The sequence below is a fragment of the Micromys minutus genome (genome assembly GCF_963924665.1).
Source record: "Micromys minutus genome assembly, chromosome: 2".
Lineage (NCBI taxonomy): Eukaryota > Metazoa > Chordata > Mammalia > Rodentia > Muridae > Micromys > Micromys minutus.
Window position 1 is genome coordinate 103,376,939 of NC_137971.1, and position 101,055 is coordinate 103,477,993.

At 42.6% G+C, this 101,055-nt stretch overlaps 2 protein-coding genes and 1 pseudogene across 9 annotated transcripts; all 3 read right to left on the minus strand.

Annotated features, from left to right (window-relative positions):
- Nucleotides 1-12,645: 12,645 nt before the first annotated feature.
- CCDC89 (coiled-coil domain containing 89) lies at nucleotides 12,646-13,758 on the minus strand (the record flags this gene model as incomplete). Its single annotated transcript, XM_080913109.1, has 1 exon — nucleotides 12,646-13,758. The coding sequence occupies one exon, from the start codon at nucleotides 13,756-13,758 to the stop codon at nucleotides 12,646-12,648; it is 1,113 nt and encodes a 370-aa protein (XP_080769235.1).
- A 5,301-nt stretch (nucleotides 13,759-19,059) lies between these two features.
- LOC308417791 (mortality factor 4-like protein 1) lies at nucleotides 19,060-26,299 on the minus strand (annotated as a pseudogene). The gene is made up of 3 exons: nucleotides 25,382-26,299; nucleotides 21,313-21,322; nucleotides 19,060-19,188 (listed from the first exon to the last, which is right to left on the minus strand). The product of its transcript is annotated as a mortality factor 4-like protein 1 (transcript).
- Nucleotides 26,300-29,266: 2,967 nt separating this feature from the next.
- SYTL2 (synaptotagmin like 2) lies at nucleotides 29,267-91,267 on the minus strand (the record flags this gene model as incomplete). Of its 7 annotated transcripts, none has more annotated exons than XM_080912665.1 (19): nucleotides 29,267-30,172; nucleotides 30,736-30,941; nucleotides 32,983-33,082; nucleotides 35,274-35,352; nucleotides 36,714-36,884; nucleotides 38,701-38,803; nucleotides 40,677-40,846; nucleotides 42,019-42,138; nucleotides 45,039-45,133; nucleotides 52,652-52,699; nucleotides 53,800-53,853; nucleotides 56,696-56,797; nucleotides 62,101-62,172; nucleotides 65,595-66,395; nucleotides 68,789-68,903; nucleotides 70,150-70,231; nucleotides 80,292-80,343; nucleotides 82,146-82,297; nucleotides 91,167-91,267. In XM_080912665.1, 19 exons carry the CDS (start codon nucleotides 91,265-91,267, stop codon nucleotides 30,027-30,029), a joined length of 2,769 nt encoding a protein of 922 aa, XP_080768791.1. In that variant the 3' UTR covers nucleotides 29,267-30,026. The 7 variants fall into 7 exon arrangements, with proteins under 7 accessions (XP_080768791.1, XP_080768788.1, XP_080768787.1 ...); XM_080912662.1 differs by having other exon boundaries at nucleotides 80,292-80,424; XM_080912661.1 differs by having other exon boundaries at nucleotides 58,474-62,172; nucleotides 80,292-80,424.
- Nucleotides 91,268-101,055: the final 9,788 nt, after the last annotated feature.

A 101,055-nucleotide genomic window follows, 5' to 3' on the forward strand; every position in this document is an offset into this window, starting at 1 on the left:
TTCAGAGGTTCAGTCCATTATCACCATGGCGGGATGAATATCGGAGTCCAGGCACCGCCCAGTTCCCCTAGCAAAGGAACTCAGAGTTCTACATCTTGATCCCAAGGCAGGCAGGAGGAATAGTGTCAAAGCCCGCCCCAACACCTCCTCCAACAAGGTTACACTTACTCCAACAAGGTCACACCTCTTAATAGTGTCAATCCCTGGGCCAAGCATATTCAAACTACCACAATAGATTTTATAGATTGATAGAGAAAAACAAGCACAAAGTAAGGGTCTAGAGGACAATTCATTGTGTCTCTGCCACACACTGGAAACGATGCCAGGCTATTAACCACATTCGCTTCCAGCTTTCTGGGTGGAAAACAAGTTATGTCTCTTTGAAGAGACAACCATGTGTGTTTAACATTTCTGGTTCCCCTAATACTTGTCTGTGAGCACAAGGACTTCTATGCTTCCTACACATTTAATTACTTTTACTCTAACTCTTCTAGAATAAGCACACACTAATTTTGTGAGGACAATTTTTCTGTTTTTTTTTTTTTTTAAGGAAAGGATATAGCTATGTCTTGCTGGGGAATGGATCTAGGACTTCTTGTGTGCTAGGAAAGAGCTCTATTAATTGAGCAACATCAAAAGCTCTTAGAATTTTAACTGACATCTTGTCTTTTTGCTTTTTTTCTGATCAGGTCAACAATTTTGGAATCAAAATGACTCCATTTTTATTGTAGGTTGTTGCAGGATATTTGATCGCACTGCAACACTCCGAGATTGTGTTATTTACTGGAAAAGAAAAACGGAAAACCTGCTCTGACAAGGAATCACATCCAAAGACCTTCCAAGTCTGTATGATCCAGCTGGAATAGAGCATCTTTAATCTGTCTGGAACACAGACAGGACCTTAGTACATACCTTTAATCCCTAACAATGAAGATAAAGCTAGTTGTAGAAGGAATCAGCCATGTTTGAATGTCTAATTGAGGGGCAGACAAAGTGATAAATCAGAGAAAGATCTGACAGACTGAGTCAGAGATAAAATACTCCCAACTCTCATGAGAATAGCTCAGGAAGAGAGTCAATTTAAAAGAGCAGCCAAAGGGTGGGGGGGGGGGAGGCAGTTTTACTGAGACTGTTTTAGAGAGACAGGTTGCAGGTGAGCCAGAATGAGCCAGAGGATGAGAAGCCAGAAGATTAGAACAGATTGCCAGAGTTAGTTTGAAGCCAAGCAGAGCAATTCTGTCAGAAGCTGAGAGAAGCCGGTTTTAATCAGTCAGCTTTGGAGAGGAGTTTGGGCCAGAACAGCAAAGTTGAAACAGCAAGCCAGACTTTAGAAAGACCTAGAAAGGGTGAGTTTATTCAGCTGTAAGCCTCCTAGATAAGAATTACATCTGGCAAATAAAAGATTAGGATGGTCAGGGAAGTATTTCCTAAGGAGATATTTAAGCCTAAACCCAAAGAAGGCACTCTAAAAGGAAGAGAAATAGTGTGCAACAAACATCTCGGCATCCATGATATTGGCAAATGAACTAAGAGCATGATTACAAATGCATAAGAATGTCACGGGCATCCTGACTATCATTACAATCCTTGTAAGTTTGTAGAAAGCAAGCAATACAAGATAAAAATCAATGGATGGCAGGCAGGAGATCAATATTTTCTTTGTTAGCATTCTTGGTTTTTCCACAACACAATCATTTTTTCCCTATTGTGAGATCTTTAGCTCTTCAACAATAGAGTTATCAGTTAGAAGAAGACTGTGAACTCCTCTCTGAGACATGTATATGTAAGATTTTCATTTGGGAAACTAAAAGACAAAGATGGTATTAGATCTTGATAGGTTCTAAGAAGACTTCAGCTGATTATAAGGAAGGTAATAGTTGTTAAGGACATGGCCCCATTCTCCTAATCCTTCAACCCAACATGAAAAAAATGGGAGTTTTGAAAAACTAATGCACTTGAAATAGTGTTGTGGTGGACTAGTATAACTGGTATCCCTATAACATTAGAAAGGCGCAGGGGTAAGGCTGGTAACATCACTCAGCAGGGCAAGGTTCTCGCTGTCCAAACCCAGTGACTGTCCAATCACCAGAAAGCACATGAAGGTAAAAGGAGAGAACCAACTGTACAAAGCTGTTCCTTGACCTCCACCTGCACACGGCAACACAGGCAACTAACTCCCCATGCATATCACACACACACACACACACACACACACACACACACACGCTAAAACAAAAGTCTTTCATTTGTAATACAAATTTTAAATAAGAAAATGAAAACATTCTTGAGATCTTAGCTCAGTTGGTGAAGTCCCTGTCTAGCACCTACATCCCTTTTGTTCGATCTTCAGAACCGTACAAATGGGGCAGGGTAGGGCACACCTGAAATCCTGCATGGGAGAGGTTAAGGCAGAAGGACCAAAACTTCAAGACCAGACTTGGCTATATAGCAAATTTGAAGCCAACCAGGCTACATGAAACTGTCAGAGAAGGTGGGGACATGGGGGAGGAAGAGGAAGAAAAAGAAAAGGCAGAGTAGGAGAAAGGAGAAAACAGGTGAACAGTGAGAAAGGCATATGGGGAGAAGCTGAATAGATAACTGGAGGATTGTGTTTGTAAGCCAAAAGAGCTAAAAGCTGCCAGCAAACAGGGCTGAAGGAGAAAGAAGGAGAAAGTTTACCCTGCAGCCGTGAGAATTAGCGCATCCCGGCCAACAGTTTGGTTTCTGATTTTAGCTTCTAGGATAAAGGCAATTAATTTCTGTTGCTTTAAGCTGAGTTTTTGTCATTGACTATAGCAGCCATGTGCTAAAACTGTGACATATGAGAAGCCAAAATGGGCATCTGTCATTAGAAACAGAATTAAATCCGGCTGTTCTAGAATAAAATGCAATGCCAAAACCGTATGTTTAAAAAGTCAGTGGATAAACTGAAGGCATGGCCATCAGCTAGTGGTCAGACGTGCCTCGGGTCAGCGGTAGACTGCCCACCTGGCAAGCAGGAGGCTGGGTTTGAGCTCATTCACTGCAGGGCAGAGGGAGTGAATGGGGCCAAACAAGCACATTAGAGAGGGAGTTGGTCAACAGAAAGCTGGAATGTTGGATTTAATGCTACAGCCAAGATAGGCAAAGGAGTGCATGCCTTTAATCGCAGCATTTGGGAAGCAAAGGCAGGTGGATCTCTCTAAGTTGGAGGCCAGCCTGGTCTACAAAGTGAGTTCCAGAACACTCAGGGTCACACAGAGAAACCCTGTCCCAAAAACAAGAAAGAAATAGAGGGGGGGGGGGGAGAGGGAAAAGGGAGAAAGAAAAAGAAAGACGAGAGATGGGGGGAAGGCAGATGAGAGAGGAGGGAGGGAGAATAGGAAAATAATTCTGCCCAAATTATGCCTTCAAAATTGCACCCCCCCAAAAGAGGACGTATTTACTTTGTAGATTATAAGACTTAAAAAATATTTGCTATTTCTCTCTCTCTCTCTCTCTCTCTCTCTCTCTCTCTCTCTCTCTCTATATATATATATATATATATATATATATATATATATATATATATAATGTGTGTGTGTGTGTGTGTGTAAGGGGATTAGCAATGTGACTCTAGTATTCTCATGGGGTTTAGTCAGACTTGGGGAATGATCCAAAGATTTGACTGGGGCTCGGCGGTACACCTGCAAAGCAGTTCATTCTCATGGTCAGCAGGCTGGACCTCAGGAGACACTTGCTCTTCTGCATTGTGGGACTCTCTAAATAATTGCAAGAGTACCTATGGCATGGGCTTTCACCGCCCAGAGAAAATGGCCCAAAACCACAAAGGATGCAGCAAGCGATGTAGACTCAGAAGATGCTCCAACACCGTTCTTTTGGGCCCCTACTTCACTGAGCCTTCCAAACCCCTGTAGCTAGAGGGGAATCTGGCAAATGCACGTTGCTTTTGTGGTTTTGTTGGTTTTCTTGCTTTCACCTTTACATTTACAATGCAGAACCCCACATTAGAAGGGAGATGAGGCCAGTGATAAGTACCAGTACAGCAGATCTTTCATGAAGACCATGATGCCTGGACTGATAAATTTCCTAAGGCGGATAATCAGATCCCAGACAGCAGAGAGTGCAGCTGAGTCAAGCTTAGGAGGTTTCAATGCAGAAAGAAAAGTACGTATATTACAAAAACCAAAGAGCTCATTTCATTTTTCTTTTTTCATTTACCCATGACCCATAACTTATGAGGGGCAGTAAGAACAGAAGGGGCCATGACTGGTTCTCAGTCGAAGAACCATGTTGGTAACCGTATCTAGATAGCAGAGTCTCGGAAACCTTTCCATTGATAACCCTTTTGTGGTATGTCTTCTAAACAGTGGAGACCCGCTGTTGCTGCTGATGGCGGAGGGGGGGGGGCAGTGGAGAAGTTAAGCACAGATGGCTGGATTGTCATCACAGCAAGGTCCTTCCTTCTAGAGTAGACGACATCTCACGGCCCCCTCACCAGTACCTCAGATCATGTTTCGGTCCACTCTACTCTTGCTTTCTCCAGAAACTCCATGGTGGCGGTGGTGGTGCACATCCCAATCCCAACACCTGAGCGGCAGAGGAAGACAGAACTCCGTGACTTCCAGGGCAGCCCAAGCTACAGAGTAAGACTCTGTCTGAAACAAATGATGTGGGGCAAGGGGGAAAGTACAAAAGAAAACAAACCCCAGAACTTTCCAATTTTCTTTATATGCTGAAAATTTTAAATTAGACACAAGGTGAAAAGAATAACACACGGATTTCCTGTGGGCTCATCACCCATGTTTAACAATGTAGGGTCCCAGTTGCTTCACCCTCTTGCATGCTGAGATATTTTAGAATAAATCGTAGGTGTCAATGCCAATCCAATGTACCGCTGGACATTTTTTATTGTAAGGCTATTTTAGTTCCATAACCATGATGTCATGACTGTAACGAATAAAATCATGAAGGGCCTTATTCTGGTGCTAGAAGAGAAATGGGCCTTAGTGTATGCTAAGCCAGTGGTCTATCACTGAGCTATACCCAGGCCTCTTTGATCTCTTGGTATTTTAAACTCTTGGTATTTTAATTAAATGGTGTTGCAGCTAACTTGCCTGAGTCAAGGCCTACAGTTCCATACATTGGTCCATTTGACTATGTCTTAAGTTTCTCTTAACCCAGAACAGCATTTCTCCCACTTCCGCCAATGCCATTCGCTTGGAAGCAGGGGCACTGTCCTGTCTGATAGTACACATTTTAGATGTGCCTGCTGAGTGGTCACCTTACCTCTCCTACTATCCATTAGGACTACGGTCTAGGGAGTGTTGCTCCGCTCTGTGGCTGCACGGGCTGTGTGTATGGGCAGCACGTAATGCTTACTGTTTTCTGGTCAGTGTGTTCTAATGAGAGTCAGTGGCTGGGTTACACATTTCTCCACTAACCTCTCTCTCTTTTCTCTCCATTTCCTCCTCTCTCTTTTCATCTCTCCTTACAGGATCTTGCTATGTAGCCCAAGCTAGCCTATAATTCACCAGGCAGCCCTGAATGAACTTAATCTTATGATTGTCTTGCCTTTACGGCCCAAATCTGAGTCTTGGGACAGAGTGTAAGAACATGGTACCATGTTCAGTTTATTAATCCTTATTCAGTGTTAGATTACTTCTCCACAAGTTGTAAGATTTTTTAAAATAATCTGTCTGTTCTATTGAACACTATTTTGTCTCATCATAGATAAGCTGTTTTATTCCTTGAAGCACAGAGACCAGGGCAAGTAGACTAAATGTCCACTCAATTCCCTTTCACAGCCAATTGTCAGAGCAATGAATTAATAAATCAATGAGCGTCTTATTTATTTTGCCTTTGTTATTGTTTTACTCTAGTTTTCTTCCTTCCTCTTTCTGTCTATTGTGGTGAATTCATACTTGTAAAACACTTCTATATTCCACTCACTATTATTATTTTGATAACCAAATTACTCTCTGGCCATTGAGATCCCCTCCAACTTAGGTTTTTGCTTTGTGACAGAACAGCATTAGTGTCTGTTTCCACAATAACTAGACGGCTTGGGGATAACCAGTCTGGCCACAGTATCAGCCTCTCTTCTAAGAAGAGGTGTTATGTAGAAATGGTTTTGAGCAATCGCCAGCATGGCCTTAGGGATGCTCACAGCACGGGGTTGCCTTTGCTTTCAGTCATTCAGCTGACAAAGCTGAGGAATGTACACTGGTAACAGAGAGAGATCGTGAATTTAGAATTCTACCTCTGTGAGTTTAAGACTAAAAGGTCTTTAAACTTCTTTTATATCTGCCTTCAAACACTAAAAATGTTGTTCCTTAATAACATGAGCATATTTTTGCTTTAACTGAAACAGGCATGATTGTGTTAGCACTACAACTAACCACTAATGAGTACAGTTGCCAATGGTGTCCTGGCAGTCCCCTTCCCATTAGAATATGTTCCACTGAGGACAGTCATTTAAAATGCTATTTCTAGAGTGGTTAGAAGTGTTCATCTCACTACATATTCACACATATGTAGAACCCATGCCTGCTTCTGTTCATGTTTGTTACTCAAGATTTTAGTTTTCTCTCTACCCGGATATACTTTCTTTAAGATCACTCAGGGTGGGGGGATGGGCAGGGTTCACTGAACAGAGATGGTTTCCCTACCCAGGAACAGAAGGCCCTTGGCCTTTCAACACCTTTAACACTTACATGTCTTATTCTTCTCTTAGACCAGTGGCTCTCAACCTGTGTGTCACAACCCCTTTGGGAGCTGAGATATCCTTTCACAGGGGTCAGATATCAAATATCCTGTAGACCAGATATTTGTGGCATGATTAATAACTGTAGCAAATTTTTCAGTTATGAAGTAGCAATAATAATGATTTTATGGTTGGGGTCACTACAACATGAGGAACTGTATTAAAGGCCCACAGTATTAGGAAGGTTAGCACCGTCTTAGACAATCATTGTACATTCTATTTCTAGGATGTTAGTTCGCAATCCATTTCTAGGAAAAGCCTTTTCTAATTCTTCTTAGATTTGGTTTGGAGTCTGTGTTTTCCTGTTCATCCCTTACTTGAATAATTTGTCATCTCTTGACAGGAAATTCAATGATAATATGGTCTTATTTGCATTAGATCCCAGGACTTAACATAGTGCCTGGCCTAAAATAGATTACAAGAAGCAATCTATTAGATGAATGCAGTGTATTAGATTTAGTAAGATTGATAGACTATAATGGCTTGACTTGTCCTGCTAGAGCAAAAGCAGAAACCACTACCCAAAGTCTAAAAGACTGAGCATACGAAAAAATGCATACCTGAAACCCAAGGTTATAACAGGAAAGAAGACATACAATATAAACCCATGCAGCTATAGTCACCCGAATTTTGACAAAGATGCCAAAAATATGTTTCAAAACTGATAACTTTTTCTGAAAAAAAAATGGTGCTGAGAAAACAGGATATCTACATGCAAAAGAATTAAAATAATCTTTGTTCCTCACTGTGTGCAAAAATCAACTGGAAATGGATCAAAAGTAAAACCTGAAACTGAACCATTAGAGGGAAAAGCAAGAGAAACATTTCAAGATACAGGGAAGGCCTTTCTGAATAGGACCTCAGTTGTGCAGGAAATGACGTTAATAACTGAAAAATGGTATCACACGAAATTAAAATTATTCTTCCCAACAAAAGGAACGATCTGGTGAAGAGATACCCTACATAATTGGAGGGAAATTTTTGTTATATATCTGGAGTGGAATTACCATCTAGAACATATGAAGAACTCATAAAACTAGATAAGAAATCAAATAACTCAATCAACAAACAGGCTAATAGATGGAGTAAAAACGTCCAGTAAACAGAGCAGAATATGTCCAGTCTCACTGACCCCCAGACAAATGCAAATCAAACTATACTGAAATTGTATACTCACTCTGAGACAAACAGGCATTAAAATGACGTAAGGATGGGGACAATAGAAACCACACATGGCCCATCACCATGGAAATCTGTACGGAGTTCCTCCTAAACTTAAAGTAGGTGTACCTTATAACCTAGCTATGTCTGTTCATCCACCAAAGGACTCCAAGTCAGCACATCATGGAAACCTTTGTATAACTATGCTTTTGTAGCACAACCCACAGTAGCTAGGTATCAGAGCTAATCAGCGTAGCTGTCACCATAGGAAACGACAAAAGGTCACATGTATAGACAGAATGATACGTTTTTTAGCCATAAAGAACAACAAAGTTATGTTATACAGGACAATAGAAATGGCTGCAGATAATCAGAGTATGCAAAGTGAGCTGGTTTTAGAAAGGCACTATGTGCTTTCTGTCATTTGTCACTTCTAGATTATATACAGATACGTAAATTATATAGATATATGCATACCTTACTTACAAATGCACATATGACATGAAAGTAGAAGTGAAAGTGTCTAGGAGGACAAAGGGGACAGACAGGAGTAGGGTGGGGAGATGGGAAATATACTCAAGGAACTCTGTACCTGCATGAAAGCAGTCCCTGTAATACGTCACCATGTACAATGGACACACACCAATGACAATAAATACAGAAAACCTAAGATTTAATAAAGTCTGAAAGTCCACGAGAAAAGGCAGTAACATTCAAATCTCTAAACTTGAGAAATGCAAGCTATTAGGAGGCACTCTTGGGTGTGCAAAAAGATACTGTGCTTTTCCATATGCTATTTAACATTTGTGAGAGTTGCAGCTTCCAGCTCAATGACCTGACCCAGATCTGTCAGGCCATAGGTGGCTTGCTCCAAAATAGATCTTGCCTGCCTAGTTGGGAAAGATATTTCTTCAGGCCTTAAATAATTCACATAGAAATAGAGCCTACTGGAAATAAAGCAGATGTGTAGAAGTTTCTCTTTTATTTTTAAGTTAAATTTAAACTCATTTATTTTAAATGTTACTATCGTTTGATTATGTAAGGCGGTGTATGATTCAAAAACCAAATGACATAAAAAGTTGTCCATTCCAAGAAGTTTCATTCCAAATCTTATTTCTGGCAACTTCATTGCCTATGGCCCGCTGCACCACTAATAAATACGTTCATTGATGTGTTCTCAATATTTATTTGTATGTCCAGAAATAAATTGTATTCATAATCTCCTGTGTTTTTCCCAAGACATGAGAGATAGTGTGTGTTATATTGTTTCACCTGCGCAAATGTATTCTGAAGATATTTATATAACAAAGAGCTTTTAAATTCTTCTCCACAGTTGTGTTGAATTTAAAAAGGTAAAGTTAACTGCTCGCTCTTTAATGCTGGTATTTCTGATTGTTCGCCACTATAATGCTGTAACGCATATATAATCTCATATTAGCTTTCCATCACCACAACAAATACCGAGACAGTGGGCTGATGTGGGGGGAGAGGTTTATTTTCACTTACAGTTTTACAATTTTAGTCCGTGATTCCTTAGCCCCTTTGCTGTGGGCGCAGCAGTGTATCAGCATGTCTAGAGCCCACAGCACAGTAAGGCCACCCACGTCACGGTCAGAGAGCACAGAAAGAGGAAAGGGTCAGTTCCCTCCCGTAGCAAGTGACCTAAAGACCCCAAGTCCTAAAGTCTGACCACTTTCCAGTGGTGCTCCCTCTGAGGACCAAGCACATGGGCATGTGGACATTTAAGAAACTGTATTATGCCTTCAAAAGGAAAGAAAAATTAATTTAGATGAGACTACAGAGTGTGGATCAGAATGCGGATGAGAACAATCTGGCAGCTAGTGGAGGTCAGAGTTCCCCTGTGGGCCTGCGGAGTTGGGACTTCGGGGACATCCATAATCACTTAGATGTGTAGCAAATGACCAGGCAGACTTTTCAAGGGGATGTTTTTCCTGATTTGTTTTACGCGTGGAAAATGCTTGGTTCTTGAATTTTTCCAAGAGAGATAGATGTTCATCAAGTACTGGGGTTCAACTGCCCAGCCCAGGCCATTAGGCTTAAGATGTTTTTAGCATTTAGGAGATGGTATCAGTGTGCTCTTAGGAGGACAGAAAATAATTGCAAACACCTATTCTTAGCCAGCGTCCCACATTCTGATCACTGTTTACAAGACTTATGACTAAATGTCTTCAAAAAGTACTTCCTGGCTGGCATTGACTTGGTAATGTCCGTGGATACAGTACAGCAGAGACTGTCCGTGGTCCATTAAACATTCACCCCCTTGGCTCTAGCTCTTCCCCATGACACAGCCTACACTAACCGCATCCCCATCACAGTGGTTCAACCTGACCCATCTGAATTCATCATGACAACATGCCCTCTGAAGACTTCCAGACGGCCTGCTTTGGGACAGTGGATGCTGGGAGACACACCAACTGGTTGGGTAGGCTACGTATTAGTGAGAGAAGGGAGAGTCACAGCCCCTTCCTTGTTCCATAATGCTTACATCTTAAAGGTCTGCTCAGTCTCATAGTGTAGGAGGTAGATCCATCTGGGCTTTTTTTTTTTTCTTTCTTTTTTACTTCAATAGAATGGAGCTGTGGAGACTTGGGCTTTCCATCTATCCTTTCCTAAGAACCTGAACTTATTTCACTCCCCTGAAAACATGGTAGTCCATCAACACCTTTAGAACTTAGACTCATCCTTCAGGGTACACCAAGGACTTGGTTTTGTACTTTTCCAAGAGATCATGCTTAGATCACGGCACACAAGGTGTCTTAGGTTCAGCGTCTCTATTCTGCTGCCTTTCATATTAGGGTCACTGCGTGTAAGCATTGAAAAGAGAATTAGGTCTGCTTTATGAAAGGGTTTTGTTGTTTTGCTTTAAAATTTTTCTCTTTAAAGATAGAATAATCCCAACCGACAGGCTGTCAGTTTGGCCCAACGATAAATACTACTTTACAGAGGAGAAGCACTCTAGTGGCTACGCTCCATGCTTCCTCTTGAATGGTCAGAGATTAGGGACAAAGGCCTGTAGCACACAGGGAATAAACCGACCCCCGTGTGTGTGTGCTTCAAAGGTAATTTATATACTGGGAGGAGTTTTGCATTTTAGAGCCAGAAAGCAGACTTCCTTATTTAATTGGCAGTGTCACGCACAAGAGTAAAAGTACGATGCCCTCCGTTAACACACTAGTTTCATGGGTTGTCTGCACGGCAGGGGTTGGAGAGGGGACTTGGTGGCTCAGCTAAGAGCACTTGTGGCTCTTGCTCAGTTCCCAGCGCCCACACGGTGGCTCACAACCAGCTAGTTCCAGAGAATCTGATGCCATCTTCTAAGCTCCTTGGACACACACATGATGCATACATATGTGCAGACAAAGCACTCACAAAAAAATCTAAAAACAAACCATTAAAGAAAAATAACTTATCCAATAAAAAATTTTTAATTTTTTTTTTAAAATGAGAAGAAAACTTGATATAGGACAATTCTTCTTTCTTCATTTATATCATGACATATCTATGTAGTAAGTTCAAGGGCAACCTTGGGCTGCATAAGTTTCTTTTTCTTTCTCCCCAAACAAACAAACAACATCAAGCAAAGAAAATCCCCAAGTAATGGGGGTTTTTGTTTAGTTTAGTTTTAAGTAAATCAAACTTGCTATATAATTTTTTGGTGTTCCTGGTACTAAGTAAGTGAGAAATTTACTGTTATAATCTATCTTATAGATATTCAGAACTGCATAGAAAACAATGACTAACTATAGGAGAAATAAGAAATTATATTCTGGTAATTAACTTGAAAACTTTACTTCCTTATGAACTTTATATTAATCTACATTTAACTATGTTAAATAACTATTTTTACAAAACTGAATTATTCCTACAAAGAATGTCAGAAAATATACATATACACATTCAGCTTGGACTTTTAAAACACAAAAGTTAATTATACAAAAATGTATTGACAGAAACAGAAAACAATATATGTGCTACTACCAAAATCAAACCTGCTGCGACCGGCTTCCCTAAATTGAGGTATTTTTGCCTATTGGCATATTGCAAAATAGAAAATCCAACCCCTGAGAGTGTCAATAGAGTGTCTAAGTTCTCTCAGCTATCAAGAAGAACACCAAGGCGGTGGACGTAAGATGAGCTTGCGGGAGACACTAGAATCGGTGGACTTGGCGAGCCTGGGTCTTAATGCTCAACCGAATGACTGTAACAGAGCTAGCGGCTTTTACACTTTGGCACACAAGTGAATGATCAAATGTTTGTTTTGCCAAGCTAATACAAAATCAGATCAAGACTCTCTTTGCTAGGAAGTGCTTGCTCTACCGTGCCATCTGCCTGTTTCTATACCCAGCTGCCGTGGGGGCAAGAACACGGCTCTGCAATGGCCAATGGGGCCGTGTCTTCCCTTTTTATTCACGATAGCACGTTTATTTTAGGATCCTTTAAATCACACATCTTTTCAAGCTATAGGAAGATGTCTGAGGCTGAGAATGATTAAGTTTGGAGGTAGAAAATACGGATAATTTAATCTTCGAAGGCACAGCGGGGACTCTGGTTAATCTTAAATGTATTGTAGAGAGTAGAACTAAAAATTAACTTTGCAACAGTAACAACAACAACATCATAGTAAAGTGGTTTTTGTACTTAAAAGTATAGTAAATGAATTAACTTTGCTTTTGCCATAAATCTAAGGCACATATAGACGGCAGGAAGCACAATTTTTCTTATGGAAAGAGATGGCGGAGTTTGGCATTAAGTTCTCTCTCTTTGCTTAAAAGATCCAGGCTGTGCTTTTTGAAGGCTTCAGACTGGAGACGCAGCTCATCGTAAGCTTTTTGGATTCCATCTACCTTCCGCTGAAGCTCGCGAACTCTCAGGTTGCTATCAACGGCCACGGCCTCTTGCTCGAAGCGTTCTAGCGCATGCTTCCTGGCCATGGCTGCTGTCTCCAACTTCTCCTCAAGCTGGCGGATCTCAGCCTGTTTGTTCTGAAGCACCTTGCCCCTCTCCATGGACAGCTGCAGCAGTTCGTCTTTCTCACGCAGGGCAGTCTGCAGCCTGGCCTTCAGCTCCTGGTTCAGGTTGAGGTTAGCCTCGTGGTCCTTCTCCATCCGCTCCGTGGCCTGCCGGTGTTGCTGCCTGACGCTCTGCAGCTGGCTGCGCAGCTGCTCGGTCTCCTTGGCATGGGCACAGGCCTGCTGGCTCTGCAAACCCAGCAGCTCCTCCTCTCGGGCTTGAGCCTGGCTGGCCTCGTGAGCACGTCTCTGTTTCAAGACCTCCAGTTCCTCCGCCAGGGCCTTGTTATGCGCAGTGAGCTGCAGTACCTTGTCCTCCTGGTCTTTCAGAGCCTGGCTGAAGAGGCTGTTATTCTCCTGCCTCAGCTTCTCATTCTCCTCCTTCAGCTTGATGTTTTCACTCTTGTGCTCGTCCTTGAAGCGGATCATCCGCTCGTGGTTGGCTGCCAGGGTCATAAAGCGACTCTCCAGCTTTTGGATGTGTTCACTCTGGGCCTTCATCTTCTCCATCTCCTGCATCCTCTTCTCCTCCAGCTCCGAGTTGAGCAGTTCTAGGATCTGGCAGCGTTCCAGGGCCTCATCGGATCTGCGTTTCAGGATGCAGATGAGCTGGGATTGTTCTTGGATGCGGGAGCGGAGCATAGCCTTCTCGCCCTTCTCCTCCTCGGACAGTCCCCTAAGGTTGGCCAAAGCTTCTCTCAGACCGTCCATTTCCTTAAACCCCAATTCGTCATCCTGGTTTTGCAGGTTTTCGTTTTGTTTTCCTAGGATCTCGTCGGGGGCTGGGGTATCCATCCGAAGCGTCTTCTCCTCCTGCGGCATAGACGCTCTGCGGGAGAACTGACTTCAGTCTTTCCCCCTTCCGATTTCAAAAGGTCGTTGCTATGGACGCTCAGCACTCTTTCCAGCAGTTGGTTTTTCCAGTAAGGAGTCCTGTAATTGGTGGACAAACCTGCAGAATGCAGTGAGGTAATAGGGGGAGTCTAGTGCCAATCTGGTCAAGCCACGCCTGTATTCTGAACCAATCACAGCTCTCAGTTCGCTGCCACTCTCCCGCCTGGGCAGCGTAGGTATAAGCCAACCACTAAGTCAGCCTTCTGTTCACCACAGGGGACAGATCCTGATTTCTCATAAGAGTAAACAAAGCAAGCGTACAGAGACTTATTCTCCTCTTTGTTCTAAGAAGCTGCTGTCTATAGAAACATGGTTGCCATGGGTACAGACAAAGGAGAGTCTGGACCCAAGTCTTAGCTCAGCTGCTCTAAATGAAATTTCTTTTGTTTCCTTTAACACCGACCTTACCTCTGGGAATGGATACCTTTAGTTAGACACGCAACCTTCCTGTTTACCTATTGGGAAAATACATTAACAGACAGAAACACAATGAACCACACAGATGCGATCAAATCAGAAGCAAGCAAACAACGAAAAGAAAAAAAAAAAAAAAAAGAAAACATGATGATTACACTTGTGCCTTGCGCGATGGAGAGATGGAGATATAAGTCTGTTCCACAAGACGCCAATGGTGATAATCGAATATGTATAAAAGTGTCAGATAATATTGACATATTAATACAAAGCTTAGAGGCATTAATAGAGCATCATGTTAAAATAGGAATAAATAAACATATTTAGAAAACAAGGAGCCAGAAACAGCTGAGCAATGGACCTCAAGAATGATCCAGCAAATGCAAGTAAAAATTAGATGATATTTTATCCACCAAACCCAGTAAACATAAATAAAACTCTCATGATTTATGATTTCCAGGACTTGTGAGGGGATGGTGAGAGACATCCTTTAGGTTATGGACGGAAATCAGCTAACAGTGTCTTGTTAGCTAAAGGTGCTTTAACTGTATTGTGAGCTAGAAATTGCCCTTTCGGGGAGCCCTTTGTTTAAAAAAATCAGAAAAAAAATACCTCGTGCAAAGCTTTTGCCTTGCCATCTGCCTCATAATTATTAAGAAACTCGAAACCTAGATGTCCGAAAGAAATGGCTAATTGAGCATTGTCATGTCTTAAAAAACATTTTCATGGCACAGAACATACTTAATGTTAGAGAAATAAGTGAGGGAAAGGGTTAGACTTCAGATATACCTGTGTGGTGACAGAGAAGTCTGTGTCTTTAAAACTGCTGTAGGGATGTTCAAATGCTTCCGTTTTCACTGACAACAAAACATTAAACAAACGGGTTGAGATGCTGTCTTTGGTCTCAAATATTTGCGATTGTTTTCCAGATCACAGAGTTTGGTCTATACAGGGATGACAAGGCTGAGGGCTAGAAATTTTTCTAAACTGGGTGTTTTTATGCTCTTAAAACATTTTAACTGATCAAGGCATAAATATTATACATAGCAACAGGGTACTGTACAATGTCATATACAAATACACACATATTTTCAATCGGATTAAATATATCTGTCTGTTCAAACTTAATCACTTCTTTCCTTCCTCCTCCCTCTCTCCTTCCCTCCCTCCTTCCTCCCTTCTTTTTTTTTCTCTCTTTCTTTGAGAAAGGGTCTCATTTAGCCTAGGTTGGCCTCATAAGAACTATGTAACCAGGCATGACTCTGAACTTTTGACCCTCCTATCTCTGCCTCTGGAATGTTGGAGTATAGGCATTGAGCTACTGAACTCTGTTTATGTATTAGCTTTCCTAATGGTTGTTAGGAAAAGATGGAGAGTGTGACCAGGACCATGAAAGAAAAGAGATGTCCCAGGTTTTGGCACCAATGATAGGAAAAAGATGAAGAGAGTAGGGAATATGCTCCATGGAGGTGAGGGGAGGCACGGGGGCAGGGGGATGCCTCTGGGGGATCCATGTTGGGAATCCCTTCCCCCTGAGGGACCAGCCACACAGAGGTATAGTACAGAATAATTTATTCAGGGCATGGGGAGGGGAGTTAAGTGAGTAGTAGGAGAAGGGAAGAGAAGCAGAGGCTGGCCATGAGCACATGGGGGGGGGGGGGGAGAATGGGGAGAGGAGGGGCAAGTGGGCAGAGCATACCTGGCTGTTGCCAGGTAACTGTGGGGTGGGGTATACATACTTGGCTGTTGCCAGGTAACTGTGGGGTGAAGTTTACAGAATCCCAACAATGGTAAAACCATTTACACATCCTCGCTTCTGCTTTTGAAATGCACTACAGTGTGTTCCCTATGTTCACTCTATTATTTGATGGCTGAGCAGAATGTCTTATTCCCATCTACATGTAACAGTCTTAATTGGGGTTTCCACTGCTGTAAAGAGACATCATGACCAAGACAGTTCCTATAAGGGACATTTCACTGAGGTTGACTTACAGGTTATGAAGTTTATTCCATTATCATTATGGCCAGAAACATGGCAACATCCAGGCAGGCATGGCACAGAAATTGAGAGGTCAACATCTTCATCCAAAGGAAGCCAGGAGCAGACTGTCTCCTGACAGCTAGGAAGGGGGTATCTCAAAGCTCACCCCCAAAGTGACGCACTTCCTCCAGCAAGGTCACAACTCCTAATAGTGCCACTCCAAAGAGCCAAGCAGTTTCAAACCTCTATAAACCATAACTCAGTCCCAGTCCTAGTTCATTTGTTTTTTCCTTTTCTTCTTGTTGAGGGAAGAAGATTTTTTCAGGTTACAGTCCATCACTGAGGAAAACCAGGACAACAACCAGAGCAGAAGCAATGGAGGGGGCTGCTTACTGGCTTGTTTAGCCTGCCTTGTCACAGCATGAAAACATGGTGGACAGAGCAGCCGCACTGCTGTTATACAGCAGACCTTGGCTACAGTTTCTTCAGCTGTAGGTCTTTCTGTAACAGCTGCTGCTGAGTTACCACTCTTAAAGTCTGGATTGAGTTGGTTTCCTAAACTGAAAATTTAACATATTCTAAAGTAAAAATAAAAGTATATATTAACCAGGATACTGTGGATAGTTTCAAATGTGGTCAGGAAGACTACCCTCTCTAAAAATCAGCAGGTCACAAAACAAAAGTAAGCAAAACATAAGGAGAGGAATCTGGGGGAGAGACTTGTGAGGAAGTGGGGGGGCATAGGCCATGGGAAGGAAATAAGAGAAGGCGGGGGGGGGGGATGAGAGCTATTAAAATGGACTATATAGTTGTCTGAACTTGTCAGAGAAATTTTACCCAAAAATGTGAAAAAAATACAAAGCTGTAAATAAGCGTTGCTTTCTCAGTTTTACGCGGCTTGCTTGAATCTCAAGCCGTACCGTATGAACTAGAACGTGAACAGTGGAGACAAACGAGAGGAAACTGGAATGTCTCTTCTTGTTCTGCACAGTGAGCACCGGGCTTGTCCATTACCTCATATGGTCATGTGACACGACAGCCTGAAATTACAAAGTATATTTTCTACAGCAGCTGTTTCTCCAGGATGGGGTAACAGTCTCCCTCACTACCTAGCTAAGCCCCACACGCATAATGAAAATTCAGTGATCTCTGTCTGCTGAATGGGTTTTCCACATTTAAAAATGGACTTTGTGAAGTACAAATTAACTTCTCTAACATCAAATCCATAATTTTTTTTTGAAATTTAAAGAAAAAAATTATTGAAGATCTGAAAAACAACTCCCACAAGATTGACTTTTCCATAAAACTGCAGCTACACAATGCTTTGTGTCTATCGTGTTAAAACGTGCATTAGACACACATACAAAAACCATGGGAACAAGCCACCGTTCTTCAACAATTGAGCAAAGATGAAATGCCTAAGAAACAACATGGATGACTTGCAAAGGGACGAGTGTTGAGTTATAGACACTGAAGTGACCTTGGCCCCAGGAATCAGAGCATTTTGTCACAGAGCATTAACACATAGTATAAAGGTGCGTAGTGTCAAAGGAACAGAACCAGCAGTGTTCAAAAGCAGCTTCGTCAACCAGACTAACACTACAGCATGTCTCTCTGTTGTCCATCACTGATACACTGGTAGAAACTTTGAAATTAAAAAAAAAAGAAAGAAAAAAGAAGCAGTTATTCCATTCATTTCCTCTGTTTAAATTCAAACAGAAAACAAAGATCAATTCTGTTATACACTAACGGTCTTCAAAGTACATCCTCTGTACAAGAGAAGGACTGAGACCCAAACTGTTCACAGAGACCCAAGCACATATGAGAGAGAACACACCTGAGAGAGCACAGGTGAGAGAGAGCACAGGTGAGAGAGCACACATGAAAGAGAGCACAGGTGAGAGAGAGCACAGGTGAGAGAGAGCACATGAGAGAGAGCACATGAGAGAGAGCACAGGTGAGAGAGAACACACCTGAGAGAGCACAAGTGAGAGAGAGCACAGGTGAGAGCACAGGTGAGAGACAGCACAGGTGAGAGAGAGCACAGGTGAGAGAGAGCACACCTGAGAGAGAACACACCTGAGAGAGCACAGGTGAGAGAGAGCACACCTGAGAGAGCACAGGTGAGAGAGAGCACACCTGAGAGAGAACACACCTGAGAGAGCACAGGTGAGAGAGAGCACACCTGAGAGAGCACAGGTGAGAGAGAGCACATGAGAGAGCACAGGTGAGAGAGAACACACCACACCTGAGAGAGCACAGGTGAGAGAGAGCACACCTGAGAGAGCACAGGTGAGAGAGAGCACACCTGAGAGAGCACAGGTGAGAGAGAACACACCTGAGAGAGCACAGGTGAGAGAGAGCACAGGTGAGAGAGAGCACACCTGAGAGAGCACAGGTGAGAAAGAACACACCTGAGAGAGCACAGGTGAGAAAGAACACACCTGAGAGAGCACAGGTGAGAAAGAACACACCTGAGAGAGCACAGGTGAGAGAGAGCACAGGTGAGAGAGAGCACACCTGAGAGAGCACAGGTGAGAGAGAACACACCTGAGAGAGCACAGGTGAGAGAGAGCACACCTGAGAGAGCACAGGTGAGAGAGAACACACCTGAGAGAGCACAGGTGAGAGAGAGCACACCTGAGAGAGCACAGGTGAGAGAGAACACACCTGAGAGAGCACAGGTGAGAGAGAACACACCTGAGAGAGCACAGGTGAGAGAGAGCACAGGTGAGAGAGAGCACACCTGAGAGAGCACAGGTGAGAAAGAACACACCTGAGAGAGCACAGGTGAGAGAGAACACACCTGAGAGAGCACAGGTGAGAGACAGCCCTCACTTGGCTTTCCAATGGTACTCGGGAGGAGCCTCCTTATAATGACTGGCTCTGAATAAAGTTGCAGATTTCTTAAGCAGGTACTTGAGGAAATCATGTAGATAAGTAATAAAGCAAGGGTTCACTTCCTACACAAGGCCAGACCTTGCCCAGTTTTTTCAGGACTGGTAGCCACCCGCAGGTTGCTGGGTGCCTGGAAGAGCTACAGGAGGGCTCTAACTCCCAAGCACAGGGGCGAGTCCTCACTGCCTCTCCACTGTGTATCCTGGAAGATGCCTCCCAGAACTCTCAGGGCACAGGTGGTAGTGCTGTTTGGGAACAGACACTTCTGGCCCAAAGAGAGAGCCAGCCAAATGGTATCAGGACTGGGCACTGCCATCGGAACTCACAACCTACCCAGAGAGCCAAACACCCAGGAGCAACCTCCCTCTGGAGACCACAGACCCACAGACCCACAGGAGAGACAAGCTCCAGTCAGAGACAACAAGATCACCTAGCATCACAAAAAAACAGGATGGCAAGAGGCAAACGCAAGAAACTAGGAAGCAGAAACCAAGAGAACTTGGCAAAATCAGAACCAAGTTCTCCCATCACAGCAAGTAGTGGATATCTAAACTCACCAGAAAAACAAGATTTATACTTAAAAATCATACTTCATGATGATGATGGAGGTACTCAAGAAGCACAGAAATAAAATACTAAAGAAGTAGAGGAAAGCCAGGAGAACACACACAAACAAGTTGTAGCCCTTAAAGAGGAAACACAAAAATCACCTAAAGAGCTACAGGAAAACACAACCAAACAGGTGAAGGAACTGAAAACAGAAATAGAAACAATGAAGAAATCACAAAATGAGAGAACCCTGAAGTTGGAAACCTAGGAAAAACAACGGTACTCATAGACACAAGTATCAACAACAGAACACAAGAGATGGAAGAGAGAATCTCAGAGGCAGAAGATACCATAGAAACCATTGACAAAACAGTGAGAAAATGCAAAAATCAAAAATTTTCTAACCCAAAATATCCAGAAAATCCAGGACACAATGAGAAAACCAAACCTAAAAATAATAGGTGTAGAAGAGAGCCAAGATTCCTAACTAAAAGGCCCAGTAAATATCTTCAACAAAATTGTAGAAGAAAACTTCCCTTAACTAAAGAAAGAGATGAACACGAACATACAAGAAGCCTACAGAACCCCAAATAGACTGGACAAGAAAAGAAAATCTTTCTGACACATAATAGTCAAAACAAAAAAATGTGCAAAACAAGGAAAGAATATTAAAAGCAGAAGGAAAGAATGACAGGTAACATATAAAGGCAGACCGATCAGAATTACACCAGCTTTTTAACAAGGACTATGAAAGCTAGAAGATCCTGGACTGACATCATACAGACCCTAAGAGAACACAAATGACAGCTCAGGTTACTATATCCAGCAAAACTCTATATTACCATAGACAAAGAAGCCAAAATATTCCAGGACAAAAGCAAATTTACACAGTATCTGTCCACAAATCCAGCCCTACAAAGGATAATAGATGGAAAACTCCACCACAAAGAGGGAAACCTCACCCTAGGAAAAGCAAAAAATTAATCTTGCAACAAACCTAAAATAAGAAAAGCACACAAACATAATTCTACCACTAACAACAAAAATAGCAGGAAACAACAATCACTATTCCTTAATGTCTCTTAACATCAATGAACTCAATTCTCCAATAAAAAGACATAGACTATCAGACTGGATACATAAACAGGACACAGTATTTTGCTGCATACAGGAAACTCAACTCAGCAACAAAGACAGGCACTACTTTAGAGTAAAAGGTTGGGAAAAAACTTTTTAAGCATGTTGTCCCAAGAAACAAGCTGGAGTAGCCATCCTAATATCGAATAAAATAAACTTTCAACCAATAGTCAACAAAAAAGATAAGAAAAAACACTTTCTACTTATCAAAGGAAAAATCTATCAAGATGAACTCTCAATCCTGAACATCTCTGCTTCAAATACAAGAGCACCCACATTCATAAAAGAAACTCTACTGAAGCTCAAAGCAAATACTGCATCACACACAATAATAGTTGGAGACTTCAACACTCCACTCTCATCAGTGGACAGATCATGGATGCAGAAACTGAACAGAGACATAGTGAAACTAACAGAAGTTATGAACCAAATGAATTTAATAGTCATCTATATGATATTTCATCCTAAAACAAATAAATATATACCCTCTTCTCAGCACCTACCTCACGGCAGCTTCTCCAAAATTGACCAAATAGTCATTCACAAAACAGACTTCAACAGATACAAGAAGATTGAAATACTCCCATGCATCCTTTCAGATCACCATGGACTATGTCTGGTCTTAAATAACAAGAACAACAACAAAAAGCCCACATACACATGGAAGCTGAACAATGCTCTACTCAATAATAGCTTGGTGAAGAAAGAAATAAAAAAAATCAAAGAATTTTTAGACTTTAATGAAAATGAAGGCACAATATACCTAAACTTATGGGATACAATCAAAGAGGTGCTAAGAAAACAACTTATAGCTCTGAGCACCTCCAAAGAGAAACTGGAGAAAGCATACACAAACAGCTTGACAGCACACCTGAAAGCTCTAGAACAAAAAGAAGCAGATACACCCAAGAGGAGTAGACAGCAGGAAATAATCAAACTCAGTGCTGAAATCAATCAAGTAGAAACAAAAAGAATTATACAAAGAATCAACAAAACCAAGAGCTGGTTCTTCGAGAAAATCAACAAGATAAAATTAATGAACCCTTAACCAGACTAACTAGAGGGCACAGAGAGAGTATCCAAATTAACAAAATCAAAAATGAAAGGGGAGACATTTCAACAGAAACTGAGGAAATTCAAGAAATCATCAGATCCTACTACAAAAGCCTACACTCAACAAAACTAGAAAATTTAGAGGAAATGGGCAATTTTCTAAACAGATACTAGGTACCAAAATTAAATCAGAATTAGATAAACCATCTGAACAGCCCCGTAACACCTAAGAAATAGAAGCAGTCATCAAAAGCCTCTCAAACAAAAAAACCCAGGACCTGATGGGTTTAGCATAGAATTCTCTCAGACCTTCATAGAAGACCTAATACCAATACTCTCCAAACTATTCCACAAAATAGAAACAGATAGAATACTACCCAACTCATTCTTCGAAGCCACAATTACGCTCATACCTAAATCACAAAAAGACCCTCCAAAGAAAGAAAACTTTAGACTAATTTCCCTCATGAATATTGATGCAAAAATACTCAATAAAATTCTGGCAAACTGAATCCATGAACACATCAAAATGTTCATTCACCACGATCAAGTAGGCTTAGGGATGATTCAATATACAAAAATCCATGAATGTAATACAGTATATAAACAAACTCAAAGAAAAAACTACACAAACATCTCTTTAGATGCTAAGAAAACATTTGACAAAATTCAACACCCCTTGATGTTAGAAGTCTTGGAAAGATCAGGAATTCAAGACTCATACCTAAATAATATAAATGCAATATACAGCAAACCAGTAGCCAACATCAAACTAAATGGTGAGAAACTTGTAGCAATTCCACTAAAAACAGGGACTAGACAAGGCTTCCCACTGTCCCCCTACCAATTCAATATAGTACGGAAAGTCCTGGCCAGAGCAATCAGACAGCAAAAAGAGGTCTAAGGGATACTAACTGGAAAGGAAGAAATCAAAATGTCTGTATTTACAGATGATATGATGGTATACTTAAATGATCCAAAAACTTTTACAGCTGATAAATAACATCAGTAAAGTGGCTGGATAGGAAATTAACTCAAACAAATCAGTAGCCTTCCTATATTCAAAGGGTAACAGATTGAGAAAGAAATTAGAGAACCAACACACTTCACAATAGCCACAAAGAATATAAAATACCTAGGTGTGACCCTAGCCAAGCAAGTGAAGGATCTGTATGACAAGTACTTCCAGCCTCTGAAGAAGGAAATTGAAGAATATCTCAGAATCTGGAAAGATCTCCCATGCTCATGGATTGGAAGGATCAACATAGTAAAAATGTCCATCTTGCCTAATGCAGTCTACAGATTCAATGAAATCCCCATCAAAATTCCAACTCAATTCTTCATAGAGTTAGAAAGAGAAATTTTCAAATCATTTGTAATAATAACAAACCCAGAATACCAAAAACTATTCTCAACAATAAAACACTTCTGGGGGAATCACCATCCCTGATCTCAAGCTGTATTACAGATCAATTGTGATAAAAACCGAATGGTACTGGTACAGAGATAGGCAGGTAAATCAATGGAATAGAATCGAAGACCCAGAAATGAACCCACACACCTGGTCACTTGATCTTTGACAAAGGAGCTAAAAGCATTCAATGGAAAAAAAGACAGCCTCTTTAAAAAACTGATGTTGGTTCAACTGGCAGTCAAATTGCAGAAGAATACAAATTGATCCTTTCCTCCTTGTACAAAGCTCAAGTCCAAGTGAATCAAAGACCTCTACATAAAACCAGGTACACTGAAACTAACAGAACAGAAAGTGAGAAAGAGCTTAGAACACATAGGCACAGGGGAAATTTTCCTGAACAGAACACCAATGGATTATCCTCTAAGATCAAGAATCAACAAATGGGACCTCATGAAATTGCAAAGCTTCTTTCTGTAAGGTATAGGACACTGTCAAAAGGACAAAATGGTAACCAACAGATTTGGAAAAGATCTTTATCAATCCTACATCTGATACAGGACTAGTATCCAATATATACAAAAAACTTAAGAAGTTAGACTCTAGAGAATCAAATAATCCTATTAAAAATGGGGTACAGAGCTAAACAAAGAATTCTCAACTCAAGAATATCGCATGACTGAGAGGTACCTAAAGAAATGCTCAACATCCCTAGTCATCAGGGAAATGCAAATAAAAACAACCCTGAGGTTCCACCTCACACCAGTCAGAATGGCTAAGATCAAAACCTAAGGTGACAGCAGATACGGGCAAGGATGTGGAGAAAGAAAAAACACTCATCTATTGTTGGTGGGCTTGTAAGCAGTACAACCACTCTGGAAATCAGAAAATTGTACATAGTACTACCTGAGGACCCAGATATACCACTTCTGGGCATAGACCCAAAAGTAGCTCCAACATCTAACAAGGACACATGTTCTACCACGTTCATAGCAGCCTTATTCAGAATAGCCAAAAGCTTAAAAAAACCCAGATGTCCTTCAACAGAGGAATGGATACAGAAATTGTGGTACATATGTACAATGCCGTACTACTCAGCTATTAAAAATAATAACTTCATGAAATCTTTAGGCAAATGGATGGAGCTTGAAGCTATCATCCTGAGTGAGGTAACCCAGTCACAAAAGAACACTCATGGTATGTACTCACTGATAAGCTGATACTAGCCCCAAAAGCTTGAAATACCCAAGAAACAATTCACAGATTTTTATGAAGCTCAAAAAGAAGGAAGGCTAGAAGATGGATGCCTCGGCTTTTCTTAGAAGGGAGAACAAAATGCTCCTGGGAGGAAATAAAGGGCCAAATGGAGGAGCAGAGATTGGTGAAAAGATCATCCAGAGACTGTCTCACCTGGGGATCCATCTCATGCAGCCACCAAACCCAAGCACTATGGTTGATGCCAAGTAGTGCTTCCTGGCAGGAACCTGATATGGATGCCTCCTCAGAGGCTCTGCCAGCCATTCTGATCCAGTGGAGGATGCTTGCAGCTAACCATCAGACTGAACATGAGGATTCCAGTTAAGGAGCTAGAGAAAGGACTGAAGGAGGAGAAAGGGTCTGTAACCCCATCAGAAGAATAAAATGATCAACTAACCAAACCCTCCACAGCACCCAGAGATTAAAACACCAATCAATGAGTTCACATGAAGAGACCCATGGCTCCAGGTGCATATGCAGCAGAGGATGGCATTCTCTGGCATCAATGGGAGGAGAGGCCTTTGGTCCAGTGAAGGCTCGTTTTCCCAGTGTAGGGGAAGCCAAGGTGCTGAGGTGGAGAGGGAGGTTGAGAGAGGGAGCACCTTCATGGAGGCAATGGGAGGGGGAGGGGAGATGGGATTAGGGGAAGGGGATAATGTGAAATGTAAATACAGAGAATATCCACTAAAATAATAAAAAAATAAATAAAAATTAATTTAAAAAATTAAAAAAGGCTAAAACTCAAAAAAAAAATCCACTAAACTTAGCGAGATAAACACACACTGAAAATAAATAAATAAATAAACAAATAAACAAAGAAATAAAATAAAAATAAAAAAATAAAGCAAGGCTTTTTTTCATCTCGAGGTGTATCGGCCAGCATTGCTCCAACTCACACAAATAATCTCAGTAAACGTGGCGCTCCGTACCCCTGTGTGCGTCCGGGTGATCGGCCAGAGTTTCAGCTTACTGCGGTCTGTCACATTTGTGGAGTATCTGAGTGTCCATTGCACTGAAGTGCTCATTGTCAGCATACTCCTCATGGTCCGTATTTCCTCCAGACTTCTTATAATTTGCATAACCTTCCATAATGGAATCCGCATTCTTCTTGGCAGGAATTTTGTCTGGTGATGGAGTCCCAGTCACCCACAAACCATGGTTTCAGCTCTTCAGGAATCTTTAACTTCACCTCTGTTTCTTCATGTTCAGCGGTAGGATGTACCCCGGCTCTCTTCCCAGGAGGCTGCGGTGCCTCCCTGGTTCGGCCGCCATCTCTGGTTGCAGGTGTTTTCTACTTGTTTTCACGCCAAGGTGTTTCTGTTGCAGACCAGATGTCTCTATTCCCTGGAGCAGGCCTCTCTCACCTGCCCTCTGTATATTGTTCCTGGTTGGCCTTTTGAAGTTCTCGCTGTTTCTGCAGATTGGTGTCCTCGTTTTTTTTTTTTTTTTTTTTTTTTTTGAGCACTCTGCTTTTCTGGCTCCCACTCGTCCCAAGTAGAGGTCAGGAGGGGGTGGTGCACCGAGGAAGCTCCTGCAGGAACAGGACACGGGGCTGCAACATCCCCATGTGTCTTCAACGGTTTTTCAGAGCGCCTGGGCCTCACAGCACTTTTTTTTTTATTCCAACCACTGTAATAGATAAAAGTACTTCACCTGTTTGTCCTTTATGCAGCGTTTACACACTTTGCTTCATGAAGAAGAGACCCATGAAAGCACAGCAGTCTCTGGCCCTCCTGGAATTTAGGCTTCGGATCCTGCTTGGGCACCATTTATAAGTGATCCACTGCCGCCTCCTCTTCCTCCCACCACCCCCGACTACCCCATAAATTTTTTAAAAATATCAAAGTGAAGAACTTCAAAAGATGTATTGAGGGGGCAGGAGAAGGAATACTAACATATAGGATGTTTGAAAAAGTCCAAGAAAACCTATTTTATATGCTTTCTAAATATAAATATTAGAATATATCCATATATGTGTATATATTTAATTGGAGATACCTTACACAGGAGACAGCGTTCTCACAAACAAAAAGCCAAGTGTCAGAAACAAAACATTTGCCTTCAAGTTGTCGATCACAAGAATCCCAGAGACTCCTAGACCAACACACGATATCATTATTCTTCTTGGTCGACCCCCAGGATTTGATAATAAGACCCTATTACTGAAGACACTTTTTTGTAACAGAGTACGGAAAATCAAGCCGATACTGGCCTGGAAGTCTCTTCTTACTGACGAGCTTTCGTGGTGCTGGAAGGTGCTCCGGCTTGCTGGGGAGAAAGACATCAATGGTTTTATCCAGCCGTGACCCCTGCATGCTACAGTAAGGACCAGCTCAGTGAGATGTGCTCCTTCGTGCCAAGACGACATGAATGCTACTCGTTTAAGGCCTTATTCCGCAAGGTGGAATTCACATGGCGCTGTTAATGGGGACAAGGAAGAATCCATGGGCTTGGTGGGTTAGAGGCCTTAGAAAAGAAGTTACTACTATCGTGTTAAGTGGATACAGTTACAGTATCCTTCTAAACATGTCTCTTCTTACCTACAGATTAGTGCAACTTGCAACCCTGAGCAGAGGCTTCTATTTGGAGGTTTGAAAGCTTCAAACCAGTGTGTCCTGGACACCAAGGGGCGTGAGCTCATGCAGTCGTGAGTGTATTCACGGGACCCCCCACAGGATCAAGTCAGTCAACATTTCCACAGGGATTTGTTGTGTAACAGTTTCCTCAGACATGTCATTCTTCAGGGAAGCTCTTTAAGCAGGAAGGTAAACAACTCAAAATGGTTTTAGGAAGTTCCGAGCCTGATCAGATCTCCCAGACCTCTCCCTGCCATCTAAACCCCAAATGCTGACAGTCACTCCCAGACTAATTGAGCTAAACTACAAAGAAGACTGAGGCCAGACCAACTGTCTGGAAGGAGCAGAAACTGGGCAAGCTGCTCGGAAGAGGTTTAGACCGGGGTGGGTAGACTTTGATGAGACAGCCATCTCTGAGCCGTGTTGGCTCCTGGAAGTAACCCCTTGCCCACACTAGGGTAAGTAACCTCAACTCATTGGTCTGATGATGGTATAGTACTTTCGCTTGTCGTGGGTAAGGAGAGGCGTGTGCTGTATCTCCTCAGGGAAAGTTTTGTCACACAACAGAATGGGACCGGAGTTCCACCCGTACGTAGCTGAGACACTATAGTGGTTGATGGCCACTGGGGAGGAAACACAGTTTTCTTCAGAGATGCTCCCCTGGGTAGGTTACCCTTTCTCCAGCAGATGGCCCTACACCTATTCACAAACAGGTAGTACCAACTGGACTGTGAGAGTGTATAGAAAGAAGGTGAACCGGAAAAGCGGTGGGCCGGGGGTATCTGGAAGGAGTTGGAGGGATAGAAGGGGGTGGATTTGATCAAAATACATTGTATACAGATATGACATCAAAAAATAAAACATACTTAAAAATGAGTCTAACACAAACAAAGAGTCGGCAGACAAACAGATGGAGTTTCAGAACACTAGCCAACCTTTTATCCTGATTTCAACCCCAGGGGAATCCTTACTATCTAGACTGTGATTCAGCGGGAAATGCCAGCGGTGAACCTTACCACTCCTACTCTGCACCCGACTAGGGTAGGCTTTGTAAGCAGTATGTCAGATGGACTAGCTGGACACTTGACTAAGTAAGGAGTGAGGACACACTTTAAAATCCCACACTTGAGAAAACTGCAAGCCTTTGAAACAGGACTCTAGATTAGAAACACTCTGAGGCTTCAGAAGCATCTACGCCTAAATGCCACCCAGGCACAAATAAAATGAAGCAAAACTCATCATCCTCGGTTCTCTTTGGGACGGTAGGAGGTTTCCTGTCCCATTGGTATCTTGGAGGTAAGGGGTGTGGGGGTGAGAGGAGGCAGGTAGTCCTGGCTGGGGTCGGAGGAGGGCAGCTGATTTCCTCAGTGCTCCTGAGATGCATGAACGCTGGGGGGCGGGGGGTGTGTGGCTGCACTGTGACTTTGGTACAAGCCACAGCGGGCTTGCAGTGACTGTACATCACAGCACAACCTCAGGGCATCTTTGTCAACTCGGCACCTAGTGGGTTTAAGGCTGCGGTATTTGTTTTCATAAAAAGGCAAGTGCTCCAGCAGGCTTCTATTTTATTTATTTAATGTTGTTAGTGTTGTTTGGTTTGTTCTTGTTTTTAGACCACTCTGACCGTGTTATAGGTTACAGCCCCTTGATGACATCTATGAGACATCTTTACAAGATTTCACATTCGCTCTTCTTTCAGACTTCCTTAAATCTACATTACATTGGAGCTTGCTTTTAGAAATTAAAACTAGCTGAGCTCTTACGGTAGAGTAATGTTTCCTGAATCAAAACGATCCAAAGAAATCTCTGTAGAAAAAGTTAAGGAGAAACTTAAACATCTTCAACAACAAATTCTGACTTACGTTCAATCTTCTCAACAAGTCTTTTAAAAGTAAAGACTCTGCCTTTTATAATAACCGGAGAGCTCAGTTAGATGAGAGGTGCATTGAAGGCTCTGGAGAAATTAGCCATACCAGAGAATTTATAGTTTAGGATTCCTAATACAATATATTTTTTAAATTTAAGAACTTAGGATAAACTACCGACACAATTTTAAGTCATGATTATTTATTCTAAGTGTTTTTGTCTTTTTACAAAACACCTTATGAAAATTATACATAGGAAGTCCAATACAATTGAGCAATTTATATTCTGATTAAAACTTTGTAGCAAAGAATACCTGTGACTTCTTTTATGCTATTTTTGTGTAGTAAAATTATGAGAAAAAAACCATCAATTATAAGCAATATTTTAGCATAGTCTTAGAAAATACAGGCTTGCCACCCATTTTAGCAAAAATTAAGCCAAAATAAGCCAAGAGCTGAATTCCATGTGCAGCCAGTAGGTGGCGCCAAAGTCCATTTGAGACTGAAAGGTGAGATTACGGGCGTTGGAATGCGTGGGGGGTTCTCAAGTCAGGTTTATGAGCAGTGGAGTCAGTCTTACACTGCCCTAAGATGCAATTCAATGTTTCATTAGAGATTACTGAGTAAATGGTTGTCAAATTATGTACGTCGTTGTCATCACCGCTGTCCTTCCTCTCTCCGCCCCATCCAGGAGTGCCCTTGTTTCTCTGCCCATAACCTTCCTGTGTAAATGCACGCATTTTAATAACCAAATGGCAGGCCTGGACTGCAACAGAGATTGTGGTACAAACCCCGGAAAGCGTTTTCTTTGGTGTGGAGGCAACAGTTCAGTTTTTGTAGCTCGTTCAACTGTCTCCTTGAATGTGAGCATCACACCGCCGTACATCTTGTCATCATTTAACTCCCTTGAGTCATGCAACCAAAGACGTTCGTGCAGATCAGGTTGAGCATGCTTCATAGTGCTCCTTAGTCACAACGGGGGAGGGGCATTTGTCCACGAAGTCGACTCTCAAGCTCAGATCCCACCGGGAGTAAGTTTTGGCAGCAGACTGGGCTCACTTGGAAATCTTGGCAATCAGAAGCATCCTGAGGGGCAGCGTCGCCTCCACCCAAGTGTTGGGAGAGTTTACCATCTTCTCCCAGAGAGCGGCTTCCTCGGAAGTAGAATCCATCCAATCCACTTCAGTCCCATAGCTTTTTCCTGAAAGAAAGTTTTCATTTTCATTTACATTTCCTGCTGGGGGAGGGGCTGGGAAGACAAGGAAGAGTTTGCACACACCTGGAGAGCACATCTGGGGCACGAGGAAGAACTTACTACCCAAGTACCTTCCTCATTTTCCTCCTCATGGCTCCCAGATGACTGATCTTCACCTGAATGCGAATGTTAACAGTGGGTGATGACTTTTCAGGGCATAGAGGACTGGGGAGGATTATGTTCTGAGGGAGAGAAGACACTGGCTGATGCCTTAGGGACTGTTTATTATTGCTAGTCATTATTGCTATTATTATTTTATTTTGGAGTATCTGGGGGTTTTCTGGTACTATTCCTTTGTCCACAAAGTCGGAATTTCCAAGCTCGGATTTTGGAGCCTGCCAACGGTAACTTAGGTTCTGAAAGGACAGACTCTGGACCCTGCAGACCCTCTCAACCAAGAACTCTTGGACCCCTGATGACCTTTTACCCAGCAGTTTCACTACATTTAGGATTTTAGCATCTCCTGGAGAGTTTGGCTCATAGAGAATTAAATTTGTAACAAATGTTACCTGTTCCAAAGCCAATCCGGAGGCCTCCCAGAAGCTGGTTGGTTAGTTTGTAATGGTCCCAGACAGTGAGTTCTACACAGGCTTCAGTCAGATCTTCGGGTCGGAACCCGTCATACACCATGGTGTGGTTGAAGACGGGGTTGCTGGTTTTTCCTACAGCTCTTGTCTTCTGGCGACTTTTTCTACTGGTATCTGGAAGGATGGTACTATCAAAAGACAAAGTAATGTGCGGGCGTCATGGTTAAGAGAGTGACATTTGTGTTGTCAGGACCCCTCAGCACAGCCATCTCACAGGGTGACATTTATGCCGTCAGAACCCCTCAGCACAGCCATCTCACGGCAATAGAAGAAGAAAGCTCAGAAGCCAAGTGTGCAGCTTGCATCTAGAATCCCTGCATCCATCAGGCTGAGGTGGGAAGACTGAAGTGAGTCTTAAACCAAAACTGGGGATACAGCTGTTAGTGAGTGCTTTGGCAAACACGGAGGACCCGAGCTCTCTCAGCCGAGTCCATACTAAGGCTGAACAGGGTAGTATGCATGCTGAGTCCCAGTACTGGGAATTTAATAAAAATGGAAGAATTCCTGAGTCTCTGTGTCCATGCAAGACAGCCTAATTGATAAGAGCCAGAGAGAGACCCCGTGCCAAAGAGAGAGACCCAGTGTCAGAGACAGAGAGACAGAGAGAGAGAGAGAGACAGAGAGAGAGAGAGAGACAGAGAGAGAGAGAGAGAGAGAGAGAGAGAGAAAGAGAGAGAGACAGACAGAGAGAGAGATAGAGAGGGAGAGAGAGAGAGGGAGAGAGAGCACATGTTGGAAAGGTCCTACTGTAGTTTTGTAGAAGTCAGGGGACGGTGCATTGTGTTGAAAAGAGCAGGCACAGAATCAGCCAAACCGGGCTGGAAGCCTGACTCTGAGACTCACTATGAATTCCAGGAACATCATTCAACTCCCCAGTCACTTGCTTCCTTAGTACAAAGTTAGAAAGGTGATGGTGACTTTGAGAGGTTGACGTTAGAAGTGACATGAGTGTACACAGCTCAGTTAATTGAAAACACTTAAAGTGGTAGGAGCTGGTAGAGGCATCTCTTAGAATTCAGCTTAAATGAACTGAAGATAGTCATGTTAACTGAACTGTCAGACTTAGAAAGACACAAAAAAAGCACATATAGTGTATGTGTGTGTGTGTTCGAGAGAGGGAGAGAGAGGGAGAGAGAGAGGTAGAGAGAAGAAAGGCAGGATTGTCTAGGAAGGAAACAATAGGAATAAAAAGAAGGAGTGGGGAGGGCAGAAATACTCAAAGCACACTGTGTACTTTGAAATGTTTTCACATGATCTATGTCCTTATATAATCTAGCACTATGTACATGACTACATGCCAATGGGGATTAATTAATAAACTGATTTATATTTGAAATCTGACGTAAATAGGCAAGGAAGGAAGGAAGGAAGGAAGGAAGGAAGGAAGGAAGGAAGGAAGAACCAAAACAAAATGTTGGCAAACAAAACATAGGAAACCAGAGAAATGTTCCCTTGTTCATTAGGAAGCCAAACAGAGTGACATCTAGCATTATAGTTCTATTAAGATATTTTCCTTGTTAGTCTTATGTCAACGTGACACAAGTTAGAGTCATTTGAAAGGAGGAAACCTCAGTTGAGAAAATGCCTTCATAAGATCCAGTTATAAGGCATTTTTTTAATTAGTGATTGATGGGAGAGGGCCCTGCCCACTGTGGGTGGGGAAAGCAGACTGAGCAAGCCATGGTGAGCAAGCCAGTAAGTAGCACATCTCTGTGGTCTCTGCATCAGTTCCTGCCTCTAGATTCCTGCCCTGCTTGAGTACCTGTCCTGACTTCCTGTGATGATAAACAGTGATATGAAAGTTTAAGCCAAACAAACCTTTCCCTCCCCAACTTTTGGTCATGGTGTTTTGTTACAGCAACAGAAACCCAAACTAAGACAGCTATTTTGTAGTAATAATTGCCCTCAACCATGCAGGTACCTCAGATGATGTTACATTTGAGTTTCAAATATGTAGCTTAATTTGTACACACAATCTCTTAGGTTTGATTTTAAAACCAAACAAAGCTTTGGGAGATGGTGCTATAAACTCTTATAGGTCAAGAGTTCGATGTCTCTAATAACCTGTAAGTGATGGGTGTTGACATCACAGATACAGAGAACTGACACCAGCCAGCAAAGACAAGGCTATAGGAGAGCTAAGTAAAGTGGAGTCACGAAGATCCTTACCATTTAACAAAAGAATTTAGGTGGCTCCCCCTCAGCAGTGGGAGATCAAGGCATTCCTTCACCCAGATGTGGACTTCTCCAGTTGTAGGAAGCTTTTTGCCTGGAGTTGAACAAAGAAAACAAAATGTGCTGCCATTTCTTTTTGGAAAAAAAAAATGTCACCTTGCATATAGGATAGCACAAGGAAACAAGCCAATTCTTGATGGTATTGAGCTGATTAAGCTTATGGACATTCGACTGTGTGCTTCTTAGCCTGAACATCCTGAGGTCAACTCGCTCTATAAAAACAAGAGCTACTGCCAACAGATAGGTGCCCTGAGAGGGAGAGTCACTGTTCTTTAAGGATGCACCTCTGCTTTGTTGTACTTGAGGTTGGGGACTAGGGAGGAGACAAAGTTAAATATAGGAGTATAATTGTTAGTATTATAGGTAGTTACTAAGAAGCTTGCTTAGTATGAAGTTGCTGCTAGATTGCTTGCATATAAACAGAGGAACATTATTAGACTTTTTTTTTCTGGTTTAGTCTAGTCAACTAAATCATACTCACTGATCTATAGCCACATCTATAAAGTGCTCATATGTGTGTGTGTGTGTGTGTGTGTGTGTGTGTGTGTGTGTGTGTGTGTTTGTGTGTGTGTATATATATATATATATATATATATATATATATACATAATTAATATGATAAGTAATTTAGGCCCCTTGGAATGTGGCTATACAGGAGAAATCAATGTCAATAAATTTAATGGAAATAGAAGCACAAAAATGAAACATGGTGAGAAATGTCAAGCTGTTACCCAGTGCTTTAGAAAACGATGTATTTAATGAGTGATAACTGAGTCAGGAAAAGATTTGCGGAGCTGAGACTCCACCTGAGACTTAGAGAGGCTGAGGAAGGGAAGGAAAACGTGGAGAGAAGCACCTACAGAGTGAAAGTGCAGACAGGGGAAAGAACATTGCACTACGTAAGTGCCTCAGCCTCAGCACCGAGTCAGTGAGGAGGATTAGAAATGGTGCTGCTGTGCAGATTAACCTCAGGAGACAGGTACAGAGTCATATACAAACAGAGCCAGAAGTTATACAATAAGTTGGACCACAATTTAGCTTAAACATATACCTTGTCCTCCTCCTTCCTCTTCCTCTTCCCCTTCTCCTCTTCCCCGTCCTCCTCTTCTCCCTCCTCCTCTTCTCCCTCCTCCTCTTCCTCCCCCTCCTCTTCCCCCTCCTCCCTTCCTCCCCCTCCTCTTTCCCCTCCTCCTCTTCCTCCCCCTCCTCTTCTCCCTCCTCCTCTTCCTCCCCCTCCTCTTCCTCTCCCTCCTCTTCCCCCTCCTCCTCTTCCCCCTCCTCCTCTTCCTCCCCCTCCTCTTCTCCCTCCTCCTCTTCCTCCCCCTCCTCTTCCTCTCCCTCCTCTTCCCCCTCCTCCTCTTCCCCCTCTTCCTCTTCTCCCTCCTCCTCTTCCTCCCCCTCCTCTTCCTCCTCCTCTTCCTTGAAGTGCAGAATGCCCTTTTCTAATCCAACCTGTGCCTTCACCAGCCATTGTTTCATTCTCCTGACTTCAACTTTCAACACAATCTGCCTGGGAAATTAGTTGTTGGTGGGATGTGACCTTTATTTCCGCCAGGTTTTTGAACTTGTTGAACTGGCTGGAGACCTAAGGCCCCAGTGCCCAGCCTACAAACAGTAATCAAGACTGAAAGCTTTATCTCCTAATGAGACTAAGAAGGGGGGATGCAGGGGATCTGATTTCCTGGGCGCCTTCTATGAATCCTTTTAGTTCCCATCTGGGAAAGAAATGAAGAGTTTCTTCCCTATCACGGCTCTGTCCGTAGGCCTAGGTTCTCACTACAGCAAAGCCCGTTCACATGGTGCAAACACGAACATTTCAGAAACCAAGACAATCCACAGGGCTGGAAAAGACAGAACAAAGAATTTCCTCATAGAAATGGGAAGTAAGCTACACTCTGGGGAAGGGTAAAGAGGAGGTGCTGTTTACAGGGTGTAGTGCTGTTTAATGGGGCAGGGAAAAGTTCTGGGAATCTGCTCCACAGCCAGGTCAGTATAGCTCGTATCACTGAGCTAAAGGCAAAACAATTAAGATTATGTATTTCTTACTGTAAGAGAAATACTAAGATTTTTCTAGTTTACTACTGTGAGTTGACCCCTTAATCTATACAATTAGTAACTTAATATGTGTGCTCAGGAATCCATCTTTGAAATCGTAACAGAGGCCAGGTTATCTGGAGAAGGAGGTAGGTGGAAGATCTGGATCTGAAGACAAAGTCACTGCATACCAGGGCTTGGCTCTGGAACATATTGGAGAGCCAGCTTCATTTCACCTCTGTTTTCTGTCTCAAGGGCAACTGGTGCTGTCTGAGAAAAACAAGGGAGTGTTAGCAGTGTGAGGAACAGGTACTTTTCTACCCAGCCAGTGAATGCTGTGCTACAGTACCACGTCTGTGCCGTCTGAGGTTAAGGATCACCTGTTTGCTCCAAATTTAGTTTTTCCTCTGCATCCAAGCTCCACAATTATAACTTTATAACTAAGGAAAAATTGTTACTGTTGAGTGGTGAACCCATGCCAGGAAGCTTGGTGAGGTGGAACAGGTTGACAGCTGGAGACTTGGTGGGCACACACCCGTGACTTGGGACACCCTGACAGATTTCTGGCCTGGAACACGTGCCACACTCTCACATAAGGAACGGTGACCTGACGTCAGACAGGTCCAGAGTTCTCTATGCTAACGAGCTACCGAGAGGCCTGAAGGGTATCTAATCTCAGGCCCACCCTGAGAAGTGGGTACAGTACAGTTATGCATCCATCTTCCGCCATGAACAGCTAATGATGTGGTTAAACATGAACTGTTTGTTTCTTCAAGACCCGTGTTGAGGAACCTGGGGAAGGCCTTTGCCTACAGACCCGTAGTGCAACTCTCCCATGGAAGGCCCATTTGTGCTTTTCTAACTCTGCCAAGCTAAGAACAATCACCCACAGGACAAATCGGAGCTCCCCAGCCAGAGCTCACTCTAGCCATGGGCTACATACTGTCGCCAGCCTGCAGGGCCCTGACTCTGATCTCAAACTTTTCTCCCAGCAGTGCCTGGATATCCAAGAATCAGAGACACACCCCCACTCCCCACCCCGCCCTTTGCTCTCCCCCCCCCCTCATCATAAGCTGGGGGATCCCCAGGCAGCTCTGGCTTTCCTACATCTCAGACTGTGCTTTCCCACCCCAGGAGCTGTGTCTTGGAGCTTCCCTGAAGCCCAGCAACAGCAGTCAAACTCCAAAGCGGCCGTGCCCTGAGGAGTAGGCCCATAATGATCTCAATTAGGGGCTAACCTGGGAAGGGGCTACCTTAGGCTAATGGGCTAGCTAGTTTCAATCAAGCATGGGCTATGGAATAAGACCCTGTAACTAAACAAAACAAGGCACATTCTTTTCAAGGGACAATCTGACCATTACTAGGCTCAACAACTATCTCAGATTTCAAAGGATTGGCGGCACTTAAATGACCTTCTTGAAGACAGAATTCAAACATTTGCATCGAATGTTGTAAGTTCTCCACATAATTTTTAAAGGCCTTTCTTTACCAAATACACAATGTAAATTCAATTCTAGTTTCAGATGGCCCCAAGTTCCACACCGGCACTGTGAGGTAAATGCTACTGGGCTCTTCTCTGTACACCAGATCACACACCAACCCAGCACAGGAAAAAGGGACTCTGAACCCACCTTCCTCTTCAGCGGGTACCACTTGAGCTGTGTGTTCTGCTTGCTGTCCCAGTCCCACGTTTCCAGGTCAAGTTCCACCTCCCCCAGGAAGCTGTTGCGTTTAAAGGTATCCCGATGCCAAACGGACAGGTTCAGCCTCTGTGTCTTTAAAAACTGTCTTTCAACTTTATACTGTAGTGAAGAGAAGACAATAAAAACGAAGACCAGCATCACTTTATGCCAACGTTGTGACAGAGACAAGGAAGGTCATCTGTGTGGATCCAAATGTCTGTTTGGTTTCCAGTTTCAAAAGGCTTGCGAACGCATCTTACTCGACGGATCTGATTTCTAAGAGCTAAAGCCCCGTCTTTCCTTGAAGGCGGATGCGTTCCCTGATGCTGGCAAACCGTGGTTCAAATATCATACCTGGAAATAGCTTTCTAAAATCAAAAGTTCATTATTCGACCTTTGCTGGGTGCCTTGACAGGAGACACATCATAAATGAGGCTCCACCTAACAATACAATTCAAATCCAGTCGACTTCTGTTTTTCTACCTAAGGACAAGGTGTTTTACACTTATTTTCCTGTTTCTTTCTTTTTTTTTTTCTTTGTAGTTGCCGAGAGGCCCCTTTAAGGCCTGCTGTACAAACTTGCTACACAGCTGAGGATAGCATCAATTACCTCCGCTCCACGTTCAGATCATCGGAGTGCACTTCCATGCCCAGCTGAACTTTATTATTTAAAACAGTTTTGGGTTCCCAGAAACACTTAAGCACAAGGCACATCCCCATATACCATCTGCCCCTACAAAAAGATCTCCCGAATTATCAGATTAAAAAGAAACATTTTTTTTTCCTTAAAATAAGTAAAATTGATTTTTCCAGCCTCACATGGTTAGGTAGAAAAGTCTTGGTGTCCTAACCATTTTTCATGTCAAAGGAAGTCAATCCTTGATTACATGTAATCACAGAAGAAATAATAGTACTTCCAATCTAAAAATAATCCCCATTTGGCTTTGTGACATACTACTTGAAGGTCCATTTTGGTTATCTCAGACCTCCCATTCTCTGAATTTACGGTGTAAATCCGCTGGCTTTTCCTGACTATAGGGTTGAAGCAGCTGACCCAGAAATAGCTAGGGTCCTGGGATATGTCACAGTCAGACAGTAATTACAAACTTGCTGCATAAATCCGCAGATGGCTAATTCAGTCACGGATGACTGACAGCATCATTGAACTGTTTCTTCCCCTCTTCCTGGAGGATTATCAAATACTTGTAGTTTTCTGAAACAGAATGGAGGACAGCTCTCGCTTGAGTGATTTGTCAGTCATAACAGATATCACATGACATCCCATGTAGGGAGAAAAAGAATGTATGTAGCTAGGCAACTTTCCACTTAAGACCCACCTAACCATCTTTCCAATAAACGTTTCTGTGGTGTCCCCACCACAAACACTGCTGTGAGTCAGTATGAGCTCCATGTGTAATGTTAAATGACATTAACTCATTTAATGTCTAGTCTGTGATTCCCGAAAGCGGTAGGTGAGTATCTTTATTTCCCCCTTTGCAGATACGGAAATTACCATTAGCCTCATTTCTGAGTTCTCGGGTGCAGGAGCATTATACACAGTCTCCACACACCACAGGTTAGTCCTTGCCCTTGTGGAACTTAACCCTTAGTGTCAAGGTTAAAGTACTGAAAGCTGTCAAGTCCTTGATAAGCAAGGTTAGGGAGTCAGAGGTCATCGGAGGAATTACGGTTGCTAAAGTAGATGGATTGAGTAGCTTAACGATTGTTTAAGAAAGGGTTAATTAAGAAATTATCCCCGTGGTGGTGATAAAAGATGCTGAGGCAGCCTATTCCAGTCGGAAGCAACAGAAAATGCAAAGATAAGGGCAGTTTCGGCTGGGGTGCTGACATTCTTGTATGAACACCATTTAGGCAGACATGATAATGCAGAGCCAGGTCATCACAAAAGCTGTCTGGGGACAGAGTTTAGAAATACCCGCAGTATCTCGTTGTATACAGGATTCAAGGTCTTCTTCACTACAAGTGTCTTCTTCTTGCCCATTTTGCCTTTGTCTGGTAGCAGATAGGTCTTTATATATCTGAAAAGGAAAGACGTGAAAGGAGAGATGTGGAAGCCAGAGAAGATACAAATGATACGTGTGCACATCTACCTTTAAAGCAGTGAAAACCGGGAGCAGAAATGATCCCGTGGTGCTGATAAAACCGGTAAGAAAGGGATGTTCCTGTCCACGCCTTGATATTTTAAAATATTTAAATAGATTAAAAGATTTTAGTAGGATGGATCATTTAATGTTGTTTTAAGATTTTTAAATAGAAATTTCTTTTTTTAAAAAAAAGTATGTTTCTTAATGCAGCTCAAGCAGAGCTCAAGCTCACGATTCTCCTGTCTCCACGTTTAGTGCTTGTATAACAGGTGTGAGCCGCCATGACTAGTCTCAAATCCATCATTTCCACTGGCTTTCCGAATGTGGCACTTAAGGAAAACTAGGCAACAGGCTTCTAGTGTAATGTGTAATTCGTTTGGCTTGTTTCCTGCTGAGAAAAGGCGCTGGTGATTGTGGGACTTGCTGCTTTGTTAGCATCTAATGGACTAATTAACCGTAGCACACATCTGCTTGGGCCATCCACATTTGGCATCAAACCAATGAAGGGTGCCAAGGAATTATTCTGTAACCAAAAAAAGGAGGTCGGGGAAATGTCCAGTGGGGTGGGGAGGGGGACACTTGTCACACAAGCCTGATGGCAGGAATTTGGCTCCACGGAACCTACATAGTAAACGCTGAATAGGGCAGTGCTCATCTGTAATCCCAGCCCGTTTCCAGTGAAGGTGGGAAGGAGCAAATAAGATCAAAATGCATTACATACATGAAATTGTCAAAGAGTAAATACAAATGATTTTTAAGAAGAAGACATGGGGTTAGGGAAATGGCTCCGTGGTTCAGAGCACTTTCCCTGTCTCAGAGGACCCAGGCTGGTTCCCAGCACCAACGTGCAGCTCACAACCAAGTCTAGCTTGAGTTCTCCTGGCTCTGATCCTCTCTTCTGGCCTCTGTAGGCACCAGGCTCTCATTTGGACCCTACACATACATGCAAACAAAGCACTCATAAATTAAAAGTAAAATTCCATGCCTAAAAATACAAAAAGATCATGTCCCACCATTTGATATATATACATACATATATATATGTATATATATGTACCTCCTAACTTTTAGTGAGTTATATTTAGAATGAATGTGATTGTCCAATTTACTCTGTAATAAAATAGTGCAATATTTTTTGAAATAAAATGAATATAAAGACCAACTGGGAATGACCCAGAACAATGGTCAGAAATCAGACTTCTTCAAACTGAAATGCACTCACTCCTATGATTTAAAAGATGAATTAGCAATTCTTTCTAAAGTCCCAATGTAAGACAACTGCATTTACTACTCATTTGTTTTGAGACAGGGGTCTTCCTAGACAGCAGAAGCTTGTTCCCAACTTACCATCCTCCAGCCTCTACCTCCCGAGGGCTGGGGTTACAGATGTGTACCACCACACTTGGCTTTGTAAGACAATTTAAATATGAAAACCACTTTATTAAGTCAAGTATTTTCACAACAATGAACATTATGAAGTCTGTCCCCTGTGTCTCTGATTTTAAAAAAGTTTTGAAAGTCTGCCAGGAGGAGTAGGGTTCTGATTTTATTCTGGATTTTGCTGCCTCTGAATCCGTCTTTATGGAGTACTTGTGTCTAATCTTTTTCTCTAAGCAAGCTCCCAAACTGAAGTATTATTGCTTCTCCATATCCTTTTTTATAATCGAATGTTTGGCGTATGAGTTCATAAATAACCAGCTTTTCAAATAGAAGCACACAGTCTTTGATGGCGTTCATTCCTTGATCCCTACCAGACTGACTGAGAACTAAGAAAAAACTGGGCGAGCCCCCCCAGGTCCGTACTTACGGGTCTGAGCGCTGTTTCTTAACATCTGCTGCTGCCAAGTCCTTACACTGGGCCACGAACACGTGCAGCTCCTTCAGGGACTCCACGTAGTTGATTGCAAACTGCACGCTTCCTTTCACTTCCAGGTTGCCAAAGTCTCCACTGTAAACGCTCATCACACTGCTGCTCGCCTGGGTGTGTCAGAAACAGGCAGGGCTTGTGTCGAGGTCCCTGCTTGGCCTCATGCTTCCAGATTACATGGAACACCAGATAATTTGATATGGCATAAGGTAATACCAGCACACGTGACCTGACATGACACACGTGACTAGGTTTGCTTTAAATTGTTCCTAAATTTAAAGATAACAGTGCGACACAAAGTTATTTAGATGCCAGTTCATCTCAAAACAGGGTGGTTTTACGCTAGGTGGCATTCTGTTAGCTGTGCTAAAGAAAAAGGATGGGAGAAACTCCGGGCACACAAGTCACAGTGACACATGGCACTACAGAAGAATTTTACTATGTTTCTCATCCTCGGAATCTAGAAAAGTTCTTGCTGAGCCTCGCGCTGTCAGAGTTTGGGAAGGGTAGACTACATCTGCTTGATGAAGGGAACTTAGAGCCTTCCCCAGGCATACATAGATTATCAAGGGAAAAATCAATTTAAATAGATTTCTTCAAAGGGCTTCAGAAATACAAGGCTAGTGATTTAAGCGTGGTACCATTTGTCTAGCACACCTGGTGAGCTGTACGAATGTGTGTGGACAGTAGGGAGTTGTTCAAATAAATATATGTCAATGCCATTTCACGTGTGTTTCTATACAGACACCACGTGGGGTGCCTTAACTGATGGGAGACGTTCTATATCATCACATTCACTCTCATCTAATCTGAGCAACTCTGCATCGGGAGTTTTCCATATAAAAGCTGTTCTGGATCCTTCCAGAAGGCAACGAAGTACTATTCTATTCCTCACAAGACTCAGTCTAAATTTCAAGAGGCCGATTTGAAAGACAGGTACAACTGTGTGCCAGCAAGTTGTATCTAAAGTCATGTCTGAGATGAGCAGGTTCTGTAAGAGCCACTCTGTTCCACAAACAAGAAAAAAAAAACTTTTGAATGGTTCATATTATTTTCAGTTTAGAACTTTGAAGCATGTCCAAAGGTGGTTGTTAATTTTAATTACAATGTGCATTAAACCCCTCATTCTACGAGAGTTGGGATAGCTAGGAATCTGGAAGGTAATTACAAATTAAAGAAAATGATGTTGAGGTTTAGAGATAAGACTTTATGGTGAGCAGGGGCATACAAGAGCAAAGTTTAGAGCAGCAGAGAGAGTAAGATGGAGCCTTTGTTTACATACAGAGGACAAGGACGTCATGCCAGAGGAGCTGCTAAGATTGGTTAATGAGCTGGGGCTCTTCTTGTATCTCCTGAGCTGGTAGCTGCTCTCTGATGCTGTGTCTGTTTCTCTGTCATCGCTCTACAAGACATCACATCACATACGCAGTGTTTATATTTGGAATGAGTCAATGTTAGAATCTATATCCAGGCGAGGACGGTATCTTATTACACACTGATCTGGGACATTTCCCAAAGGCAGTGGTGCTAGGGCTAATGGCTGGGGCTTCTGGGTGAAGCGGTGCTCTGCAGTAGACCTCACGTAAAAGAGCAGTGTGCTAAGAGGGTGATGGCATGATGCTTTGCCACAGTGTGACCCCAGGACCTATGGAAGACAGCATCACTGTGAGATCTCTTGTCACTCTTTTAATATATCTATGTTCCCTAGAAAATAATATGTGTATATACACATATAATGCATATAGACATATATGTGTGTGTTTTATAATATATATCGTAAAACATCTATGAAATCCTATCAAAGTATAAAATACCATGCTTAAACTTTTCCACTCTAAATATTTTAGCTTTAGCTTTCTTAAAAATCAAACTCTTTTGCTAAAGATACTATTAAACTAAAAATACTAAGATTTAGTCTGATGAGTTTCAGTTACATTTTATATATTTAAACGTAAGGCATCCCTCATGTAACCTGTAGTGCTATTTATCCTGTTGTTGCTTACATCTGTTAAATTATCCACTCACTAGCTCTCAACACATTGCTTTAAAAACTAAAAAGCAATGTGATGCTTATTTTCAATACATTCCAAGGAATATCTACTTAAAACCAGGAAGAAAAACAACAATGACAATGTGAATTGCATTCATACTTAAGGATTGCCGAATGTTTTCTTATAACATTATTTATAACAATTTTACTCAGGGATTGTGGGATCTATAGAGCAGCACAGTAGCTCCGGGGGTGTGAAGAGTCGTTAGTTCAGGCCAGCATATTCCAGGGTCATGCAATTACACATCAGTATCATAGATATCAATTATAATGCAGATTAATGAAGGAGTTAAAAAAACATTAATGTCTCACATGGAAAAGAAAATAATCTTATCTCGATGATTTTTTTAAAATCCATACCTTTTAAATCTCTCTGATGTTACATTCTCTTCCCACACACTACACAATCAATTCTCTTCTCTCAGAACACATATATTCCACTAGTATACCAGATCATTAGTAAGTTATGGGAGGATGAGACCTTGTCTTGTTGTCCTGGTACTGAATTTGTCACTTAGCTGGCACTCACTAAAGGTGACTAAGTTCCAAAGGGACAGCTGACAAAAGAGCTGAGTCCCTGCCTCCCCAGCTCAAGCCTTCATGCTTAGAAAGGTAAAGAGATACAGTTTCATCACGTCTCTGACACACAAAGCCAGATGCCCCATTAAGGGATGAGACAGCAGGTTAAAACTGAAGGAGAAACTTAACAGATATACTGGTACAATTTGCCTCTCAAATTACATGTTTCATTCCCATGACCACCCAAGACCAGAGCCGATCTTGAAAGGTCTAAATGACAGAAATTGTATGGGGTTTATGTTTGGCTAGCAATCAGCTAATGAGTTAGTTCTCCTCACTAAAAGAGTGATTTCTTTCCCAAACTAGTGTAGGCTCTTAAACATCTGTAAGGACCAAATGTTTACAGGTGCTGTCCACCCAAAGTTTCTAATGAACAGAAAAGCACCCAGAATGGGAGTATGATGCTATTTACATCTTGCTCAAAATTTTGCTCACATCCTGTCTATTAAGCTTGGCGTGAGTATAAAGCCTTCCATTTCCCTTTCAGAAACCCCGGCAAAATCTAGACTCACAGATTCTAATCTTTACTGAGTGTTCACTATCTTCCGGGCACCGTGTTATATGTTTCTCCACTTTAGTCATTTGGTCCCAACAACCTCATACAGTAGAGAGTCAAAAATCAGACTCACTAAAAGTGAAGAATTTATTTGTTCCTAGTAATACAACAATCTAGCTTATAGCCAGAACTGGGAATCTCTTACTACAGACCACAGGTTTCTTCTAATCATGTGACAGTAAGAATCTGAGCTCTTTTTTCTTTTTAAAGGTGTGCCACTATGGCTGGCAAGTTTATTTCTGTTTTTTAAGGATTAATTTATCTTATATATGTGAATACAATGTAGCTGTCTTCAGATACTGACAGAGGGTTGCGTTACAGATGGTTGTGAGCCACCATGTGGTTGCTGGGATTGAACTCAGGACCTCCGGTAGTGCAGTCAGTTCTCTTAACCCCTGAGCCATCTCTCCAGCCCCAAAACTGAGCTCTTACTAAGTCAAAAGACCTCAGGCAAAGTGTTAGATCTACTTTATAGTGGTTTCTGGGTGTTTGGAAACTAACTGGAGTATTGAGTTTATGGTACATATCCTGTACTTGGTAGGTTGTGGAACATAGCTTCGCTTTTATTTTCCATGGTTACAACACAGTGGTTACCAGCAGGAAAATCAGGTCTGTATGCGGGTCTGCTATCTGCCTGTTTGAAGATGTTTTAACTCCATAGCCTTTATTTTTTTTCCACCTGTAATATTTGGAGATAATGGTGGTGCAGAGCTTCATGGTCATTGGAGAATTAGTGAAATCATGAACACAGTGTTTGTGGAAGCCAGTGGATTATTTTAACAGGTGACTTGGAAATAGTTGTACCTCCTATGGTTTTACAAGGCAGCTCTTAGCTATTGCTACAGCTAATTTCTTCACATATTTCTTAATTTGTACCTACTTTGAAGCAAAAGTTTCACATTCCTAGATCTCTCCAACCCACCTTCAGTGGCCAGAGTAACTGCTGTCTGGGTGAAATGAGGCATGCTTCTCTTGCCCTGTTCCTGGATCAACAACACAGCCTGCACTGGTTTGGGAGGCAAGAGCCACCCCATTGACATCCTAGGTTTAGGCCAGATGGCCCAGTGGTGTCAGAGAAAACCTCCTATTTCCCCAAAGGTCCAAAACATAAACTTGCCTCATCTTGAAGAAATGCTGGCACGGACTTGCTCATCCTTTTGAGTTTGTCAGAGTGGGAAAACTGATTGTCAGGCAGTGAAGGCACTGTGGAAACTAGAGAGCAGCATTTAGATTTCAAAATGATCCAGAACCATCAGACATTAGGCACACTTTGAGAACACACTTGGCTTTCATTTGTGAGTGCTGTTCCGTATAAAGGTTAAAGGTGTAGTCGTTAGCATGCATAGGATCATGAGGTAAGTGACAAACAGTTCATATAAGTCACATCCAGAGAGAGAGCTTAAAGGGAGTTGAACCAAATGAAAATGAATTGACAACAAGCAAACAAACAGGACCACTTGCTCTGATTTAATTGATGTGGGTGGGTCTTACATTACATTATGTACGAGACATGACAGCTCAGGTCAATAATCCCAGCAACACTCGGAGGCTGAGGCAAGAGTATTGCTGGGGGCTTGAAGCCATCCTGAGCTACACAGCAAGTTCCAGGACAGGCACGGAAAGAGACAGGCCACGGTCTCAAAAAGACCTCTGGTGTCAATGTAAATTGATTTTACTTATTTCTTCCCACATCAGAGCTCTGAACCCCAAGTGCTGTAATGTATTGGTTCATCTCCCCGACCCTCCGACAAGATCCATCACATTTCAACATGCTGTAGGCTGAAAAACTATTTCATTTGGACACTCAAGATTTTTGTTCACAATTAAACAGTAAGGACCCTTGGCTATGGAATGACTAAGACCAGGTTTGTTTATTTAGTAATTATAAATATTAAATAAGTAAATTAGAAAAATTCCTGTTTGAGGGTCTCTCTCTCTTTCACACACAAACACACACACACACACACTCACACACACACTCACACACTCTCACACACACACTCACACACACACACTCACACACACACTCTCACATACACACACACACACACACACACACTCACACACTGTCACACACACACTCACACACACACTCATACACACACACTCTCACACACATACTCTCTCACACACTCACACACACACACACTCACACACATACTCACACACACACACTCTCACACACACACTCACACACACACTCACACACACACACTCTCACACACACACTCACACACACACATACTCACACACACATACTCACACACACACACTCACACACACACTCACACACACATACTCACACACACACACACTCTCACACACACATACTCACACACACACACTCTCACACACTCTCACACACTCACACACACACACACACTCACACACACACTCACACACACACACTCTCACACACATACTCTCTCACACACTCACACACACACACTCACACACACATACTCACACACACACACTCTCACACACACACTCACACACACACTCACACACACACACTCTCACACACATACTCTCTCACACACTCACACGCACACACTCACACACACATACTCACACACACACTCACACACACACACTCACACACACACACTCTCACACACACACACTCACACACACTCTCTCTCTCACACACACACAGAAAGAGAGAGAGGAAGAGGGTAATGCTATGGTTCTGATGGTGGTTGTCACTCAGAATTATGAAAGTCTATAATTTTTAAAGTAATATTTTAGCTAGTGAGGTGGTGCAGGCCTTTAATCCTAGCCCTTGATATTTAGAGGCAGGAGGATTTTTTATGAGTTGAGAACAGCTTAGGTTACATGGCAAGTTCCTTTGCCTTGTATAACAAATTTGACTTTCCATGACAAGGCCAGCCAGGGCTACACGGAAAGGCCCTGTATTAAGAAAAATGATGTAAAGAATATATTTAGATACCATTTGGCTCCAAGAAGTTTCAGTATATCAAGGTCAGGTTTAAACACTTTAAGTTAATATACTCTACTAATTAAGAAAAGATAGCACATGACTTCTTTCTAATACAATAATGTATGTAATGTCAGAGCGTGAGCTTGAGTCATGATTTGCATATATTTAGTTCAAACATTATTTTCTTCTTTTGTACATGAATCACAGTGGGTAAGCTTTCTCATTAAGGTGAGTGGTAGCTCTTACAATGAAAGTTTCTATTTCGATGCATGTCACACTGTCTGGTGTATACTAGTGCTGTATACATATTTTTTAAGATTCAAAGATTTATGATATATCATCTCTAAGTTATGACTTAAACACAATACAAATATATTTATTTGGCTTTATCCTTAAAATTACCATTAGAAAATACAGGCAAATCAAATTGCCTTTCTCTTCATAACTTAAAGACATACATTTAATCTTAAACATTAGCTGTTTTCATTTTTAATTAAAAGAAATCTAAGGAGGGAAAAACCAAAACTGAGCCACCTATGTTAAATTTTTGTTTATTCTATATCAGTCCTCACCTAGCCTGAGGCTCACAAAGGTAAACACATACAGCAAATCCATTCACAATGTCTCGTTAGAATACCCATTTATCATTTTCCCTGTAGTCAAAGTGTGTGTGTACAGGTGCATATGTGTGCACTTGTGGGAGTGCATGTGCATTTCTAAATCACTGTGAATGTTTGTGTATATGTGAGTGAATTGTACTATTGTGTGTGCAAGCATTTTGGGTGAGTTACAATGGAAACAATTCAACATTAGGTTGGAAGGTCGCTAGGTGCTCAGAAGAGCTGCAGGAGAGCTTTCCATCCTAAGCTGAGAGGTGAGACAACTTCTTCTGCCCACTGTTTGCCCTGGGAGGCTGCCCAGAACCCTCACGACGACCCAACGCCAGACCCGGCCCAGCTGCATCAGGACTGGGCACTGCCATCGTAACTTACAGCCTACCCAGGAACAATCTCCTTCTAAAGACCATGGTCCTACAGACCCACAAGAGAGACAACAAGATCACCTGGCACCACCTATAATAAGATGGCAAGAGGCAAGTGCAAGACTCTAAGAAACGAAAACCAAGACAACCTGACAATATCAAAACCCAGTTCTCCCACCACAGCAAATAGTGGATATCCCAACTCACCAGAAAAACAAGATTTAGACTTAAAAATCATACTTCATGATGATGATGGAGATCTTTCAGATGCTCATAAATAAAACACTTTAAAAAGTACAGGAAAGCCAGGAGAACACACACAAACAAGTTGAAGACCTTAAAGAGGAAACACAAAAATTAATTAAAGAGCTAAAAGAAAGCACAAACAACCAGGTGAAAGAATTAAAAACAGAAATAGAAACAATGAAGAAATCACAAAATGAAACAGCCCTGAAGTTAGAAAACCTAAGGAAGACATCAGGAGTCATAGATGCAAGCATCACCAACAGAATACAAGAGATGCAGGAGAGAATCTCAGGAGCAGAAGATACCATAGAAATCCTTGACACAACAGTCAGAGAAAATGCAAAAATCAAAAAGGCTCTAACCCAAAACATCCAGGATCTCCAGGACACAATAAGAAGACCAAATCTAAGGATAATAGGTGTAGAAGAGAACGAAGATTCCTAACTGAAAGGCTCAGTAATAATATATAATTTTTATTATTATAATAATGTAATAATAATTATATAATAAATACAATTTCAACAAAGTTATAAAAGAAAACTTCCATAAGCTAAAGAAAGAGATGACCACAAACATACAAGAAGCCTACAAAACCCCAAATAGACTAGACCAAAAAAGGAAATTCTCCTGACACATAATAGTCAAAACAACAAATGTGCAAAACAAAGAACACTAAAAGCAGTAAGATCAAAAGGACAGGTAATATGTAAAGGCAGACAAATCAGAATTACACCAGACTCCTCAACAGAGACTATGAAAGCTAGAAGATCCTGGACTGACATCATACAGACCCTGAGGAAACACAAGGTCCTGTCCAAGTTACTATATCCAGCAAAACTCTCAATCACCATAGATGGGGAAACCAAAATATTCCAGGACAAAAATAAATTTACACAATATCTGTCCACAAATCCAGCCCTACAAAGGACAATAGATGGAAAACTTCACCACAAAGAGGGAAACTTCATCCTAGGAAAAGCAAGGAACTAATCCTCTTGCAACAAACACCAAAGAAGAAAGGCACACAAACATAACTCTGCTTTTAACAACAAAAATATCACATAACAACTATCACTATTCCTTAATATCCCTTAACATTAATGAACTTAATAATCCAATATAAAGACATAGATTACCAGACTGGATAGGTAAACAGGATCCAGCATTTTGCAGCATACAGGAAACTCATCTCAGCAACAAAGACAGGTACTTCCTCACTGTAAAGGGTTGGGAAAAAAAAAACTTTCCAAGCAAATGGTCCCAAGAAACAAGCTGGAGTAGCCATCCTAATATCGAATTAAATATTTTTTCAATGAAAAATCATAAAAAAGACAAGGAAGGACACTTTGTACTCATCAAAGAAAAAAAAATCTATCAAGATAAACTCTCAATCCTGAAGATCTATGCTCCAGAAACAAGAGCACCCACATTCATAAAAGAAACTCTACTAAAACTGAGAGCATATATTACACCACACACAAATAATAGTGGGAGACTTCAACACCCCACTCTCATCAATGAATAGACCATGGATGCAGAAACTGAACAGAGACACAGTGAAACTAACAAAAGTTATGAACCAAGTGGATTTAACAGACATCTATAGAATATTTCATCCTAAAACAAAAGAATATACTTTCTTCTCAGCACCTACCTCATGGCACCTTCTCCAAAATTGATAGTGGGTCACAAAACAGACCTCAACAGATATAAGAAGATCAAAATAATTACATGCATTCTATCAGATCACCATGGACTAAGGCTGGTCTTCAATAATAAGAAAAACAACAAACAGCCCAAATACACATGGAAGCTGAACAATGGTCTACTCAATGATAACTTGGTCAAAGAAGAAATAAAGGATGAAATCAAAGACTTTTTAGAATTTAACAAAAATGAAGGCAAAACATACCGAGACTTATGGGACGCAATGAAAGCAGTGCTGAGAGGAAAACTCATAGCTCTGAGCACCTCCAAAAAGAAACTGGAGAGAGAATATGTTAACAACTTGACAGCACAAGTGAAAACTCTAAAACAAAAAGAAGCAGATACACCCAAAAGGAATAGATGGCAGGAAATAATCAAATTCAGAGCAGAAATAAACGAAATAGAAACAAAAAGACCTATAGAAAGAATCAACAAAACCAAGAGCTGGTTCTTTGGGAAAATCAACAAAATTGATAAATCATTAGCCAGACTAACCAGAGGGTACAGAGAGAGTTCCACCATGTTCATAGGAGCCTTATTTATAATAGGCAGAAGCTGGAAAGAACCCAGATGTCCATCAACAGAGGAATGGATACAGAAATTGTGGAACATATTACACAATAGAGTACTACTCAGCTACTAAAAACAACAAGTTCATGAAATTTCTAGGCAAGTGGATGAAACTTGAGTGAGGTAACCCAATCACAAAAGAGCACTCATGGTATGTATTCACTTATGAGCACATACTAGCCCCTAAAGCTTGGAACACCCAAGAAACCATCCACAGAATTTATGAAGCTCAAAAATAAGGACGACCAGAATGTGGATGCCTTAGTCCTTCTTAGTTGGGAGAACAAAACACTCTGTGGAAGAAATACAAGGTCAAATCGAGGAGCAGGGATTGAAGAAAAGATCATTCAGAGACTGCCTCACCTGGAGAACCACCCCATATGCTGCCACCAAACCCAAGCACTATTGCTGATGCCAAGAAGTGCTTACTGGCAGGAACCAGACATGAATGCCTCCTCAGAGGCTCTGCCAGAGCCATATTAATACAGAGGAGAATGCTTGCATCTAAACATTGGACTGAACACGGGGAACCCAAAGAAAGAGCTAGGGAAAAGACTAAAGGAGCTGAAAGGTTTGCAACCTCATGGGAAGAACAACATCATCAACCAGCCAAGGCACTGAGGTGGAGAGGGTGATTGGGAGAGGGAGCACCTTCATGGAAGCAAGTTGAGGGGGAGGAGGGAGGGGAGTTGGTGGGAAAGGGTATAACATTTGAAATGTAAATACAGAGAATATCCAATAAAATTGAATAAAAAATAAGATTAGGTCATATCCTATGTGTAATTCAAGAAGAATTTAAAAGCCTTTTTGCTGCGTCATTGCAACAATGCATCTCGTTAGATGATGATGTAATCAGTTTTGTATTTATGACCTTCAGTTATTTATTTCTTATTACATATATTTGTCCTGATAAAAATGTTATTTACTAATGAAAAGAGCAAGAATCAGTTTTTTAAATTGCTAAAGAAATAATTTACCTATATTAAAGCACATAATTAATCTCTTAGGCCATGAATGAATACAGAGATATAGATATATGTCTATCTGTATTTTGTTTTCGTGTCTCAAACAAAATGTTAAACAAACAGCAAAATAAAATTGGAAGCCTAAACTTTTGCACGTCCCAGTTGAAAGGCAACAGGAAAAGTCTCTGTCCATAAACATCTCCAGGGTAGAAGCTGGTTTTGTCTGCAGTAGCCAGACAGTATCCTCACAGAGCCGGGCCTGAATTGCCTTCTCCCCTAGGCAGCTCTTAACAATTTGTCAAGTCATGTGCCAAAGCTTGGGGCCTTCAGGAAGACCCCATGGGCAGTCTCGGATTTCAAGCTAGGCATTAGAGACCTCCAGTATCAGCAGATTATTTCTCTCTACTGGCTCCTCTACTGAGAAGCTTTTCTCAGAAGGTCCATTAGCTTATTCAAAGGCTTTTGGGAGTTATCACACACAATACTGTGGACTTGAAAGCAGGATGGGTAGCAATCGCTTCACACCACCGGTGTCAACATTTATGTAGAAAGGGAGTTAACAGTCATGCAGGCATAGATGCATGCTCTGTCAGCCCCCAGAGAGCCACTTCAAATATATAATTTGCCCTTAAGACAGTGGTTCTACCTATGTGGAATAGTCTTAATATTGAAAACTGGAAACAAACATTATCTAATATTGTCTTCTGGTGGATATAAATTACTTGCTGGGCATTAGAAGCAAAAGTATGCATTTATTTTGTTTAGATTCAAATGTTAAAATTAAAAAAAAATATTGGATATTCACCATTTGAAGCTAGTTTACTACCTCAGAATTTAAACCCTGACTATAACAAAAATTTACTGCTATAGATATGTAGGGAGGTCTAGCCAGCTCTACTGTTTGTGAACTGTGTAAGCATTAGTTCTTTTGGGGATCCAAATTAGTAATAAGTTGCTTTCAGAAAATAAATAAATAAACTTTCATTTATTAACTGTTAAATAAAAGTTAAAGTAAACTACATAAAATGTGCCCATTTGGCAAATACTCAAAGAACAGAGTAAGATATATTAATAGCATCAATAATAAGATACGTAAACTTAACACAATAGGGCTCCTTTAGTGAAAGTACATCTTTTCAGTATAGTAAACTGTTTTTAATATGCCCTCTTCAGAATGAAATAGTTTTTTTTTTTTGCAAGCTTTAGAAATACAGTATTAATGAGTACTTCAGTATTAATGGATTAGTTCATTAGCATATTTAATGTTACGTGGAATGAAATGTTTAGTCATTCATGAGAAATGTCCTGCTACTCACTGCCTGGTATGCATTCATTTGTATCTGGTTCCTGGTCTGCTTTTTGATCTACCCAGAAGAGGAACATTGAGAATAAATACCATTTCAGTTAAGGATTAAACAGACATCAAAGTCAAACTCAAATGCTAGTTTTAAGACTGGAATCCTTCACAAGCCTCTTTAAAGCCTCCTTCCTGCTTAATTACAAATCTAAGGCTCAGGGCAGAAGACCTGAGTTTGCCTTCCTGAAAGCCACTCAGGCTCAGCAGGACATGGGAAGAACTGGATCAGGAGCATCCAAGTTGTCCCACCCTGCTCTGTAAAGGACACCTCATTTTCCCAAGCGTTTGTTTCCTGTTTTTTTTTTTTTTTAATTTTCAAAATAAAAACTAAAGTCATATTCTCATTTGTTTCAACAAGGCAGTTGTGAATATAGAAGAAGAAAACCTAACATAATGTAGAAAATAAATCACCTCTGAAATCTGCACTGCATTTTTACGATTATTGCAAGAACAGCTTACACAACGAGAGCTGTCGGCAAATATAGATCGCTCACTTCTTGGTGCTGAACTGTAGGAATAAGACTCATTCCTGCCCTTCCCCCACCAAGGCTTGATTATACAGTTAGTTTTATACCAAAATATAATCCATTGACGTGCCTCAAGAGCTTCGGGCTCCTTAATATTTGAAATCAGTTAATCCCAACACCATTCCAGACTCATTTATATAACCACAGGCAGGTTTATCTTCCCTAGTCCTGGCCTGTCCTTTCAGTTGTGCCTAGAAAGACCTAAATGCTGAGATTTGAGAATCAAATACAAGAACAATTTAACCCAAGATCCCACTCTGTTCCTTCTGCCTTCAGAGGATTCTGCAAGTCAGAGTTAACACAAATTAGCTCATACCCTCAGAAATATAATTCCCTATTTATAGAAACCCTTGCTTCCCAAGTCTCTCTGCTGAGACCCCCACACTACCACCAGCAGAAGCTTTAGAATACAACAGTATAAAATGCACCACGTCAGAATGCTTTTATAATTTAGGCACTATCGGCTACATACTGGCAAATGACGTTCTTCTATTTACCCAACAGCTGCATGCCAGTGACTGCCCAAATCACCCCCGAACTTAATACAGACAGAGACATGCAAATGCAGAAAGATATTTACCATCTTCAGCACTACGCACTAATTCTTCAGGCAGATTATCTACTTTTGCTTGATCTGTTCAGGAAAAATTAACAAATGGTTAATGGGGCCGACCCCTGATAAGAGAACAATGAAGCTGTCCCTGGAAGCTCCCCTGAGGAGTTGGAAGCAATTAGTCAGGATGCGGTGAAGGATGCAACCAAGACGCCTTCCCCCCAAAACTTTCTCTTCAGATTAGCTACTTGAGCCGGTGTTTTAGCAGCCACTTCCATTTCAGCCCGATGCGGCTCACATCAGCAAGCTGCTTGCTGTGCGCTGACTCCCAAGGGTTAGAGGGTTAGCTCAGAGCAAGCAATCTGCTGACAACGGGAAAGCTGGGGCTGAAGCAGCCTTCTATTCTTCTGCAGAGGGTAAGACTCTGGCCATGACTAACACCTTCCCAAACCTATGGTCATTAACAAATATTTGTGTCTGTACATCATTGTTTTCAGATGCCTCTGGGAGGCTTGCTTCGGAAGCCAACTTAAGAGATGCAACTGGGGACCAGCTGCTAAGTGGAATCTTGGCAGGCTAGTGTGAGAGTGGGTATTGGTATTTGGAAGAGAGAGTGCTAGAATACCCGTCAGCTGACTGTGACTTTTCTTTTAACCCTATACATTCCTGAGCACTTTAAAGCTGCACCATAGCAATAACTCCAGACTTCTCAGACAAGAGGGCTTGGCTTGGTTTTACTAAATAGGATAATTGTCTTCTTCGGTTTCCCTCAGTGCCCATCACCAACAAAAAGGAAGGACAATCAGAGCTGTCCAACAAAGGACTGGACATGCCTTTTCTGGAAGCATTCAGGCAGATATGGGGCTTGGCCACCTGTTGAGGTGGCTTTAGAGGGAATTTTGGCACTGAGAGAAGTTAAAATGAGTGACCTTCAGGGTCCTTTCCAACCCCAAAATTCCCTGATCCTGGGGAGGGTGAGAGCTGCATTCTGAATTGGGAATGTTGTCTTCCATGCCCTGGGAATCTCTGAACTTTATGAGTTGTTTGGAGAAGTAGCTTTTCTTTCCTTCTGCTTAAACGCTGACTTTTGTTTAAAATCTCAAACCGCAAATACCTAAAACTTACTCTAATCCGGACAATGTCAGCAATTAGTTGAGTTTGGTCCTGGTTAACTTTATATTTAACAAATTTTCTCATGGCCATCTGAGACCCCAGGACAGATCATAACTTTGAAACAGTTGGAACAAAATTCCAGAGCCCATGACTTCTAAATCTGTTGGTCTGACAGATAAGTCCCATTGGACATTCTTCCATATCTAAGCCCCTCCCTGCCTTCAGCAGTTAAAGCAGCGGCCGGAGCAAGGCATTCCTGACGGAACGAGGCATGTTAGTCTTTGGTCAGGGACAAAGGAAGCGGGTGAGAGGGGAAGAAATGACAAACGAGAAAGAAAAGCTCTTGAAGTCAGGGACTAATTAAATCCGTATCACAGGGGATTTCATCATATGTGATATGGTCACCTTATAAATACTGTTGACATGTTTATCGTGAGCTTTGGGTCTACTTTGGGTCTACTGTATCATACTAAACAAGGTATTTTAACTCTGAAATTCCATTTTCCTCCATTATAAAAAAGGAGCTAACAACTCATCTCTCATGGGCAGGTACTTGTGGAAAAATTCTTAGACAATTTGTTGAACATAACAATATTTAGTAGATGCTGTTAGTACAAATTTCACCAGCACCACTGGTGCTGGGATTCTTTAAAACTCACTTTACTTATATCTTTTATTGAGAATTTTTATGTGTATGAATATTCATATATGTATATGTGTGTGTGTGTGTGTGTGTGTGTGTGCGTGCACACACATGAGATGCACACGTTTGTGGGAGCCAGAGATTGATATGCGCTGTCTTCCTTGATCCCTCTCTATTTATTGAGTCATGGTCTTTCTCTGAACCTGGAGTCCACTGACTTGCGAGTCCAGACAGTGAGCTGCCCTGGGGCTCCCTTGTCTCTGCCAATCCATGGCAGGGATTACAGACATGTTGCCATTCGTACCCTGTGGAGAGCATTTTTGGCACCTCTGGTCAGTTGGTGGTGGAGAAATATTAATTTTTCAGGACACCTTGAAGCTGATCTTAGGCAGGAAACTGGCTTCTGCCCTGCGCCCTGTAAGGGCTAAAACTAAGCACATTTGCATCTGAAGTTCAGAGCAAAACACTTGGGGCTGAAGCAGTGGAAGGTACATTTGCATTTGAAATGTCTGGCAGGGCAGACTCAGCAGCTGTGGCAGAGGTAGCCCATTTGATCAACATTGTCCCTGATCTTCACTTCACACCTGGTTTCTAAAAGGACAGTTACAGGATCTTTGGTTAACTTGCTTGTTCTCTATCTTAGAAGTGATGTAATCTTTCTGCATGTAATTAAAGTGGTATATAAGAAGACTAATAAACAAAGGCCTTGAGTCAGCCTCAAGGTTTCAATCTAATGGCCAAAGTCATGTTGTAATAACCTTTAACTAACTTGTCTCTTTTCTTTCAATCCTCGCTCTGGTTCTGGGGGACCCAAGTAGGGTGTCCGAGCTGGCCTTGGACAGTACCCAGGTTTTATGATAGTCCTGGGAATGCTTGTACTTCAAGAACTTCATCCACTAAGCCACCTCCCCAACCTTGTGTGTTTCAAACACTCAAACTGGGATTTCACAGTTCAAGGAAATATAGTTTTCTCACAATTAAACTTCATGTAGTATTTTTAAAGCAAAGTTGCAGACACTGAAGAGCGAAGCCGCCTGAGCCCACCAGAAGGCTGTGTCCTCTGTAGCAGTGCACGAAGGTTCTGGTGCATGCCAGCATGCGGTGAGGCCACAGAGGAGCTTTGAAGCTTAGGGGAGGCAGGGACTGTGGGACAAACTTTATTCTCACTTGATGAATCTGATGGAATGTCTTCTAGACTTTTGGAAGGCACTTTCCTAGCAGATCTCCTTTCCAAAGTTTTCAAAACAGGGCTCTGATCTTCTTCTGAACCTGTTACAAGACAAAACGGATGAATACTGCACACTACAAAAGCAGAAGCCTCCCCGTCAGCAGAAGGCAACGAAACCATCGGCTGCAAAGGGAAAGTGTGGCCCAGATTCCCTCCAACTACTTCTCAAAGGAAGTGGAACCATCTCTAATAAAAATATGCCTTCAAAAATAATTTTCCTGGATATTTGTGAACATCAACCAGTAGTACCGAGGGGACCACATCAATACAGAAGTGCTAAGGTATTCGCATGCTCTGAGCTATTCACACTTCTATTTTAGGCCCATAATTTATCAAGCCACACTTTTAATCTTCACACTTAACAGTCTAGCTTTTGAAGACAGGCATGAAATAATTTGGGGGCCATTAAAATAGGTTAGCAGAAAAACCACAACCAGCGGGATTCAGATGTGTAACATCTGTGTACGATTGAGCACTCAGCTGGTGAGTTCTCCAGATGTACAGATGTAAGTTTCAAGGTTCGGGGAAAATTGCCGACAATGGAAATGTGTGTAGCCATTCTAGTAGTACACCAGAATCTTACTAAGTGCAGGTGCGTACAGGCCAGTTTTCTGTCCTAACTCAGAGGGCAGTTTTGTAAAAGAATACCTCCACAGGGTTAATGGGATGGTTTCCTTCAGCAACATTTGCTAAAGGAACTTAAACTTGATTGACTGGGATCCCATCTAGATCCTTTGGTCAGTGGTCAAGAAGAGATGCTATAGTTGCTTGCCACAAACACGCCTGACACCTCACTGGTCAGCCACTTAGCATCTGGTTCCACTGATGCTATCAAACCACTAGAAAGAGGACCAACAGCACTTAAAGTGCCCCGCCAGAGAGCATCCTTCATGGCCTCCTTGCTCTGATCAGGTAACTTCTCATTCCAATTTGCTCTGCGGTTTTCCTGCCAAAATGCCCAAGAGTTGATCAATATCAACCGGAACCAAGCCTTGTTTTTATGGCTGAGCTGGAAGCAGGAACCCAGAGCACTCAGACAAATGTCAAGTAATAGCTTTCAAGATTTAGCCAAGGCAGCAGGGCCAGGCCATGACCTTAGGTGGGATCCAGTGACCTCATCTGGCTGAAAACATATTTGAGAAGGGGAAAGTGTTCTTGCAGGAAAATGGAAAGAGAAAAGAAAGAAATATGGGTGGGCGTGGGGTAGCACAAAGTATCTGAGGGACGGGAAGTTGCAGCCTTGTATTTGGCCCGGATATTAGATGCCCCAAATGCTAAAGCACGACCCTAAATGCTGAGTTTGTGTTCATTTGTGGGGCGTTGTCACTGTGACTTTTACGAGAGATGTCTGTGAGGTGTGCCAGATGAGAATTTTTAATTGTTTCCAAGAAAACAACTGGTTTGTCTGTCTAAAAGGATCTTGCTAATCTTTAAAAAAAAGTATTTAAAAATACTGCTGGAATCTAACAGTTTTATAGGTTCAATGAGATGATTCTGAAACACAGCCTTGTGAGAAAAGCTGTTCATATTCAAATTATTTGAATAAACAAAATAGATAAAATGGCCTTTTCTAACTAAGAAAGGTTTGGGAGAACTTAAGAAAGAAGAAATTGTTATGGAAGAGCATTAAAATGGCCCCAGTCTTTAAATCGTCACCATTGACACATGCATCTCATTAAGCAGACTCTTCATGCAGTAGGAATTCTCAAACACTCACTGGAGTTGTTTCTCCAGCTCCCCCTGTTAGAGCTGGTGCTCCCCTCTGAAGACTCGGGTTCAGAGCACGCCTCTGGTCCTTGCTCTTTCTCTTGTCTCTTATACGGTGTTGCCAGTACCAGTTTAACTTCACTTGCTTCTGTAGCCTTTCCTTTTGTTTCCAGGGGAACAATGGGGTGCTTATTTCTGGACACCCTCATTTCTTTAAGAGCTTCTTCAAAGCCTGGTTTTTGGGGAGTCTCTGTTTCTCCTGCAACAAGCCTTTCTCCGCCTTTGTCCTCTACAAACCACATGGGCTCAATGTTCTCTATTTTATGGTCTTCATAAAGTCGTGAGCATTCAGGGACCCCAAACCCACTTGTGCCACCCTGGACATCTATCAACGGACCAGTCATAGCTTCATCTTCTAATTGTTTATCGCACTGGCTGACTTGAGATACCAAAGCACCACACGCAACCTTCATTTTAGAGGCTCCTGAGCCATCCAGAAAAAGATGGGGTATTTCTCCCATGAGGTCTGCTTGCTGTGCCTGTGAAGACTGCTTCTCCAAAATGTCCTTTTCCCCTGACAGCTGGAGATGGCAAGGCCTTTCAGACATCTCTTTAAGAAGTTTCTCAAGACCAACATCAAAAACACTCCCAGTTACTGATGGGGCCTCGGTCTTCGCTATGGTTTCCTTTATTTCTGAAGGGTGGAATTCAGAAGCAAGTTGATGGGACATCCCACAAACAACTGTTGAGGCTGACGGAGAAACAGTCACTGTACCGTTTTCCTCTTTTGACAGGGGAGTTTGTAGTGATTCCTTCAGTAGTTTTTCCAAGCCAGCCCTGAATTTAGGGCACTCTGACTTTGGCTGAGTGATGGTTTCCCTCACTGTCTCTGCCACTTCCTGAAGTAGCTCCTGGCCATCCTGAGTTGCAGTAGAAGCGGGAGAAACAGGGGCATATGCTGATGGTGACATTCTGGCAGATAAGTGAGCTCTACCTTCATGAGTTGTATCAGGGAACGTGTAAAAAGAGTGAAAGTACTTATTTGGAACAACAGGGTCTGGAGCAGCCCACAGGGGACTCCCTCTCTGAGGGCTTGCGGGTCCACCTGCTGTTTGCTCTCTTTCGGGGAGCGTGGTGTCCACCTCTCTAGCTTCTCTAAGTAGCTTCTGTAACACAGCATTTACATCAGTCATTGCTGCTTTGGAAGGGAGAACAACTTTCTCTATAGCCTCCGAAATTTCCCTCTGAGAAGACAAGGGGCTATCCTGGGATTGAAGAGGAGCATCCCGAGATAAAGACATATCTGCCAGAGAACTGGAAACTGCCTCAAAAGAATGGGAAGGCTGAACCGATGGAGGAGATCCTTCCTCAGCCAACTGAAGCATACCTTCTGTGTTACAATGTTTGGCCTTCGGGGTGAGACCTGTACCTGCCAAAGTTTCATCACCCTGTGGGAAAGGAGCTGTTCTCTCTCTCTGATCTGCTGAAGGACTGAGATTCTCTTTTAACCACTTTTCAAACAGTAGGTCATCTTCAGGCAGGGACATAGGTCTAGTAGTAACAGGTTCCTGTGGAGACATCAAGGGAGTCGATGCAGTTCTAGTTTCTTCCTTTAGGAGTTCGTCCACACTACTGTCCTGTTGAATCCTTCTTTGAAGCTCTTTGGGGCTCTTGAGCCCCGTGACTTCTTCCTCATCCTTGGCAAAACTTTTCTTTTGAGGCCATGCGTTATTTTCAGAAACACCTACTTTGAGTGCTTGCTGTTCATGAACTTTCTTGCCCGGGGTCTGGCTTGCTGGAGATGTGGATTCTGCCACCAACGTCTGTAACCTGTCACTGAACGTGTCTTTAGAGACTTTAGGCAAAAGGCTTGTTTTTGCCATGGATTCTTGAATCTCTTGATCTGAGCAAGCCTTTTTAGTCATTGGAGCCACAAAGCATTTCGTATTTTTTCCTGTATTTTCCTTTGAAGGCTCATTTTCTACCAACTGATAAGTGAACTTTGGGGGTGTTTTTTGGTGACATGTGGTTTCATCTGGTGGTGCTTGAAGCATGTGCTTTAATTTCTCCATTTCTTCTACAGCGATACCATTTCTCTGCCTTAAATGTGTTCCTTCTTCTACTCCATGGGTCTTTTCTCTTGAGGATTGCATGGTTCCAAACTCCTTGGATTTCTGTCTGTTCAGTGACACAGAAGTTTGTTTGCTTGTTGCAGTACTCTTCCCATCTGGATCTTTCCCGTTTCCATTAGCTCCCAGGCCCCAGAACTTTCTCAGATTCTCAAACTGAGAGTGGCTATAGATTTGTTCTCCATTGGCTTCATCCATCCTTTCTCTTAGAGACAGAACTTTGAAGTTACCATTTGATTTCTCAGTCACAAATCTCTCTTTCTCCACAGAAGGGTGAATTTCATTCCCCATAGTTGGAAGTAGAGTTACTTTATCAGACTGGTTACCTGAAGGATGGCTTTTGGATAGACCTGATACTGGGGGCCTGCTTGTTCTGGGTTTATTTGAAGAATAAAAATGGGAAATATGAGGTCTTTGGTCATCCTCATCAAAGACCACCTGTTTAGCTGGGACTTGACTGTGGTCACTCTGGCCTAAAGATAAATTGCCCGGGGACATGACTTGTGACTTCACGGGATGGTGTGCTTTAGTAGAAGATGGCTCCTGGCTGCAAGAAGATGTGAGTTGTGGTGCCTTTAACTTAGCATCAGCCTTGCCTCCTTCCCAAAAAGATATTCTGTCACTCACTCGCTTGTATTTCTCTCTCAGCACTTGGTTCTTGGGCTCCTCACTGGCTTCTTCTTGGTCCTCAGGCTTCTTCCAAGAAGATCCACTGTTGCTAGCCCCAAGGGGCAACCCACTATTCTCTGGGGAAGATTTTAAGACAGAAGTATTTCTAGTTTTGCTTTTCTTTTCTGCATCATCTTTCATAATAGAACCTAGAACAATTACTGAAGAGTCAGCGTTTATATCTGTGTTCCCCTTACTTTTTTGAGTTGCATAAAATTTGTTTTTTTCTTTATCTAAGCTGCTGGGATGTTTAGTGTTCCATGGGGCTTGGGCTTCTGAGTCAGATCTTTTCAGAGCCCTGAGCAGGTAGTCACTGTCTGCAGGAAGGGTCCCAACTCCTTCTCCCGTACTCTCTGAACCTTGGCTACCACCCATGTTTTCATTCCTGTGACTTGGAATTCTGTAGCTTTCAAATCCTTGCAGTGTACCTGGACCTTCCTTGGGAGTGCCTTGTTGGGACAAATTCTCAGAGTTAGACTTGAGAAGTGCATCACTGTCTTGGCAAGTTTTAGAAACTGGCATATATCCCTCTTCTTGGGGTGCCAAGCTGGAGCTCACAGGCTTCAACTTGGATGTTGGGACCTTTGAGTCGTCTTCTTTCGGACAAGTGTTGTCTGTCATCAAAGCATTGCTAATCTGTGCTTTTGAGTCTGTCTGCTGTCTGAGATCTATTTCTTGGAGATGTTGGAGAGTTGACACACTGTCCTCTGTATGAGAAGTTCGATTAAACCAGTCGAGGACTTTAGATATGGAATCATCAGCTGTCTTCCTTACGTCTGTAGCACATGGACCCACGTGTGAGGATGTCTGATTAGTGAGAACCATGAGAAGGGGCTTACCTTGCCGATGGTCTCTAAAACTGTGGTCCCGTGTCTGTGATGGCTCAGGCTCGGCATGCTGAATCAGTTCATCTGCAACACAGATAGGCTTTTCTGAATGAGATCATGTTTGCAGGGCTGTTTTTCAATCATTCATACTGTGTTCTAAATAGGGCACATTCTACAGAGTTAGCTGCCCATACCAGCATCTTTCAGGGAGTTTAGTATAAGATATTCTAATGAACTATTCTGCAAAAGATACCTTGTAACAGGAGAGGAAGACAAATGCATACTTCTTCAAGTAGTGAGGTGAGGTACTTGAAAACTGTTCATTGGAGTCCATGGTATAGATTGGAGTCCATGGTATAGATTGGAGTCCATGGTATAGATGTTCTAAAAGTAACGTGAGCTTTGCATTCCACTCCACATTATATTTAAATATAAATCTTCTCCAACTCTCAAATACTAAAATAAAACTGAAAATCCAGCAATGAATGGCATACTGGTTTTATGGCTTTGCTCATCTAAAAGGAGATTGTCATAAGCCATAGGGGAAGCTTTGAGAGACACGAATTGAAGTAATTTCAGGAGTTAGAAAAACAACTTTCAAGTAAGACTAAACAGTGAATTCTTTCCAGAACACTTGGATAAAAAAATGAGAATCTTTGGATTCCTGGGCCTGACTCCTCATGTATTAAATCAAAAATCTCCGAAGCCAGAGCCCAGGCATCTTGACTAGCAGCTGTGCTGGTGACTGGTCTGCTTGCTGGAGTTTGAGATAGACCTCCAATCAGAGCAGCCTCCTCCCCTGTTCCTCATTTTCTTCCGCTATTTGTGAGTCTGAAGTTAGTTCTGTAAGCCGTGTCAACTGAACTGGTTGCTTATTGTCAGCTGAGCAAAGCTAGGGGGTCTAAGGAGGGGTGTTTAGATTCTTTTTGATCTATAACTACAAGGTACACAGGCATTTTATGAGAACTCACTAGGCATTTACTTAAGGCTCATATGCTTTCGGACTTTTCTTTAAAATGCTAAGCCACACAGGGCATGCAGAGGGGTATTCCTAACATAAGATGAGCTGATTTGTTTTTACGATCTGCCACATTTTCAGATCAATAAAAACATGCCAGTTTATAAAACTTAGTATTTAATTTTAATCAACTGACTAATTGCAAAAAGGTCAGAGACTGCAGAATACTGACACATACTAGATATCAGCTTTTTTATTTAAGTACACATTGTATCACTAAATATTTGTCAATAATTATGAAAGTCTTAAAGAATTATATGTCTATTTACAGACTAATAATGAGAAAAACATTTGTGATAAACTCTTGGCTAAAATAACAGAGTCTTGTAGATAGGGATTAGAGATGGCTCAGTGGCTAAGGACGCTGGCTGTTCTTCCAGAGAACCTGGGTTTAATTCCCAGCACCCACATGGTGGTTCAAAGCCTTCTGTAACTCCAGTTCAGAGATTTGACACCTTCTTTTGGCCTGCAGGCCATGGTGGATGGGTAGAGAATCAGGCGAAATACTCTTACACACAATTAAATGTAAATCTTTAAAAGTCAGGGTATTATAAATACAATTTATGAATTATATATACATACCTATTTTTTTGGCAGGGTGTATAACTCCCAGTTAGCAAAAGTTACTGTTGACAAGCAATATCACAGATGAAAATTTTAAAAATTGTATGTGTGTGATTCTTCTTAGATATTTTACATATAATGTTATAATAAAATAAGAATATTTCTTTAAAAATTTTATAGTGAGTAGTTTTTCCTTCTCTTTGAAGAACTCTTTTGTATCGTTTTCTATTGCAAACATAGGCTGAGTCTTGATTGCATTGAAGCTTGTAACTAAAGCCAAGCCCTTAAGTCATGTTCACAGGAAGTTCTCTGAATGTCCTAGTACCTTATACAGATTATTTTAATAATTAAAGAATGAAAAGGGCTCTTAGTGAGTGGGCATACCCTGTATATAGGCACTGAGACTAGGAAGGCTAACAGCCTATCAAAAAGAGCTCTGTTGACAGTATTTTCTTCCAAAAATGTAAATGGTCAATCATGATTGCAAAATCTGACAGAAAAAATAACTAAATACAAAATCACCAGGACGGCCTGTGAGGAAGCAGATGTAGTTTCAGAATAAGAAAGTTCTTTCTCCTTATAAATATATAAATATAACAAAGAGAAGTACTATCCCTGGACTCCACGGCACACCCTACATGTCAGGTGTTTACAGTACAGTTCACAACAGTAGTAAAGTCACAGTTATGGAGCAGTGACAAATCGTTTCAAGGTGTGTGTGTGGGAGGGGGGTCACCACAACATGAGGAACTGTATTAAAAGGTCACAGCATTAGGAAAGGTGAAAACCCCTGATCTAAGTTAATGCCATGTGATTATTTGCTAATGTTTGGCCAATCAGTAGTAATTTCTTCTCACATGAATTATCTGATTCCTTGAAGAAGCACTTGTTTTGTTTGTTTGTTTGTTTCTATTTTTAAGGAGTTCTATTCTATTCAATTAATTTAAGTGTGCAAAGAGCAAAGGAGCCTTGTGTCTTAATGGGTGGGCTCAGGCAAGGATGGAGCTACAGGGCTAAGCTAGTGTTCTTCAGCACTGACCTAATACTCACAAGAGCAGTGCTAACTTGTTACGGCTGTTTTAAAATCTTGACTTTAAAAAAAATCACAGGATTCAATGAAGATATAATTAAGGTGTGAAAAAATATAAAATATTACATTTTCAATTTATGTTTTTCAAGGCTCAACAATGATGTAAAAGCCCAGAGGGGACACAAAAAGGTAATTTGAGGGTCACTCTCTCAGAAGTTCTTAAAGTCTAGTTTCATAGCCTTAAACTAGTAAATATGAATGTGTTTGCTCTACCCAAACATTCCGGAAGTTATTTAATGCCTACTCTCTACACTGAATTTTATTTACCTCAAAACATTGTTATCTGTACATGTGATTTCTTTCTTCTTTCCTTCCTTCCTTCCTTTCTTTCTTTCTTTCTTTCTTCCTTCCTTCCTTGCTTGCTTCCTTGCTTCCTTCCTTCCTTCCTTCCTTCCTTCCTTTCTTTTTTTCTTTCTTTCTTTTTATTTTGTGCTGTTGTTGTTGAAACAGAGACTTTCTATTATGCAGCTCTGAATTTCCTGGAACTTTCTGTGTAGACCAGGTTGGCTTTGAACTCACAGAGATCCTATTGCCTTAGCCTCCCAAGTGGTGGGACTCAAAACCTGTGCCAACAAACCTGGCTTATTTCATTTATTTTTTATTTTGTCTTTTTAGTATTAGCTATAAGGAAACTCATATTAAACATAAGCTTGTCACTGTGCTATCCTGGTTCTTTTGGTGATGGTGATTTAGGAAAGTCACCAAACAGCAGCTATTTGAAATGTAGCTGGGCTGCTTAAGCAAAACCTTGATCTTCTACAGGGATCTGACCTGATCATTTCCCTAGCTTATCTGGTGAAGTCAGCTTTTGTAACTTGCAATGACAACTCTTACCTGCAGGGCTTTTAGACAATTCTGATTGAAGCTTTGTAAAATGTGATGGCTGATCTTTTTCATTGATGATGGATAAAGTCTCAGCACACGGAGGTCTTGTGGGTAGAATGTCTGAATGACAAGGGATCTCATCACTTGGAACAGACCCAGAAGACAGCGGCTGCTCTGTTTCCTTTTTTGAAATGCTTGGGCTTGGCACTGACTGATAAAGAGACAAAGGTTTTTTGTAGGAGAGCTCTGGGTGATCCCGAAACTCATCTATGTCCCCTGCATCTTCAGTTCCATTTTGCAACCTGTCAGATTCTAAGACAGTAAATTCTCCTACTTCCTGACCAAGAATAGGTCTAGGACTCTGTGGAAGTTCACCCTTCACTGCAGAGAATCTCACATGCTTTAATGGCTCCAGCGAGTTTGTTGGAGAGTCGTCTTCTAAAGAATGCTCCTTTTCAGAAAGTCTCTCATGGATGGTTAGGCTGGGTGATAGGATTTTGCTTTTCGAATCAAAGTTGTAGTTTAAACGGAGAGTCTCTGAGTCTGTGCTACTGGAGCTGGAGTTTCGCTTTAGGATCCCCCTTGGAGCCCCCCTTACATTCAGTGAGTCCCTCCTTTGTCCAAGAGAAGACTGCTTATCATCTTCTTTTAAGTCACTTGATTTGTAGATCAGTTTTCTGGCTTTGGGGATTGGAGCTTTGATATGAGACACATTTTCAATCTCCATGGATACAGGTTGCTTTGGTTTCTCTGACTTTTGACATGACATATCTGGGATACATGGCTTTTCTCTTGATTCTGACAACTCACCTGAAAATTAAAACATATTAGCTGATACATTAAGTGGAGAATAACCCTACAATTTAAAGGAGACCAAAGTTTAGTCTGCATCTACTAAGCACTATGGAAATATAGAAGATAGAAGGGAAGCTGTATAAATGTAGCCCTAATGGGAAAGCGCTTATAGACCCATGTATTGGCATACAGAAGACTTTTATAGTAAAGGCATTATTCTATGACACTACAGTGGTAAGACATGGCATTAAACATATGTCCAAAGCCATGGAATGTAGAATACCAACCATGAATCTTTGATGTGAACTATTGACTCTGGATGACAAAGATGTTTTAGAGTAGCTTTTCTGTGTGAGGTGATGGTGAGAATGAGAGAGGCCTGCACCGGCTCATATCTTTGAATGCTTTCTGTCTATTTGGTGAGACTGTTTGGGAAGGATTAGGAGGTGTGGCTTTGCTGGAGGAAATATGTGACTGGGAATAGGCTTTGAAATTTCAGAAGCCATTCATTCCCAGCTAGCTTACCCCCTCCCTCTGTCTCGCTGTTCTCTACTTTCTAATAAGACATAGCTCTCAGCTACTATGCCAACACCGTGGCTGCTGCCACGCTCCCACCATGATGTCATGAACTCACCCTCCGTAACTGTAAGCTTCTCCAAATTACATGGTTTCTTTTATAAGTTGCCCTGGTCATGGCATCTCTTCACAGCAATAAAAATGTAATCATGCTTTCATAGTTATTAAAAAAAATACTACTGTGGTAGCAGATACTAACCATGAAGAAGAATCTGCATATGTGGGAATAAGGCATATTTAGGTATTGTATATACATTCTGTTAAGTACGATTATAAACAGAGTTCGCTCTTAAAGTTGATGTACAAAATCTGATAAGATGGTTCAAAGGATAAAGGCATTTTCCATTCAAGTTTGGCGAACTGAGTTTAATCTCATGAAATCCACAAAAAGTAAGCAGAGAGAATCAAGTCCACAAGTTGCTATCTGACCTCTATGTGTGCACACACGGGATGTGAAAGTATAAGAGGCTCTATGAACATACAAAGAGAGGTTTAGAGATAAAGGAGAGAGAGAAGCAAAACAATAATATAGAGAAAAGCAAAAAAATCATATATTTTTCTTATGTGACATCAAGGTGTGTGTGTGTACTCGTACATGTGTGTATGTACATGTGCGTGTGCATGTGTGTGTGACATGAAAACTGAAGATGGTTTATTTCCAACAAGTGGGAAAACTAAGGAGTAATGGGAAGGATGGGGAAGGATGTGGGGATTAATGCAAGCAAGATACAATGAAATATATGTGTAAAATGTCATAACAAGTTTATTTTGTTTTGCATTGTTTTATATGTAAAAGTTATGGAAAATATTACTGTGCTGTATTTGCTCTGTGATACCTTGTACTAATAATAAAAACTTTTAAAATAGAGTTTGTAGGGCTACAAAACATGTCTCCGTGGTGAAAAGCACTTGTTTTTACAGAGGACCTTGGTTTAATTCCCAAGATCCACATGGCAGCTCACAAGCATCTGTAACTCTGGTTGCCAGGGAATTTGATGCCCTCTTCTGAACTCTACGGGCACCAAACATGAATAAAATAATGCTTAATTTTTAAAAAAATTTCTCAGAGAAGGCTGAAAGAAAAATACAAACATTATCTTTTAAAATAACATATTAAAATCATAAAAAGTAAGTCAACATTTTAAATAAAAATTCCAATACCTAAAACTAATGTTTTATCAAAAACGTTTAAAAGCAGCTAACATGCTCCAATGGCTTTTCCCTACACAACATTTGTGCATTACAAAGTGTACCCAATGGGAAATATCAAGACAGGCTAACTGAAGGCTGTAGCTCACTGGCCAACTGTTTCTCATCTTCGACAGATTTTTAGTGAGTGACATCTTCTTACAGTTGCTTTAGAAGAGACAGAATTTTCTCTTCCTGGCATGTAAACTTCTGTAAGTGAACATTTAACTCAGTCAGACCACACACTTGATCAAACGCTCCTGAGAAGAAAGCCTTATCATTTCTTCCTGGGACCACTTTAAATTTTTTGTCAACTTCTTTTAAACAGACAGCCATGTTGGCACATGGTAGGAATGCAAGAAGTACTGTTATATGCAAGACTGCATGTCTTGGGTCCAAAACCTTCCCATGTCACCGCTGAGGGAACTCAAATCATGGAGGTCACAGAACAAGTATCAAGCCCAGGACTGGAATGTGCAGACATTCAGCTTTTCAAATCTAGACAATGGACAGAACAGCAGAAGAAAACCATCAAGACCTCTCACTTTCTCCAGGGAGTTATTTTAGTGAAAGGAACTCTGAGCATTTCCCCCATCCACAGATAGCAAAGATAAAAATAGCCAGGCCAGGAAAATAATATTTACCCTCTTTTGAAATCTGAAATAAACCAGCTTTTCCAGTTTTTGCCTGCTCGGCTTTGGTTTGCTGAGGTGAGTGATCTTCTGGCAGCTTGGGGCTGTTGAATGGATTCTTCCTTTGCTGAGAGAAAATAGTGCTTATTAAACTTGGTTTAAATGTCATAACAGCAACCCAGCATTAACAAATGCTTATGAACTCACATACTTGGTAGCTTTAACCAGTCCAATCTAGGCATGTTTGGGCCTAAGGTAACTGTTTAATTTGGTTAGCATTAAACTACTATACATCATACAAAACACAGGTATAATTAAATAAAGTATGCGCATTGCCAAAGTCCTTTCAGTTATGCCAGAAGCACATTTTATTGATAAGAATGACTATGGTTGACAGCAAAGACTTGGTCACGGGAATCCTAGGTTTCTAGTCAGGTCCCTTCCCATCAGGGCCCTTCCTCCCACACAGCTCACTATACTAGATAACAGCTCTGTGACAATTACTTGCATGATGACTTCGGTCACCTTGAAGTGCTTCACAGTCATTGTTACAGACAACTCTGACATATAGACTGGGGTTGTTGCTGTTTGAGACAGGGCTTTCCTACACAGGCTATACAATGCCTTAGGTTTCACACAGTCCTGCCTCTGATTTTTCACTAATACAACTGTCTATAAACGATTATTGTTTGGATTTTTACAAATAGTCAGTTCCCCTGGAAACAAACATCTAATAGATATTCAAGAAGCTATGACTAAAAATAAGGACTGTGGTAGGACTGACAAGCCATAGTCCATAGCCTAAGAAAGGCAAAACTGTATAGGATGTTGATGTTTAACTTTATACTGGAGTCTCACTCTACTTTTCTGGACCTCACAAAGGTCCTACTGTGTCTTCCTTCAACTCATCCCAAGGCCTGGGACTAAACGATGGGTCACCACCTGGCTCTTTTTAAAACAATTTTAAGATTTAATCATGTATATGTGCGGGGATTGGGGGGGTACATGAACACACAGGTACCCATGGAGGCCAGAAGAGCTGTCTAGAGCCGGAGTTACAGACTGTAAGAAACTCACGTTCTCTGCATGAACAATGAGCCCTCTTCAGCACTGAGGCCGTCCCTCTCTTCTGCCCCTAAACTGTTTAATTCTCGAGGACAGAAAGAAACCTTGGCCTTTAGCAACACAAACATAATAATTATCAACCTTATCCACCTCAGGAGTGACCTCTTAAACAAAACACCCTAATAATGTGCACCTTATTATACACACAATGAATTACAGGGGTCTCTGCATTTTGCTTTGCTTTGGCATGATGGGAAAATCGGCACTCCTGCCGATAATGAGGTTTTAACTGTCTGGGCTCAATCTACCTTGGGTAGAGACACAGCTGGAGTCCTCGTCTTTTCCTGGGACATTTCAGTCACACTGGAAGCTGGATCCACCACGCCAGAACTACAAAAGAAACCATCACTCAGAAAATAAAATCTCACCCTGTAGGAGGTATCAGTCATGAACCCACAGCCAAGAGCTTTTAAGACAGGAGAAAGGGAGACGTTTCTAAGATCAAACTGCAAGAAAGAAGAAACTGGGCTCCAGATATGATTAGGCACCAAAGCAAAGGCAACCATGGGATAAAGATGTAAGGGTAGCATAGGAGAGGACAAAAGCAGCTATTTGGGTCCTTGAAGATGTCCAGGGTACAGTCACACAAGGGGCTTACAGATTAAAGTTGCAGAAATAAACTCATTTCCAACTTAACTATAAGATATAGGGAGAAGGTGAGCAATAGGTTTTACGGATGAAATGCAGTCACGGAATCTTGATTCCGCAGCAGTGTTTCCACAGGACATATGAAACATAACTGGAGCAGAGACTCAGTAAGTAAGTCAGAGCTATACACAGTGCTGGTGGCTCAGGGCAACTTCTCAAGACCTTCGTCTCAACAAGTTAATAGGGGAATTCTTACTCTGGAACAAAGAGAAAAGTTCCAGAAGGTCATTGAGAAAGTGGTGGGTGGGTAGATGACTGCATCTGGTTGAAAAAAGTCTACAGGATTCTCTAAACCATGATGTCCCTTGAGAGGCAGCACAGCCCCGGGTGCGAGTAAACAAAGAGCTCACAGAGCAGGGTGAGTTCAGCAGGTCACTCTGACTGTGAGTAAGGAGAAAAGTGGGTCACAGAATCCCAGGACAAGGGGGAAATCAGCTGAGAAGGCTCACACCAGGAGCTTCGCCATAGAAACAAAGATGAAGTCACCACTGGCTGGGTCGCTGCTTCCTGTTAATCTCCAGCACTTCTAGTGACACCAGACACAAAAGCTTAGAAAAATCCTCTGAAGGTGATGGCTTTTCCCCTCGTTGCAGAGTAACCTAAAGCCCAGGCAGGGAAACAAGTCACCTCCAGGCCATGGAATCTTGCCCAAGACTGCCACCACCAAACCCCAAGGCTGGCTATTTTGTGGTTTCATTTCTGTACTTGAACTGCTATTTTTTTTTCACATTATGCTCCTAAGAAAGCTGTCCTTCCTTCCATCGCCTTCCTTATTGATCCAAAAGTAAAGTATAACAGAGGAAGCGTTATTCATAGTCACACAGAGGCCAAGAAGAGGAAGGCAGGGTTATGAAATGGAAAACACAAGAAAGAACTTGTACTAAAACCAGAATTTGGGCAGAAAGGGACCCTTATAGGAAATCTGTTCTTGCACTAGATGGGCACAAAGCCAAATTAAGTTGTGTAACAGCAACGTGCCAAAAAGAACCATGGCTGATAGACCTTGGGGTCCACACAATGAACTGCCAGCACCTCAGAACTGAGGCTATTTCTCTCCAGTGCCAGAAGCCAGCCTGGGAACCTACTCACCTACCCAGGGCTAGTGATGTCATGGGTCTTGGAGAAGAACCTGTAACTACCACACTATTGAACTAGCACAATTTCTAACGACAGTCTAACTATCTGTCCTTATACCCACGGATAAACTTACTCTTCATCCACCACCAAGCAAAGTTCTTTGCAACAGACAGTGACCACTGCAGAATAGCACAACAGGTCCAAATGCAGAATTCTGCAGCCCAGTCCCAACTGATGTATCTATAACACAACTCCTGTACCTTATACTCGGAGTCACTGTGGAAGAGGGGACAGAAAAACTATAAGAGACAGAGAGGGAGGTTGCTAAAAGATCCTGTCTCCAAAGGCTACCCCCATGAAGTCTTACCAGTGTGGCTGCTGAATCAGGAGCTGAAGAAGAACGGCTCTAATAGACCTGCTAAGATGGCTGGGGAAAGCCATCTATATAAAGCCTGCCCTACACAGGAATGCTGAGAGCAAGACAGAGAGCCTTCCCCAGGGAAGAGTATGCCAATCAGTTATCCAATAAGGGTCAGCCCTACAATCATATACACACATGTAACACTAAACAGCCTGATTGGTTGTATTTACTCACATAGGTAACAATTGGAAAAGAGGTCATAGATTTGGAAGAGCAAAGGGGGTACATTGGAGGGTTTGAGGGAAGAAAGGGGAGGTAAATGTTCTAAGTTCCTTATACGACGAACAGTATGCACCAGATGCCTGACTCAATGTCAGTGCTCTCCCTCAGTGAGTAAAGCTGCTGCACAGTCAAAGGATCGTCACCCACACAGAGTTGGCATCCCCAGGGGGCAGACATGCGTTTCTGACATCTTGATCCTTCCTAATCCCAGACTCCAAAAGATAAGCAGGGCCTCTGTACTGTTTACCTCTGCATCTCGGCTCCAGAGGCCCCAACTGCACATCCCGATTATGACTCACTAAAGCTGAAGCCTGTCCTCTTGTTCTCCTGTTAAGCTTAGCAGTTGGCCTATTCACGCGACTCTTGGTGGCTTCCGCTCAACTGCACACTGCAGTGTCTGCCACAGTCCATCCTGTCATTTTCAGGCAAAATGCAAACCTCCCTCTTGTAGTTTCACTTGTCCCATTACCACGTGTTTTCTTGGCACTTTGGGTTAAGAATCTGCTCCCTGCATGGCATCAGGTCTTTAGATTTATATTGCCTAAAAGTATGATCTTTTATGGTCAGATAAGGTATATTTTGTCCATTAGAATCCCACTTCTCCTAGAGAGAGGCAGACTCTGTCATGAACATAAAAGATGTTCAATATAGTCAACGTGAAGTTATTTTTTTGAAGACATTATGTAGCCCTGGCTGAACTGGAACTCCCCATGTCTAAACCACCATGCCCAAATGCATAATGGGATGCCTAAACGGTGAAGAAACCCAAGTTCCACAACCTGTGCTCTGTAAGTTTCTTCTTCCAGACATTCTTTGAAAAGGACCCGTGATACCAGAAGCCACACTTGGAAAATTTGGCATGTTAAGATGATTAGAACACTAGATATTAGCCCTTGTTGTAGAACAAGAAAGAAATTCTGTAATTGATTAGTTTGATTTTTTTAAAAGTCATTCTGATCCCCTTTGGGGTGGTAAATCCCAGGAAGGCTACTATTATGAGTCTCCCTCATAGGCTGGCTCTGTGCTTGGTGTGTGGAGGTGCTCAACAATGCTTCAGAAATAAACAAACATAAGAAAAACGACTCAGAGGCACACAGGGAGTGAGTTAGAATATATACTCTAAGCCCTTCAAGTCGGCAGTATTTTTGTGAGCTCACACACATCTTTCAACACTGTAGCGGTCTACACTGCAGACTTGCCAAAGCACATGTCCATCCAAGTATGAGGCAGTTTAAGCGCCTACAGAGCTTTCACTACCATAACAGACTGGAGTAAATCTAAAATCTGATAAGATTAAATATTCTCTTGAGAGTTCAACATAAGTGATTCTGTGGGCCAGACATCTTAGAAATGAAGTTTTCTTATTATTGAACTTTCTATCAAACCTGCAAGGGCTTGGAGGAGGGACAAACACATTGACTTATTCCTATTTTCTTCAAGAGCAAACCTGTATCTGACACTGACCCTGTTACTGGGGGTTCTAGAAAATAGCTAATTCTGGTGGGGTGAGATGGATATACAGGAGAAAAGCCGTTCCGGAAGGGGGTCATTAGGGTAAAGTAACAGTATTTCAGAGCTACAGGTGAAGTTGGGGTTCATTGGCTCTTTTTCCACAGAGGGGAGGAGGCAGGTGGTTGGTAGAGTAAGCCGTAGTGGGACACAGGCACTGAAGCTGCCACTTTGGTTCACTATGCTGATACACAAACAATGTCTAATTCTGCCCAAACCAAAGGTGACTGGGATGCTGGGAAGTTAACTTTTTGATTATTTCAGAAGAAATAACCAAATTCATTTCATTCCAGAAGAAAATGTGCCAGTGTCGGAAACCAAAATACCATAGCGACGCTTAGCCCCTCTCAACTCATTTTGGAAATGTTCTCCAGAGAGGTTGTAGCTTATGGACAATACACATCCACATTCTGAGAGCAGCCGGAGTCTCTCCTGACTCCATACCTTCCAGTGTTCCATCCTGATACCCCAGTCTCAGGGTTATGCAGATTCAGGAGGGTATGCATTTCAAACCTTCATCTTTCTCTCTTGCCAGTGCCTGGGAACCTACACACGCAAGCAACCCATACACTTTGTATCACTGGATGCTTTTGTGCCCTTCCAAACACCTCGGTGCCTGTGTAAGCCAACCTACAACAGGTCTGAGGCTCTCTCCATCTTAAGAAAGAGGTTCTTACAAACAGTCTGGAGACTGTTGATTCCACGGTTACTCATAGTTTCATGTTCCTCCTTCCCTTCCCTTCCCTTCCCTTCCCTTCCCTTCCCTTCCCTTCCCTTCCCTTCCCTTCCCTTCCCTTCCCTTCCCTTTCCTTTTGTTTTGTTGTTGTTGTTGGTTGGTTGGTTATTTACTTACTCCTGGAATCCAAAACGCTTTATTTGTTTATTAACTTTTTTACTTATTTGTCTTTTTGCCCATGTCAGCCCTCACCATTTAGTCTTTATTTGATGATTCAGGATCTTATCAATTATTTTCTTTTGTTAACTCATTCACTCACCTTCCTTCCTTCCTTCCTTCCTTCCTTCCTTCCTTCCTTCCTTCCTTCCTTCCTTCCTTTCAGAAGCTATTTGCCTGGCACTAAGAACTAAGAGTAACTTCAGGGACTAAATGTCCCTCTTCTGGTATTGTCTTCTTTCTGGAAGAGAGCTGAGGACCATAGTGAGGACCTTTTCTTCAGCAGCTCTGTGTGTATCTCAAGTAGCTCTGTGCATCATTGAGAATGCATGTGCCCCTAACTAACAAATACTACAGTGTCTTTCTAATGGTCTACAGATCTGTTGCATTCTATCCTGGCTCCATTCCCTCACTGGTTTCTCTCCATCTCTTACCTAAAATGCTACAGCATACTCCATTGAACTATCTAGCCCAGGTCTGCACATGGTTGCTACAGAATTGCTCTAAGTAAAGAGAAAAGAATCACTTGGTAGCACCTCATGGATTAACAGTAACAACAAAGAGTCTAGCTTCTTGGCCTGCATTCAAACTTTGCTTCTATATACAGCATGGGATTAAACAATGTAAAAAGTGAAAACTATTATATCAAGCACAGCTAGAGCCAGTCCATTCTAAAGAGAGTGGTTTCCTAGAAGTTGGGGATGGAGCGGGTCCGGGTGAACCTCTTTCACCTTTGAATCCCCTACTATCGTCTTGTATGTGACGAATACTTACAGTGTTGATTGACAGAATGAACCATTGAATGAAAAGTGAACTTGTGCCCCTAAAGAACTTCTTACTCTACTAGAATGCATGACATTAAGTGGGAGTTCTCAATTACTCACAAGGATGGACTTTTAAACACCTTATTTCTATATATATCCTACAAGCAGATATAGGCAACTTGTGAATTGGTGACTGTATCTTCACCATGCATACCTACTTATATTCTCGTTATTCTATTTTCTTTGCATCCTATACATCCCAACTCTTTCATCTGTGGCTCTCATTTGTCAAAGTAGCATCATGGAAGTAGTTACTGACTCCTGTGGATGACACTTAGTTTTTGGGCCCCTTCCTTACAAGTTATCAAGACACTGAGGTGACCACTACCTTCAACGGCCCTCCTGTGAATTTGTCTTGTTAGGTTGAAGATGCTGACCTTTACAAAGTTTCTTATAACAAAACAACACTTAAATCTTATAAACCATCAGTCCTAATACTTTTTCTAAAACAGCGTTCATGGTACAAGGACAAGGGCCTCTCAGATATCTAATTCTTGCCTGAACAAACTTTCTTTTTCCTACACAGGAGCTTTGGAGCACCTGGCCTACCTGCTAGGGTGGCACAAATATGTTTGGGTTCGAATTTCAGGTAGGTGACCTTTGAGGAAAAGAAAGGAGATTGAAAGTTCCAGGTACGAAGGCTTAGTATTTAGTAATAAGTGCATAGGCTTAGTACTAGGGAAACGTCAAGTATTCTTTATAATTTGTCTTATATAATTCATCCTTCCAAGAGAAAAGGTGGCACTGACAAGCATTTGAAGGGTGGGTGACAGAGAAGAGGACAAGGGGCTAGAAGAGAGAAAGCAGTGGTAGTTTAGAATGCATCTGAGCAATATTTGTTATTTTAGATGTCTCAGCTGGCCTCTCTGTAACTCTAGAAATAACTCTAAACCATCAGAGGGTAAGTCTCCAAAGGTGGCATTAAAGGAAAGGAGAGAGGGACAGATAGAGGCAGAGACAGACAGACAGACAGACACACACACACACACACACAGAGAGAGAGAGAGAGAGAGAGAGAGAGAGAGAGAGAGAGAGAGAGGCAAACAGGCAGGCATGCAAACAGAGAAATGAAAAGGTCCACCCTTTTCTAGGTTAATTCAATCTAAAGAAGAGCCTGTAGCAGAGACATCAAAGACTCTGGTTGGTAGACACCTGTTAGACTCTCAGTGATACCCAGGGTCCATTACCTGCTTCAGGGAACACATTATTATCTCACATAACAAAGGTTGGCTTCCCATGCCAGACAGGAAATGTTACACTTCATATATGGGTAGGGCTCTGACATGCAGAGGGAAGAGCTTCTGGTCTTTACTCTGCATGTTTCACTTTGACTCAGCTGTCCTATGGCTTGTTTTGTATGCATGCTTGGTGATGACTTAGGAGGGCATATGATAAGCTTATTGCTTATCACAAATTCACGGAGATGTAATTCACGGGCTGAGAGTGTGAGCTCAGGACCATTTATAGCAATTCTTCAAAATGCCCAGTTGACAGTGATCTACTGTGTGCTTTTTTTCTTCTGTATTTTACTTCTATGTTTTACAGAAAGCATCAGCTTGTGGTATTTAGAAATTCAAGTTTAAAAGCAAAAGGAAGCAGGCTCTCCACCACAGTTTATGAAGTTCATCAAACACTATCCAGCTAAGTTAGTGACCAGGACTCCAGCTGCCAGTGACCAGATCTTCAGCAGTCCTTCAGGGAACAATGTTCTCTGCTTATAAACCTTCCTAGTGCCCGGCTGTAAACAAAGGCGAGTTCATCAAGAACGCAGGTGGCTGCCCATGTCTCATTGCTTACTGATCACCCATAGCATTTACGAGTGGCCCCCACGGTCTCATTCCTACAACACAATAAAGGCGCTTGTCACCAGGCCTAGTTAGGAAACTGCACTGCCCAGCCTCACATCCCCGAACTCTTCACTCCTTGCTAAGACAATATTGACAGCTGCTGAGTCACTCTATTGAAAACCACTTAGCCTACAAGTACAGGCCCCAAAACACACTTAACACACCCAGCTCACAAAGGTTAAACAGCATGAGTGGGCAGCACAGCAGGAGATTAACCCTAAGAGAAATGGTGGCCTTTGACCTTTGACACAGAGAGGAGGAAGTACAGCTGACTGATTACCACCCATGCCACGTGTCACAGCACTAGCCTTAACTGAGAAAAGCACACTTGGAACACCTAGCAGCTGTGTGTTGGCCTTCTCAACCACACTTAATCCATGTAATACAATAGTGTAATTGTAATGCCACCTGGAAGTCGCCATTTTTTCTTCCTAAGAAATGCTTACCTGTTTCTATATTTCATTTCAGTTACTTTCACAACATCCTAGTAAGGCAACCTGGTTCCAGTCCACAGGTAAGATCCAAAAGGTCTGTCTGAGGCCACACAGAAGAACATATATGTTCAAATCACAGGTATTCTATTAGCCTGGAAGTAAAGAAGATGGCGAATTCCGACCATCCTAAGGGGGCAAAATGGAGTTGAGCATCTTTGCCTCTGAAGTCCTTTGAGATGGAATGAGAGCCCGGGGGCAGGATGGGAAGTCTGGACTTGATTAAACAGTGAGATGAGATGTTTGCCTCTGATGCCCTAAGCTATCTTCTTGCCTCTTCTGAAGTGGTGTCGGTTCCCTCTGCTGGTTAGTGCTTCATGCTCCTCAGCCTCTACCCAGATTCTAAGATCTGCTCCCAGCTCTTTGGTCATTTGTCTAAATGACCATGTCTCTTCTACCAGCGTTTCTAATACTTTTGGCTCCATTTGCTGTTGCTGTTTTATTAAAGTCTTATTGTAACTTGATATGCCATGCTTGGTTGATATCCCTTAAAGGCCTGCTATTTTCTGAAGGGAAGGAAAGACCGAATGGGTCTGGGAGTGGAGGGGAGGGAGGAGAGAGACTAGTAAGAGAAAGGGTCAATGGTCAGGATGAAATATACAAGAGAATAATAACTTTGAGAAGGAAAGAAAGTAAGGACATTATCCATCGGGATATAAGCAGGCAATAGTGTTGGGGGTGGGACACCAAGGGAACGAGTGTCACCAGTTCCTGAGGTTCTTGAAGCACTACGTTGAGTACCATCTCTACTTAGTGTGCTTACTACATGCTATGGGCTATGGTAAGAGTTCTAAATTTACTGTCACCAGGGAGGTTTTACCCAGCAACTAATGGAACAGATACAGAGACCCAGAGTCAAATATTAGGTGAGCTCGAGGCATCCTGAGGAAGAGACAAAGGAAGAATTGTAGGAGCCAGAGGCATCAAGGACATTACAAGAAAACTCACAGAATCAAGTATCCTGGCCCAAGGCAGCTGACTGAATCTCCAACCAGGGAGCCTATATGGAACCTACTGCCACGTGTTACAGTTGTGTGTCTTGGTCTTCTTGTGAGATCCTAACAATGGGGGCTAGAGCTGTCTCTGACTGCTGCCTGCCTTTGGGTCTCTTTCCTCTTCCTGGGATGTCTAGTCTAGCCTTAACAGGAGAGGATGCGCCTAGTCTTATTGCAACCTGCCACACTGTGTTTGTTTATAGCCATGGGAGGTCTCCCTGTTTCTGGGGAAAAAAAAAAATAAGGAGGACTGAATGGTGGGGTATGGTGGAAGGAAAGCACTGGGAGGAGGGAGGAAGGTGAAACTGTGGTGGGCATGTAAAAAAATTATTATTTTTAAAAAAGTATTCTACATTTACTAGCTATTTGATTTCCTAATAACCCTGTTAAAAGATTATTAGTCTTGTTATATATTGGTGGGAGTAAAGGCTTAAGAAATTAAGTTGGCATTACTTTAAGGTCACATATTAACCAGCAGCTATTATCAAGGTCTCTTGACCTCTAGTCGACATGACAGACCAACACCGATGACACAGAAAATTAAAAATGGTCCTGGAGGAAAACAGTGAAACCCATTACTCACGGGAGGTACTTAATTAATGGACATCTTCATCTTACTGAGTCAGTAGTCCATTTCCCATGTTCATGACTTACTCACAGTTGACTCTGAAATGCCCATTGGTAGCTGTCTTACACACTCACCCTCCTTTGCCTTTGGACCATTGGAAATATCTTTGTTTCCACTGCGCCTTGGTCTTGGACCTAAACCCAGTATGTCCCACCACCAAAGGCATCATCTTCACGCCAGTAAGAGGCTCTGAGGTGGGCTGTCTCCACTGAGACAGTAGAGGTAAAATACAGTTGTTCTTCCCACCAAAAGGTATTAACTGTGAACTGAAGAAGGTGCTAAGGAGAACATCTTTAAGTACCTAAAAGCAACTGAGTACGTTCCCAAAGTTTTGGAGGAACACAGCCCCACAGCTGGTTACCACTTGCAAAGCATTCAAGAGTCAATACTAGAATACAGAGGAAAATGCATTTTAAAGGGGTATTTGCTTGGTACTACGTTCCCACTGTTCTGCATCCGTGAGAACCAGTTCTGAGCAGTTTTTCTCAGTCCTATTTGTCTTTCAGCATCCTTCACTGCACCAAATGTAACAGTGTAATCAGGATTCTGTCCCCTGAAATGAACTATGGCACTTTTATTTTAGTACAAATAAAAACACACCACTTCTGCTATCGGAAGAAACAACCATTTAGCATTTTGACTTCAAGGTTGAGATTTACTGGAAAATCTGAAAGCTAGGAAAGAATCTTGTCTGGGTTCTCTTTCCACTGAAGCCCAGAACTGCCCCCAAACATCACCCATCTTCACACCTATGCCTCCTGCCCTGCCTTTGTGCCCCAAGCCCACATTTGCCCACATAACACATCTCGCCATGAAACCCACAAGTTGTGTCGTACCTTGGGCCTGCTGGACCGGTGCCATCTTCTGGTTCTTCCACAACAAGTAGCTCTGGGGCAATCAAAGCATCTTTGTTGACATTAGTCACCCAGCTTTCCTTTGTCTTCACTGCTGTGTCCTTATTCTGCTCAGCTGAAACAGGAAACAGGAAAGATAGAAAGGTTATCTCTCACGGCTACAATCTATACCCTTCCGATTGGCTCCTATCAACAAGGGCTCCAATCAGAACCTCAGGACTTCCATCTGCCAAGATGGCCGCTGGGTCTCAGGACCAAAATTATAGCTGTGAGAGAAGTGAGTAGATTCCCCTGATCTCAGATCCCTGCTTCCCAGCCTCCTGAAAGCATAGGCATACCTTTAAAGGTACAGGTAGCCTAGAGACCACTGAAGCAAAGTTCCAGCCTCTTTTAGGTTAACCTGACCTGAACTGGAGCCAAGAGTGGATCCCCTTAGCCAAGAGATGCTCAGAGTGGGATTCTTATCAAGCATTTCCTCAGTGCCTATAACTGGCTAAATGCAATGCTTGACTCTGTGTCACAAAGGTAAACCAATGATCCTAATTTAGATCCCTCTCCAGTGCTTCCACCCCACATCTGTCCACAAACCTAAATTCTAAGTTCTTCACCACACACTGCTTAAGTATCATCACCCCCATAAAACCTCTGTGCCATGTCTTCAGGAAGGTTTCCTGCCTCTCAATACTCAGAATTCTCGACCTGAATCTCTGTAATTAGCATCAACTTAGTGGTTACTAATGACCAAGAACTATGCTGAGTTCTTTGTGGACATTATCCTATATGATGAAAGGTGTTGTCTAAGAGTATATATTTGAAAATTGAAATTAAAAAGCTCAAGAAAATTGCCTAAGGCCACAGGATATATTTATCAGTGTTAGGATGGGACAATATTGGGTCTTCCAATTTTTAAATGCATTCCAAGATGGAATCTATCCTCTTGGTCTTATAGATCTAGAATCTTCGATTGCAAATAGAATCACAGTATCAGCCAGTACCACCCAAGATTTCTTATGATTGGAGTATGCTTGGAAACCAAGAGAGCAGGCAGCTCACTTTACATGCTGAGAGGTCAAAACTTATCTATAATAAGTGTAATAAATGTGACAATTATTTTCAATTCCAGCTCTGCCATTTAGCAATACTATGACGTTTGGCAAGTTAACCCTAGTTGCCCAATAATGTTTATAGAAAAAGTACATATACCTTACAAAATTGCTTCTATAGTTAAAAATAGATAGGCAACATTCATTATATACTGACTGCTTTAAGGATGGTATTTTTCTTTGCCCATAAGCTAGACCTAGAGGCTTACAATGACTGATCTTGAGTTAAATAGAAACCACAAGATAGAGACTTGTAAAGACGCCCAGACAGGAAGTGGTGAGATAGAAATTATAAACACACTTAAGTCCTTAAGTGATCTGTGTGGCTGACAAAAAATCCTGTGTCAAGATCAATATGAAACCTGATTTCATACACACACATGTGCATGCAGACACTCACAGGGATGCATACACATGCATGTGTGCACCTGTGCACGCGCGCGCGCGCGCGCGTGCGCGCACACACACACACACACACACACACACACACACACACACACACACACACACAGCTAAAGAAAGGCATGAACATTCCTCGTAATCCCCAAGCACCAAGGCTGCTCCATTTAAGGTGATACCCAAACAGTTGCCTTCCTCTACAGTCACTTAGCCCCGCCCTCATCCATCCAAATTGGAGGCAAGATTTTGACTGTGAAGGCCATACGCTATTTCAGTGAAGAGTCTCATAGCTTCCCCCACCCTCCTCCTAAACAGATGTCAGCTGTGACCTCACCTGCTGCTGGGAGCTTCTTCCTTCGCATGGATGCTCTGACGATGTCAGCACCATGGATTTTGTCCCTGTGTCTTTTTGCCTTAGCTTCATAAAACCATTGGCCACTCATATTCTTTAGTTGTTGGTCATCCTTAATTTTTTCAGGCAAATGTCTGCAAAGAAAAAAAAAACTTTACTTTTTTGAGAACTCACAGTAAATAAATAAGCTCACTGTAATACCGTGTGAAGAAATTTGTAAATACACAGGCAAAAGAAGCGCTTCTTAATTTATGTGCCACAGACTTCCAAGATGAGTTACAAATGTTACTCTTTGACTAAAAAACTAATCATAATGTCAAGCATGTTTTTAAAAGATAACTTTTATTGTTATGTATATGAATGTTTTGCGTGTACATACATGCACAATAGACATGAACTGCCCACAGATGCTAGAAGGCAGTATCAGGTCCCCCTTAGAACTGGAGTCACAGAGAGTTGTGAGTTGTAGGTGCTGGGATTTGAACTCAAATCCTCTGCAAGAGCAGCAGGTGCTCTTAACCTCTCTACTTGACATTTCTCAAGAGCAGGATTACTTCTTAGCTGCAGTCTTCTCTGTTCAAATGGGCACAGTGGAGGGGATGATGGAGATAGCATCCCTGGATACTTTCCTCACCTGCAAAATGCGGAAATTATCCCATCTCAGAAGGTTTTGCTGAGAATTGTGCTAAAACACATAACCCATCTCTGCGTGTGCCAAGGGGCCTATTAAGCATGTGTTGGACCGATAGTGATGAGCAAGCTCTTCCCCTGTCGTAAAATGATTTCTCACAGACTATCCTGGAAAATGTTCTGTGTGCCAAGGAGGGCTAAACAAGGAGATACAGGCAAGTCCCATCCATGCAGAGATTGCTTTTAAAGGTTCCATAAACACTCACAGTCATCAAACAACTGAAACCTAAATAACTAACTGGCACCGTCCTAAAGCATCCCTATTTTCTACTGGTTGTGGAAAACGGTCTTCCAATCAATGAGTCTTACAACTTTCCATTCAACAAAATAAGAATTCCAAACCTGTCTCTTGGTCCTCTTAGAGATATACTCAGTAAAATCCAGCAAAAAGCTTTTGGGAAACTTAGAACCCCTGAGAGACAATGTGTTGTGCAAATCCAAGTGGGTTCATTCAAGCTGAGATGTCCATGTGCAAGTCTGTCTTAGCTGGGTAAAGTGAATGGGGCTTGAAATGGCTGGGCTGAGGATGAGGATTGCACATGGGCACAGATGGAGACGAGGAACGGGCTGCAGGGGTGGTTACCCTGGGCTGGCAAGGATGCCTTCTTTCTTAAGCATGCTTTGAGGAAGTGGTTCTTTGTCTACCAAATATAAACTGTCCTCTAGAATTGCCTGTCCTGATCATCTAGAAGGAAGTGATTCTGCTACAAGTGTGCTCACCAATTCCTTAGTCACACACTGTCACAACAGCCTATCTACAAATCCTGACAGGGACAGTATCATTAGTTTCCAGCACTGAGTCACCAATGAATCAAGTGCTTCTGATAGTTCCTCACTGCCTCAGGCTTTTGACCACACAGATGTCCCTGCTGGGCTGCTGGCACAGTTCTTAATTTTTCTTCTTCCAGCAGGACCACAGCTCTGTCCAATTACAGAAGTAAAAGAAAATCCACCTCTCCATGGTCAGACTGGGCTTTTGGAAGGAGGGCCTTCATTCCATATATATTTGATTAGTGCCTTTAAAACAATGTGCTTGCAGAGGGTGGATGCCATATGAGGCCACTGACCACCTGACTTGGGATTGACATTTTGGATTTATTTCCCAGAAGACACTTCCAAGCCCCAGTTGCCAGCACACTCAACTTATTGTTTCTGACACTGCTCTTGTGTTATCTGCAGGTATAAGTGGTAGAAACGTCTGGCTGAAAGACTATGGATGCTCTTCCAAACAGGACCAGAGCCTAGTTTGAAATCCACCTAAACATAACAATGGACAGGCTAGTGGACTGTTCTACGTTTCAGTCTCCTTGCTTGTAAAGCTGGGGAGGATAAGACCTTGGAAGACTCTTGAGATAATTCATGGGCATGCTTGCCTGGATGTATTTCTCAGTGCCCAGCTCTGGTAGAGGCCGATGACCTCCGGGTGTCTTTGCATAGCTTTTTTTTTTGTCCAGCATGTTCCACTTGATGCTGCTTCTTCATCCTGTGCAGTACAAAGACACACGGCCCTTCTCCTTGTTCCCCAAATACCTCCCTTCCACACTGACAGTACTCCTAGGCTCTGTCTATGCACATCTTTACTCAGTCATCTCTGGAGGCTACAAACTCCTTAAAGACAAGACGTACATCTTTATGCCTTTTATCGTTCCACCATGAAAACACAGAGACTGGCACTAGGTTGATACCCAGTAGCTGTTCGTCAAGTAAGTCATTGAACAATTAAGTGTTCAACAGCCACAGCGATCGAATAAGAAAAGATATAATGAAGATCCCATCACTGCCAAGTTTCAGGGACCATCATAGTGGCGGGGGTTCTGATGAGGGAGGACTACAAATCTCTCCTCAGAACAGGAAAAAACATGCCATGACATATGGTAACCTGTTGGTGTACCACAAACCCTCACAGCAGTGACTCCCAGTTTCTCTTCATGAGACTGCTTTTTACTAAACAAAAGAGAACTTTGCAGTAGAGTCTTTGTAGGTCTTTTCAGCCTTGGTCTCCTCTCATCTTAATAAGCATCTACAAGGTCCCAGTTATGCACAAATGGCACAGAGACTTTGTGAGTCATGCCCTCAAAGACATATGGCCCCCAGAGCGGTTAGTCAGCATGTGGGAAGGACAGGGTTGCTGGCTCTTTTGTTTAAAAGTGGCAAAAGAATGAGAATTCTTTCAGATTTAGTGAGGGCCACTTTTGCATGTTCTGAGATGAATATTGCTGGTTTTAATAGTTTCTGTTTTTTACTTCTACCTTGGTCATGCAATATTCTGTAGATGACTCCATATGTGTAAAATCAGAACTAAGTTTATAAGAATTTCAGTCATTTGAATAATCCCCCTGTGATGGTTCCAAAGTCTTCTCTTCTAAGAGCTATTATTTTTTCCTTTCTTCGGAGCTATAATTGAAGGAGCCATATTAGCCCCGGATTTTCTAATTGCTTTACCTAGCCGAGGGGGAAGGGTAGATTTCTTTGGATTAACACTGCCTCTGCTCAGCACCCTCTCTACGCATGCCCATTAGCATAAAGAAGATGCCCACTGGTGGGCAGGTGGGAGGGAGAACATCACTCAGCCCAGAAAGGCCACCGTCTCGTCAGCCTTTCAGAGCACAAGCACCTAGTTGTTTTTGTCAGCTGAAAAGTACTTTGCAACAGAGCCATCGGAGTCTTCGCAGCCTTGGTCTCCTCTCATCTTATTGAGCAGCTGCAAGGCCCCGGTGTGCACACAAGCACACAGGCTTTGGGAGTGGTTCCAGTGCACAGGGCTCCGTACTTCCAGCCATTTATCTCTCTCTTTCTGTCTTTCAACCCCCACCCCAATATATTCTGGGAAAGATGATAAGATTCTGTGACTTAAAAATGGCCTCATTTTCTAAAGGAGACGATTCTAAAGGAGTCCAGAGGAGTTAAAAAATCTTGCCCATGGTAGCACAGGGCTAGGCCTGGAAGTTAGCTTGTTTCTCGGCTTCCCTGCACAGCCTGGCAAAGCCTAACATTTTGGATTCTAAGGTAGTTGTCAGACGTTATTCACACATTGATGGAGAGTCTGGAAATCAACAGACCTAGAAAAAAAGTTAACCGAAACATCCCTTAATGATAAGAAATGCATTTTGGGGGATGCGGGCACACCACAGATCCCCACAATCTGCTGAGATTCAGCACAGTGTAGGAAAGCACCCTGGCTTTGCTGGTGGGTCAGCCTCTGTCCTCTCACAGGCTGTCACTCTTCCACTCCAGCTCCCGCCTGTCCAAGGGGGTTGAACTACACTACTCTGGGAACAAAGAGAAAATGCCTGTGAAACTCCCTGAACGCTGTAGCCTCCAGGATTTTGCTTTCATGGAAAGTGCCACCAGAAGTCCTGGAAGCTAGTTCTTCAATGAAAACTGTCTTTACTTGAAAAGAAGCAGCTGAGAATCATAAGATGTGGGTGGCGGTTGAGATGGAATCTACTAAAAAAAAAAAAAAAAAAAAAAAGCCCATTTCTGTAGCTGTGGTTGTGTGCATATGGGGGTCAGGACGTGGGGCTGGTGTGGTGTTCAGACAGATATATGCAGTAATTTCCTGTTGGCAGGGTGACACAAAGCACAGGAAGCACTACCTCGGCAGTGTGTCATTTTCAAACCATAAAAGTCTAAAATTACACATGTGTGTGTATAGTACTGTTCCCCGTAAGAGTGGGAGAGTGAGACAGAGGGATGGAGTGGAAGAGAAAAATATCCATCTTGATGTCTGCTTCTCTGTTAACCTATTAAACATCTCCACCCAGAAGTTAGGGACACAGATGACAGTAACTTGAGCCCAAGGCTTATGACCGAAGTAGAAGTAGCACTGAAGACAGATGTGCATCAAGAATAGCCTGGAGCCGTTACCACCCCATGTGCAAGAGAACCTTATGGGGCTCTCCTCCTGGGACCAGGTCCATATAGGACCATTAACAGCTTAGGTGGCTTAGGAACTGCGCATGTCTCCTGCACGACACTCCTTTTATCACCCATTAAGTCAGTACAGAAGGCAACACATGACTCATGTCACCCCCGAAGTGTCTTGCTAGATTTGCCATAAAGAATTAACATATGGAAGCCATTCCCAAGTGGACTCTCAGCACATAAGGACCTGATGTGGGCGGAGCCACAGTCTGACTGCACCACAATTGGGGCTACACAGTGAGGAATAGGAAGGAGCTAACAATGGCTCGGAGGGAAAAGCACCTTCTACACAAGAATAAGGGTCTGATTCACATCCTCAGAACCAACACAGAGCTGAGGACAAAAGCACACATCTGTACGTCCTGTATTTCTATAGCAAGATGGAGATAAAGACAGGACTCATACGACTGCATCCTGATGGCTTAGAGACGAACAATGGGAGACTGTGTCTTAACATATGTGCAAATGGAGGGTCCGTACCCAAGGGTTTTCTCTGGCCTATACATGTACATCATCACACACGTGCACACACACCTACACACTTCCAGAATACATATTAAAGGCAGACATACTTTTCTAATAATGCTAACCATAATTAAGACATTACTCCATTCTCTTAGACAGCAAGAAGAACTGAAGCTGTAAAGTCATGTCAGGAGAGCAAACTTTAAATTTCTAAATTCCCAATCAGTAATCCTTTAAATGGGCGATTTAAATAAAGGCCATGGGATGGTAAATTCCTTATGGGCCATGCCTTCAACCATCTTGAAATGCCATTCACATAACTCCCAAGGGTTCTTCAAGTATAAGATGCAACAAAATTGTATTGTATTAAAAACACTTGAGACTTTGGGAAGTGATTCCCTGATAAGGAATCAAACGGTTGCCCAGCACTATCTGCGCTTTTTGAGAGGCACAATCTGAGTGAGGGACAATTTAATGTCCCTGTCACCTTTGGATGCCATGAAGAGGAGAAGCATTTATTTGTTTTTTTTTTATCTAAACAACTTTATTTTAAAAAACAGGATAAATGTACAGATTTTAAAAGCATTTTGGCATAAAACTATGTGGATATATTTGTATCAGTAATTTTTTAAATGGTTTGATAGTATGCATTGAAATCTTACTCATTACCATAAGTATCAAGTACATGTAAAACAAAATATAACGTGGAAATAGTCAAAGTTTTCTTGGTGTGTACAGGTTAAACCTAATGATTTTTAAATATCAAAAATTGCCACAAGGCTATCTTCTTAGCTCTTGAGTTATTAATGATTTAGTGTCCAGGTGTACCCCACTCTGAGTGGGTGCTATATACTTGTTGTTGTTGTTTTTCTAAGAAGGATTGAGGCTTCCACTTTTTGGGCTTTTTTTTTTTTTTTTTTTTTTTTTTTTTTTTTTTTTTTTTTTTTTGAGCTTCACACAGTCTGTGAGTTGTTTCTGGGGTGTTCAGAGCTTTCTGGGGCTAGTATCCCATTATCAGTGACTGCATATTATATCTGTTCTTTTGTGATTGGGTTACCTCACTCAGGATGATATTCTCTAGATATATCCATTTTCCTAAAAATTTCATGAAGTCATTGTTTCTAGTAGCTGAGTAGTACTTCATTGTATAAATATAATTTTTGTATCCATTCATCTACCGAAGGACATTTAGGTTCTTTCCACCTTCTGGCTATTATTAATAGGGCTGCTATGAACATGGTGGAGCATGTGTCCTTACTATATTTTGGAGCATCTTTGGGGTATATGCCCAGAAGTGGGTCTTCAGGTAGGACTATGTCCAAGTTTCTGAGGAACCGCCAGACTGATTTCCAGAGTGGTTGTACCAGTTTACAGCCCCACCAACAGTGGAGGAGTGTTCCTCTTTCTCCACATTCACGCCAGCATCTGCTGTCATCTGAATTTTTGATCTTAGCCATTCTGACTGGTGTGAGGTGGAATCTCAGGGTGGAAGAAGCATTTTGTAATTGACTTTGTCAGGACCTGGTCATTCTCAGTCTGAGTTGAGGCCGGCAAGGGAGGTGAAGTGACTGCCTAAGGAGCCACAGAAGATGAGCTACTGGTGATGAGGTTTGACTCCATGGTCCCTGTCACTACTGAACTCTCATTTGTCATCCAGAAGAAAATGCTCACTGAGCAGCAGAGGACATAGTGTGCTGGGCTGAGAGCACTGCTTTGTCACCGAGCAGTTGTGTGATCCTGGGTAACTCATTTCCCCTCTCCACCCTTTGCCATCCTGTCTGTAAAATGACTGAAGCAGATCAACAGGTCTTTCCAGAGCTTCCAGCCAGAACTGACCAAAGAGGAAAATAAGCTCAGAAGGGTCACAAAGGAGCTGTTAAGCCAAAGCCCAAGGAGGGTCATTTTCAGAAATCAGAGACTAGGTCATGACCCAGAGCCAGGAGGAATTTAGAACCATCCCTACAACTCCCTTTGGACCAAAAGCAAATTGTTTGCAGAGCAAGAATCTTCTTGTGTGGCATAACACATCAGATGAGGCCCCGTCAGAAGTCCACACTCCTGTGACTGTCTTCCCTTTCCCACCATACACCATCTCTCTGCATCAGGTCCTGTTCCTGCCCATGGTCAAGAAACTTTTGGTGACTAGTTAGAAAGATGTCCAAGAAGTATTAGTAACTAGGTCTGGCACAAGATATTTTGCCACCTCTAAGCTTCTTCCTAGTTACAACAGCAATAAAATGTCTGTGCCAGGAACCCTCAGAAACCCTCCTGGACCCCTCCAGAACAGCAGACCCAAGGACAGTCCCCCACTTGGAGGCTGTGGCCCAACAGAGCTTTGCTTCTAAGTGCATGGTCCAGTTCTTGCCTTGCCAAATTATGTTGTTATAAGAAACATAATCGAGTGAAGTTCAGCAAAGCATTTGTAAACCGTAGATGAGGAATCATTAACACTCTTTGTGGGGAGAGCCCATAACGTGTTGTGAGCGACACACTCCATGTCAGCTTTGTGTCATGACGGAAGCCCCTGCTCCACAGCACGTCTCCAGAAATGAGCACGCGGCTTATTATCCCTTCCAGAGAACTGCAATGGGGACCAGTAAACTAACACTGCTAACTTACATTCAGGAACCCCTCACTGCTCTCAAAGCCAATGACCACAGTGGGTTGCAGGACCCAGAGCCTGGAAGGGACAGTGAAGAATTAAGGCCAGCAGCGTGCTCTCGTTTATCTGTCTACCATGGAGATGACCAAACATGGCACCAATGGTGACAGGAAATATTTGGGTTCCATTCAAAAAGAATAATAGGTCAAGTTGACACTTTTCTTTGAAGGATCCAAGTCAAATGCAAACTTGACCTGTTTGGAGAGCTCTTTTAATTTTCCTCTTAAAACCAATCTTAGCAATTCTGAAAGTATTCAGAAATACGAATTACTCGTTTTTTTTTAAATCTAAGCTCTCTCTCTCTCTCTCTCTCTCTCTCTCTCTCTCTCTCTCTCTCTCTCTCACACACACACACACACACACACACACACCAAAACACTAAATACATTTCTTCTTTTCTGTATTTAATTTTTTTTACCTGTGGTATTGGTGTGTATGTGTATGTGTGCCTGTGGGGGGGTGTGGGGGGAGGCACACACACATGCAGGAACACGTGGAGACCAGAGGTTGACAAAAGGTATTCATCCGTAATTGCTCTCCATCTCATGTTTACTCAGACAGGGTCTCTCACTGCACCGGGAACCACCCACTCAGATGGACCGGCTAGCCGGTAAGCTCAGAGGTCATCAACTTCTGCCTTCGCAGCAGTGGGGTTATAGGTACAGGTGGCCATGCCTAGCAAGTTATTATGCTTAAGTGGCAAACACTTGACTGAACTTCCAGAATCTTCTCTGTTGTGTGTTTGACTTTCTGTTTGTTTTTTTATTTTTTATTTTTTTAAAAGACAGGGTTTATATGATAATCCAGGCTAATCTTTAACTTTAGGCAGTCACCATAACTGAACCTTGTAATTCTGGGATTACAAACAGACATGGGTCATTCTATGTCCTGTTCTTAAATGGCGTCAACAGCATATAGGGTGTGTTTCTGCTTTAAGGAGTAGGATCTCACTGCATGACACGCTGATCTCAACTGTGAGCTAGAGTGTGTCTGCCTCACTTGCCTGAGTAGCTTGAACTACACATATGTCCAACATGCCTGGCTAAAGTTTTTCATCAACATCCTCTTCCTGCTGGGAGCACAAAAGAGAAATTAAGAAACACCAGGAGGGGAACTGCCATCCAGGAAGTTAGCCTAAAATCGGAATGTGTAAGTTTAGGCTGCAAGACAAACTCTTAGTTATGCCTGGGAGAAAAACAGTCCTATTTTCTGTGAACTGCCTCTTTCTTTCCTTCGCACCCGGACCCTCTCTGGCCTCTTACCTGACCCTCTCCTCTTCGGCCCTCTTCAGGGCAGCATCCCTTTGCAGAACCTTTAAGATGGCATCTTGTTCCTCCTCTGTCAGGAAACTTAAGTCGATCATTTTGGAGCACAACGTTCACAAGAACAATAGTGACAAATGAAGCTTGGGGCTCTTGGCCAAACCCGATCACTCTTGGCCAGGGTGATTACAGGATGCAAAGCCAACGGGGTCTTATATGGTAGTAAAAGTCTTGTCGGGACTCCACAAAAAAGTTTAGGCAGATGACATCAAAATCGTAAGAGCAAGGTCCCTTGAGGTAGCAGTGGCCTGTGGGACGAACAGGTCTCAGGAGGATGCTGCATGCCTTGCGTGTGCCTTCAGCAGAATTTCTTCAGTGCACCCTCTCTGGACCAGTCTTAGACACAGGCTCTCTCCATCCTCATCACCATCTTGAGCAACAGCCTCCTTGGTGCATCCTTAACCTAGAGGATCATGGGACAACAAACTCCAGTCAATGAGAAGAAAGCCCTGTAAGCAATGTTCAGTGGTACATTTTCCAGTGACCATAGGTACTGGGTTTGAACTGAGAAAAACCAGTTCTGCCAGCTTCCTGAGCTCTAGGTCAGCATGTCAGAAACATGCTTCTCCCGATTCTAGACCTCAGAGATGGAGCACACAGAGATGCCTGTCAATGTTTAACAGCCGGCCTCAGCAGTGGAGATTCTCGATTTAGAAATTCCTGGCTTAGAAAGTGACGCTGAAACTCAGCAGGATGTGGGCCATTGGCTGAGCGTAAGAAAGAAGTGTGGGAAAGAAATGGGAAGGAAAGATCTGAAGTGCTAGCCACTTTGGAGGTGGGGGTGTGTCACTGGTGTGAATCTCCACTGGTGTGAATCTCCACTGGTGTGAATCTCCACTGGTGTGAATCTCCACTGGTGTGAATTTCCACTGGTGTGAATCTCCACTGGTGTGAATCTGCATTCCATAATGCAGCAGAACTCACCACAGCCAGAACTAGTATTGTACTGTAGTTACTGTTCGTTCGGCTGCACCTCTAACCTTCACTGGGCCTGGAGGAACCTGCCAAGCATGTCCTCCTTCATTTCTGAACACTTACTGATATGTACGTATAAACTGGGGGAAAGGAAGAGAGAGCATTTCAAAACATCCCACTTCTGAGTCACAAGATAGGTAAGAATTCTGTTTGCCCAGAGGAATCCTAAAGATTGGTGACATTTGAAGAATGCCATGAGGCAAGACTTTAGAGACAATTCCCTCTCAGGTCTGGGTCTTTTGACAAGTCTAGACACTCAAAGCCACGGGCTCAAGTAATTCTTAAGGCAGTCTCGTTTAAGAAGAAAAGGCAGTATGCACCCAAATGAGATCAGTTCTCCCACGGACAAAGCAGAACTGAGCAGCTACCACAATGCTAGCTATAAGCCATTAACTGAGTCACCCTACCCGAGGGGTTGTTTTTGTTGTTTTGTTTTTGTCTCACACTTGTGACACCTGCTTCCCTGCCATCCTGTGCTTTACCTTCAAGCTGTGAGCAAGAACAAACCCCTCCTTCCTTCAGTGGCTTGTCAGGTATTCTGTGAGAGAAAGAGTCTGCCAGACGGTTTCTCTGCTCCTTTACACTCAACACTAGGGTGGCCTTCACAGACATAGCTGTCAAGTGAAGCAGTGACTCTGTACAGAATGCTTCTTGCATCCTGTGCCAAGACTAGCCAGTGAAAATACATTCTTGCTCCCTTTGAGTCCAAACTTTTGTTACTAAATAAGATTGTGCTGCTGGTGGTGGTGGCACCTTTAAACCCAGTGCTCGGAAGGCAGAGGCAGGTGGATCTCAAAATCCTGGTATGCAAAGTGAGTCCAGGTCAGACAGGTCTATATAGAGAAACCCTCTCTCAAAATGCAAAACTACACAACACAACAGAAAAACTGCTCAATCAAGAGGGACCCCAACACTTTTGTGTACTTTTGGTTCTTATTCTATATTTTTCTTATGGATTTTCTTTTATTAGTTTGTTTTGATTTTCATTTTTTGTTTTTCTTGTTTTTTGTGAGAGACAAAGACAGAGACCATACACACACACACACACACACACACACACATATACATACACACATATATATAAATACATACACACATACACACATGTATATACAAACACATTCACATATATTTGAATACATTATGTCAAATATCCCCTTTTACGGTTTTTATGTACTTGCACATGCTATAGCTGCTTTCCTGCCTTTAGAAACTGTTCATCCTTCAAAGCAGATCAGAATTACCACCTCCACAGAGCCTTACTAACTTTCATAGCCAGAGAAAAAAACCTATAATACATTACATTATTGTTCCTAATGTTTCATGTCCTTCTTGTAACAGACTTGAACTTGACCCACCTGAAACAGGGTTGCTTTGGCTGACCAAAGCTATAGCAGAAACAAACGTTTGTCGTTAGAAGCCACTAACAAAAGCCTCCTCCTTCATCCAAATATATATATTTCATCAATAAACATGGAAACCTATTTCTTTGATCCATATATATTTAAAATAGTGAACATTGCATGTTATTGAGAGAGAGAGAGAGAGAGAGAGAGAGAGAGAGAGAGAGAGAGAGAGAGAGAACAATATCTACTATAACTGCTCTCAGGCCCCTATTTTATTGTGTGTCTCTGGATATGAATAAAGATAGTGAATTAATCCATCAGCCAATGAGTTTCAACACACATGGTCACCAAGATATAGTCTTCTTGGTTCTTCTCTTCTTTCACACACAGAAACCTCATCAGATCCTAAGGGTTGGCAAGGAAACAGACCTAGGTCACATACTGACCTCTGTCACAGTGAAGCCTTCCTTGTCTTGCCATTTGGTTCAGAAAGAGATTGTTTCTACGTTCCAGGCATTGGAACAGGATGAGAAAAACAATTTCAATGGTCTCACAATAGGAATGGGAAGAGCTGCCACAGGTGGAAATGTTGGTTTCCACACATCCAAGGAAAAAATGCAAGCTAGCCAGTGCTTGCATGCCCCGTAGTCTAAGGATTCAAACAAACAAAGGCACCTCTTATGGAAGGCTGTTAGCATGGAAGAGGGGCATTTTCTCATGTCCCAATGCACTGCAGGATGGAGCCCTCTCCTTCTAGGTGAATAGTCAGGAGTCTGTCTGGTATGAGTAAGAGGCTGACTGGTGGGCAATTGAGACTCCTCGGGACCACATCCTTGCCGGCTCCCACTATTTCCGGTGGCAGTTAGCTAGGAACTAAGTGGCTGTTTGATTCGTTCCTTCAGCCAGCCAACCGAGAGCCAGCACACTTCTGCACACTAGAAAGGAAGCAGAAAAGGAAGGAAAGTTCCTGATTGAGTAGACCTTATGTGTGGCCGGCAAAAGTCTGGTTAGATTAAATCATACCAATGATTCTTTAAAATTTTTACAGTCTAAATAATTCGACTATGGTGTCACGAGGTAACAGAGCTACGGAAGAAAAGGCTGGACAGGAAGTTGAATAAGCCTGAGAGATAAGAGGAGATGGCTGAGGGAGGCCTCACTGACATGACATTTGAACAGGAACCTGTGAAAGATGAAGAGATACACTATGCAGATATTAAAGCACCCTAAGACGGAAGAGAAAGCCACAGATTGGCTAGGGCCAGTCACCATAGAGTGAGCCAGGATAACAGGAAGAGCAGGCCAGAGAGGAAGTGGTCCAGACTGCACCCGTTATTGTAAGGACCGTTAGGCTCCTGCTTTCAGTCTGAGGTGGAGCACCGGTAAGGAGGGGCAGGTAAGAGGAGAAGGGGTTCAGTGTTTTCTGGGTACCTCGTCCGTGCCTGCTACTCCTTCTGCTTCCCCACAGAACGATGCTGAGGTAGGTGCTGCGTTCTTATAAACAAAGGGACTGAGTTCTAAGAAGGCTTTTGCTGTCAAGTGATACTGACATTTGCCAATTGTTTTGACAGAATAGATCACCCTGTTGCTGGCATCTTCCTCAGTGCCCGTTTCCACATGGACTCCTCAAAACACGGTGACAAAATAAAATTTGCTGTCTGTGTGTTTATTCTCTCCTTAAGCGTAAAGGAGCTGATGACAGTGGCTGTAGGGTGTGACATCCTCTGAAGTATGTGGCACTGTTAGCACACCCTCCCTGTAAGGAGGGAGAGACTAACCACTGTGGTGAGGGGAAGTGAAGAAGAGTAACCATGAGTTCACGGGGAATCCCTGATTCATAGACGTATCCCCGTGTGAGTAGGAGCATCCCTGTGTCCGGCCTCCCACCCATGTTCTGCATGCTGCCGAGTTCTACAACTCAGCCCCCACCAGAGCATGCCAAGCCAAAAATGCTGTTGCATCTTTCTATGATCTAATAACTGAAGCTAAACGTCCTTATGACGGTCTGGGAACTTGCACCATTTCTTCCTCAAGCTCTTTCCCCTCAGAACTCCATGCTGAACACTTCTAGTTCCTCTTGACACTGGGTCTTTTCGTGAGCTGTTCTTTCCTTCTGGATCCTGACTTAACTGTGACCCACTGCACTAGAAGCCTTCTCCAACTGCTCTAGGCCAGGTTGGAGTCCCTCTGGTGTGTTCTATGAGCACCTGACTGAGACTGTCACAGTGGACATCAGTCTATCTCAAAGTCACCTCTACTCATTTTCCACCCACCTGTTTCGAGGTAAGGCTTGGGTTCTGAGAGTTTTGTGCCCACAGCACCTGCCACTCACATATGAAATGTACCATGTATGCATAGAAAATAAACATACCCAAGTCGGTGGCAGGTAGGGATGGAGTTTCTACTTCATGAGAACCAAGCTTTAGGTTCCAGAGTGATCTGAAGTTCATGTTACCCACAGGGCTCGACCTCCAGGTTTGTGCTGTGGCTTCAGTATCACATGACGTCTCTAAGGCTCTTGTTTTATGGAAGAGGCTAAGAAACATGTGTAGGATGAGTGAGTGTGTCCCTTTCTTTAGGGAGATATTGAAAAGCTCTGGGTAGGACTCTGAGGATGTCATGCAATGTGATGGTTGGTTTTGTACACTTGACACAAACTAGAGTCACCAGGAAGACAGGAACCTCAATGGAGAACTTGCCTCCATTAGATTGGCCTGTGGGCATGTCACCTGGAGCATTTCCTTAATTGAGTATCTTGTGGGAAGGCTGAGCCCACTATGGGTCATGTTACATACACCCCCCCCACACACACACAATGGTGGTCCGGGGTTCTATAAGAAAGGAATCCAAGGTGAAACAAGCCAGCGTGCAGCATCCTCCACGGCCTCTGCCTTGGCTTCTGCATCCAGCTTCCTGCCCGGTTCTAGCTCCTGCTTTGACTTATCTCAATGATAAGGGCTCATCTGTAAAAGTGCTAGTCGTCCAGAGATGAGACCAGAGAGAGAAAACATAAGCAACACCTGCTTTTTCTCATAGCAAAGAGATTTGAAGCCTTGGCCTCAGTCATCTGCTGACCAAACCTTGGGTTAAAACCTGGGCAATTAAAGAATCTCTTTCCCAGATGCTCTGTCAGAAGACAGGAACCAGAAGCAACCTTCTGCTTTCCTCCAGAGCAGTTGGTGTATCAGTCAAGGCCTTGAGCCCCAGGAAAGGGGAGGAAAACTCATGCCAGCAGTGACTCTCACATGATGAGTTTTTTCAGAAGAAAGGCAAATTGTTCTGACAGTCCCATGACATTAAAGAAGAAAAACTCAAAAGAGGGGAAAGCCCACTGGGCAGTAGAAGACAAATACAAATATGTCTCAGAGAGAAGGGTGCTTAACCAAAAGCACAATGCAAATCAAAGCTCTGGCGAGTGATCTAATCATCCCTGCTAACACACATCTCATCGAGCATAAAGCTAACTACCTCATGCCCTTATAAATCACAGCGGCATTGGAGGATGAACAGAATAACACACAGGTGCTGTAGGAAAAGCTGAGGGGGGTGGGTGATCAGAATCAGAGTCAGCCTGTCTCCCTCCTAGCAGAAGGGCCTCCCCTGAATACCCCACACCACACGCATGTGCAACCAGGCAGGAAGGCTGCTGACACATCAGGGCAAACTAGCTTATTGCTTCTACCTGTCGGCTCACTTCCTCCTTGCCCTGCAGAGCCGCGTACTTTCCACTATCCCGTTGGCATCCATGGTGCTGCCTTTCTCCGTCACTTATTCTTGGCCTGTTTGTAATCTCTGAGCTGTTTCCATATGTAGAACGGTAGGTTCCTTATCTGGACTTTTACACTTTTGCACTTTTTAGATTTATTGTGAAGGAACAAGGATCCTTTAGAGGAGTGCAGGATTTGTTTCTATGTTGATGTTGTGTACCTGCTGGGCCGGGTACTTGTTTGGTCTTTGTTTGGAGATCTTTTCAGTCAGCCAGTCTGTGCTCTGGTGCTCCCGCCTCAGCACGACTTTTGGATTAGGTTCCTGTCGTCCCTCTCAGCATATCTAGATCAGTTCACAGATGATGGAGTTTATATTTTTAAATGATGTGTGTGTGTGTGTGTGTGTGTGTGTGTGTGAGAGAGAGAGAGAGAGAGAGAGAGAGAGAGAGAGAGAGAGAGAGAGAGTTGAATGAGCATTAGCTCATCCCAAAGATGAATTGTGAGCATCCCAAGGCACATGGAGGTCAGAAGACGACCTGTGGGAGTCAATTCTCTCCTTCCACTGAGAGAGCTCAAACTCAGAGCATTCGGCTCAACAGCAGGTATGGATGTGCAGAAGTGTGCACTTTCTAAGCTTTCCCACCCAGGATGCTGCTCTGCCTGACTATGTCTGGGATCGCTAGAGAAGATTCCCAGTAGGTCAGAAATGGCCGATGACTGGCTAAGGAGTTCAGCAGTTATCAAACGACGAACAGATTCCTTTCCATATCGGTTGTTTCTCAGCTGTGGTGAGAGTGAGCTCACACCCCACACCCACAGCAACAGCTGCAGCAGAGAGTCCTCAGTGGTCCTTTGTTCAGAAAGAAACTGGAGACAAAGGGAAGAGTTCCACAAGAGCATCAGGTGGCACAGCTGCCTGACATCGGAGCCAGGAGACGCAACGGAAACCGTTCTCCAAGGCAGACCCCATTTCCGCGGGAATACGGGTGTCTAGATGAGGCGTGCTGTGTTTCACCCTAAAACCCGCACGCTGGTAGCAAGCAAGAATTACAGACCAACCCTAGATTAATTATTTTCCAGGTTTTATGGTTAAAGGAAAAGAGGAGAGGAGCCAGCTGGTTCATTAACTAGGCTGGAGTTAAACCCAGAAACATGAAGGTAACTCAACTGGAGCTGTCACTAGCTGAAACGTTAAAAGCCTCATTTGCGTAGAGTTATGTGCATTCCCATCCAGGCTGGGGGCGGAGGACTCTCTCCATATGTATGAACTTGGGTGGGGGTGGGGGGGTTCCAAGGCTAGCTACACCTGAAAAACTTGTAAAAATTTCCAGCTCTGTTAGGGGAAGGCAGGGAACTATCAGGAATGCTCAGGAGAAACAGGAGTGGGCAATAGAGAGAAACATAAATCAGAACTAAGTACAGTAAGACACATACACAGTTCCGACAGTCAGACCCACCATCCTGTATAAACTTTAAAATTCTCTTTCCCTGCTCCTATCTCATGCGACAGGTCAGTGGTAGGACCTCATCTGGGAGTTTTTCATTGCAGGTTCCTGGTGACAATCATGTAGAGTGAGAGGTGAGACCACTGAACTGATTGATCTCCCCTATCTAAACCCAACTCAGATCCAGTACAGAGGGATGAAGCCAGCTACCCAGGGCACAAACCATGACGCCAAACCACTGGCTTCAGCACCGTACACCAGCACCCGAGAATGAATCTCTCCGTAAGAGTGATGTACACCTGAGGCTCAAATTTCCAGGAGACACTCAGCATCCTTGTCTCAAAGGCTCTGGTACCCTAGGGCACTGTCAGCCTCCCATATACCCTCCTCTCATATACCCACTCGTATCTCTGCCTGGCCCATGCACCACGCTGTCAAAGATACACCAGTTCCTACAATGGACAAAGTCTTCCTCCATCTTCCTCATCTTCTAAACAGATGCTTTGAAATGCCATAATCATTTCTCATGCCCTTGACATAAAGGGCTGCCGCTCAACATACTGGCTTTTAAGTCAAAAACCATTTGGAAGAAGACTGATCTATGAGTCTTTGGAGACTCCCCAAAGGACTCTGGATTAGTCCCCTGGTCTGCATTGTGTGGGAAGCAGATCACACTGGACAGGGTTATTGCAAGGCTGACATCTGGTGTAAACACCCCTTCACAAGAAGGCTTGCTTCTCACTAGCTCTCCCTCCCTTCCATGTAGACTTGAAGTGTGCCAGCCTCCACGTTTCCCATTACCTCAGGAGACTCTCTTCCATCCCCCACACTCCCACACCATTTTATCGAGTAAATTACAGGTTTCTGTGGACATACACATGCAGATCCCACCACTGAGGTCTTTGAAGAGATTATTTTTAAAGATCTGCTAAATTTGAGGTGTGGGTAAGAGAGTTGTTGGTAAGAGGATTCCATTCTTAAAATGTTAACATTTCTCAGTCTTCCCAGTTAGGCTTTGACCCCAGGTCTAGCATGCCATAAGTCAGGAGTGTGACATCTTGGCCTCTGGTTCTATACTAACTTCTGCATTCTGTGTCTACCTTGTTTTTCAGGACCTTGCAGAGCCTTGGGCAGCATTGCTATGCACGGTACTTGACACATAGCTGGTACCTCATTTATTACATAATTGAAGGACAAAGGAGAAAAAAATCAAGTTAATTCAAAGATACAAAAAAAATAGCCAAACTGCATTACAAGACACATATACAAATTTTCATAACTTACATTCCATATATGTTGATTTTGTAGGAGGCGGGATTATGATCTTCCAAATATCACCACATGGTATTTCCTATAAACTATAAACACATTGCCTTGTGTAATAAAAAGAACTTTGGAAATGAGATTGAGGGCCTTGCCATAGGGTGATTATTTCTACTGATTATGATTATTTATACTGATTAGAAGTTGGAGGGAGAAGTCAGGAGCATGTCTTCTAAAAGCTGCAAAGGCTGGGAAACATCTTCCACAGAACTCCCAGGAGGAACTCAGCTCCGTCGACCCTTTGGCATCTCTGAACACCCGGTTTGCTAGCCACACGCCTACACTTTTGTTTTGTTTCTGCTTAATATTTTGTTGTTTGTTTCGCAGGGGTGGCGATAAAACCCAGCACCTCACACATTCTAGGTAAGCATTTTACCTCCCCAGCACTCCTGCTGAACAAATGCAATATCCCAGTAATCACGGATGGAAACCTGGACTCCGGTGCAGCCGGCAGAACCTCTGCTGTCTCTTTCCACTTCTACTTCCAGCCTCCTCCTCCATCAGTCCTCCATCAGTCCTCCTCCATCCGTCCTCCTCCATCAGTCCTCCATCAGTCCTCCTCCATCAGTCCTCCTCCATCCGTCCTCCTCCATCAGTCCTCCTCCATCAGTCCTCCTCCATTCGTCCTCCTCCATCAGTCCTCCATCAGTCCTCCTCCATCAGTCCTCCTCCATCCGTCCTCCTCCATCAGTCCTCCTCCATCAGTCCTCCATCAGTCCTCCATCAGTCCTCCTCCATCAGTCCTCCTCCATCCGTCCTCCTCCATCAGTCCTCCATCAGTCCTCCTCCATCAGTCCTCCATCAGTCCTCCTCCATCAGTCCTCCATCAGTCCTCCTCCATCAGTCCTCCTCCATCCGTCCTCCTCCATCAGTCCTCCATCAGTCCTTCTCCATCAGTCCTCCTCCATTCGTCCTCCTCCATCAGTCCTCCATCAGTCCTCCTCCATCAGTCCTCCTCCATCCGTCCTCCTCCATCAGTCCTCCTCCATCAGTCCTCCATCAGTCCTCCATCAGTCCTCCTCCATCAGTCCTC